This window comes from Rhinatrema bivittatum, chromosome 6, assembly GCF_901001135.1.
Source record: "Rhinatrema bivittatum chromosome 6, aRhiBiv1.1, whole genome shotgun sequence".
In the NCBI taxonomy this organism is placed as follows: Eukaryota; Metazoa; Chordata; class Amphibia; order Gymnophiona; family Rhinatrematidae; genus Rhinatrema; species Rhinatrema bivittatum.
Genome location: NC_042620.1, coordinates 343,407,729 through 343,551,907, shown reverse-complemented (window position 1 = coordinate 343,551,907; position 144,179 = coordinate 343,407,729). Strand labels below are relative to the sequence as shown.

The 144,179-nt window shown below is 43.7% G+C and overlaps 3 protein-coding genes across 7 annotated transcripts in view; 1 reads left to right on the top strand and 2 right to left on the bottom strand.

Moving 5' to 3' along the window:
- Nucleotides 1-7,042, bottom strand: part of LOC115093320 — a 211,272-nt gene extending 204,230 nt beyond the window's left edge. Inside the window, exon 1 of the mRNA XM_029604958.1 lies at nucleotides 6,933-7,042. The gene's annotated coding sequence lies outside the window, so the exon portion shown is untranslated. The remainder of the gene's footprint in view (nucleotides 1-6,932) is intronic.
- Nucleotides 7,043-26,623: 19,581 nt separating this feature from the next.
- On the bottom strand, nucleotides 26,624-83,054 carry LOC115094572. 4 transcript variants are annotated; one of them, XM_029607763.1, is made up of 7 exons: nucleotides 82,924-83,054; nucleotides 74,825-74,893; nucleotides 68,097-68,192; nucleotides 63,318-63,371; nucleotides 52,043-52,084; nucleotides 40,689-40,854; nucleotides 26,624-27,127 (listed from the first exon to the last, which is right to left on the bottom strand). In XM_029607763.1, the coding sequence occupies exons 1-7, from the start codon at nucleotides 83,033-83,035 to the stop codon at nucleotides 26,677-26,679; spliced, it is 990 nt and encodes a 329-aa protein (XP_029463623.1). In that variant the 5' UTR covers nucleotides 83,036-83,054; the 3' UTR covers nucleotides 26,624-26,676. The 4 variants fall into 4 exon arrangements, with proteins under 4 accessions (XP_029463623.1, XP_029463626.1, XP_029463624.1 ...); XM_029607766.1 differs by having other exon boundaries at nucleotides 26,624-27,028; XM_029607764.1 differs by having other exon boundaries at nucleotides 68,097-68,189.
- On the top strand, nucleotides 26,743-133,089 carry LOC115094573. Of its 2 annotated transcripts, none has more exons than XM_029607768.1 (4): nucleotides 26,743-26,870; nucleotides 98,148-98,194; nucleotides 126,886-127,059; nucleotides 130,556-133,089. In XM_029607768.1, exons 2-4 carry the CDS (start codon nucleotides 98,175-98,177, stop codon nucleotides 131,130-131,132), a joined length of 771 nt encoding a protein of 256 aa, XP_029463628.1. In that variant the 5' UTR covers nucleotides 26,743-26,870; nucleotides 98,148-98,174; the 3' UTR covers nucleotides 131,133-133,089. The 2 variants fall into 2 exon arrangements, with proteins under 2 accessions (XP_029463628.1, XP_029463627.1); XM_029607767.1 differs by lacking the exon at nucleotides 26,743-26,870 and adding an exon at nucleotides 87,188-87,492.
- The last annotated feature ends 11,090 nt before the right edge of the window (nucleotides 133,090-144,179 follow it).

Genomic DNA, 144,179 nt, shown 5'->3' with positions numbered 1-144,179 from the left:
AGCGCCTGCAAAGTCGTGTGTTCGGCCAAGTGCACTATAATGCATCAGCTTGTTTGTGTAACAAGGAGCCAAGAGTTACAATTATGACATGGAAACATTTGCAATCCTCATTTAAAGTAGAATTTTCTTTCTGTGGAGCAAGGTGTAGGGAGGGGAATTTTCAGCAGCCCATGCAGGGCTAAATCTGCAGATACAAAGTACCTACAGTCTTCAGCCAGAACTTTCATACCAGACTTACTCACATCTGTCCACTATGAAAATGCCCGGATTGTGCCAGCAGGTGTGTGGATATATCTGCAGGAAATTATATTTGCTCCCAAACAGGTGTAGTTTTCTGTGTGCACATTTAAGCATTTACTTTTGAAAATCAATAGTGCTCATCTAAATGCTTTCCCTCTACTCAACTCCGCCTTCCTGGAACACCTACTGTGAGTGTGGGGGAAAGTACATGCAAACTCCATGCTTTACGCATTCTTTTCTCTACACAACCACAGGTTGACTTTCAAAAGGTGATTTACATGTAGAAATAAGGGTTTGTGCATTTACTTCTTTTGAAGGTTATCCCCTAAAGGAGAAAAATGTTGCTCTGCAGAAAAGTTCCACAGTGGAAAAAAGCTTCAAATTCTCAGATCTCTGAACCTCTCTGACGTTTGTACAAGAAGAAAAAAGCAGAAGAGAGTAAAAGAGAAACTTCAGAGATGTCATGTTAGAGGAAATCATTTGTGGAATTTTAGAAAGCAGCTGGATATAGGGAAGAAAAGAACAAATTGGGTGTCATCTGCTTGAGAAAAGCCAAAAATATGAAATAGGACAGCCTTGTGCAGTAGAATGAGGTAAGAAAAGAGAGAGAATGTAAGAATGTAATAACTCTTGTTTCATATAAGAGTTTGCTTAACATGGATGTCAAGGTTCTACATTTTTGTCATGCTTCTATTTTCCTTTTGGGCTTTTCTTCATCCAGATTCAGTTTGTTTAATTTTCTTTTTTGGTTTAATTTATTTTCTACACTACCCCCTCCCCAACCCCCCCCCCCAAAAAAAAAAAAAAAACCACCAGAAAAAATAATCCAAACTGCAAAAAAAAAAAAAAAAGGTGGGGGGGGGGGGGGGGGAGGGGTGGCGACTCTACCTTAAGGCTCGACCTGAGCTCTAGGTTCAGTCTGATGCCTGGTACCTGAGTTGGGGCCTATGCTTAGCTCATGGGGTCTGGCTCGAGTCCTGGTTCTGGTGCTGGGCTGAGGCCTGGTCCTGGTCCTGGTGCTGGAGCCAAGCCAGAGATGTGTTCCTGACCGTAGGCCTGGTCCCAGTGCTGAGATCTGAAGACTGGTTCCGGTGCCAGGACCCAACCGGAAGCCTGGGCCCAAGCTTGAGCCAATGCCAAGCATGGCATCAAAGCCTGGCCTTGACATAGAAGCCTGGTCCTGGCACCAAGGCCCAACCTGATGCGAGGTCCCATTGCCAAGGCCTACGTATAGGTCAACCCGAAGTCTAGCCCAAGACCTGGCAAGTGGGGCCTACTATTTATTAATTTTTTATTTATTTAACATTTTTCTATACCGACATTCACACGAGGCATCACATCGGTTTCCAGATAACAGAAAATTCAGCCAACTGGGCTTTGCATTGTAACTGATATTATAACTGGGGGGGAGAAGGAGGTAACTTGGAACTTTAAGTGTATGCAGGAAAGGAGGAGGGAAAGAAGGTGGTTTATTTACAGGATGCAGGCTTTATGTACATTCTATATATTCTATTATGTACATTCAATTAACAAGGTGAGGGGGTGGTGGAGAAAGGCTGGGGGGAGGAGGGGAGGAGGGGGGGCTAGGTTAGAGAGAGAAGGGAGGTAGGGGGGTGGGGAAGGGGAGGTGGGGGGGGTGGGGACAGGGAGGGGGGGAGGGTGTAGAAGAGGAGAAGTGGATATGGGTGGGTGGGGTGGATAAGGAGTGGGGTAGAGGGAGGGAATGGAACTGGGAGGGCGGATTAGGCATAGGCATGCGTGAAAAGCCATGTTTTAAGTTTCTGTCTGAATTTCTTTGGACAGATCTCGAGGCGTAGACTGGTGGGCATTGAGTTCCACAGCTTGGGACCAGCTAAGGAGATGGAGCGTTGTTTAGTGGATGCGAGGTGGGATAGTTTAGGTGGCGGAGTGGGTATTGTTGCAAGGTATGGTGTTCTGGTAGGTCTTGAGGTAGTACGAAGGTGGAGGGTGTCAGAGAACCAAAGCTTGTTTGGATTGTGGATGGCTTTATGTATGAGAGTTAGAGTCTTAAAGATGATTCTTGAGGATATGGGGAGCCAGTGTAGTTGTTTGAGAGTGGGCGTGATGTGTTCGTTTCTGCGTGTGCCTGTTAGTATGCGCGCAGCTGCATTTAGTAGGAGCTGCAGGGGGGTTGTGGCATTTTTGGAAAGGCCTAGTAGGATGGCATTTGCGTAATCTACTTTGGATAGGATGACATCTTCTTTCTTTGTTGAAAGAAGATGTCTACTACAAGGAAGAGTCCTATCATTGAGGCCCATTCTTGGTGCTGGTACCCAGTCCAAGGCCTGGTCCCATCACCAAGGCCTTAGCCTGATGCTGGAGCCTGGTCTGAGACCTGTTCCCATCAACAAGGCTTAGCATAGGCTTGGCACCGGGACCCTGCCTGGAGGTTTAGGACCAGGTCCCCTGACTTCTTCTTTCTTAAATGTTGTTGTCTACATGAAGGATACACCAGAGTAATGTCACTATGGCGCCTTCCTCTGGTATGGATGTTGCCATTTTGATATATATGGCTGTTGAAATGTACATCCATACATCAAAATGGTGCCATCTGCTTCAGAGGAAGGCACAGCAGTGAAGTCACTACAGTACTTCCTTCAAGGGGATGGTATCATTTTAAGAAAATCAACAAAGAAAGAAGATGTCAAAAGGCTTGGTCCTAGGCCTTCAGGTACCGGCATACTGATGGCACCAGAACTCAGGCACAGCCCTGTCATTGGACCTAGGCCTCAGCAACAGAATCAAGCCTTGGGCCAGGTCCCAGGCCTAGGGCTAAATCTTTGTGACAGGACCAGGCCTCAGACCAGGTCTCCAAGATGGGTCTTGGTGATGCGACTAGGGTTGTACAGGGCCATGGCACCAGGCTTAGCTCTAGGCCTTGGCTATGGGAACAGGCATTGGGAAGAGATATTCCACTGAGCATAGGCCTCAGTGTTGGGACAGGGCCTCTGGTACTAGGCCTAAACCTTAGAGATGGGACCAGGCCTCCAAGGCCAGGCTCTGGGACTCGGCTTTTGCCTCAGCAATGCGACTGGGCCTTGTACTAGGCTCCAGCCATGTGCCTGCATCTTAGCAATGGATTCAGGCCTTGGAATAATCCCGTCACCAGGCCTAGGCCTTGATGCTGGGACCAGGCTTTGGATCAGTCTCCAGCACTGGGCCTATGCCTAGGTTGTCTTGATGGGACCTGGACTCTGGTTGAGCCTTGGCAATGGTACCAGACCTTAGGCTGGGCCCAGTCCTAGGCCTTATTGAACAGATATGGCCTTGGGCAGGGCCTCGGCACTGGCCCTAGACTTAAATCTTGGAGTTGAAACCAGGTCTTGAGCTGGGCTGTGCCAGGCCTAGGCCTCGGCAACAGTAACAAGTCTCCTGGCTGGACCCGAGTGCAGGCCCTAAGCTTCTGCAACTGGAAAATCCTCCAGGCCAGGCCAGGCCATTGTACCAGGATTATCCTAGGCCTTGGTGATGGAACCAGACTGAGGCCTAGTTCCACCAGAGGCTTGTTTTGTTTTTCTAAATGCACACATATGAAAATGCTTGAAATGTTTCATGCATTTTTGTAGGAAGCTATTTTTAGTTTGTTGCATTCAGAACAAACCAAAAATGACCTCATTCATTGCATTTTACATGTTTGTTTTAAATGAATGCACATTGCTATTGCTTAAAGTAGGAGTTTTTAGCAAGTCTTCAAAATACCAACATAACTCTTCCATGGCTCTGTGTTGTCTTCTCTTTTAGTCTTATTCCTAGGCATTATCTTTCCCCCATGTAATTTATTTCTCTTTCCTGCTAGGGAGGGGAACACTCTCAATTGTGGGCTGGGGGCATGCTCAGCTGGAAGGCCAGACTGGGCCATGGAAACCTTGAAAAAACACATTGTCCACACTAAAGGTAGTGCTCCAAAATAGATACTGTAAAATAACTGGGTAGCAAAAAATACAAAACAAATCACAGCTCTCAGTTCAGTCGCAAAATATTTCAAAAGGCTTCCCCACTCACAAAACCCCAATGGGTAATATAGCAAAGTAGGACAAATCAGAAAAAAACAATCCAAGCTCCGAAATTCACAGTTCTCAGAGGAGCTTAGCTGGGTACCCCCTTCCCTTCTAGAATGACAGTCCCAATTTTCAGAAGTCCCAACTCCCAGTGGCCTTTCTTCACTCACAAATTTCTCATCTTCTTTCTCCAGACTTTCTGTGGATTCAGGATTAACATAAAGTCTCTCCGAAACCAAAACTTAGCTAACTACAGCTGTCAGACTCCAGACAAAATACCAGCTACTCATAGGGGCTCCAGACAAAACACTTCCGTCCCATAGTAGCTTCTTCTTTCTGTGCTGAAACTCAAACAGGCAACCTTTCCCGTAGATCCTGCAGCCTCCAACCCAGTATCTGGTCCTGTGTCGCCAACTTCACTTCTTCCCTTTCCAAACTCCACTACTTCTTCCATGACTCCTTCCACATCTCCATACTCCTCTAGAACTTGTGAAAACACCTCAGGACTCCAAACCAGGGAGAGGAAGACACTCTAATTCTCCAGCTTTCTTAATCTCTCCCAATCTCCAGTGTTACACAAGCCTCACGGAAAGCACTTTTTATATTCCCTTAGAGTAACACCCCCTTGGTGGGCATAGACCACATTGTCAAGCCTCTTAATAGCCTTCACACCCCTTAACCTTTTGATAATCTTCCTGTTCTGCAGAAGTCCCCTTGTACATTTCAAGTGAACCTTTTACATTTCAAGTGATCTCAATCTGCTAAAAAATCTTGAAGGTGAATTTTAAAAGCCTGACGCACACATCACTTAGGGCATGTGTGAATACATCAGGCTGGTGCAGGCCGAGCAGATTTTGAAGGCCAGCTGGATATGCGTGTACCTACCACTGCGCACACAAATGAAAAGTTGTTTTTTTTTTTTTAAAGGGGAGGGGCGAGGGCAGGGCATGGGCTAGTCCAGGATTGTAACCTAAAATTTGTGCATAAATACTTGCACCCAATGGCGCATGCTGGGGTCCCCTGCCACGTAACTTTAAATCTGCTATGGATGACATGCAAGTTGTAAAACAAAAAAATTCTAGGCAGATCAGCGGGGTTTTAAAGGTCAGAGCTAACAGGGGGGAAGGGAGGCGATTAAACGAGAAGGGTTTAGAAGTTCTATCTCTTAACTGGGAGAACTGGGAACGAACTGGGAAAATGGGTTATGGCATTGGCCCATATGCCTTTTAAAATCTCCCCCATTTCGTGGTAGAAGCGGCATTTGCGTGAACAGATACACATCCACTTAAAATTGTGCAAACGTGCACATGCCTGCATTTATGCACATAAATGATGAACGCGTGAACATGTGCACCATACGCCACTTTGAAAGTTACCGTCCCTATGTTACAACATAAGTCCCATGGTTCAGACTAGGTCTCACAATTTCCCATTATTGCTGTGCCATCTGGTGGCCATACGCCTACACCTACATGTTTACACCCAGGCAGATCCAATACAGTGCGCTCAGCCGAGCGCACTGTTTAACCTGCGGTTGGACATGGGTTTTGGACACACGTCCACCACCCCTTATTCCGTAAGGGGATTAGTGCGTCCCAAAACGCACATCCAACCCCCCACGAAACTAATAGTGCTCATCACATGCAAATGCATGCTGAGGAGGCTATTAGCTATTCTCCCTCAATCCAAAAAAAAAAAAAAAAGTGTGCCCGACCTGCACATTTTTACCCTCAGAAATTAACGCCTTGCCCAGAGCAGACGTTAATTTCTGAGCAGCCCAAAAAAGTGTACAGAAAAGCAGAATATTCTGCTTTTCTGTACTTCCTCTAACTTAATATCGTGGCAATATTGTCGGAGGAATAAAAAGGACAGAAAGTAAAAAAAAGAAAATGTTTTTAAAAAGTGTGCCGGCGGTCAGGTTAGGAAAAGGGACGCTCAATTAATGAGCTCGTAAAATCAAGCGTCCATTTCCTAACCCACTGACAGCTGACCTCTCCTGGGTGTCCGCTGCTAATGAGGCGCTGGGGGCGCATATTTGTCCCTAGCGCCTCCTTGGCAGAGTGGCCCCTCATTTGAATATTCAATGGCGTGCCGAGGTGGCTGGACGCACGTTAGGAAAGCGGGCGCACTGCCGCGTTATTAGATCGGCCTGACTGCTTGGAAGGCCTGGCTAATAGCTCAGAGAAACCCAAAAGCTTTTTTTTTTTTTTTTTAATACAAGGAACTCCCAAGGTTCTTTTGGATAGAGACATGACATGAAAGCAATTGGATGGGAAGAGTTCACAGAAATGAAAAGAAAAACTTTTGGACTGTAGCGTGCAACATTTGTTTACAACCATGGTACATCAGCATGGATATGCAAACTGAAGCCTAGGAGATTGAGCAGCATGCTAACAGTCAAGGGCACTACTGCAAGAAGGCTGTGTCCCAAAGGAAAGGGAAAGAGCAGATCCTGGGTATTTGTTATCAGCTGATCAGTTTTCTACTAAGAAAACTTCCGAATTAGTGGATGGGGAAAGAATGTCTCCTCCTCCAGTGGCAGCTCATTAATGTCTTGCTTTCCAAACTGATTACTAAAGATAACAGTGGATACACTTGGTTTTTTTTTTAAATTTCAGTAAGCTTTTGTAAACATCAGCATTGTGCTAAAGGATTTGTTATCAAATATGGTACCTTCAGGAACTGTAGCAGGAGATCCAGTATTTCCAGGTTCTCTAATTGTTGCTTGGCAAACATGTATTGCAAGGAAGAAGAGTAGTAGAAACCTAGCTGTGAACCAACAGTCTTTATTCATATTTTCAAACTGAACTCTTTTATTGTGTGCTGGGCACTATGAGCCTCAGCCCAGCATCACTGAATAGCAGTATTGTGACATCATTATCCTGAGAGAGGCTTCAAAACCCAGAGCTAAATTATGAAAAACTCAGAGGTGCACCCACAAGCTGAGAGATACACTGCACTGAAATGATATGTTTTACTTTCCTAAATAGATTAAAGGAATAACACCCTAAAATATTGATATGCAACTGTATTCCCACTGTATGACTGGTTGCCTATAATCAAAGTCAAGAATGTGATCATAAGCCAGATGACACAGGAAATGTATATTGTTATGATTGTATATACACCCCATAAATAAAGAAATTAGTAATTTGTGAGTACCATAATCAGACATGGAGTATACAGTGAGCATCCTAATTTTCAGTTAAGGATTGCTCACTGACACCACTTTTTCAGATCATCCTGATCCAGTCCTGGCTTTACCCCAATAGATACTCCACAGGTTTTGTAGTTCTTATTGACCTAAACATCAAGACTATAAGTCCATAAATACTGAAAGGTAAAAAAATCAGGACAGGATTATTCACAAGCCTCCTATGCTGGACCGTATCAAAAACTTTGCTGAAATTAAGTAGATCACATACAGTGCTCTTTCTTGATCCAATTCTCTAGTCACCCAATCAAAAAAAATCAATCCTATTTGTCTGACAGGACCTTTCCCCCCTGATGAATCCATGCTGTCTTGAGTCCAGCAACATACCAGATTGTAGATAGTTCATTATCCTTTCCTTCAACAGAGTCTCCATTCCACCGAGGTGAGGCTAACTGGCCTGTAGTTTCCAGGTTCCTCTCTTGTGAAGTGGGATCATCGCCACTCTTCTCCAATTTGTGGTATCACTTCTGTTTCCAGAGATCTATTGAACAGGTCCTTCAGCGGACCCGCCAGCACATCCCTGAGGTCTCGCAGTACCTGGGATGAACCTCATCCAGTCCCATGGCCTTGTCCACTTTCAGATTTCCTAGCTCTTTCCATACATTCTCTTCTGTAAAGAAGTTTCTTCTACCCCATCTCCATCTACGGTCTTGTCAACCAACAGCGGTCCTTCTCCAGGGTCTTCTTTAGTGAACACCAAACTGAAGTATTTGTTTAATATTTCTGCCATTTCTTCATCTCTCTACACACAGTGCTCCTTTCAGTTTCACTGTACTACTTCTTGTCTCCCTTCTTCCTCTGATATATCTGAAAAATGTTTTGTCACCTAGCTTTACCTCTTTGGCAATCCTTTCTTCCGCTTGACCTTTTGCTTTCCTGATTTCTTTCTTCATCTCCTTTAGTTTCACCAGGTATTCTTCCCTGTGTTCCTCTTTTTGAGATCCTTTATACTTCCTGAACGCTTTTCTTTTTTCCATAATTGTTTTAGCCACCTCCTTTGAGAACCAAATCAGTTTCTTTTTCCTCTTACTCTTCTTTACAGTACAGGCAGAGTCCGAAGCGTCGGCATTGGTAGCATTCCTCCGGGGACAACTTGCCGCGGCCCAGTTCCATTGGCTCCTCTGGAGTGGTCCTGGTTGGGGCAGAGCTCTGCTTGGGAGAGGGTGAATGCCGGGGGCGCTGAAGAACAGGTGAATATCTCTTAGAAGACTGTTGTTCTTGAGACCGCTCTTGGAGGTGGCGGTCTATGCGGCCAGCCAGATCTATGAAGGCATCGAGGGAAGCAAGCAACTCATGAGCAGCCAGCTCATCTTTTATTTGGGCAGATGGAACATAGGCAATCCTCACCCCAATGAAGCTCTGAGGCCAGGGTCTGAAACTTGATAATGTAGTCTGCCAGGGAATGGGATCCTTGGTGTAGGTGAAGAAGAGATGAGCCTGACGTGGCCTGCCTACCAGGATCATCAAAGATGGTGTGGAAGAGGGCCAGGCAGCTGGGCAGGTCCCGCAATATTGGGTCTGCCTGCTCTCACAAAGGGGAGGCCCAGGCCAAGGCCTTGCCATCCAAGAGGTAGAGGATGTACGTAGTCTTGGTGATGGCATCGGGGAAGAGTGCGGGCTGGAGGCAGAAGTGCATGTTGCACTGATTCAGAAAGCCACGACAGTGCGCAGGGTCCCCGGAGAAGCTTTGAGGAGCTGGGAGTGGTAGAACTGGCTGTGCCGCTGGCGTGGGAGAGGAGTAGGCCGGTGTCGAGGAAGCCGATGGGCCAGTAGGAACCGAGGAATCCAGACGAGCGCCGAGCCATTCCACCGCCGAGGCAAGGGTTTCCAAAACCTTCTGCTGCTCGAGGATCTTCTGTGTCAGACCCGGGATGGCCTGCAGGGCGAATGCCTCTGATGGGTCCATGGACTTGGCAATTTGTTACAAGTCCCGTACCGAATGTGGACCCTTGGTCTGAGGTGGAGTTTGCGCTACCTAAGGGGAAAAACCCCCACATGTCTCCACCATCGGGAGGCGAGGCTGGAGAGGAGCAGGGTTCAGCTACAGCTTCACCACTACCAGCCCACCTTCCCTGTGGGTTGAGCCCTTGGGTGCCGGGGCCGGCTGGACTTAAGTGGGCTTCTGCAAGGACGATCCCGGAGGGCAAGGGCGAGGGCTGCTGGAGGTGAGGCGAAGTCTGGCCCAAGGTCAGAGGCAGGCGAGAAGAGGCAAGACAAAGTCCGGTCAAGGGGTCAGAGGCAGGTGGCAAGAAGCAAGACGAAGTCCAGTCCAAAGGTCAGAGGCAGGGAGGTTCATCCGAGAGGAGAAGGAGCAGGAAGGCTGGATCAGGATCGCAGGAACCAACAATGAAGAGATCTGTTGCTAAGTCATCTGCTGGGTGCCCGCCACAGTCTTATATAGGGCAGGAGCCCTGACGTCATCCGAGGGGGCCGGCAGCATCTTCCCACCACGGACCCTTTAAATCCCTGCTGGAGGCATGAGCGTAAGAGAGGGCCTCATGAAGGAGGAAATCGGTGGCGTCCCATGTGACAGACCCAGCCGTGGGGGAGATGCAGACCACAGCGGGAGGAGCTGGGTGCTGCAGCCAGGGAGCCAGGTGCCAGTGCAGACGCTACAAGGCGTCGGAGGGTCAGAGAGGCTGGCTGGGACGGCCCACGGCCGGTACGTGTTACGCACACATTTTCCTTATGATTAAATTGTCCACAAGCTGGCTCTATGGTCATGAACAGGAAACATTGTTTCAAAAAAAGTTAAAAGTGAATTTTAAAAGACTGACGTGTGCCAAACTCGGGAGATACACGCGCATGTGGGGTTTACACGTGCCTGCTGTACTTTAAAAGTCACCTACATCCGTGTGTATCTCCTGCTGCACACACATCTCACTCAGAATCAAAAAGGGGCATGGTGTGGGTGGAACAGGGGCATTCTGGGGTGGGGGCCAAGAGATGTGTGCACAAAAACTTATTCGCCTAGGTGTGCACCCAGTTCTAGTGCCGTGTAACTTTACTTCTGCTATGGAGGAGGTGTAAGTGTAAAAAACAAACAAACAAACAAAAAAAACCCAGTTCTGAGGGTTTTAAAGGTTCAGGGATAGTTGGGGGGAGTGCAGACTATTAAACCAGGAAGGTTTGGAGAACCTGCTGCCCAGGAGGGAAAGGTTAGGCTGGCCATCATAGCCGGCGATTCAATTATTAGAAATGTAGATAGCAGGGTGGCTGGTGGACGTTAGGATCACCTGGTAACTGGTCTCCGGGCGAGAAGGTGGCAGACCTCACAAGTCACCTAGATAGGATTATAGACAGTGCTGGGGAGGAGCCGGCTGTCATGGTACATGTGGGCACCAACGACGTAGGAAAATGTGGGAGAGAGGTTCTGGAAGCCAAATTTAGGCTCTTAGGTAGAAAGCTGAAATCCAGAACCTCCAGGGTGGCATTCTCTGAAATGCTCCCTGTTCCACATGCAGGTCCCCAGAGGCAGGCAGAGCTCTGGAGTCTCAATGCGTGGATGAGACGGTGCAGGGAAGAGGGATTCAGCTTTGTAAGGAACTGGGGAAATTTTGGGGGAAGGGGGAGGCTTTTCCGAAAGGATGGGCTCCACCTTAACCAGAGTGGAACCAAGCTGCTGGCACTAACTTTTAAAAAGGAGATAGAGCAGCTTTTAAACTAGAACAAGGGGGAAAGCCGACAGTCACTCAGCAGTGCATGGTTCGGAGGAATGTATTCTTGAAGGATACTAATGAAACAGGAGAGTTAGGGCATCCTAACAGAGAGGTTCCAATAAAAGCAAATGTTGTCCATGTGCCTATATGTAAAAAATCACCTGAGCAAAAGATTCCCAAATTATCCCTATCAACTGAAAAGCAGGTTGTTAATACAAACAAAAAACACACTTTGAAATGTCTGTATGCCAATGCCAGAAGTCTAAGAAGTAAGATGGGAGAGTTAGAGTGTATAGCAGTAAATGATGAGATTGACACAATTGGCATCACAGAGACCTGGTGGAAGGAGGATAACCAATGGGACAGAGCTATATCAGGGCACAAATTATATCACAATGATAGGGAGGATCAACTTGATGGGATGTGGCACTTTATGTCCAGGAGGGTATAGAGTCCAACAGGATAAACATCATACAAGAGACTAAATGCTCAGTAGAATCTATATTTATTTATTTTTGTTTATTAAAGGCTTTTATATACCGACTTTCTTGATACAAATCAAATCAACTCAGTTTACATCGAACTAAGCAGTAACTATAAACCAACCATACAACAAGAGATAATTTAAAAGGAGCATAAAGTTACATTATAACAAGGATGCCTTAACTGGGAGTAGGAAAAAAAGAGAGGGAGAACAAAGATAAAGTTAAAGTACTATATACAATAGAGCAGGGGTCAGGAACCTTTTTGGCTGAGAGAGCCATAAACGCCACATATTTTAAAATGTAATTCCATGAGAGCCATACAATATGTTTAAAACTAAATACAAGTAAATGTGTGCATTTTATGTAAGATCACACTTTTAAAGTACAATAAGTCTCTGAAAATATTACACCAGGCCTTAAGACACCAATACATCTCCTATTAGGAAAACGGACCAAGTCAGGCTGCTATAGAGTCCTACACAGAAACTACACGCCAGCAGAAAACCTCACCTGAATCACGTGCTGTCCCTCACCTAACATAGAATAAAGAGACCAAAACGCATAACAAGAAGCATGCAGACAAAAACTGAATTGGAAACTGCAACAAGCCAGAGTCTCTGTATGCAGTGTAACAAAGGAAAAAAGAAACATCACACATCCTTATAAAACAAATCAAGAAATATAAAATCATCAGCAGTAAAACTGTACTAACAAAAAGAACATATTTCGAAACAGCTGATGAGTGGAATATCCAATAATTAAAAACTCATATAAAACATTTCCAGATACCAACAAAATATTTCAAAATAGCAGACACAAAGATCCAGTAATGAAAAATAATAAGGATACAAAAATTTTTTTGCTCTGCATACCTGGGAACGTTTGATATCCAGGTGTCCTGAGATTGTTCTGAATTAGCAGGAGGTGGGGTGGTTTGCTTGGAACTTTCTCCTCTCTCAGTCACATACCAGCGCTCTCTCTCACACTGGCTCTCAATGACACACCTATACACACATGCTCTCAGTCACTCACATATACAAATGTTTTTTCTCTCTCACTTATATAGGCTCTTAATTACACATTTACACACATGCTGTCTATCTTTTCACGCTTACACACACACAGGCTTTCAATCACATAAATACATGCTGTCTTTTTCTCTCACACACAGACTCTCATTCACATGCTTACAAACATGTCCTCTCTTTCTCTCATTTACACACAGGCTCTCAATCACATACTCCCTCACCTAAATCAGCTCTCAATCACACACATACACACATGGTCTCTCTCTCTCATTTAAACACAGGCTCTCAATCACATACTCACATGCTCCCTCACCTAAATCAGCTCTCAATCACACAGACACACATGGTCTCTCTCTCTCTCATTTAAACACAGGCTCTCAATCACATACTCACATGCTCCATCACCTAAACCAGCTGTCAGACACACATGATCTCTCTCTTACTTATACACACAGGCTCTTAATCATACATACACATGATCTCTCTCACACACAAAGGATCTCAATCATACACACATACTCTTTCAAACAAACAGGTTTTCAATTACAAACTTACACATACAGGTTCCCAATGGTAAACTTACATTCATGCTCTCTCTCTCACAGGCAGGATCTCAATCACAGACATACTCTCTTTCACATATACAGGCTCTCAATCATTCACATACATGCAATCTCTCACTCACACACACAGGATCTCAAACACACATGCTTGCTCGCTCATTCATTCACTCTCTCTCTCCCCCTCCCCCCCCCCCCCCCCGGGAACTCGCGGCAGCAGCAGCCACCTCCCAACACTAACCTCCTTCATTTTCAGCCCTCGCGGAGGCGAAGGCGGAGTCCCATCGGCCGCGGTTGAAGATTTTCATTTTCCTCCGAGCCGCGCTGCAGTCTTCTTCCCGGACACTAGCGTGCCTGCGCGGGTCTTCCCGCGCAGGCACCCGATGCTCTCCACTTCCTCTTCCGGGCCGCGGGAAGAAGAGAGCACCGGCGTGCTCTCTTCTTCCCGCGGCCCGGAAGAGGAAGTGGAGAGCATCGGGTGCCTGCGCGGGAAGACCCGCGCAGGCACCCGATGACTCCAGCGCTGGCACCCGGCTGACACCCGATGACTCCCGCGCAGGCACCCGGATGACTCCAGTCGGCGTGCTCTCTTCTCCTCCCCCCCGCGGCCCGGAAGAGGAAGTGGTGAGCATCGGGTGCCTGCGCGGAAGAAGAGACCACGCTAGTGTGGTCTCTTCTTCCCGCGCAGGCACCCGATGCTCTCCACTTCCTCTTCCGGGCCGCGGGGGAGGGGGAGGGGAGGAGAAGAGAGCACGCCGGTGCCGCTGACTCCAGCTGTCCTGCCGCGTTCCGCCCGGGCTGACAGCATTTTAAGCCCGGGCGGCGGAGGACCGGGGAGCAGCTGGGTCAGCGGGGAACCGCGAAGTATGGCGACACTTGTCTGCGAGCCAGATGCAGCCCTCAAAAGAGCCATATCTGGCTCGCGAGCCATGGGTTCCCGACCCCTGCAATAGAGTATGGGAGGGTGGCAAGGAGCCAACCTCATGATAACTTATGAGTGTAGTTTAACATTTGTTTATTTACATAAGTGATGGGACAATTTACATGGGTAGAAATCCCATGTGTGTTGGGTAAGAGTATAGTGATAGGAGTATACTACCGTCCACCTGGACAAAATGGTCAGACAGATGATGAAATGCTAAGAGAAATCAGGGAAGCAAACCAATTTGGCAGTGCAGTAATAATGGAAGATTTCAATTACCCCAATATTGATTTGGTAAATGTAACATCAGGACTTGTTAGAGACATAAAGTTCCTGGATGTAATGAACAATTGCTTCATGGAGCAATTGGTTCAGGGACTGTTAGCGTTAAAGATTAGCTTTATTTTATATTATTTTTTCAGCAATTTATTGAAGACAATGCACTTGCCAAATACAGTTATTTTCCGGTATGGTATTCAGATTGTTTTTTTAAGTTTTCAATGACAATGCCGACAGCACAATGACTGATTACACTCACTCACCGGCATGGCAACAAGATCGATAATGCTGTCTACTTATTGTTTTAATATGCACAAATTTCGTTGTAACACATTTTTAGTTATCGTGGCTGACATCCATTATTTTTTTAGTGTATGTTGTAAGAAGATATCCCGCGTTTGCGCACGTGGTTTGTATTTAGAATCTTTATCTCATATTGCACACGTTTTTTCTGCAGTATGTTTTAAAAGGATACTTATTTTGTTGCACATATGATAATATTCATAAAATTATAAACACTTTTGGGCAAATTTAGAACCGAGTCGGACTTCACATTTATATTTACTTTATATTGATTAATCACTGAGTATATTTTAATTTATATAACACTGTAGTAAGCACATTACCTTATTAATGTTGACACATTACCTTATTAATGCTGACAGCGTTTCGTCTATTCATATTGGCTACTTAGTATGTATGCTAGATTGACATTGCCTACCGCTTTTGTTTAAGTTCAGTTTTTAGTTTTTTAACAATTAGTTTTTATCATACAAGTTTTAATATTATTCGCACATTCAAAGTCTGCTTGAATGTAAAGATAGATAGTGCAGGTTTAAGAATGATGATATGGTCTAAAGCAAGCGCTTAGCATTTATGTATTTATTTTTTACGGGGTCATTTAGCAAACCAGCTACATCGTGTATGTACACCTTCCCTCGTTGGAGTCTGGAGCTTCTTTATCTGAAATTGAGAAATTCTAATGGTGGATAAATACAGACCATTTGCACAATTAATTGGATATTGTGAATATGAAGGCTTACTAATTGTTTGTAAGGTAAATGTCTTTTGTTATTTCCCATTATATTTAATTAATTTTTATTAGTATTAATATCAATTTTTTATTAGTATTAATATCAGATTTTTTATCAATATTAATATCAGGCTTTTTATGGATATTATTTACTTTTTATTGAAGCCCGCCTATGAACCTCCAGTGATAATGGATGTCAGCCACGATAACTAAAAATGTGTTACAATGAAATTTGTGCATATTAAAACAATAAGTAGGCAGCATTATCGATCTTTTTGCCATGCCGGTGAGTGAGTGTAATCAGTCATTGTGCTGTCGGCATTGTCATTGAAAACTTAAAAAAACAATCTGAATACCATACCGGAAAATAACTGTATTTGGCAAGTGCATTGTCTTCAATAAATTGCTGAAAAAATAATATAAAATAAAGCTAATCTTTAACGCTAATACGGTATCAATTTTTTATTAGTATTAATATCAGATTTTTTATCAATATTAATATCAGGCTTTTTATGTATATTATTTACTTTTTATTGAAGCCCGCCTATGAACCTCCATGGATAGAGCACATCTATGAATATGCCATTTTAGCCTGAAATAAGGTACGATCGAATCCCTTAATGCATGAGGAGTTTGTAAGACACAATTTATGTTTCCATATGACATGATTTTTTTTAATTGTGGTTTTATTTATGTATTTATTTTATTTATAAAAGGCTTTTATATACCGACTTTCTTGATACAAATCAAATCAACTTGGTTTACATCGAACAAGCAGTAACTATAACCAACCAATAACAAGAGACAATTTGAAGGAGTATAAAGTTACATTATAACAAGGATGCGTTAACTTGGAGTAGGAAATAAGAAGGGGAACGAAGATAGAGTATAATATACAAGGGAGTATATGAGGGAGGCAAGGAGCCGTCCTCATGATAACTTGTAAGCGTCCTTATGATAACTTATATACATGATTTAGCGCTTGTTTATTTACATGATTGCTGGGACAATTCTAAGTCAGGCTGTTGGACTAGTGGCGGGGAAGGCTCGGCAGAACAGCCATGTCTTTAGTTTCTTTTTAAAAGTTAGTAGACAAAATTCCTGCCTGAGTTCCGGAGGCATGGCGTTCCAGATGGAGGGACCTGTGATGGAGAATGTCCGGTCTCTGATGTTTGAGTGTTGTACAGCTTTAATAGGAGGTACATGTAAGGATCCCTTGTGGGCATCCCTTGAAGGTCTGGCCGTCAAGTGCAGTTTGAGGGGGTGTAGCAGATCAAGGGGGGTCTGATGGTGAATATATTTGTGGATAATTGTAAGTCATTTATGAAGAATCCTGAAGTGTACTGGGAGCCCGTGAAGATCTTTTAGAATGGGAGAGATATGCGCTCTCTGATTGGTATTCGTCAAAATTCTCGCCGTTGCATTTTGGAGCAACTGGAGGGGTTTTACAGTAGAAGCCGGGAGACCTTGCAAAATGGAATTACAGTAGTCAATTTTGGAAAACAGGATGGCTTGGAGGACAGATCTAAAATCATAATGGAATAGGAGCGGTTTGAGTTTTTTGAGTACTTGTAACTTGTAGAAGCACTCCTTTGTAGTGTGTTTTATAAATTGCTTTAGGTTCAAGTGACTATCAATAATGACTCCAAGATCTCTAGCGTGGGATGTTTGTATATTGGTTTGCAGTTGGTGTTGGAAGGGACTGCCTTCTGGAGTGATTAGCAATAGTTCTGTCTTGGAAGTGTTGAGCACCAGATTGAGGCTTGAGAAGTGATGATTGATCGCTTGCAGGTGAGAGTTCCATAACCTGAGTGTTGATTCGAGTGAATTGGATATTGGGATTAAAATTTGAACATCGTCTACATATATATAGAACTTAAGTTTCAGATTTGTGAGTAAATTGCAGAGAGGGAGTATGTAAATGTTAAACAGGGTAGGCGATAAGGAGGAGCCCTGGAGGACTCCGAATGGGGTGTTAGTGTGAGAGGATTCCTTGTTCTTGATTTTAACCTTATAGCCTCTATTGCTAAGGAAGGAGTCGAACCAACTAAGGGCTGATCATGCAATTCCTATGTCTGATAGCCGGTTTAGAAGGGTATTATGGTTTACAGTATCGAAAGCTGCAGAGATGTCGAGGAGGGCTAAGAGGAATGACTGTCCTTTATCAAAGCCAATGTAAACATGATCAAGGAGTGAGATGAGGAGGGTTTCGGTATTGTGTTCTTTTCGGAAACCGTATTGTGACGGGTGTAGAATATTATGGTCTTCTAGGTAATTTGAAAGTTGCTTATTTACAATTTTCTCCATGATCTTAGCTACAAACGGGAGATTTGATATAGGGCGATAGTTGTTGAGGTCGTCCGGATTCAGGTTCGGTTTTTTGAGTATGGGTTTGAGTGTGGCCATTTTGAGAGCATCCGGGTATATTCCTTGTGAGAGGGAACAATTGATAATATCAGCTAGATATTTGGAGATGTATTCTGGTATGAGAATCAGAGATTTGGAGAGTATTTGGTCTAGAGGGTGGGTCGAAGGTTTCATTCTTTTTATCAGGGTTTCCACCTCTAAGGTGTGAGTAGGATCGAAGGAATCCAAGCTTGTGTCTGTGTTCAGTAGGTGGAGGGTATTCGGAGGCAGTGAGTTTTACTTTGTTGTAATTGTGTTTGATCTCCCTCTGTTCTCCTCCTTTGTTCCTTTGTTCTTTAATATACACATATTTTTTAATTCATAATGTGTGTATATATATATTGGTTTTTGAATTGTCTTTTAGGTCTATCGCTTCTCTATAAGCTTGAATTACTTAGGTTAGCTGTTTTCGCGTCTGTTTTTAATTATATTTATAAAAAAAATTTTTAATGTAAATTATTAATTTGTATTATTTATTTATTTTATAGCCCCTGAAGCAGCCCTTTGTTGGGCGAAACTCAGGCCTAGAGTCGGGCAATTAATAAATGGATTTTTAAAGGACCTTCGGCTATTCTTTGTTTGATTCCTCATGGTTTAATGGAACACAGTCAACATGGATTTACCATAGGCAAGTCTTGCCTAACAAATCTGCTTCTTTTTTTTTTTAAGGGGTTAATAAACATGTGGATAAAGGTGAACCGGTAGATGTGGTTTATTTGGATTCTCTTTTTTTTTTAATTCTTTATTTTCAATTTTTGAAAATTATCTCAAGAAATAACTCTTGTACAGAAAATTCGATGTCTTTAAACAAATAATAAACAAAATTAAGGCATTTTACAAAATAAATAGAATATAGAAACATAGAAACATATAGAAACATAGAAATGATGGCAGAAGAAGACCAAACGGCCCATCCAGTCTGCCCAGCAAGCTTCACACATTTTTTCTCTCATACTTATCTGTTTCTCTTAGCTCTTGGTTCTATTTACCTTCCTCCCCCACCATTGAAATATCTAGCTTGATTAGTCAGGGGTAGTAGGGGTAGTAACCGCCGCAATAAGCAAGCTACACCCATGCTTATTTGTTTTACCCAGACTATGTTATACAGTCCTTATTGGTTGTTTTTCTTCTCCCTTGCTGTTGAAGCAGGGAGCTATGCTGGAAATGCGTGATGTATCAGTCTTCTCCCATGCCGTTGAAGCAGAGAGCCATGCTGGATATGCATCGAAAGTGAAGTATCAGACACATTTGGTTGGGGTAGTAACCGCCGTAACAAGCCAGCTACTCCCCGCTTTGTGAGTGCGAACCCTTTTTTCTTCTCCCCTGTCATTGAAGCAGAGAACTATGCTGTATATGCATAGTTCTCATACATATGCATAGTTCTCATACATATTCCATTTCATATGCATATTCAAGACATCTAAATTATAAGAAAATAGAGAGGCGGTAATAGAGCGACTATAATAAAAAGGAAAACAAAAATTAACAATAAGAAATTAGAAAAACTAGCCACGCTGGGTAGTACTGTAATGTAAACCAATTCTCTTTTTTTTCTTTCACGTCGGGACTGTTGTGGTTACTTGAGGGGCTCGTGCCCCTAAGAATGCTCTTAAGTGCTTAGGTTCCTGAAAAATTTAGTTATCATTCATATACCCAATACATGCCTTACAGGGATATTTCAATATAAATCTGGCTCCCAACTTAATTACATCAGATCGCATTAGTAAAAATTCTTTTCAACGATTTTGCCTAATTTTAATAACATCAGGAAAGACCTAAATAGGGTGACCATAAAACTGAATTTGCCGATTTCTAAAGAAGAGTCTTATTACATGGTTGCGCTCTGATAGAAAAGCAAAATAAACAAGTAATGATTTCCTTTGATTGATCCCTGTTTCCAGAGACATCTCCAATATATTTGTTGGGTCCAAGGAAAGATTTTGCTCTTCCACCTGTTTGGACTGCTGCAGATAAAAAGCTTTTACAATAACCGGTAAAGCGGCTTCAGGGATTTTTAGTATTTGTTTCATGTAAAAAAATCTTAAACAACTCCTAAGGGGAAATATATCTTATTACTGGAAAGTTTACAATTCTTAGGTTATGTGCCCTTAAGGCATTTTCTACCACCTCCAATCTTTTAGATTTATTTATTTATACAGCTTTTCTATACCGTTATACAGAGAGCCATGTCTCTATCTCTACGGTTTACACATTAATACTATAAAAACAATGAAAATAAGAATAGATTAGAATAAAAATTACATAAAATCAATCAATACAAATAGAAAACCGATGCAATTCTTTCTGATTCATTCAATTTTGATTGCTTTTTTTTCCTACAAAGGAAATCCTCTTATCCAGTTCTTCCACCTTTACATTGAAACTAGAAACTAAATTTTTATTTAGCACTGTTTGGTTTTTTTGTATCCAAAGTAACCTGTGACAGAATTTTAATTGAACTTTCAATTGATTTTAATACGGTCCAAATTCCATCCAGAGTAATATTTTCAAGTTTAGTTGTTATAGCACAAGCTGTAAGAGCTCTCAGCTGATCTTCTCCCACCTCCGCAACAGTTACCTCGCTCAACCCTGTACCTTGAGATGTTAACAATAATTTAGCAGCTTTTTGTGCCAATGGTGTAAGGTCATTGCTGCTCTCTCTACACCACCTAGGCTCAGTCCTCCCGACAGCTGCATTTAGCTGGTCTCTCCCAGGTCTCCAACTCGGATGGCTTCACTGCTTTTGACCCGGGCCATTGGCATAGCCGCTCCTGCTTCCACCGAAGCAGGGGAAGGTATGTCGCTGTCCCCGGGGTGAGCGGGTTTGCATGGCTCTCCGGGGCTGAGAGTGACATCAAGGGTGAAGGGGGACGGCATACGCACCTCTGCCGTTCCCCCAGCGACCAAGCTCTCCGGCATTAAGGTTCCAGCTCCTGAAAAGAACCCGGGGATTTGAGGCTGTCGGGGGTCGATTGCGGGTGAGTTAGTATTCTCACCCCTCAATCTGCCCTTCCTCTTTGTATGAGGCATTTTGTAGCAAAACTACGAAAAATATGAAAAGGAAAAGAGAGCCTCTCCTCCGGCATTCCTAACCAGATCTACACAGCAGCGACATGCATATGTCGGCGAGTGCATGTTATAAAATTTAATTCCTGTGCGCATATTGGCACACACATATGGGGCGGGTGGCATCTCGCCCGCCCAAGTGGAGGGATATTAAAAATACGCATGGTGACATGAACTGGCCTACACCAGTTCCCTCCCAGTCCGCTCCAGTTAAGGAGCGGACTGGGAGGGAACTTTCTTATCCCCCTTCCTACTCTGCCTAATTTTTCCCCTCTCCTCTTTGGAACTGAACAGATGAAGTAAGTTCTGCATGCCGGCCAGCTGCTGGTGTGTGCTTCCCCAGGACAGGGCCTAATAGCTGCTGTCCTGGTTGGCCCCCACGCCGCCCCTGCTGCACCCAAACCCCGCTCCCCAGCCTGCCCCTTTCCAGGAGTCTGGCACTTCAGCACATATCAGGGGATACGTCTAGCTCCATTAATACCCCTATTTGCCCGGATAAATTTTGTGCACACAAAATTTATGAGGTTGGTAAAAGAAAAATTTGAAAGCTCGGCTTTTGTGATTGTAAGTCGAAAAGTTCCTCTCACAAAGGCTTTCATTAGCGACCTCTTTGATTTTTTGTGGATGATGATAAGATCTGAAACAGAGTGGACATACCTGAGGGAGTTGACAGCATGAGACATGATCTATGAAGTTTTGATGAGTGGTCAGCTACTTGGTAATGACTTTTCAATGGTAAAAAATGCAATATTAATGCAAATAAAATAAATCAAAATGTCACAGAATTTGGCCAAAATAAAACCAAATGACACATGGAAAGTGAAATGAAACTCACAATGAAACAAACTTTTTTTTCCCCATGCACAACCTCTTAAAGAGTTCAGGAGTCTTACCTCTAACTAATTTTTTCTTCCACTCGCACCTTTTACTTCCTGATTACCTTCAGCTTCACCAGATATTATTTCTTGGGTTCCTCTATCAAAGATTCCTTGAATGTTTAGAATGCTATTTTTCCCCATACTTTTTTGCCTACCTCTTTTGAAGCCATTTCAGTCTCTTTTTTCTGCTTACTTTTATTTATTTTTTTAACAAAAGCATTTGTTTGCTTTTTCCTCTTTGCTTCTTTTAATTTAGCCTACTGTTCTTCTATTTCACCTATGTCTTCCAATCCTGTCAATTTCTTCTTGAGGTGCTTCCTCATCTTACCGAAGTTGGTATTTTTGAAATTCAGGACTCAGACTTTTTGTATGCATAGATATGATGCGTTGATAGCACAATATTTAGCTAAATCTTTATTGTACCCAATAAAAAAATGACTCAAATTTTATTTAAAAAGTATCTAGATTTTATATAAAGGAAAAAAAAAATCTTGAACCTAACCTATTATCAATTCTCCAGGCTCCTGCTATTTTGCGGTTGCAGGAGAAACCTCATAATTAACCTGATACCACATAATTTACAGTCTGCTGCACAATCAGCAAACCTGCAGCTCCCCCACCTCTTAATTCGATCATCTGAAGAAAGGAACTGGGTGCCTGCCATCAGTCTCAGCTCTCTGCTTCCTGCTCCAGCCCCTTCTCTCACAAGCAACCTGCAGGAAACAAGAATGGGTATGGCTGAGGAAGGAGAAACAGTACAAAGGAGAGAAGAAACACTTTGCTCCCTAATCCAGCACCCCCTCCTGTCCTGAAGGGAACAGGAATGGAGGCGGGAATTTGGAGTGAACAGAGAAAGCTGTCAGAATGTTTAATTACTCAAAGATCTCTTAAATTAAACCAAAGATGATTTTTTTGGCATAATTTCTGGATGAAGTGATGGAATTATTTAAAAGGACATCTTTATCAAAAGGTTCTTGCATCTGCATATATGGTCAACCATTAACATAGATCTGCATTTGTTTTGGAAGTCTGCAACTGCTGGTATCCCACAGCTGGCAGAGATGGCATTAAATTTCAATTCATAGAAGCCTTGATGACGGCATAACTGCTCACAAATGTGTGCTAAGTCGACCCCTTTTTGTGCCTGTTATCAAGTGGCCTATGTGGAGACAATGTTCAAAGAATTATGTGGGGTTACATACATACATTTAATGTAGCATATCCATTAGGGATGTGAATCGTTTTTTGACGATTTAAAATATTGTCCGATATATTTTAAATCGTAAAAAATCGTTAGAGGCACGCTACAATAGGAATTCCCCCGATTTATCGTCAAAAATCGTAAATCGGGGAGGGGAGGGGGAGGGGGAAGGGGGGAGGGCGGGAAAACCGGCACACTAAAACAACCATTTTGCAATACGGCAATACGGCCATACGGCCGGCGCCATTTTGCAATTCGGCAACGAGTGCAGGAGGTCGGTCCCGGACCCCCGCTGGACTTTTGGCAAGTCTTGTGGGGGTCAGGAGGCCCCCCCAAGCTGGCCAAAAGTCCCTGGGGGTCCAGCGGGGGTCTGGGAGCGATCTCCTGCGCTCGTGACGTCGGGGGACAGGAACCAAAATGGCGCCGGCGCCATTTCTAATAACGCAGCCGTGGCCCGAGAGTGGAAGATCACACCGGGACCCCCCCACCGGACCCCAGGTAATTTAAAACATTTTGGGGGGGTTCGGGAGGGTGGGGGATTTATTTTAAAGGGTCGGGGTGGGTTTTAGGGTGTTTTAGTGTGCCGGTTTTCCCGCCCTCCCCCAATTTACGATTTAAACGATTAAAAAAAAACAAAACAAAACCGTGCCGATCAGATTCTCTCCCCCCTCCAGCTAAAATCGATCGTTAAGACGATCGATCACACGATTCACATCTCTAATATCCATGCATATGTAGCATGAATGTACATACAGTATATTATATCCTACTTTATAAACCTTGAGGTCAATATTCAAAGCTGTTTGGATAGATAAGTCACAAGTTATCCATCTATCTCCAGGTTATCCAAGTTATCCATCTAATTCAAATTTTTCCATGTAATTGTACTTATATCCCATGTTCCTTGTATCGCCACCGAGCGAATTTGCAGTTTCATTTTAAACCGGTGTGATTTGTATTTTATACAGGAACGTCGGTATAGAAAAGTTAAAAATAAATAAATAAATAAATAAATACATAGATTTAAATATTGACCTCTTTAAGATTACACGTGTACTTGAAGTGTTAGCAGGGGGAAAAAGGGCAGTTTAGGGTATTCTAGTGTGGGGTTTGGAAGCACATGAGGAAGTTGTTATTTTGTGATATACATGCATACATTACCAAACTTGACAATACACTTTTACATCTACTAATTGACTTGTGCAATTGAAAGTGCACTTGTCTTTTGTCTATAGTTTTTGGGTAGGTGGTCTGGGAGAACTGGTGGGGGTTCAGGGTGATGAACTAGAAGGTCTAGATGAATTTGTGGAGGTGTAAGGGAAACTGCAGAATCAGCTCAGCATGTTTGACATGCAGCACAGAGCGGGATGACCTGACTAAACCATCCTTGAGTCTGGAATGCATAGTTTAGACTGGGACTGTTGGCATAGATCTGATTCTAGGATAGTGAGTAATCCTGTCCCACATACACACGGTCTAGTTTGGCACGCACACTTGTTTACATTAGGCTATAAAAGACAAACAGCTATGGCCCAGAGAGAGAGAGAGAGAGAGAAACCTGCTGTTCCTTTGCAACATGCAAAGTGATGCTTCTCCTTTGCAGACGTGCAAAGTGACGAGACCCCTTCGCCTGTGATGTGCTCTCTCCTTGCCAGGCTGATGACTAAAAGGGTGTTGTGAGTATTGGCCAAGATACAGTGCACACACAGATGTATATGCTTAGTACTATTTTTATGCTTAGAACTGTATACCTTTAATGCTTAGCATTGTTAAGATTGTATATTTTAATGCTTAGAACTGTATATCAATAATGCTTAGAATTGTTACTTTTACTAAGATTGTATATCAATAAACATATTATTTTTACTTTTACCTTGTTCTCGCTTACCTCATTCCTTACAGGAGGTCTTGGCAAACTGGTGATTCCAGTTTGCCAAGACCTCCACAAGTAAGTATTTTCAGAACAAGTATTGCAAGTATTTTCAGAACAAGTATGTGCATACTTTATAAAACACCTGCCTCCATATTCTTTTGTGAGTTATTGTGTACAAATGTGTAAATGCTATAAAATGGGTAGACAAAAAATGCATATTCTTGCATTACAAATATACATATGAACTGGTATTTTTATAAACTGTGCAAGTCCCGCCCACACAGTTTATTGTAAATCTCTGTGGGCCCACTTATGTGTGCAAATGGTATACCACGGACAGTTTTGAAAGCTGGGCTCTTTATGTACACATATTTTTTGTGCAATTAATAGCATGATAAACTACTGATACTGATACTGAAATAATATACTCGGAAAGGGGAGGACTTTTTCAAGAAAATATAAAACAGGATGATTGCACTGTATTTCAGTTCAAGACAAAAGTGACATTTCATAGTTAAAAGTTTGTAACAAATGTCTTTACTTGATAAAGAGTTGATTTTTGTACTTGGTAAATTGTTTATTTGCATATAGTTTCAATATTGTTTAAAGACAAACAATATGAGAAGTTTTCAATAATAAATTGCCCTTTTTTGCATAGTCAGAAATGTGAATCTTTATGCAAAATTATGAAAATTTGTCATGGAATTGCCACAGAATTTGCTAACTCTTGCTGCAGAATCTTGAAAAATCTGCCAACGGAATTTAAGGGCTGTGCATATAAGAAATGCAGTAAACTACAGTACTTTAGTTTCAGAATATTGGGGCGGATTTTAAGAGCACAGCTCGCCTAAATCCGCCCAAATCCGGGCGGATTTAGGCGAGCAGGGCCCTGCGCGCCGGTGAGCCTATTTTACATAGGCCTACCGGCGCGCTCAGAGCCCCGGGACTCGCGTAAGTCCCGGGGTTTTCGGAGGGGGGCGTGTCGGGGGCGTGTCAGGGGGCGGGCCCGAACCGTGCGGCGTTTAGGGGGCGTGTTGGCAGCGTTTTGGGGGCGGATACGGGGGCGTGGTTACGGCCTGGGGCGGTCCGGGGCGTGGCCGCGCCCTCCGTACCCGCCCCCAGGTCGCGTCCCGGCGCGCAGGAGGCCTGCTGGCGCGCGGGGATTTACGCCTCCCAGAGGGAGGCGTAAATCTCCCGACAAAGGTAAGGGGGGGGGGCTTAGACAGGGCCGGGTGGGTGGGTTAGGTAGGGGAAGGGAGGGGAAGGTGAGGGGAGGGCAAAAGGAAGTTCCCTCCGAGGCCGCTCCGATTTCGGAGCGGCCTCGGAGGGAACGGGGGTAGGCTGCGCGGCTCGGCGCGCGCCGGCTATACAAAATCAATAGCCTTGCGCGCGCCGATCCAGCTTACTTTTGCTTGCGCCTGATGCGCCAGCAAAAGTAGGCCAATTCGCGCTATTTGAAAATCTACCCCATTGAGTTTAATAATTCTGTGACTATATTGGAAATTAAAATAGCTTCTGGTATATTACTATTTCTTAAATTTTACATTACAGTGCACTTTATATTAAAGTTAGACAACTAACTTTGAGTTAGTTTGCTTTGTTTGGAAAATATCCGTGTAATAAATAGACATTGGATCCAAAATACTGTGCCACAATGTTACTGATTTTTCTGATGGAGTCCCCTGACTTGCCCTAAAATTAAAAAAATAAATACCAGATGGCATGTGGTTTTTCTTAGCAATTATTTAAAAAGGTGGATATTTTAATAAAATACATGTGAAAGTATTGTTGTCAAATAAAGAAAACACAGCCTTTAATTGAGACAAGGTACGCAACTCCATTTTTTCTGTGCAGATACCACAGATGCCAAGGATGCCACCATGGATGTTTTACGGAAGCGGATAGAGTGCCTTTGAGGTTTGTGGTTCTGGGAAGGCTCTTGTGGCGGAATCTGAAGGATCCTCTCAGAAGGCTTTCGTGGCGGAATCAAAACTGTTTTACATTCAGGTGAATGAGTCTTAGTGCTTGAATTAGTGGAAGTCTCAAAATAATCTCTGGATGGAGGTCCTACAGGGCTGCCTCTTAACCCATTTCCTTCTTCTTGTGCGTCAAATGATGTCCTGCGTGGTCTTTCAGACAATAAAGACGTCTCCGCTGATTCAATGCTAGAGTTAGAGGAAGAACGGAATGAATCCAGTAGAGGAGATATTTTCTCAGCAGGCAGAATAAAAAATTGTCTATCAGGGTCTTCTGTACTGGAAATCCTAAATATAAACATTTAAAATGTATAAGTATTTTATTTTTCAAGTAGTATCACAGGTATGTTTGACTCCAAGAAGCACTATTCATTGTTTTATCAAAAGAAATTCTGTATTCATTTTATAAGTTTAGTTTATTTAATACTTTTATTCAAAGCACTTTTATAAAAGTCATAGCAACTGAAATAAGAAGGAAATGGAATGACTAAATTGAAAAAAGAGAAATCAGGAAAATATATAATCATGGAATTTGGGCAGACTGGAGTTGAGTCTTGAGACTCATTTAGATTTACCCATGGAATAGAATGAGTAAATATAAATCAGTTATTTACTCTTTCAAAAATACAAAGATTAGGAGACACTCCATGAAGTTTGTAACTAGTACATTCAAAACAAATCGGAGACAATTATTTTTAACTCAAAGCACAATTAAGCTCTGGAATTCATTGCCAGAGGATGTAGTTAGTGTATCTAAAAGGTTTAGACATGTTCCTGGAGAAGAAATCCATAAACTGTTATTAACCAAGTAGGACTTATAGAATAGCCATTACTTAGCACTGCACAACAACAACATGGGATCTGTTTACTATTTGGGATCTTGCCAAGTACTTGTGACCTGAACTGGCCACTGCTGGAAACAGGATATGGGCTTGATGGACCCTTGATCTGACCGAGTATGGCATGTTCTTATGTTCTTAATCAAATTAAATGACTATATGGAATGGGCCTTGATTAAAAAGAAGAAACTGCTGAGAAACTGGGGTGTGACAGATAGATCATAACAGAGAATATACCAAAAAAAAAAAAAGAGGATATGGGCCTGGGAACATTTGGAAAGTAGATCCCTAGACTCGGGATATAAGAACATAAGAACATAAGAAAATGCCATACTGGGTCAGACCAAGGGTCCATCAAGCCCAGCATCCTGTTTCCAACAGTGGCCAATCCAGGCCATAAGAACCTGGCAAGTACCCAAAAACTAAGTCTATTCTATGTAACCATTGCTAATGGCAGTGGCTATTCTCTAAGTGAACTTAATAGCAGATAATGGACTTCTCCTCCAAGAACTTATCCAATCCTTTTTTAAACACAGCTATACTAACTGCACTAACCACATCCTCTGGCAACAAATTCCAGAGTTTAATTGTGCGTTGAGTAAAAAAGAACTTTCTCCGATTAGTTTTAAATGAGCCCCATGCTAACTTCATGGAGTGCCCCCTAGTCTTTCTACTATCCGAAAGAGTAAATAACCGATTCACATCTACCCGTTCTAGACCTCTCATGATTTTAAACACCTCTATCATATCCCCCCTCAGTCGTCTCTTCTCCAAGCTGAAAAGTCCTAATCTCTTTAGTCTTTCCTCATAGGGGAGCTGTTCCATTCCCCTTATCATTTTGGTTGCCCTTCTCTGTACCTTCTCCATCGCAATTATATCTTTTTTGAGATGTGGCGACCAGAATTGTACACAGTATTCAAGGTGCGGTCTCACCATGGAGCGATACAGAGGCCTTGGCCTTTGGGAGGAGGGTTTGAGTGTTTTGGCAAGGCCCTGGCTAGGCCTGGCTCAGCCCAGCCAGGCAGGTCTGTGGTTGTCTTTGCAAGGCAAGAGAGAGGGTTGAAGGAACTCTGGGAGGTCCATTTTTTATTTGTTTTGGAGGTGTTTTTTGTTTTTTCAATGCCTTTTTTTTGTCAGGAAATTACCCAAACCCCCCAAAAACATTAAACAAACTGAAAAAATGATCTCCTCCCATAAAAAAACAAACAAAAAACCCCCAAGTGAAAGTGTTTGCTCTGCATATCCCAACCAGGAAATGGAGAGGACAATCTGAAAGTGTTCACACCAAACATTTGAAGAAGAGGCCTATTTTTTCTTGAAAGCACAATGTGCATCCCAATTGGTATCACAATCTGCCAAGAATTCAGTTTTCGCCACACCAATATAGCTTTTAGAATTCTGCACTATAATACCTGATTCCAAAGTTATGCCAGTAAACAGAAAGGCCAGAAAGCTAATACATTTTCTTCTGGCAAGTCTGTGTGTCTGAACCTGGGACCTACCATTGGAAAGGCTGCCATTTACAGAACTTCACTGGAATAGGCTCTGAGGCCAAGAGATGCTCACATGCTCCACCCGTGTCCTTGCTTGCAGCAGTTGCTGATTCAGACTCTTCTGCTGCTCCCCATTAGTCTTTGGGTTGAAGAGTTGACCTAGCACCAGGGGCTGGGACCAACTCCACTCCAGCAGCTGTTAGATGCTCTCATCTAATGGGGACTGGTTTGCAGCTCCTCTTTCCCAACTGTAGCGTCTGCCAATGTAGACTCATCAGCTCTGCCCCATGGAAAGAAGAGCTGACCTAACAGTGAGGAAAGATCTTCCCTTTGGGAATTATGAGGGAAGTATGAGGGCTTGGGGTTTTTTTGGTGATTCTCTTTAGATTTTGGTGCTGTATTGGGTCATTTAAGCTTCCCCAGAAAGTAGGTTATAATATACATATGCTTTTCTCACCTAGATTAACTTCTGTTTGGGAAGTTAGTCTCCCCCAGTGGTGAAAGGTTTTTTTGTGTTCTGTTTTTGGTTAGATAGAAATGAATACGCATTAGGATTTTTAGATATGATTTTAGATATGATTTTATAGAATGATTTTGTTATTTATTGTTTTTCTATTGTTTCATGTATTTTCTGTTGTTGTTATTCTAATGATGTATTGAACTGTATTGTTTAGTCTTGATCTATTGTAAGCTACTTTAAGAAATCTTTGACTGAAAAGGCAGGGTTCAAGACTAGAAGTGAAATAGAAACCAGGGATTGAAAGTACGCAAGACTAATGCTGTGAATGTCAGAACATGTAAGGAGTAGGATTTTAAAGTAGAGTGGGGTGGTCAACTCTGGTTCTCAAGAGCTACAAACAGGCTTGGTTTTCAGGAAATCCATAATGAATGTGGATAAGATATATCTGTATACAATAGATAGGGTGCATGCAAATCTATCTCATGCATATTCATTTTGAATATCCTGAAAACCAGACCTGCTTGTGGCTCTTGAGGACCAGAAATGGCTACCCCTGAAGAGAATTCTGAATGCAGCCAATGTAATTCTCAGAGTTATCATGTATAGCAGAGGTGAGCACATCCAGAGATCAAAGGCCCCTAACTGTTCAGATTTTCAATATAACCTTAGGGGCAGATTTTCAAAGGGTTACGGGCGTAACCCCGAAAACCTGCTCCTGTGCGCACCGAGCCTATTTTGCATAGGCTCGGTGGCGCGGGCAAGCCCCGGGAAGCGCGTATGTCCCAGGGCATTGAAAAAGGGGCGGAAAGGGGGCGGGGCGTGGGCATGGCGCCGATCCAGGGGCAGGACCGAGGCCTCCGGCACAGCGGCTGTGCCGGGAGATGGTGCGCCGGCAGCCAGCCGGCATGCACAAGATACGCCTGCCAGAGGCGTAAAACTGAAAACAAGGTGGGGGAGGATTTAGGTACGGCTGGGGGGTGGGTTAGATAGGGGAAGGGAGGGGAAGGTAGGGGGGAGTGGAAGAAAAGTTCCCTCCGAGGCCGCTCCGGAGCTCGGAGCGGCCTTGGAGGGAACGGGGAAAGCCATCGGGCCTCCGCTAGGGCTCGGCGCGCGCAAGGTGCACAAGTGTGCGCCCCCTTGTGGGCACCGACCCCAGATTTTATAACATGCGTTAGGGTTCATTGACCAGAATTACCCAGTCCTGACGTATAGGAGGGGTGCATTTAGAGGAACATGTTGTAAACTTTCAAAATATCTATAAAGGAAAATGAGAGTCTAGAAGGTTAACAAACAGGAAATCACAAAACTCATGAGTTGATTAATAATCAGATAAAGGATTCAGTGATATGTATGGTAGGAAATGTTTGCATGAATGAGAGGCTCCAAAGGTTCATATGGCAAGGCTTGACTCAGGGTAATGTCTCTGAATGGGTTCATTTTGCACAGACCTTGACAGAAAACAACCTCACTCATAAGCCAGGGTATGTTGAGGAATGCATAATCTCAGTCTTTTAAATTTACTGCTAATGACCTCAAGCTATAACCATATGAAATACATGGGGCTCAAATGAAAAAGCAGGGTGGAATTGTAAGTCACTTAGTATATCTAGTTAGCTATGATAAGCATTTATCACACAAAAAATACTCTTAACTGTGTGCCTAGTGTGCCTAGTGTGGTAATATTGAGCAATATTATACATATCTCACTTTATATTTTCAATGTAATGTGGGTATGGTAATGAGCTGCTTTGCATTCATAAGCAATGCAAAGCAGCTCATTAATAGCTAATTCAATGTAAGTACCTCAAGCCATGTTGATTTCCAGAAAGTTAGCTGCAACTCAGGAATTGTAGCCAACTTTCAGTTAGCGCATTGGGTTGCTAATGCAAATGGACTGAAAATGAAAGGGCTACAATAGCTCTAAGAACTAGGAGTGTGCAGGGAAAAAAAATGTATTTTCATTTTTTTGGTTTGTTTTCTTCCAACGAATTTTGGTTCGTGAAATGTTTGATTTATTTCATTCGTGTGATAAAAAAATAAATCAAACATTAAAAAAAAAATAAAAAATGGCCCCTAGGCCCGGGCCAAAGCCTTGGTCTATGCTGGAGCACAGGCCCAGGCTTGACCCCACGGCCCTGCCTGAAGTCCAGGTTCTGATGCTGGGGTCTCAACACAGACTGAGGCTTGATGAGGGGCCCGGCTTGGAGGCTGGATCCTGACACCTTGGCCTCGGCCTTATGTAGGCCAGGGCTATGGTAGGTCACCATAACCTTGGCCTTGGCCTATGAAGTCTGACTGCTTGGCTTCAGCATAGGCCTGAGCCTGGGCCCAGTTACAATGCTACAAACCAGCCTGGAGGCCAGGTCCAATACTGGAGCCTTGACCCAGACCCAGGATCGATGCCTGGACCTCAGGCTAGGCTGGAGCCTGGACCCAGGCCTAATGCGAGGGCCTGGCCAAGAGGCCAGGTTCCAACATTTGGGCCTCAGCCTAGGGTCAAGCCCAGGTCCAGAGGCCAGGCCTCAGAGCAGGCAATGCCATACATCAAAATGGCACACTCCACTACGGTCCCATTGGATGGTTTCAATTGAAGAAGAAAAGAATTCAGATGCGTTGGGGCTGCTCTGGGGCCTGAGCTCCAGGCCTGGACCTGACCCTATGCTGAGGCCCAGTCATCAGGACCCAGCCTCCAGTTTAGACACTGGCGGTAGGAGAGGGTCCAGGCAGAGGTCTCGGTGGTGGGACCTGGTTTCCAGGCCATGGCATCGGGCCTGGACATGGTCTCTGGCCTAGGCTGAGGCCCAAGCATCAGGATTAGGCCTTCTGCTTCCATGGTTACTTGACAAATCAGGTGAATTTGTACAGGGAGGGGCCTTGGGCCCCCTGAGTGAAACAAATTGGCCTTATTCATTACATTTTGTACATTCTTTTTAAACGAATGTACATCCTTACTAATTACACCCCTATCTAAATCCCTCCCGAGTACGGTAAAGGATATATGGTTGACAGATGGTGAAAGAGAGAAATATTTACTGTATGTGTGATCTGTGATGAAATGAGATGAATGATGAAAAATGAACTACCTGAAAATGAGTGTAATAAAATGAGAAGAGAGTTTAGGATTGCATCTATAGGAATCCAACTAATAATGGGAAGGTGGAGAGCAGAAAGAAGGCAAATACAATTGGAAAAAGAATCAGTCCAAGGGTTTGAAGAGATGCTGGAAGAACAGATTGGTTTACATTGTGAAAGTCAGACAAAGATCCTAAAAGCTAAAAGCGGGAGAAAATAAAACATGTTTAGCAGAGAATATGCAGTTAGATGAACTTGATGACATGCTGCTTCTTAGGGTGGGATGGACAAAAACAGATTGTAGCAGATCTAGCGGGAAAAAACAACATGGAAAATATACTTCTTTCATGACTGAAGGAAGGAGAGGGATATGAGGGCTTTTTAAGATCTAGGGGGACTAAGGACAGAATTGGAGGTGGATGTAAAAATTCCGTAGTTAGAGATTAAAAAGACTGTAAGTCATTCAGAGGGTGCAGCTTAAGAAGGGAATGAATTGGATGGGAAGTGCAAGTGGTGATGGGAGTGATGGTAGGGGGGCTAATCTTAAACTGCAGTTTATGGTTATTTACGGAAGTTTAGTTCTAAAGCTTGGAGGAAATCAATAGAAATAGAATGATTGCTTATTGAAAGGAGAGTTCCAAATAACATCAAGGGCCTGATTCACCAAGATCTCTTCCCATAGATGCAGAAGGGGGAGAAAAGGCTTAGTGAATCAGGCCCAGGCTACTATGCAGGGGAGTAGTCAGGATGCAGAGAATGAGAGAGGATGTTGTTTAGTAAGATGTTTCAGTGTACAAATGGATGTTCCATGAAAAATGTATGAATAAATGTTAAGTGACAGAAGAAAAGTACATAGTTGCTCTGTCTATCTCTTTCGGCTCATTTCTTTGTGAGATTTAATGTGAAAATGTACTGAAGCTAGAGACAGCTGAGATAGGTATTGATTTCTTCCATAAATTTTATTCGGTAAAAGCCCCATTATCCGGCACTTAACCAACTGGAAAGCTCAACTTACCGGCTTCTAGCAGCTGGGCTGCATTTTTTTTTTTTTTGCTTCTGCCAGAATGGTAATGAACATTACGGAGACAATTGGCTTTTCTCTGCATTCTCCTCTCCAGTATTATTATCCCTTCCCGTTTGTCCCCTGCATGCTGCTGCCTGGAGCATGAAGAAGAGGGATCTCGGACAGCCACCGACCCTTGTTCATGCCAGATAATGGGCTTTAATGGGATGTGGAATGTTCTTACTGAACCTAAACTCTCTGATTGGATGAAGTTTTCTAGAAATAGAAATAAATCTTGGCATTTATAGGCTAGTATGAATACTGGCTTGGGTTACAAATCTGATGATTCGCTGCTACCTCTCCATCATAGATTAGTGCCTATAAAGCATATATTAAGTTATTAGCCCTAATGAAGCAGCTTAAAATAAATCTTTTCAAAAAGTAAAGTACAAAATAAGTTGAGACCCTTCGAAAAATATTCATTTGATCATTTGTTTTTTTTTCCCCAAAAAAATTCCATTTTATTGTATCCCTGTAGGAAAATAATTATTCTTCCCTTTGCCTCCCTTGTTTCCTGATAAACTATAAGAATGGGTTATTAGGCCTGATTTAGTTAAGGTTTTCACCTACTCATTATCATGGAGAAAATGGGTCAGCCTCAGAAATTAAAGTTACTGCTATTTTTTTTTAAGATGAATGTTATCATTCAGCAATTTTGTATCATTTTGAACGTCAACGTCTAGTGAAGTCATTTATCGCACAACTTGTTTTTGGAATGTGTGGTGCAGTTATGTATTCCATAAATGACTAGGATTTGAAATAATAGTTGCTCATGCTGCAGAGCATAGACAAACAAAATGGGCTGGATTTTAAAAGGCTTACGAGCACAAGTTATGCACCCTTAAAAAAAACCCCTGCATGCGCCGAGCCTATTTTGCATAGGCTCGGCGGCGCGCGCAAGCCCCGAGACGCGCGTAAGTCCCGGGGCTTGCAAAAAGGGGCGGTCGGGGGCGTGGCCAGGGGGCGCGGTGTCGGCTTGGAGGCGTGTTTGGGGGTGTGGGGGCGGTCCAGGGGCGTGGCCGAGTGCCTCGACACAGCGGCCTGTGTTGGGACCTGCCGCGGCAGCAGACAGCCGGCGTGCATAAGTTACGACTGCCCGGAGGCAGGCGTAACTTCACGGATAAAGGTTAGTAGGGGGATTTAGGTAGGGCTGGGGGGTGGGCTAGATAGGGGAAGGGAGGGGAAGTGGAGGGAACGGGCAGCACGCGCAGGGCTCGGTGCCCGCAAGTTGCACAAAAGTGCACCCCCTTGCTCACGCCGACCCCGGATTTTATAAGATACGCGCGGCTACGTGCGTATCTTATAATATCCGGTGTACATTTGTTTGCGCCTGGTGCGTGAACAAAAATACGCGTGCATGCTGTTTTTAAAAATGTACCCCAATATGTGTAATTCTATTAAGAAACAGCTGAGTGGGGCAGGTCTAATAAATCCCATACTGACCTCTGGGAGATCCAGGTTCAAATTCCCTAGCCTGGCTCTGGGTTCGCAGACCGGCCTAGCTGTGGGAATGCTGCAGAGGCAGCCCACACAGCTCTTCACCCTTCCACCAGGGCACACATAGAGGTGAATTTTAAAAGCCCGACGGGCATTAATTAGCAGATATGCTAAGAAATAGGGCTTGCGTTGGCCGAGCAGATCTTAAAAGCCACAGAGATATCTCTCCCACAGCGCGCATATCTTGAAAGTTTTTTTAAAAAGGGGTGGGGGTGTGGTCCGGGAGGTGCATGGGCATTTCCGGGCCTGAACCAAAGATGTGCGGCATAAATTCTGATGCGACCCAGTATGCACCATAGCCCCCTGCCCCGTAACATTACTTCTGCTATGGATGCAGCGTAAGTTAAAAAAAATAAAGAAAACTAGGCAGATCTGTGGGGTTTTAAGGGTCGGGGTTAACTGGGGGGGAGTGAAGGCTATCAAACCAGAGGGTAGTTGGAGGACCTCTCTTTTAACTGGGTGAACTGGGGTGAACTGGGGACAAAGTGGTAAAACTTTTGAGCGACACAAAAAAGAGTCATCTATAAAAATCTAACCTGGTCAAGCGTCACGCGCCTAGCGTCACGCGCCGAAGGAGCGCGACAAAGGGGCCTGCCCCTTTGAGCGCCCCTTCGAGCAGCCCCTGCAGACAGCCCAGAAGGACATAGATGTGGCTCCCTGCACACTCGGACATCTCTAAGCATTACCACCGCACCGCTTTCTCGGAATGAACAGTGAAACTCCCGGATGACCAGCCCAAGCAACACCAGGCTAAACAAAAATTCCTTTCCCGTATTGAGGGATCCTTCCTCTAAATGTTTGATGGTTTCCACCAACTTCTCACATGACTATGATAATAGCTGGTTCGTCCATTATCCTCCTAACAGCAAGTAACCTAATTGGTTATTTTGAAACCAATGTGAACCCTCATAAGTCACCTAACCCTTCCCTATGTGTAGAGAAACGTACGCTGTAACTTACCATATTCCATCTGTACTTTATTCTTTCAGAAAACGCTAACCACATCCTGCCACGATAGTACCCTATCCATCGCCTTACATCTCCTCCTTATCAGACCACTGAAAGGAGCTTGAATCTTAACCGCTACCCATAGCACAAGCACCCTCTACCCTTTCAACGACCCACCTCCCCCCTCCTGAAATGTGTCTCCCCACTATACCCATCATACACTACCCCATGCGAAGGATTGTCCACCCAACACACAATCACACCCTCACACAACATAAATCACTAGTGCCCATCATGATCACACCCCTCACACAACTATTGGGTCTGGCCACCCTAGCCATCACCCTCTGCAACGCCCAATCAATCATAAAGAAAGCACCAATCCTACAAGACCTACTCACAGACACCAGCCCTGATATCTGTGCCATTACTGAATCATGGCTAAAGAACTCAGACCAGGTCTTCATCAACCAACTCCCAACACAGACATACGACATCTTCTCCATCCCTAGGCCCAAAAATAAAAGAGGAGGTGGCATTCTCCTTGCCGCCAAGAAATACCTGCACCTCAAACTACAGACCAACTCCCCCTCCCCCCCGAGACTCGAGATTGGGCTCTTTAAATCTAAAACCCTGCAGGTCTGCCTCATCTACGCCCCCCCCGGCATTCTGGAACAGGACCCGTCCCCCCTCATTGAATACATTACTAACAATATAAAGCCAGACACCCCAGCAGTAATACTCGGAGATTTCAACCTCCACGTAGACATCCACCCCCTCACCACATCCTGCGAAACCCTACTTGTCTCTCTCAAAGCCCTGGGCTTTAAACAGCTCATCACCAATCCCACACACAAAGCTGGGCACACACTCGACCTCCTTTTTGCTAATACTAGCTTCTCTACACCCCATGCACCAATCACCACACCCATCCCCTGGTCCGACCATTGCCTCATCAACGCCCAGCTCAACATCAACACCAACATAAATGCCTCCAACACCAAATCACACAAAAAGACAATTTCCTACCATAGACCATGCTCCTCAGAAGAACTCTCCCAAGCCTTCAATAACGTAAGTGAAAACCTCGACCTCACCAACCCAGATAATGCTCTCCTGTCATGGGATAAGCTTACTGCTGACATAGCCAACAACATCTGCCCCACCATCCACAAAGTAATAAACCCCAACCAAACAGAAAGAAAACCATGGTACACCTGTGAACTCAAAAAATTAAAACAAGACCTTAGAGCCAAAGAACGCTCCTGGCGAAAACAACCCACCCCCACACTCAAAGTAGCCTACAAACACACCCTACACCTATACCGACAAGCAACACTCCACGCCAAACGTGACTTCTATGCAGCAAAAATTCACAGCTACAAATTCAACCCTACCACCCTATTCTCCTATGTAGCAGAACTCACAAAGTCCACCACTCCTTCCCCCCAGGAAGATAATAGCATAGAGAAATGCAATAAACTAGCAGATCACTTTAAAAACAAAATCACCAACATTCTCAATCGTCTCCCCCCCAAACCCACTCACATCGACCTCCCACCCACCACCAACAACATTAACCTCACATCCCTTGATCTCACCACTACGATGGAAGTCAACGCCATCCTAAAAAAGATGCGGCCAGCCACCCACATCGCCGACAACATCCCATCTAAACTCCTCCTCACTATCCCTTCCGTCATAGCAAGACCGTTAGCGGATATCATAAACTGCTCCCTTACCTTCGGGACGGTTCCCGACCCGCTTAAACTCGCCATCGTAAAGCCCCTACTAAAAAAGCCCACCCTCGACCAAAATGATCCAGCAAACTACAGGCCCATCTCCAACCTACCTTTTATTTCTAAAATTCTGGAGAAAGTGGTCAACACACAACTTACCGACTTCCTAGAAGATAACAATATCCTCCACCCCGCCCAGTACGGCTTTCGCAAAAACCGAAGCACGGAAAAGCTCCTACTTGCAATAACAGACACCATCCTAAAAGGCATGGACCACGGCCAATCATACATTCTAGCCCTCTTAGATATCTCAGCAGCTTTTGATACGGTGAACCACAAAATCTTAATATCACGCTTAGCAGAGATAGGCATCTCTAACACAGCCCTATCATGGTTCTCCTCCTACCTTGACCACAGAAAGTACTTAGTCAAACTTGATAAATCCAAATCCACACACATTCCTCTTTCACAAGGCGTACCCCAGGGCTCCTCCCTTTCCTCCACCCTCTTTAACATCTACCTTCTCCCTCTTTGCCACTTATTATCCAAACTGGGACTAAAATTCTTCTTGTACGCTGACGACGTACAAATACTTATCCCCATCCAAAACTCCCTCAACGAAACCCTGCACTTCTGGGAGACATGCCTCACATCTATCAACGCCCTCCTTTCCAACCTACACCTTGCACTCAATACTTCAAAAACTGAAATCCTAATTATTACTAATCAACCCAGCTTATCCATTCACCAACTGCAACAGAACACTTCACAAAATCTCACACCTCCGGCCACTGTCAGAGATCTAGGAGTTCTCTTAGATACACAACTTAGCTTCAAATCCCACATCAAATCACTCCTAAAAGGGGGCTTCTATAAACTCCAAACCCTCAAAAAACTTAAGCCTCTCCTCCACGCACATGACTTCCGTACCGTTATGCAAACCACTATACTATCAAAACTTGACTATTGCAACTCACTGCTAATAGGCCTTCCAGCTTCCACAATCAAACCCCTCCAAATCTTACAAAATGCCATGGCTCGCATCCTTACAAACTCAAGAAAGACTGATCATATTACTCCCATATTACAAAACCTCCACTGGCTACCAATCACCTATCGCTCTCAATACAAAACACTTACTATCATACATAACACGCTATATAAAAATAACTCCCCCTGGATCGAAGATATGCCACACTTCCACCAGGCCAACCGTCCTACCAGAAACTCCCTTGCGGGCACCCTCCACACCCCTTCACTCAAAATTGCTCACCTCACAAACACCAGAGCGAGAGCCTTCTCCATCGCCGGCCCCACCCTTTGGAACTCCCTCCCCACCGAGCTCCGACTAGAACCTTCACTTAATCAATTCAAAAAAGGAATCAAGACCTGGTTATTTAAACAGGCCTATCCCAACGCCTCTCAACCCTAGCATTTGACTTCTCCTCAACACTCATTATTTCCCTCTCCCTAGTACAGTGTCCCCCCGCCCCCCTACACACCCTCCCTCCCTCACCACCCCATCCATTTTATGGCTTCCTGATATTCAGTCACCACCTCTCCTTCCCATCGCCACCACCTGCCCCCTTGTACAGTTCCTACCCCACCCCGCCTCCCCTATGCGCTTCATCCCCCACCCCGCGCTACCCCCCCCTCTGTCGCCTCTTGTATATAATTAATTTATGTCTAACCTGGTTAACCACATGTAATCTCATTTAATAACTGTGGCGCCCGTTGGCTCTACAGTAAAGTTGTCACCTTTTAACTTCCTATCCTTCCTCCATCTATCATTGTAATTTCCTTTCTCAGTTGTCTGTAAACCGACATGATGTTTTTTTTTTTACGAATGCCGGTATATAAAAGTTATAAATAAATAAAAATAAATAAAACTGGAACTGGCATTAGCACACACCCCTTTCATAATTCTCTGATTTCCACAGTAGAAGTTGGATTTATGCGCACATGCATGCACCCGCTTACAATCTGGTGCACACGTGTGCGCAGCCAGGCTGTTTTATAACAGGCGTGCGAGTGCGCGCATATGTTATAAAATGATCGCGTACCTGGGCCTGTGTATGTGGGAAAAAGTGTGCACAGGCGCTGGTTTGAAATTTACCATCATATTGTACAGGGTTGCAGAAGGATTGGTAGCTTGTGGTCCCTGGAGGCGCTAGATGGCAAGAGGAAAGGATCGCCAACTGTCTTCATTTTTTCAGGATAGATTCATCCTTTCCCAGTTTTGCCACATTGCATGCATGGACTCATAGCTCCAATTTTGCTATTAAAAAAACAATTATGAATACATGAAAAGCAGGACGACAAATTCCACCCTGTCCTGAAAACAACGGAGCTTGTTAGCTACCTTAGGGAGTAGGGTTGCCAACTGGCTCTAGATTTTTTAGGACAGGCCGATCCAGTCCATGTTTTACCCTGCTGCCTGCATGGGTTTGTACTCTTGTTATTCTTAGGTAAACCGATAGAGGAAATAGAATTACAAGTCCATGCAGGGAGCGGGGTACAAAACAGGACTAGAGCAACTCATCCTGAAAATCTGGAGCCAGCTGGCAACCCTATGAAAAATGGGGGGCAATCACTTGGGTATTTGTGAATGAAGGCTCAAGATACTGGAGCCCTAGTAGATGACAGAGCCAATTGGGCTGGAAGAAAAGAAACACAAGAATATCTGAGTTCTTAAAGCAGTGGCTCAGAGAACTTGCCTTTTAAGGCTGGATACTTACCTTCCATTGTTCTTGGGTTGTTGAGAGACCACACAGAAGAGAACCGCCAGCAGGATAAATATCATCATCAAAGATGACGTCATAGCTGCCACCACCAATTTTTTCCTCACTTCTATTTCTTCTGATAGCAATCTAACAGTTTTGTTGTCAGTCATTACTATGGATTCTAACCAGAAATGAATAAAATCAGTTGAAAAAGCAGGGTGAGGAGGTATCATACATGCTAAAGAAGTGTACCAGGGTCTATTCTTGCTCAGAAACAAGCAAAGGTTCTTTTCACCTGCAATCACTTAACGATACTGTACATACATATCTGCGAGAGTGTTTCTGTTCATATTTATGAAATGTATATATTTTATCCTATTTAATTAAATTATTCATTTATAAACATTATACGGTAGCTACAGTGGTGGACCAGCAGGCTCCATTCATGTAGATGGAGTCCTGGTTCTACTCTATTGCATGCATTGACTGGTAATTCTGATTTCCCTAAGAAAAGCAGAAACAAGGAGTGGTAATGTCACTTCCTTCTTTAAGCCATATTGTGTAATAAACCTTGTAGAGCAGCTATGTTTTATTGAAAAAATGAATTTACTAAAAAAAATCACTCCCTCTGTTAAAATCAGATCATGGTGTAATGTAAATATTAAGTTCCTGCCACAATGTTCAAGTCATACTGGTTGTTCTTATCCTTCTCTTTCTCTTACTATCATCAGTTCTTGCAGAGGCAAAGGAAAATCGGGCTGTTTTCTTTTTTCTCTAATATACCCACAAAAGTTACCAGCACTAACATTCCAAAGTTAGAATATTATGAAGGATTAAAATGCAGCTAAGACTGATTGAGTCATTTGGTTCTTAAGGCCAACAATTGTCTACTTCTAAATGCCCCAGAAACTCTGAAGAAAACATTGATTCTATGTCAGAGAGGACTTTATCTCACCGGATGGCTGCCTAAACAGCCAACAAAGTTGACTCAGTCAGTAAACCTTACTTCTAGCACTGGAGAGAGAGAGAAAGAGAAAAATGTAGCCTACACTACATAGTGCTTTTCATCATAAATCAATGGCATTCTCTCTCTTCCTTGCCCTCACATATCTAGAAAATAAAAAACAATATGGTAATATCCATAAAAAATGTTTTGTGGCAGGTGGTTCACAAATGATTCCCAACTAAAAAAAGTAAAGGTCAGTTTCAGGTGACTAATTTACAGCAGATGGCTGTCTAGCTTTTGGGAGCTGGATTCCCATCATTAGGTCAGAGAATTGCTTTAGAGCTGCGGTTCTCAAACTTTTCCCATTGGACACACTTGGCAGACCACTCTCATGTGTGACACTGCTCATTACAATCCATGGCACAGATTTTTAAAAAGGCCCCATATTACTTTTATTGTTGAGAATGACACAAGTGAAAGATAAGTACTCTCTCTGAACAGAAATTACATAAAGTAAACCTCCCCTATCAGATTAGCACCAGCTTCCAGGACTCAAACGGTAACCACCTTACCTAGGAAAAGGCACCAAGCCAGGCTGCTATAGAGCCCTACACAGAAACTACACGCCAGCAGAAAACCTCACCTGAATCACATGTTCTGACCCTCACCTAACAAAGAATAAAGAGACCATAAAGCATAACTAGAAGCATGCAGACAAAAACTGAATTGGAAACCGCAACAAGCCAGAGTCTCTGTATGCAGTGCAACAAGGGAAAAGAGAGACATCACCAGTCCTCATAAAACAAATCAAGAAATATAAAAGCAATAGCAGTAAAACCATACCAACAAAAAAACAGATTATTTCAAAACAGCCAACATTTATAGACACCAATAAAATATTTCAAAACAGCAGACACAAAGACCAATAATTAAAAATAATAAGGATACAAAAATGCTTTGGAGAATGCATACATGGAAACGTTCGATTTCCAGGTGCCCTGTATTGTTGTGAATTAGGAGGAGGAGGAGGTGGTGGTAGGGTTTTCTTGCAACTTTCTCTCACACAGACCCTCAATCACACACATGCTCTCTCTTACTTACGTAGGCTCTCAATCACACAATTTCACACCTGTTCTCTTTCTTATTTATATACCCAGGCTCTTAATCATACATGCACATGCTCTCTCTCAATTCCACATACAGGTTCTCAATCACACACTTGCTGTCTCTCACACGAAGGATCTCAATCACATACACATACTCTCTTTCACACAAACAGGGGTAGCTTTTAAAAGAAGCGCGCGTGGCATACATGTCCGCCCGAATTTATAACATGCGCGCGAGGACGCACACGTTATAAAATCCGGGGCCGGCGACCGCAAGGGGGTGCACAATTGTACACCTTGTGCATGCCGAGCCTCGCTGCCTTCCTCCATTCCCTCCCCCTAACCTAACCTTCCCACCCCTTCCCGTAACCTTTCCCCCCCTAGCCCTACTCTAACCCCCTCCAAAATGTTTATCCTACCTTTTGCGCTTGCCTCCGGGCAGGTGCAAGTTGCGTGCGCCTGCAGCATGCTGGCACGTGATCCTCCGACACAGGGGCGATGGCCGCTCTGTCTGAGGCCTCTGGCCCCGCCCCTGGACCGCCCCTTTTGTAAAGCCCTGGGACTTACACGCGTCCCAGGGTTTTACACGCATCGCCGGGCCTTTTTAAAATAGGTCCGGCGCGCGTAAGGCAGTTTACGCGTGTTACCTTTTTAAAATCCGGCCCACAGTCTCTCAATCACTCACATACATGCTGTCTCTTTCACACACACACATACACACACACACACACAGGGTCTCAAACACATGCTCGCTCACTCACTCTCTCTCTCTCTTCCCCCATCAAAGGACAACTAGCGGCAGCAGCAGCAGCCTCCTCCTCTTCCAGCCCTCACTGCCTCAAGAAAGGAGTCCCATTGGCTGCAGGGGCTGATGTTGCTCCGGGCCGTGCTGCTCTTCTCCTTTGGGCTGATGCTGCACGCACCTTACTTAGCATGGTCTCTTCTTCCTGCACGTGCGGTGGTCGCTGCTCACCACTTCCTCTTCCCGGCTGGGGGGGGGGGCAGGAAGAAGAGAGCATGCTGCGAGTGCCACCGACTCCAGCTCTCCTGCCGCATTCTGCCCGGGGCTATCAGCCTTTCAAGCCCGGACAAAGGAAGAGTTGCCATCTCGCTGGGGCAGGGGGAGCAGGTGGGCCAGCGGGGGACCGGGAAGTGTGGCGACACACTGGTTGAGAACTGCTGATCTAGACAGTAGAAATCTACTCGGCACTGTAGTACGTTAGGCCAATAAAAAGGTATTGTTTGTTGACCTATATTTCTGTGTTTGCCAATAGACTACTATAGCAAACACACTACTTTCTTCATGCAAAAGAAGAAATCAGTTTTCCCCTGTCCTTGTTATAATCGGAGTCGGATCAACAGGATGTCCATGTGTTGTGCTGTTTCTTAGTAACCATAAACAAAAGACTGAAAGCAAGAGCAAGAAGATTGGTATAAAAGCCCTGCAGCAGTGTACCAGTGGAGCAGCCTACTTTACCGCTCTCTCTTTTTATTAACACAAAGGGGCCAATGCAATACAGTGCGCTCAGCCGAGTGCACTGTTTAATCCGCAGTTGGATGCAGGTCGTGTAGGCGTGTCCACAGCCCCTTATGCTAAAAGGGGATTAGCGTGTCCAATGCACTGCAAAACTAATAGCGCTCATCACATGCAAATGCATGCTGATGGAGCTATTAGTCACCCCAGATGCAAAAAAAAAAAAAAATGTGCATCCAATATGCACATTTTTGCCTTCAGAAATTCAGCATCCATTTTCTTAACCAGCGGACAGCCGCAGACAGCTGACTTCTCCTGGGCGCTTGCTGTCAAGGAGGCACTGGGACGCGCAATCGATCCTAGCGCCTCCTTGACAGCGCGACCCCTAATTTAAATATTGTATGGCACCCCCAGGAGAGGTGACTGGGGGCGCGTTAGGAAAGCGGGCACTGAACACTCAGCGCCCGCTTCCAGTGCATTTTTTTTTTGTATCGGCCCCCAAGCTGGGAATGGGCACTGTTGTTTACAGAGCCCGGCAAATAATATTTTTGACAGAATCTTGATGTAATAAAATATTTTATATATTAATGATATAGGAAGTAATTTTCAAAAGAATTTACATGTATAAAACTAGTTTTTTTTATGCGTCAATGAGCTTGAAAATTTCTACTTTTATTTGCATAACTCCTTTGAAAATTCACTCCATAGGGCTGAATGCTATGCGCATAAGTGCACTTTTGAAAATTGCTGCTATATATACTACATTTACTCATGTAGCTCCTTTTGAAAATTACCTCCGATTGGAGGAAAGACTAAAGGGAAAACTAGTAAAAACTGCAAGCAATGATTCTACCTGACAGGGACATAGAGGTGCAAACAACCTGGAGGATTTCACCTTTATTTAAATCTTGTGGAAATTTAGAAATGTTTTTCCCAAGATCCACTGGGCAAATCCATTAGATTGTTCCCTGCACATCCAAAGCAAATCTAAAAATATCTGCATTGGATCATTAGAATAGCAGTTCTCAACCGGTGTGTTGCGACACACCAGTACGCTGCCAAGAACACGCAGCTGTGTCACCACACTTCCTGGTCCACCACTGGCCCAGCTACTCCCCTTGACCCTGGGAAATAAGAACTCAACCTCTGGTCGGGCTTAAAAAGCTGATAGCCTGGGCGGAACGCGGCAGGAGAGATGGAGTTAGCGGCAGTAGCAGCCTGATCTCTTCTTCCCGCCTCCCTGCGGCCCACTAGAGGAAGTGGTGAGCAGTGGCCAGGCATGGTTTTACTGATATTGATTTTATATTTCTTGATTTATTTTGAGGAGTGGTGAAGTTTCTCTTTTTCCTTTGTTACACTGCATACAGAGACTCTGGCTTGTTGCAGTTTCCAGTTCATTTTGGTCTGCATGTTTCTATTTATGCGTTTTGATCTCTTTATTCTTTCTTAAGTGAGGGTCAGCACATGTGATTCAGGTGAGGTTCTCTGCTGGCGTGTAGTTTCTGTGTAGGGTTCTATAACAGCCTGGCTTGGTCCATTTTCCTAACAGGAGGTGTATTGGTGTCTTAAGGCGTGGTGTAATATTTTCAGTGTTGCCTTTTCTTAGGTAAGGTGGTTAATATTTGAGTGCTGGAAGCTGGTGCTCTTCTGGTATGGGATGTTTACTACTTATGTAATTTCTGTTCAGAGAGAGTATTTATCTTCCCTTGTGTCATTCTTAACAGTAAAAGTAATACAGGGCCTTTTCTAAAATTTCTGCCATGGATTATAATGAGCTGTGTGTCACACATGTGAGCGTTGTCTGTCAAGTGTGTCACAATGGGAAAAAGGTTGAGAACCATTGTGTTAGAAGATTGGATGCCAGTCTACCAATCCATCCAAATCCAAGTCAAATTGTTGAGACTTCTCTTTTAAATAAGCTACACTGATTTGATTCAACGAACCTTCAGAATTTTTCCAGGTTCATCAAATTGTTCACCAAATCTATTTTTTTGTTTTCTTTCTCCCCCTTTTTTTCCCTCCATCTTTGAATTTTCCTCCCAGACAACACACTCGGGTGACTCTAGGGAACCCTTGCGAGATCGATGGCTGCCAGGGGTACCGCATTTCAGGCATATCCTCAGTGCTACTTTTTCGCAGCAGTAACCTCCACATTAAGAGCACCCTCTTTTCTCACTCTCTGTCACCTCATGCCACCTCACTAGCGTAGTCAAGCCCAAAACCAGGATCTCTCGCACTGTAACACACAGTGCTGTGATCTGGGAGGTTGGGGGGGGGGGGGGGGGTTTGAGGTATTGACCAGTTAGGGGCAGGGGATGGGGGCTTGAGTTTGTGACTTAGGGGGTTGGGGTTTTGGTATCAGGGGTCAGGGCCACATTTTATTGTGCGTTTTCAGGATGGGCGAAGGTGGGGCCAGGGCCATCACCACACAGTTCTTTTTTTAAACATTTTGGAGTTGTCAGGGCCATTTCTATTGATGGCCCCAGGTTGAGACAGGGGTCAGCACTGACCCCGCTCAACCTCCTGTTTGACTGTGACTTTTTAAAAAAAAATTTGCTCCTACCATGTGACAGGGGCCGACCAATGGCACCAGTAGCCCCTGTGCCATAGTAAGGGCAAAGGCTATCGGCGCCATTATGAATACCGGCAGCTGACGGCACAAGTGCAGGAGATCGCTTCAGGACCCCCGCTGGACCACCAGGGACTTTTGGCAAGTCTTGGGGGGGGGGGGGGTCAGGAGGGTGGGGGTTTTATTTGTTAATGATAGGTTGCATTCGTGGGGGGTCACCATACGTTTCAGGAACCCATGAATGCAAAGAATAGGGACCTATACGTTGCGGATTGCGCATTCGTTCAAAACAAATGCACATCCCTAGTTGATGGAACAGATCTCCCTGCAGGATCTCCCTACTTCCAGAAGATACTGTAGCCAGGATAGCTAATCAACATCTGGCAGATTGAAATCCCCTAACAATAGCACCTCCCTTTTCCTAGCAATTTTGTTTATATCCTTACTAGCCGTTAAGCCCGTAACAACGGGCTCGGTCCGTTTCCTTCCCACTCCCTCCCCCTCATTCTCCCTCCTCCTTCACTCTCTCCCCCCTCCCTCTCACTTCCCCCTCCCTCTCTCTCACCTTCCCCCTCCCTCTCCTCCCTCTCCCCTTCCCTCCCACCCCCCTCTCCCTCTCTTCCCTCTCCCCTCACCCCCTCTCTCCCTCCCCCTCTCCCTCTCTCTCACCTCCCTCCCCCTCTCTCACCTTCCCTCCCTCCCTCCTCTCACCTCCCTCCCTCTCTCACCTTCCCCTCCCCCTCCCCCTCCCTCTCTCACCTTCCCCTCCCCCCTCCCTCTCTCACCTCCCTCTCTCTCTCTCACCTTCCCCTCCCTCTCTCGATCCCCTCCCCTTTACGATCGTCCACAACCGGCAGATCTCGGGGGGGGGGGGAGTCCCGCGCGCGCGGCGCCGCCGCCACTTCTCCTCCCGCTCTTGCCGGCAGATCTCAGGGGGGGGGGGGTAGGGTGTTACTCCCGCCCGCGCGCGCGGCGCCGCCACTTCTCCTCCCGCTCCTGCCGGCAGATCTCGGGGGGGGGGGGGGGGGTGTCACTCGCGCGCGCGGCGCCGCTGCTTCTCCTCCCGCTCCTGCCGGCAGATCTCGGGGGGGGGGGGGGTGTCACTCGCGCGCGCGGCGCCGCTGCTTCTCCTCCCGCTCCTGCTTCGCGGCCGCCGCCGCTCCTGCGGCCCCACCGCCATTTTTTTTTTCCGGGCACGCACGGCTCTGACCAACGTGCTGGCCCGCACATGCGCGGTAGAGCTGCTCTCTACTGCACATTTGCGGGCCGTCGGTCAGAGCCCATTTATAAGGTAGATCATTAAATCTCTGTTATGATGGAGGTCTGTATATTACACCAATATAAAGAGATGTTCCATTTCCTCTTTCCAGTGTTTCCTTTTTAACTTGTAAGCCCTGCAATTCTGTTGCTATAATATTTTTTATAGTGCTATCACTCCTCCCTACTCAGTCATTCTTGAATAGATTGTAGCCTGATATAACAATATCTCAATCATGGTTTCCATTTACCATGTCTCTGTGACAGCCACTACATCCAAGTAGGAATCACTTTAGACTCTGAACTGAACCTTAAGAAGCATATCAACAACATAATAAAAGAAGGATTCTATAAGCTTCAAATACTAAAGAGGATCAAACCTCTCCTATACCCTCAAGACTATCGTATGGCATTACAAGCCCTCTTGTTTTCCAAACTAGATTATTGCAATGCAATACTCCTTGGTTTACCAGCTTCCACTGTTAAACCACTTCAACTTCTACAAAATGCAGCGGCAAGAACACTCAACAACAGCAGAAGGTCTGATCACATTACCCCAATTCTCAAGGAGCTACATTGGTTGCCAATCTCCTATAGAATTCAATATACAACTTTATCCCTTATCCATAAAGCTTTATATAACAACAAAACAGAATGGATGGATGTAGTACTTCATTTCCAAATCCCACAGAGAAATCTGCGCTCCAAGAACACTGGCCTTTTTATAACTATTTCCCCAAAATTAACCCACCTCAACTCAACCAGAGAACACGCTTTCTTAATAGTCGGACCACTTTTATGGAATACCCTCCCTACTGATCTAAGACCTGAGCCGACATCACAAACTTTCAAAAAGAAACTAAAAACATGGCTCTTTAAGAAGGCATTCACAATATAATAAGAAGAATCACCACTCAACCAAATTTTATTTGCTTCTTATATTTTTCTTTGCTTCCCTTATTTATTAATTAAATCTCCCTCTCCTTGTTTTACTCTCTCATTTACCACTTTCTATTACAATGTAACCTTTTTTCTTTATCAACTTGTTATATGTAAACTGATGTGATGACATATGTTGAATATCGGTATATAAAAACAAATAAAATAAGTTTCTACCATGACTGTTTGTAGATCCTGGACTTTATATCCCTTACTTATGAGCATTAGCGTACATGGTTTTCCAGATATTGCCTTTTTTTTCCCATTTCTATACAAGTGTTTATGTTTTACTTACCTGAGGACTTTCACTTGCCTTGGGGCTTTGTTCACCCATCCTCAATGATCTAGTGTAAAGTCCTCCTCAGTAGGTTTGCCAGTCTGTGCTGGAAAACACTGTGTTCTTTTCTAACAGGTGGATCCCATCTCTGTTCAGCAGTCCTTGAAACATCATCCCATAGTTCAGGAATCTGAAACACTCTTGTTAGCAACATCTATGCAGCCGTTCATTCATCTCTAGAATGTGAGCTTCCCTGCCCGGGCTTTATCTTTGACTGAGAAGATGGAAGGGAATACCACTTGTGCACCTATCTGCTTTATCCTCTCTTCCAGAGCCAGAGCCATAAGGTCACTTTTGATATGATCTGTGAGCAGAATCATTTATTCTAATATGGATGACTAATATCGGATAGTAGTCAGTAGGCTTGACGATTTTCAGCAATCGCTCCATAATGTCTTGGATTTTGGCAACTGGCAGACAGCACACTTCTTGGGACAACAACATGTCTGGTTGAGAGATGGATGCCTCTCAGAAGTGAATCACAACCACTACTCTCTGTGTCTTAGGTTCTGTGGGTGTTTAGCCCGCAGCTTGAGGTTGGCAAGTTTTGGCTACTCCTCACCCTTGGATGGTTTCTTCTCCTCTGCTTCCCGGGCTGTATACCAGTTCATTTCAAGGGAAATCAGAGTCAGGGTATAAAGTCTACTGACTGTAGTAATGAAGATCCAACTGTACTCTTGTGATCCAGTTTCACCTTCCCCTCTGCTTGAGTTTTCCATCTTTGACGCCTTGATAAGCATTTCATCAATGTAGTCCTCATCCTCCCAGATGTTTCTCAATCTTGCCACATCTTCTCTGAATTCCACCATCTGTTTTCTGAGGACGTCAATCTGCACATATCGTTCACATCTTATCTGTTCCTCACTGTGGAGTTTGCTCTATGGCTGGCACTAGGGTATATCCATGCAGTGTGGATGTTTGATCTATGGCTGGCAGCTGTGCTATATCCATGCAGTTTGAACAGACTGATATCTGGTCCTCACTGTGGATGTTTGCTTTATGGCTGGCAGCTGGGGTGTATAAGAACATAAGAAATTTCCAAGCTGGGTCAGACCAAGCCCAGCATCCTGTTTCCAATGGAGGCCAAACCAGGCCACAAGAACCTGGCAATTACCCAAACACCAAGAAGATCCCATGCTACTGATGCAATTAATAGCAGTGACTATTCCCTAAATCAACTTGATTAATAGCAGTTAATGGACTTCTCCTCCAATAACTTATCCAAACCTTTTTTGAACCCAGCTACACTAACTGCACAAACCACATCCTCTGGCAACAAATTCCAGAGCTTTATTGTGCGTTGAGTGGAAAATAATTTTCTCCGATTAGTCTTAAATGTGCTACTTGCTAACTTCATGGAATGCCCCCTAGTCCTTCTATTATCCGAAAGAGTAAATAACCGATTCACATCTACTCATTCAAGACCTCTCATGATCTTAAAGACCTCTATCATATCCCCCCTCAGCCATCTCTTCTCCAAGCTGAACAGCTCTAACCTCTTCAGCCTTTCCTTATAGGAGAGCTGCTCCATCCCCTTTAGCATCACAACTATATATTTTTTGCGATATGGCGACCAGAATTGTACACAGTATTCAAGGTACAGTCTCACCATGGAGCGATACAGAGGCATTATGACATTTTCCGTTCTATTAACCATTCCCTTCCTAATAATTCCTAACATTCTGTTTGCTTTTTTGACTGCTGCAGCACACTGAGCCGACGATTTTAAAGTATTATCCACTATGATGCCTAGATCTTTTTCCTGGGTGGTAGCTCCTAATATGGAACCTAACATCGTGTAACTACAGCAAGGGTTATTTTCCCTATATGCATCACCTTGCACTTGTCCACATTAAATTTCATCTGCCATTTGGATGCCCAATCTTCCAGTCTTGCAAGGTCCTCCTGTAATGTGTCACAATCCGCTTGTGATTTAATTACTCTGAATAATATTGTATCATCTGCAAATTTGATAACCTCACTGTTGTATTCCTTTTCTGATCATTTATATATATATTGAAAAGCACCGGTCCAAGTACAGATCCCTGTTTACCCTTTTCCACTGAGAAAATTGACCATTTAATTCTATTCTCTATTTCCTGTCTTTTAACCAGTTTGCAATGCATGAAAGGACATCACCTCCTATCCCATGACTTTTTAGTTTTCTTAGAAACCTCTCATGAAGGACTTTGTCAAACGCCTTCTGAAAACGCCTTCTGAAAACTCGGTTCACCTTTATCCACATGTTTATTAACCCCTTCAAAAAAATGAAGCAGATTTGTTAGGCAAGAATTCCCTTGGGTAAATCCATGTTGACTGTGTCCCATTAAATCATGTCTTTCTATATGCGCTACGATTTTGATCTTTAGAATAGTTTCCACTATTTTTCCTGGCACTGAAGTCAGGCTCACTGGTCTATAGTGCAGTGTGAACAGACTGATATCTGTTCCTCATTGTGGATATTTGCTCTATGGCTGGCAGCTGGGGAATATCCATGCAGTGTGAACAGAATGGGTCAGTTGACCTTTTTTTATGCCATCATTTATTATGCTACTATGTTTTTTGATATTAAAATGCATATACCTCTGAGGATGCAGCTATTATTTATTATTGCTTAAAAGTCTTTGGCATTATCATAGAGTACTTAAAATATTGTGGATAAGAGTGCTCAAGCCTTAATTTTGATGCCTGGACAGTAATTTGTAAGATATTAAATATTTATAAATAAATCATTTACTCACGGCTTTCTTGGATTGTCTCCATTTGATTATAATCTTCTTCAACTACAATAGGTAAAAGTGCATTTTGAAAATTCAATTCTACAAGCATACTTTACGCTCATGTTAACAGAGGTGCTGATGTTAAAAAGATCCAGCCTCCTGTAAACCAAGGAGTCTGGCACCTAGACATTCCTAAATGAAAATCTCTCCCTGCTGAGCACATAAGTTTAGGAGTGTCTAAATTTAGGTTCCGAAAAGGTTGGCAGGTCCAAGGGCTGGGTGAGGTGGGTTAGGCACCTACAGCTGATTTTGAATTCTGGTAACCTAACTTAGGGGGTTATTTTTCAAAGCATTATCGCGTGCGATAAGGCCCTAACGCATGCGATAAGGCCATATCGTATACAAAAAAGGGCCTTTTCGTATGCGATATAATGCAAATTAGGGGAGGGGAGGAGTCGGGGTGGGGAGGGGAGGAGTTGAGACGGGGTGGGGAGGGGGAGGAGTCGGCCACGGCAATAATGTGAGGGACATTATCTCCGGCAAATAGCACCACCGTTTACGGTGGTGCTATTTGTGTGAAAGGCTGCAGCCGGCCACATTGCGGCTGGCGAAATCGCACCGGCATGGTGCAAACGGCTGTGGCCTTTTGCAGGCCCCTTTTCCCCCCACCCCTTTTTTCGCTGGATTCATTATTCTGTGAAGAATGATGAATCCAGCCCTAAGATGCCTAAATGTAGGCAAATAAATAGCAGACCTAATTTCAAGCATGTCAGGTTTAGGTGTCTAAAATTAGGCACATTTTCAGACCAAGACTTAAGTCTCTAAATTTGTTTGCAGATTCATCTAACTTCAGGTGAATAACATTGAGATGCCTAGTTCAGGTCTCAGTTTTCTTTCAATATTGACCTTATAGTAGTTTTTGAAAGACATGGACCTTTTAGTCTACTCATGAACTCTTGACAGCTATCCACACTTCCCCCAGCCCTCCCCTGCCCCCCAATGTCATGACCATCTTAAATGTGACCATAATGATTGTTAGTCACAATCTGCTCACTTTTTACTCAACAAGGCGGGAGCTACCACATGCTGGGGGAGGGGTTTCCAATATATCAATGGGACATAAATCCTATTAAAGTGAGTGACTCCTCTGCTGTACTTAGGAATTACTGGGCATTATAGGTATATCTTACTGGAAAGATTTCTTTGAAGTGTAATAGAGAAATGTGTGACAATAATCACTGTGGAAGTGCAAATGTCAGCATGTCAAGATTTTGCTTTTGTGGATAATGTCTCTGTCTACAAAGGTTTTCTTGATGGAATTTAATGGAGAGTGTTTGGGAAAACAGGAAAAAAAAGCAGAAAAATTTACATTTTTTTGCTGCCTTTACAAACTACTCCTCTTTACATGCTAAAATGCTCTAGTACCAGTAATTTTCAGCAGTTTTCATGTTTTGTTTGGAAATTCTCCCATTTAAATACTATAACAAATATTTCCAAATATACTAATTTTCCAGAATATTTGTGAAACTTTTCACAAAATGAAAATGTTGGGTATTCTGTTCTTATTGTAATAGTTAAATAATTTAATTCCCAGTTTCTTCATAATAAATAAGATAAAAAGTAGATAAATATACCTCAGCTTCATTCATTGTGTCTGTGGTGGAGGGGGTTTACCAATTGTGTTCCTGTCCCTGGGGAAGCATCAGGGATTGTCCTTGTGAAGAATTTGACATCAAAGGTTGTGTGATGGACTTGTAGTATTATTAAATGGCCATTGGGTAGCCTTAGGTTTGATACTGAGTAAATGTTTGCTTTTTTTTGTCTGTTGTAGTAAACCATTGGTAGTGTACGGATATGGTGGGATGTCCCCTTAACAGAGAAGAAAGGAGATGGTTGGTTGGGGAGTGGCCTGGGAAGGCAAACATGTGGTAGTATCTGCTGTGTAGTAAAGAATACAGATACTGTAGATGTCCAAGCTTGATTTATTCAGTATCCATTCTATTATTATTATATACCTCTTGTCCATTTTGGAGAGATACCACACAGTGCTTAGACTTGGCATCCCAAGGTAAGTCTGGCTCGGAGAGCTTTTAAAGTAAGAGCTTAAGTTTTGTGAATAGGTTAGCATGTTTTGGTTCCCTTATGTCAGGATTCTCAATGGGACCAATGCCATAGCTTTAAAAGGAAATATTCTACAGTGGCATAGCCTCTGGGGTCAGCCTTGTAATACAAATTGACAGTTTCATCTACACTTTTAAGGCAAAGGTAATTTAAGGTCAAATGGCTAACCCTCTCTCTGTAAGCTGTGATCAGCATCCAGCACTTCATAGGTGCTTTATCTGTTGCTTGGGTGATGCAGGGGATGGCTGCCAGCCATGGCTTCTCACCTCTGTTGCTGAACCTGGGATACCATCAGAGGGGAGATACATTGAGGCACTCTTGACTCACTCTGTGAAAGCGTGTACATTTGAAAAGTAGATTCTGCTTTTTGGACAAAATGGACTGAGGGCCTTTTAGTATTACATTTATATAGTAGGTAAGATAGTGCTAGCCTGCTGCATGCTGCGCAATGTTGCTATAAGGTATGGTATCCCAGTGTGAGAAAGACCCTGATGAGGAAAAGGATCCAGTATGTCTCCCCAGCATGTCATCAAGAAAACTGGGTGCTTCTTTGCCTGAAAGTCTCAGTCTTGCCCAGTTAGGAAATTTTAGATTGCGTCCGCTGTGTGGGTGTTCCAAAGTGTGCTGCCCTATAGTTATTATGTTTGTTTTTCTTTCTCCTTAATATTATGAGGCCAAAATTTAAAGCTAGCAATGCTGCTGAATATATCTGGATAAGTATTAGGGTTAGCTGGAAAAGCTAACTTTAGACCTGCTATGGGGCACAACTGACTTTTCTGGTTAACTTAACTAGATAAGTCTGAATATCGCTACTTATCAAGGTAGCCCCTAGATTTATTTATAGCAGAAATAGCATCCATGATAAAAAAAAAAAAAAGGAATGTGGTTAGGCTAATTTCCAAGCTATGCACACTGCATTATTGTACCTTGCAGTAATTTCTGCAACACATGAGAATGAGAAAAAGAGAGAGAGAGAGAGAGAGAGAGAGAGAGAGAGAGAGAGAGAGAGAGAGAGAGAGAGAGAGAGAGAGAGAGAGACTGTAGAGAAAGCAATATGTTACTCTATTTATACCACTGTAAGAGGGGGCACTTTTAATTCGGTGTGGGGTTTTGTGGGGTGGTTTTACAGACTCAGAGTATGAGGTATGAACAGCAGTTGTCATCACTGAAGACTTTCTGCTATATGAATTGAGGAAAGGTACAAGAGGAGTTGATTTGTACAATGCACTCTCTAGCTAGCTTCAACAACTAGAGAGTGCATTGTACAAATCAACTTTTCTTCTACCTTTCACAAATTCAAACAGCAGAAAATCTTCAGTGATATCAACTTTGCTGTTCATACCTCCTACTGTGTATGCAAAACTAGGGATGTGAATCGTGTCCTCGATCGTCTTAACGATCGATTTCGGCTGGGAGGGGGAGGGAATCGTATTGTTGCCGTTTGGGGGGGTAAAATATCGTGAAAAATCGTGAAAAATCGTGAAAAATCTAAAAATCTAAAAATCGCAAAACCGGCACATTAAAACCCCCCTAAAACCCACCCCCGACCCTTTAAATTAAATCCCCCACCCTCCCGAACCCCCCCCCAAATGAGTTAAATAACCTGCGGGTCCAGCGGCGGTCCGGAACGGCAGCGGTCCGGAACGGGCTCCTGCTCCTGAATCTTGTTGTCTTCAGCCGGCGCCATTTTCCAAAATGGCGCCGAAAAATGGCGGCGGCCATAGACGAACACGATTGGACAGCAGGAGGTCCTTCCGGACCCCCGCTGGACTTTTGGCAAGTCTCGTGGGGGTCAGGAGGCCCCCCACAAGCTGGCCAAAAGTTCCTGGAGGTCCAGCGGGGGTCAGGGAGCGATTTCCCGCCGCGAATCGTTTTCGTACGGAAAATGGCGCCGGCAGGAGATCGACTGCAGGAGGTCGTTCAGCGAGGGTTCCGGCGCCTCGCTGAACGACCTCCTGCAGTCGATCTCCTGCCGGCGCCATTTTCCGTACGAAAACGATTCGCGGCGGGAAATCGCTCCCTGACCCCCGCTGGACCTCCAGGAACTTTTGGCCAGCTTGTGGGGGGCCTCCTGACCCCCACGAGACTTGCCAAAAGTCCAGCGGGGGTCCGGAAGGACCTCCTGCCGTCCAATCATCTTCGTCTATGGCCGCCGCCATTTTTCGGCGCCATTTTGGAAAATGGCGCCGGCTGAAGACAACAAGATTCAGGAGCAGGAGCCCGTTCCGGACCGCTGCCGTTCCGGACCGCCGCTGGACCCGCAGGTTATTTAACTCATTTGGGGGGGGTTCGGGAGGGTGGGGGATTTAATTTAAAGGGTCGGGGTGGGTTTTAGGGGGTTTTAGTGTGCCGGCTCACGATTCTAACGATTTATAACGATAAATCGTTAGAATCTCTATTGTATTGTGTTCCATAACGGTTTAAGACGATATTAAAATTATCGGACGATAATTTTAATCGTCCTAAAACGATTCACATCCCTATGCAAAACCACCCGCCCAAATTCCACACCAAATTAAAAGTGCCCCCTCTTACAATGATATAAATAAAGAGTGACATTGATTTCTTTACAGAGTCTCTCTCTTCAGAAAAAAAAGGTGTAGTTATTTTTGGCGATAAAACTCACATTGCCAACGTTAGGAACTGTTCATTACCATTAACTCTGCCCAAACTCCTCCCATTTAATTCTTGCGTTAAGGCCCTAATGTGAAATGATAAATGACCCTGTAAGATAGCCAGATAGATAGTGCCAGCCAGTTATGCCCACTGACTGTCCAACTAATTAGCTGGATAAGTGACTTATCTGGTTAAATGCTATAACTGGATATTCAGTAGTTGCCACATACCCAGTTAAGTCTGGTTTATCTAAGTAGTGTTTGAATATGGACCATATGTTTTTAGGCTTCTTCAAAGAAGAATAACCTTAATGTGCCTGGTACATCTGAGGGAAAAGAAAGGGGTGGGATGGATGAGAGGAATTAATTTGACAAGGTACTTTAGAGGAGAAGGAGGATGTAGCTCTGTGTGTTATCTTAACGTACATTTTAGGAATAGAACTCTTCCCTCTTTAAAGATTGCCTACAGTTTGTTTATCATTTGGTGCATACTGTGAAGGCAGCTGCCTGTTTTCAATGTGGGACCAGTAGTACATACAGCATATTTAGCAAAGACAGCTGGCCCTCAAGGGAACAAATTGCCATCTACCTGTTGGTCTATCCCCATGATGTCACAGGCAAGCATCTAGAATTTGTCTGTTCCAGGCAGGGCTATCAGGGTCATAAGTGTTGTGCAGGAGGTGGACCCTTGGGCCGAGGTGGGGTTGAAGCTACCCACAGGGCAAGCCCTATGGGCCCCCACTGTCGGCAGGCGGAGCTGGCTGACTAACGGAGGCCAGCTGGAGTTTCGCCAATACCAGCCCTCATTCCCCGCAGGTTGAGCCCTTGAGTACTGGGACCGGCTGGATTTAGGTGGGCCTCCGTCCGAGGTCTTCTCAGGGATGACGAGGAGGTCAGCCAGGGGGCCAGCAGTGGTAGTAGGAGTAGGTGGTCTGATCTGGATGAAGAGGAGTCCCGGAGACCCGGGCACCAGTGAGAACAGGAGACAGACAGAGGGTGCCTGAGTAAGAACAAGCCGTAGCCTGAGAGGCTAAGTCCAGAGTGAAAACAAGAGGAATGTCGTAGAGCAGGCTGAAGTCAGGGCAGGCAAGGAAGAGTGGTAAGACCAGCATGGGTCAAAACCAGAAGTCAGCTGTAGAATGGTCAGGCAAGGCAAAGGTCAAGCCAAGAAATGGGCAGAATCGTAGCCAGGCAAAGCAGAGGTCAAAGCCAGGAGACAGTCGCATAGTCAGACGAAGCAGTGGTCAAAGCCAGGAGACAATCAGTAGCGTAGTCAGACGAAGCAGTAGTAAAAGCCAGGAGACAAGCAGAAGCATGGTCAGATGAAGCAGTATTCAAAGCCAGGAAGTCAGTCAGTACCAACAAGCAAGTTAGACACGGAACACAGGAGCAGGAACGGGTACCAGGATCAGGAACAGGAACACAGACGAATCAGGAACATGGAGGAAATGCAGGAACAAGCAACTAAGCACACAACTAGCATGGAGACCTGTTGCCAAGACAGAGAAACACTGGCTGGGTCCAGCCTTAAGTACTGGGACCCAGTGACGTCAACATCCGGGGCCACAGATTGGATTCCTGCTGCGGCCCTTTAAAAGGAGAACTGATGCGCTCACACACGCCTAGGGAGGGGCACAGTGTGAGACGGCGGTGTCTCCCTGCGGACCATGCGGAGAGGCCCGCCGCGGAGCTGGGACATCCTCTGCGGAGCTGGGAGCAAGGGGAGTGGCCCAGAGTCCGTGGCGGTGGCCCACAACTGCAAGAGAAGCAGCCGTGGGCCATGGCTGGAGGAGGCAAACGAGGGTAAGAGAGCCACGGCTGGAGGAGGCAGACGGGGTAAGAGGGCCATGGCCGGCACATGCAACAATAAGTGCCATGTTGCAGGCATTTTGCCTCTGGCATATTCTTAATGCGTATGGGAGCAGCATTTTAATGGCTGACGTTCATTAAGTAATGGGGTTAGAATATAAGAATTCCCATACTGGGTCAGACTGAGGATCCATTAAGCGTAGTATTCTATTTCCAACAGTGGTCAATCCAAGTCACAAGGACCTGGCAGGATCCCAAAAAAGCAGAAAGATCCCATACTAGTAATGTCGAGGGCAGGGGCAACTCAAGGCAATCTACTGCCTGAGGCACGGGATGAGATGGCGCCCCACTCGCCCCGTCCCCCCCCGCCCATCCCTCCTCTCCTCAGCCACTGCCAGCCCAGCCTCCGATGGCGGCCTCCGGCAGCGACTCTCCTCTATTCAGTCGCTGCAGGTTGCCGCGGCTCGCATCGTCACTCCTCTCTTTTGGTGGCAGCCTGCAGTGTCACTCCTCTCTTCTGCCGCCACCGACCTGGGTTGGCAGCCATGGTAGGGGCAGGCAGTGTGAGGCGGACGCCACAGCGGCGTTCTGAGAGGGGCATTTTTTGCCGCCTCAAGCGGCTACTTCACCCTGCCTCATTGTAGAACTGCCCCTGGTCCAGGGGTAAATAGTGACTTTTCCCATTCTATATGTTTAATAACAGTTTATGGACCTCCTCCAAGAACTTGTCTAAATCATGTTTAAACCCAGCTTTGCTAGCTGGCTTTACCACATCCTCTGGCAATGAATTCCAGAGTTAATTGTTTGTTTTGAATGTGCTACTTACTAACAAAAAGGACAAACAGTCAAGTTAAATAGAATAAACACACACACACTCTTCTTTCAGTCACAGATAGATAAAGACTACAGGCAATGAAAAAAGTAATGACACTAGGAAAACAAGAAAAGGCAAGACAAAGCACTCAGGTAATCGACATCTAGCATTTCCTCTCTCCAAACACTTCTCTTGCTTTTTGATGCCTCTCTCCTCTGGTGCCTAACCAGCCCTTGAATGAGCAAGCACAAGAAGATGGTTTTTTAGAAGAGCAAGAAAACATTGTGCAAAGTGGTATTTTATCGCTTTGCGTGATATTTTCATAACCAAGCCTCCTAGCCTTGCTGAATTTTGCGGTACACATCAGCTGTTACTGCACGATGATCACTGTAATATATCATACAATAATAGTTTTTATTTACTAAAGCTTCGAGAATGAGCCCCATAATTAGCTAAAGTGAGATATAAAACAGTTAAGTGACTTCTATGAGGCAACATGGAGAAAAAAATTACAAGTGAACTCAGACCTGGGAGTTTTTGATTCTTTGACCTCAAGTCTAACGGACTATATATCCAGCTTACATGGAAGCATAAAATATGACAGCAGAAAGGCCCATCTAGTCACAAGTGTCATTACGGTGGATCAGAATCTGGTGCGGTAATGAAGTGTTGGGATCTGATTTTCATTACTGCACCAGGTATGATTGTTATTATTATTATTATTATCCTGATCTGTATGACATATACCAGAGATATAGGGAGGTTAATCTTCAAAGAGACTTCTGTGGGTAAAGTAGTGCTTTAGCTACAGAAATGGCCCTTTAGAATATTACACGATTGATAACGCTTATAAAATTGTGGGCATATGCACTGCATGTGCATGCATTTAAGCACATAGAGGACAGGCATTTCAGGGATGGGAGATTGGATAAGGTTGGGACTTATGCTCACATGTTTTGATTTTAAAAAATCTGCATGTAAATTCTCTCAGCAAATACATTATACGCCTGGGGGAATTCTGCGCAAAAAAATTTAAAATTCTGCGCATAAAATCGTAAAATTCTGCAAACTATATTGATCAAAATAACACAGTTTACATGACAGTCTTTAAGTAATTACATTTTAAATTAATACAGAAAAAATGTATTTATTAGAGATGCAGAATTGTAATATTTTGAGCAGAGTTTCCCTAGAAATTCACTGTGTCCCTTCCTCTCACTCTCCCTACTCCTCTGGCCACTTTGCCTTCTCAGGCCCCAACTCCTCCACCTGCCAGTATCTCTCCTCTCCACCTTTAGGCCCAACCCCTTTCACTCTATAGTCAGTCCCAGAGTTTGACCCCATTCTCAGTACTGCCCCTCACACAGTTTCCCTCTATCCCTCCCTCTCTCTCACACATGCTCCCTCTCTCTAGTATACATACACACTAGGGATGTGAATCATTTTTGAACGATTAAAATTATCGTCAGATAATTTTAAAATCATCCTAAATCGTCAGAGTGCACGATACAATACAAATGCCCCCGATTTATCGTCATAAATCGTCATAAATCATTAAATAGGGCACGGGAATTATTTGGGGGAGAGCGGGAAAACCGGCACACCAAAACAACCCCTAAACCCACCCCGACCCTTTAAAACAATTCTTTACCCTCCCCCACCCTCCCGAACCCCCCCAAAATGTTAAATTACCTGGTGGTCCAATGGGGGGGGGGGGGGGGTCACGGCACGATCTCCCGCTCTCGGGCCATCGGCGCCATTTTGGCTGCCACTATTTAAAATGGCGCCGATGGCCCGATAAAAAAAAAACCCACCCGACCCTTTAAATCGACCCCCCTTAGCCTCTCCCACCCTCCCGACCCCCCCCAAAACCTTTTAACATTACCTGGTGGTCCAGGGGGGCCTTGGGGGACGATTTCCCGTTCCCAGGCATCAGCTGCGCTAAAATAAAATGGCGCCGATGCCCCTTTGCCCTTACCATGTGACAGGGTATCCGTGCCATTGGCCGGCCCCTGTCACATGGTAGGAGCACTGGATGGCCGGCGCCATCTTTAAAGAGTATAGTATAATAGGGGCTGATGAGTAAAGATGGCCGGGGGCTTCATCTTTGCCATGAACAGTGCATTGGGGCCTTCATCTTTGCTGCGAGTGGAGTGCCGGGGCCGAGGAGGAGTCAGGGTGGCCTCGGTGCGAATGCCACGGAAACTTCACTGACGGCGAAAAGGTAAGGCCTTAGGGCTATTAGGCGCCAGTAGCGCGCCTAATAGCACCACCTTTTACGATGGCGCTATTGGGTGCGAAAGCCAGCAGCGATCGCACCGCGGAGGTGAGATCGCTGCCGGCTTTCGCAGGCCCGCCACCCCCTTTCGCCCGCCCCCCCCGTTAGCACCGGGATTCACAAACCGGTGCGAAGATAGAAAATCCAGGCCTAAAATTTTCAAGCACACGTAGCTTTTCAGCGCTGTGCATACATTTAAATTACAGGGAGAGCAGGGCAGGCAAACCTCTGCGTTTAAAAGTACCAGAAAAATGGCGCCAAATGCTACACTGGCAGCACCAATCAGCAGGCACTTTGGCTGCCTGAGGAAGGGAGAAGCAGGACTTGAAATACCACATCAGCGGCACTGGAAGGCGAGCACTTTTGCTAGTGGGGGCTGGGACTTGAAATGCTGCAGGTACTTTGGCTCTCACTGGCTTCCAGCAGTTGCTGCAGATGCAGCTCCAGAGCTGCTCTTTAATTGGCTTATAATTAGGTTGAAACTCTGATTGTCACTTTTAGAAAAAAAATGGGAATTTATGGGTGAAAATCGATTTAAACTGAAAATGAAGGACCCTACAGACAATATTATTGTTTGGCTTATAATGAATTTAGAAATCTAGGTCTTTGCTGAGTCCTTTCTTCTCAGTTCTGATGTGTTTGATCATTTTAACTTCAAATGTCTTATATTGCTGGATTATTTTAAATTTGCCTTTAACTATCCCGATCATAATGCATTTGCTAATGCTACCATCGTAGACTCTAATGGTCAAGGAAATGAAATAAACAAAAATAAAACAAATTATTCATTGGAACTTCATTTTTATTTGTTGCCAATGAAACAAATTTTGTTTTCATTTTATTTGGAAACACATCCTCATCCCTTCCCATCTGTGTCTTTCCACCTGTGTGGTTGTGACTAGAAGCAGAGTCTAGTAGTATTTCCTTCCCAGACGCCAGACTCCAGCTTTCACAAACTCTTAATCCTAGCCATATCAGACTTTCAATTCCTCCTCTGACACCCCAATCAGTCCACTCAGTTTGTCCACTACCATTATGATTCTTAATCAATTTTCGCTTATATTATGTTTCTTAATCAATTTTCGCTCCTATTATGATTCTTAATCTTCTTTCCCACGCTTTCCCTAAGATGCCATGTTATGTTTTGATATATCTGGTTATGCAATGCTGTTTCAATTACCTGTCCTAAGCGCAATGTTGTCTCAATTACCTGTCCTAAGCGCTCCTCTAAGATGCCTTGTTTGTTACAAAATATGACAATATGTTGAGTTATACAATCTGTTAAGTTATAGTTATGATATGTTACGATATGTTAAGCTATACGTTATAACAAGTTGCCGTTACGATAGGTTATTTTATAACTCGTTCCTTATTTAATTGCCTCACTGTTCTATGTAACGCTCCTTAGCGAATTTTTGCAGTTACATTGTAAACCGGTGTGATTTGTATTCTTACAGGAACTTCGGTATAGAAAAATTAAAAAATAAATAAATAAATAAATAGTATGGCTGGAGTGTTTGCACCTGCTTAAAGTCAGTCTTGTATTGGGTCTGCCCAATTTATTTCTCAGTAGAGTACCTTACACCCCCTTTGATTTCTGGCTTTCCCTTCACTTCCTTATAACTCTGGCTCCAACTATACAATATAAGATCAACTTACCTTCTTTTTCTAGATCTTGTTCTTTTGTTGTAACAGATGTCTTGTCTTCATTGCCTGATGAAGTGAAGTAGGGAATTATTTATTTTATTTTTTAAAAAAGGTATCTACCGCTCCATCCTATGTTCTAGTTGGCTTACAGTAAAACACCAAAAATGATAAGAGTCAGTTGTGGAATGCACACACTATGGAATGCAAAGTTCCAAGCATTCGTAGCAAACAATTTTACTTGTTGAATTTCTTGCCACCATGTTTAGAGCTTACTGCAACTTCTGGAGGAATTTATTGTAACATTTTGATACCGTTATCACGCTCTCAAAGAGATCGCCCAAAATGGTGAAGAACATAGTGTCAAAACATATTACACCATATGTTAAAATAAAGACAAAAAAAGCAAACAAGCACAATACAAATTAAAACTCCAACCCACCAACCCAAAGCTTAACACTGTCATATACCTTTGCTGCTCAGCTTCTGGGAAGCAATCTGGAAATATTCTACTCTTTTCCGTTCTTTAACAGGGGAAAAGCTAGGCTTTAATCTTTTTTTCTTGAATGAGAGTAAAGTTCTAAAGGAAATTTGTTCCAATGTTAGAGAGTGAGCACCAAGAGTACTGAGCTTCCTAACCAGAACCTACGCATATCCTGAACAGAGGAAACAACAGAATCCCTTTACTGGAATGAAATTGTCAATTCGGGACAAATTACATCAGTTTAAGGTAATGTGGTACATCAGCCCTAAGAATGATAATTTCAAATATATCCAAGCTTGCATAGGCAGCCAGTGTAATGATCTGAACATCAGGGTCATTCTAGCCCACCACTTCACCCTTGTTGTGATGTTCTGAACCACTTGAAACTTACGTAAGAGCCATTCAGGTAAATCCACATACAAACTATTACAATGATCATGTTGTGACATAATCAGGATACGGCAACTGTTTGAAAGGACTTAAAATCAAAATATGGACAAAGTCTTTACCAAAAGCATTTCTCATCATCATTGTGAAAACCAGTGCCTGCCCTGGATCCTGAAAGCCAGAAAGGGTCCAGCCAGATTGTGTTCTCACCTTCTTACTATGATTTTGGCTTCTTTTTTTGCAGTAGAAAAGACTTGGCTCTAGATTTTCTTATGTTCTTATGCTCTAGATTAACTTAAACACCTGCACTTTTCTTTCAACAATGACATAAAAATAGAAATTCTGTAGCACAAAGCACATATGAAGCTTCAGTGTCTGGTGACTTCAGTAACTGGAGGATTTCCAGGTGAGTAACAAGCAGATGAAAAACAGTTGTTCCTTCTATCTTTGAGTCCTCAGATTAAATTAAAGTCTTCGGTAAATTCCCCGAAGCAACACCTTAACCAATAGATAAAGGTTTCCTTTCTCTCTATAGCAGCCAAATACCAATCCCAGCCTTTAGCAACAACAATATCTAAACATAACATCCTTCTTAAAGGTATACAGTCCCATTTATACAAAACACAGAATGTTGAAAAAATAAACCAACAGGTTCCAAAACCGTGTCTGCAAAACAGCTGCCAGAGCATTAGCTGGTCCACCCCCTGCAGCTTTGGAAAAACTGCCTGAGTCAGTTTGTTAATCTGAATTTCCAAAGACAATTCTGAATCCAGGCACGTACCTAAATTCTGACTATTCTGATGAATCTCCAGGGGAATGTGATCTATTTAAAACTTCATAACAGGATCTGGTGCTGCAGACCTCCCAGTCCAAAACAGCTGAGATGTATTACTATTCAAGTTCACCATACTGTCACTGCAGTGAGGCGTGCATTTACAAACCTTGATAAAGATTCAACAGCATCCACATCCAGCGGAAAATAATGTAACTCAGACGGTTTAATGATATTACAAAGTTAGGAGAGGGAACAGATTTATAAGCATCATAAGAAGGACTTTCTCCTCTAACTCACGTCTATAGATTCAAGTGTCATTGCCGTTTTCAGTATGACTGCAACTATTGATAGTCAAGGTGCATGACCCCTAAGATTCCTCACTAAATAAAGTGTACTTGTCACTTTTGGAAAGTTCAGTAGGGGAAAACAAATCTGAAGCTCTCTCATTTTGAGTCCTAAGTGGCTAATTTTAAAAGCTCTATGCGCAAAAACTGGGAGATACGCGGGTAACTCGGGCTGGCATGTGCCGCATGGATTTTTAAAGGTGCACACTATGGGGTAGATTTTTAAAAAGTGCACACTTTTGTTCGCGCACCAGGCGTGAACAAAAGTATGCTGGGTTTTATAAGATACGCGCATATCTTATAAAATCCGGGGTCGGCGCGTGCAAGGGGGTGCACATTTGTGCAACCTGCGCGTGCCGAGCCCAGCGCGCGCTGCCTGTTCCCTCCGAGGCCGCTCCCTCCGCTTCCCTCCGCTCCCTCCGCTCGCTCCATTTCCCTTCACCCTCCCCCCACCTTCCCCTCCCTTCCCCTACCTAACCCACCCCCCCGGCCCTATCTAACCCCCACCCTTACCTTTGTTGGAAGATTTACGCTTGCTGAAAGCAGATGTAAATCTGTGCGCGCCAGTGGACTGCTGGAGCGCCATCACCCGACCCGGGGGCTGGTCCGGAGGCCTCGACCACGCCCCCGGGCCGGCGCCATGCCCCAGGGCCCACCCCTGAAACACTGCGTCACGCCCCCGAAACGCCGCGTCATTCTGCAACGCCCCCCCGACACGCCCCCTCCCCGCCCCTTTTACAAAGCCCCGGGACTTACACGCGTCCCGGGGCTCTGCGCGCTCCGGCGGCCTATGCAAAATAGGCACGCCGTCGCGCGAGGGCCCTGCGTGCGTAAATCCAGCCAGATTTACGCGCGCAGGGCATTTAAAATCCGCCCCTATGTGTGTATCTCCCATTACATGCACAAAAATACTTTGGGGGAGAGGGGCGGGCTGGGTCTGTACCATGATTCCAGCGCATAAGTATTAGTGTGCGCCAGGGTTCTCTATCCCGTAACTTTATTTCTGCTATGGATGGTGTGAAATAAAAAAATAGAGGATTGTCAGCAGGGTTTTAAGGCTTGGGGCTAATAGGGTAAAAGAGAGGGTAACTAATTAAGGGGTTTAGGAAGTCCTCACCTTTACTGGGGCGAAAAGGGATCGGATTGGGGAACCTGCTAACTGTATCAGCTCTCATATCTTATAAAATACCCCCACTTATGTGGTAGGCATTTGCACGCACATCTGTGCGTGAATATAAAATCTTGCTTGCAGGTATGTATGGATAGCCAATTTTATAACATGTGCAGGTATGTGTGTATGTTATAAATTCGCTGCATCCATGTGTGCGAGCTAGCAAACGTGCCCACATGTGCGCCTACGCGGCTCTATAAATTCACCTCTTACGCTGTGATAAGGAGTAGATGCAAGAGTTTCCCCAGAGTGAAACTCTCTTCTCAAGGGAGAAGAAAGTCCTGCTTTTAGTCTGAAGTGATGTTTCAGGAGGTATTCTATTCCAGAAGGGTAAATGTGGGGGAATTTAGAATGGGAATAAATACTGCCAATAAAGTCGAAACCTAACAGATGTACAAATGGAAATATCAAAAAGATAAGAAAATCATAAAATTGAAAATCATTTAATAATTACGTAAAAATAAATTATTAAATCAAGTAGAAATCACTTATAAAAACAGTCTGTTTATGAGCATACTATATACACTAAAGCAGTGGTTCCTAACCTGAATATCTCTTTGATGTACAGTTACTTGTACAGGGCTCAATAGAGAGAAAACAACAGAAACTCTGCCATCAGGTAGCTGGAGTGGAGGAGATGCCCAGGGGACAATCTCGCTAGTTTTGGTGGCCATTTGGATCATTACAAAAACTTTGTGCTAAGACCTGGGTGCTGGATTAAGTGTGGGACTTGCAAGATGACAACAACTGGCTTGGACAGAAAGCAATATCCTGCAGAGAGCAAAACTTCTAATCCTGACAGCTAGGATACACATATCTTTAGCAGAATATCACGGGAACGGTAACCATGCAGACTGGATGGTGCAGTTGATCTTTAAAAGGACAACATTCTGGGCATATGCCCACAGCTGATAACTGTCCTCTGCTCAGCAGGTAAAAGTATATGTATGCTTTCACAGTGAATGTCCATGTAATCACAGACAAAAGGGGCACGTACAAGGGCAGGGGAGGAAAGGTTCATGTGGGGATTTCACTTTACAATCCCTGCATATAGTTACACTCATTGTAAAGCAGGTGCAAAGTCTGCAAACACTATTGTGCCCATGGCCTTTGCTGGCTCGAAGGGACTTTTCCATTGAAAATGATTTTGCAGCTCCACAGGGACAAAGTACCTGTACACCTGCAAACTACCCAGCAGTTTCAAAGTTGCATTTTTAATGCAGTCCTGTTCTTCTACTCAGAATAAATGTGAGGCGATATTTCTTTGCTGGGGGTAATGGAGGAGGGTGGATGTCTGGGGTGGCCTGCCACTAAAATTGGTAGAAGGCCAAATCTGGGCAAGTTAGGGTACGTAGGGATGGCAAGTGATGGGCACACAGTTGAGAGACTGGATAAAATATAATGGAGAGGGGAGCTGGTTTTGGTTTAAGTACAGGAATTTGTATGCTCAGCCACCAAAAGTAGAAGAGAACCAGAGAGGAAGACAACTGGGCTGGCTGGCTGGGCCAAATGGTCCTTTTTTGTATCATCTATTAAGTTACAAACATGTGGACTCAGGCATAGGAGTTTTTCATTTTTTGTCCTCAGTGCTAACAGATCACACATCCAGCCGTTTAATATGAGGTAAATTTACCTGTAAGTTCATCTTCATTTTTTGCAGCATTTTTTGCCGAAATGATAGTGATTTCCGTTGATTCATTACCAGAACTCTCTCTTATTGTATTGTCTGCTAATAAGAAGTAGATGATTAAAGATAATATACTTGACCTGTGACTGTATAATAGGTAAGCAAAAATGCACAGACTGGGTGGAACAAGTGGCTTGTCTCTGCCAACATCTCCTATGTTCTATGTTCTATATCTCAAAGTTATGCTCTTCCTCCTGATGCCCGTCTTTTCCCTGACTTGTCCAATTCTGTTTATGACAGTGGTTCTCAACCCATTCCTCAGAGACTGCCTGGCCAATCTGGTTTTCAGGATACTCCTAATGAATAAGCATGAAATATATTTGTATGCATTGCCTTCACTGGTTTATGTGACCTCTGTTATCTACCCACCTCTCCATGTGTTCAAATACTAATGCTAATCATCAAGTGAAATGTTTATAAAACATTCTACTTCTACCCCAGACAATGGTTTCCAATCTTTCTTCAATGTTGCAAGCATTTGGCCTCATTTACTAAGCATTATTTCCATAAAAACTGTTTGAGTAGAGAATATTGATATTCCTGTTGTTTCGCAGGTTAAAAAGTCTTGCTCTTAGAATCGTCTTACATTCAACGCTCTCAAATCAAATTAAATCTGTTTGATTGCTAGGAGGTTTGAAACCACTCATTGATACCTATGGCTTTAGAATGGTGGTTCTGGCCGAACAGGACCACAGCCAGACCCCTCCACCTACCAGTTCCGCTGACTCCGCCTCCTCGGACCCGGGAACCTTGCTTCAGCCGGCGGTCGCAGTTGGTGAGCCGCACCACGGTCCTCCTGCCAGACTGACATGCCAACGCTGCGTGCAGGACAGCTCGCCAGCGGCTCTTGCTCTGGCCTTCCTCATGTCTCCCAGCTTCCCAGACACGTGCGCACCACCTGACCCCTTTTCAGGGATCACCGTGGGAGGGGGCTGGATTCCTCCTCCCAAACCTGCAGGTATTTAAGGCAGGACCTGCTGCTCAGGCCTTGCCTTGGCTACTCATGGCTTCAGTTCCTGTTTGGATCCACCGCCGTCGTCCGATACCTGTTTCCTGTCTTCTGCTTCTCCGTGCCAAGACCCTTGCCTGCCTGATTACAAGATACTCTGTCTGCCTAGACCCTTGCCTCCCTGACTACGAGATACTCTGCCTGCCAAGACCCTTGCCTACCTGACTACGAGATTCGCTGCCTACCCAGACCCTGGTCAGCTTCGCTACGAGGCACGCCCTCCACCTACGTCCTTGCCTGCAGACTCAAGTTTCAAGTTCACCTCCGGCCTGAGACCCCACATAAGTCCAGCCAGCCTCGGCACCCAAGGGCTCAACCTGCTGGGAACAAGGGCTGGTAGTGATGAAGGTCCCGAGGGGCCTCCTATAGCCTCGTCTGCTGTTGGAAAGGCCCTCTGGGGCTCCTCCCCATTGGTTCCCTACTCCACTGGCCCAAGGATCCACTCTCATAATAGCTAGCCAAGGCCATGGATCCGGCTGAGGCTCCTGCCTTGCAGGCAATTCCTGGGCTGGCCCAAAGAGTCCTGGAACAACAGAAGGTCCTGGATTCACTGGCGGCTTCTATGGAATGTCTCAATGCCCGCTTGGATTCTGTGGCCGCTACTTCTGTCCAGGGCGTCCCGGCTTGCTGACCTCAGCAGCACCTCCCCGACAGGTGATTCCTTTACCAGCTCCCCTCGCTATGCAGGAGACCCTCAGCACTGTTGTGAGTTCCTTAACCAGTGCAATATGCACTTTTGTCTGCAGGCAGCACTCTTTCCTGATGCTTTGACCAAGACAACTTATATCCTGTCTCTGTTAGAAGGGAAGGCCCTGGCCTGGGCTTCACCCTTATGGAAACATTCAGATCTGCTGTTGCTGGACTTCTCGAGTTTCTTGGTACGTTTTCGAGCCATCTTCGAAACCCCTGGGTGGCAGACGCAAGTCAGCATGGAAATACTTCATCTCAGACAGGGTAGTCATTCTCTGATGGACTTCACCTTGGAGTTTCGTACCTTATCAACCGAGATAAGGTACAAAACTCCTGGGAGGAGACATTGGGAGGAGCCTCGGTGAGCGATATATCTAGATGGTATTTCCCCTAATATCAAAGATGAGCTTGCAGCCCGCAACCTTCCTGGAACACTTGACGCGGTAATTGACTTGGCTGGAAGAATCGACCGCCGTCTCCGGGAGAGATATGTCGAGCTTGCAGGATCATCTAAACGGCGCACTACTGGAGCCTTCGACCTTGACATGTCTCACCGAGCACCTCCCCGTGGTCCTCCTCTGAGGCCCCTCCAGACGAGCCCATGCAACTGGGGTGGGGTCCCTTGTCACCAGAGGAACGCCAATAGTGGCGCTGCTCAGGCCTTTGCCTCTATTGCAAGGGTTCTGGACATCTCCTGGTCCAATGTCCAGTGTGGCCAGTAAACTCCAGCACCTAGGATTCATTGGAGGGGTGATCCTAGGCCTAACTGCTCCTGTCCCTCCACTCACCTTGCCGGTGACCTTGACCTTCCAAGACTGCAGCCTTCCTACCCTGGCTCTGGTGGATTCAGGGGCCGGTGGGAAGTTTCTCATGCAAGAGATCGTGGTCCAGTTATTGATTCTCACTCAGCCTTGTCCTGTTCCACTGGTTCTCTCATCAATTCACGGAGAACTCTTGCCAGGTCGGATCACCCATACAACCCTTCCGCTGGAGTGCTTCACCGAATCTGGGCATCGTGAGCACATCTCCTTCTATGTCATACAGAAAGTCTTTCACCCACTGGGGTTCCTCCTGCTACCCTAAATGTTTCCTGGCTTCCAGCAAACTTTCTTCTGAACCTAGCTCTGAAGTTCTGGCGGGGCTCCCTCCTCAATAAGCTCACTTCACGGATGTATTCTCTAAGAAAGCAGCTAGCATCTTGCCGCCCCATCGGCAATCGATCTGTGCTATCAACTCGATTCCTGGCTCCACACCTCCTCGTGGCAGAGTATACCCGTTCTCGGAACTGGAGACCCAAGCCATGACTGACAATATCCGGGAAAATCTCCACAATGGATTCATCCATCCTTTCAAATCACCGGCTGGAGCAGGCTTCTTTTTCGTGGGGAAAAAGGACAGGTCTCTCCGGCCCTTTATAGACTATCATGGCCTGAACGCGATTACAGTCTGGGACCGCTATCCATTGTCTCTGATAATGGAGCTCTTTGACCACCTACAGGGGGCCCAGATCTTTTCTAAATTAGATCTGCGAGAAGCGTACAACCTTGTCCGAATTAAGGAGGGTGACGAATGGAAGACGGCATTTAACACAAGAAATGGCCATTACGAGTATTAAGTTATGCCATTCGGACTCTGTAATGCGCCCGCCGTCTTTCATAACTTGATAAATGAGATCCTCAGTGACCTCCTATATGTCTCCATAATCGTTTATTTGGACAACATTTTGATATATTCCAAGAACCTGCAAACTCATTGACAGCATGTATGTCAAGTCCTGAAGTTCTTGAGAGAGAACTGTCTCTATGCAAAATTAGAGAAATGCGTCTTTGAAAAGACTTCGCTGCCCTTCTTGGACTATATCGTGTCCAACCAGGGGTTCAAAATGGACCCAGCCAAGAGGAAAAGTATTCTGAATTGGCCCCGGCCAACAGGCCTACACAGCCTTCAATGCTTCTTAGGCTTCACCAACTACTACCGAAACTTCATCAAGAATTACTCCCACCTGGCGGCACCTCTGACCAGTTTAACAAGTAAGGGAGCTCCAGTAAAAGACTGGCCTGCCAAGGCAGAGGAAGCCTTTCAGGCCTTAAAAATGGGCCTTTTTGCACCATTCCCTTCTCTTCCATCCAGATCCCCATCTGCCCTTCATTCTGGAAGTAGATGCCTCCTCTGAAGGAGTCAGGGCTGTTCTAAGTCAACTCGATTCAGCCGGGACGGTACGTCCCAATGCCTTCTTTTCCAAGAAGTTCAGCTCAACGGAATTATTCGATAGGTGATCAAGAGCTCTTGGCAGTCAAAATGGCCTTCAAAGAGTGGCACCAGTGGCTCAAGGGTGCCCAGCATCGTATAATGGTCTATACCGACCACAAGAATTTAGAGCACCTGCAGCAGGCACAGTGCCTCATCCCCCGCCATTCCCTTTGGGCCCTCTTCTTCATGTGCTTTGATTTTGAGCTGTGCTTTTGTCCTGCTTCCAAGAACCAACGTGCAGACACCCTTTCATGTTCCTTCTCCCCGGAAGAGGCACCCAATACTGTGAGCCACATCATTGACCCTGTTTGTGTTATCCTTGCAGCCACCCAGATGGTTCCCATAGGGACCGAGTCTTGGCTTGGGGTCATGATTCTCCTTCTGCTGGACACCCCGGATGGGCGAGAACACTGGCACTTCTGTTACACTACTACTGGTGGCCCGGTATGTGTTCAGATGTTCACACCTACGTGCACTCCTGCCCAATCTGTGGCCAACAAAAAGCACCCATGGGCAAACCCTGGGACCTGCTCCAGCCTCTGCCTCCACCTAGTGAACCCTGGACGCAACTTTCAACAGACTTTCTGGTGGACCTACCTCCTTCTGCAGGGAACACTGTTATCTGGGTCACCATGGATCGACTTTCCAAGATGGCCCACTTCGTGGCTCTGCCCTCTCTTCCTTCAGCTCTGAGCCTAGCACAACTTTTTATCCAGAATGTTTTTCAACTCCACGGCCTACCCCAGCACATTTCCTCAGACCGTGGCCCACAATTCACCACCAAGTATTGGCAAAGTCTCTGTAATAAATTCCATGTCACTCTGGATCTTACTTCAGCCTACCACCCACAAGTGAATGGCCAGGTGGAAAGGACAAATCGCTCCCTTAAACAATTTCTGCAAATGTACATCAATGCCCGTCAAGACGATTGGGCTGAACTACTCCCATGGGCCGAATTCTCACACAATTCTCATCCCTGCTCTGCCACAGGGGCTTCCCCATTCCAGATAGTCTATGGCAAGCAGCCGCTTCCTCCAATTCCATTACCACTTCAGTGCCCTCGCCAGCTGCCCAGCTGACAGCGAAGAACCTAAAAAACCTGTGGACACAGGTGCATTAAGATGCTCCTCAAAGCCTGTAGTTCAGCCAAGAAATTCACAGATCGCCATCATTGTGCCGGACCTCAATATCGACCTGGCCAAAAGGGTTGGCTCAGTACCTGGTTTATCCGATTACAGGTACCTTCCATGCGACTTGCACCTTGCTACATTGGTCCCTTCTCCTTCCTTTGGGCTCGGTGACTTATCAACTCTGCTTGCCAGCCTCCTTGAAGATCCATAATGCCTTTCATACTTCTTTACTAAAACCTTTAGTTCTGTCTTGGATGTCCAGGAAAATACCAGAGGCTCCACCTATGTCTGCAGAAGAAGATACCAATTACCAGGTGCGCGAGGTTCTAGATGTCAGGAGATGGGGGTGCAAGTGGGAGTACCTACTTGCTTGGGAAGGCTTTGTTCCCGAAGAAAATTCTTGGCAACCCTCTACCAACATCCTTGATAAAGACTTGATTAAGCAGTTTCACCGAGATCATCCCAAGAAACCCAAACCACCGGGGAGGGGGCTTAGAGGAGGGGATGCTGTTGTGAAAGTCGGCCGAACAGGACCGCAGCCAGACACCCCCCCCCCACCTACTAGCTTGGTCAACTCTGCCTCCTCGGACCCGGAAATCTCGCTTCAGCCAGCGGTCACAGCTGGCGAGCCGTGCCACGGTCCTCCCACCAGACTGCCATGTTGCTGCTGCGTGCAGGTTGGCACGCCGGCGGCTCCTGCTCTGGCCTTCCTCCTGACCCCCAGCTTCCCAGGGCACGCACCACCTGACCCCTTTTCAGGGGTCACCGCAAGAGGGGCCTAGACTCCTCCTCCCAAACCTGCAGATATTTAAGGCAGGGACTGCTTCTCAGGCTTTGCCTTGGGTACTCCTGGCTTCAGTTCCTGTTTAGATCCGCCGTCGTCATCTGATACCTGTTTCCTGTCTTCTGCTTCTCTGTGCCAAGACCCTTGCCTGCCTGATTATGAGATACTCTGCCTGCCAAGACCCTTGCCTGCCTGACCATGAGATACGCTGCCTGCCAAGACCCTTGCCTGCCTAGACTCTTGCCTGCCTGACTACGAGATACGCTGCCTGCCAAGACCTTGCCTGCCTGACTACAAGATTAGCTGCCTACCCAGACCCTGGCCAGCTTCGCTACGAGGCACGCCCTCCACCTACATCCTTGCCTGCAGACTCAAGTTCACCTCTGGCCTGAGACCCCACGTAAGTCCAGTCGGCCCCGGCACCCAAGAGCTCAACCTGCGGGGGAGGGCTGGTAGTGAAGGTCCCGAGGGGACTCGGGTCTCCTATAGCCTTGCCTGCCAGCGGAAGGGCGCTCTGGGACTTCTCTCCATTGGTTCCCTATTCCGCCACCCAAGTATCCACTCTCGTAATAAAGCCATCTCTCAGGTGAATGTCACCAAAGGACATTCATGTTTATTTCAGTACCCAGGGTTGGATAACAGTTGGCTAAACTGTGGCCCAGTTAGGCATATTACCCAAGGTCACACATAAAGTATTTGGCAGAAAAGATTTAAACACAGAATGTTATTGTTCACATTCTTCAGCTCTAGTCCCTAAAATATGTATTCCATACAAAATCTAGATAATTTCAAATGTAAACTTTTTTCTCACCATCATTTTCATTTCTGGAAATTATAGCAATTATCACTGGATCATCAGAAGGGGTCTGTATTTTTTTGCCTGTTAAAAAAAAAAAGTTCATAATTAATATAACAATATAGTAACCTAGTATTTCAGGGATGAGGAATCTCTGGTTCTCGAGGACGGCAGACAGACTGGTCAGGTTTTCACAATATCCATAATAAATATGCATGACAGATATACGTGTGCACTGCTTCAATCATATGCCAATTTGTCTCATGCATATTCATTAAGGATAGCCTGAAAACTTGACCAGTTTTGGCCTGGTCAAGGAGCAGAAGTTTCATCACTCCTGTAGTAGATGATGACAGATAAAGATCAAGCAGCCCATTTAGTGTGCCCAACTGTCTTTCTCTGCAATTTTCTTCCACTCTGGGTAGAGAAGCATATAAATTACCATAGTTAACCAATTTCTTACAGTCTGTTTGCCAGCAATTCTAGTTCCATTTCCAGTGTGAATCTATTATAAATTTGAGTTCAAATAGCAGAATTCTAAACATATCAGACTGCTTTCTCAGACACTTCCAGCAACAACTAACTCAGGATGACCTCTACGAAAACAAGGATCCTCCTGACTACTCCCATCAGTTGTATGGATCAAGTTGAGTGGAGGGGTATTTTGCAGGTTACTTTACCAGTTTTTTTGGGGAAAAATAAGGCAAAAATAGCCCCCCCCCCCCCCCCCGACAGCCTATTATATCTCAAGGGTTAAGAGGTGAACTAAGATGGGGGCTATGCAATTCATTTTATGAATTGAGGAGGATTAATCCAGCTGCTATCATGTGTTTGAATAGGATAAGAACATAAGAACATAAGAAATTGCCAGGCTGGGTCAGACCAAGGGTCCATCAAGTCCAGCATCCTGTTTCCAACAGAGGCCAAACCTGGCCATAACAACCTGGCAAGTACCCAAACACTAAGAATATGCCAGTAATAGCAGAGGCCATTCCCTAAGTCAACTTGATTAATAGCAGTTAATGGACTAATTATTTGAATGACACACAGTGCTTTTCATTGCATTCCAGGATCCCAGGGAGCTTTGCAGTTGTCTTAATACAAACATGCTCACATAACCACATCTGGAGTGGATATTCTGTTGTTGCATTTTTTTTTTTTTAAGTAGAAAGATTCTACCTTGTATTTTCCAAAGGAGAAAGCAAAGCCTGTAAATAGCATGTGCTGCAGCATCTCCGATAGCCTTACATTCTGAGGAGTTCCACGGTTGGCATGGAAACTCTAGATTCTGTGGTATATGTGGACTTAGATGTCAAGAAATGGGCCAAGTGTCAGGAGCTCACCCTAAATTGCAGGATGAGACAACATTCAGAGCAGAATGGGGCTTCCCTCTTCCATAAGAACAGAAGAACATAAGAACATGCCATACTGGGTCAGACCAAGGGTCCATCAAGCCCAGCATCCTGTTTCCAACAGTGGCCAATCCAGGCCATAAGAACCTGGCAAGTACCCAGAAACTAAGTCTATTCCATGCTACTGTTGCTAGTAATAGCAGTGGCTATGTTCTAAGTCAACTTAATTAATAGCAGGTAATGGACTTCTCTTCCAAGAACTTACCCAATCCTTTTTTAAACCCAGCTACACTAACTGCACTAACCACACCCTCTGGCAACAAATTCCAGAGTTTAATTGCCAGCTAAGGTGACATCTTTATATAATGAGTAAAAGGAAAAATGAGTTATGCTCTTTTGTTCAAAGCTCAGCTTATCTTGACAGTCATTGTCTCCTGCTTGTATGCTTCTATTTTTATTTATTGTACTGTACTTCCTGCAGGTCCATTTGTGTTGCTGCATTTCTGCTATGACCGGCGCGGCCTAGCAGTTAGAGCAATTGGCTGGGAGCCAAAGAAATTAGGCTTCAATTCTCACTTTCCTCACTGACACTCCTCGTGACCTTGGGCGAGTCACTTTACCTTCTTGTTGCTTCAGATAACCACTTAATTTTCAAAAGAATTTACACTCTTAAAACTGTTTTTCTTTTACACCTAGGTGGGATTTTGAAAATTGCAATTGAATTGTCAAAAGGTTTTACATGCATAAGTGAACTTTGAGCATGTAAACAGGCTTTTGAAATTGCTACAACAGTATGTTACATTTCCTTAGGTTGTAAACCTTTATGGGCAGGGATTATTGAAGCTGAATACTATCAAATCTGTAAACCATCTTGGTCATCTTTTGGCAAGATGGGACAAAAATTATTTTGTTATAATTTTAACTGTAGCATTATCAAACCAAATTGGTAATGTGGTAATAATAGGAGATTTCAATTACCCCAATATTGACTGGGTAAATGTATCATCGGTAAATGCTAGAGAGATAAAGATCCTGGATGGAATAAATGACAGTTTTATGGAGCAATTGGTTCAGGAACTGACAAGAGAGGGAGCAATTTTAGATCTAATTCTCAGTGGAGCACAGGATTTGGTGAGAGAGGTAACGGTGGTGGGGGCACTTCGCAATAGTGATCATAATATGGTCAAATTTGAATTAATGACTGGAAGGGGGACAATAAGCAAATCCACAGCTCTTGTGCTAAACTTTCAAAAGGGAAACTTTGATAAAATGAGAAAAATAGAAAAAAACTGAAAGGAGCAGCTACAAAGGTAAAAAGTGTGCAAGAGGCGTGGTCATTGTTAAAAAATACCATCCTAGAAGCACAGTCCAGATGTATTCCATATATTAAGAAAGGTAGAAAGAAGGCAAAATGATTACCGGCATGGTTAAAAGGGGAGGTGAAATAAGCTATTTTAGCCAAAAGATCTTCATTCAAAAATTGGAAGAAGGATCCAATAGAAGAAAATAGGATAATGCATAAGCATTGGCAAGTTAAATGTAAGACATTAATAAGACAGGCTAAGAGAGAATTTGAAAATAAGTTCTCCATAGAGGGAAAAACTCACAGTAAAAACATTTTAAAATATATCCGAAGCAGAAAGCCTGTGAGGGAGTCAGTTGGACTGTTAGATGATCGAGGGGTTAAAGGGGCACTTAGAGAAAATAAGGCCATCGCAGAAAGATTAAATGATTTCTTTGCTTCGGTGTTTACTGAAGAGGATGTTGGGAGGTACCCGTAATGGAGAAGGTTTTCATGGGTAATGATTCAGATGGACTGCACCAAATCACGGTGAACCTAGAACATGTGGTAGACCTGATTAACAAACTGAAGAGTAGTAAATCACCTGGACCGGATGGTATACACCCCAGGGTTCTGAAGGAACTAAAAAATGAAATTTCAGACCTATTAGTAAAAATTTGTAACCTATCATTAAAATTATCTATTGTACCTGAAGACTGGAGGGTGGCTAATGTAACCCCAATATTTAAAAAGGGCTCCAGGGGCAATCAAGGAAAGTACAGACTGGTTAGACTGACTTCAATGCCAGGAAAAAATAGTGGAAAGTGTTCTAAATATCAGAATCACAGAACACATAGAAAGACATGGTTTAATGGAACAAAGTCAGCATGGCTTTACCCAAGGCAAGTCTTGCCTCACAAATCTGCTTCACTTTTTTGAAGGAGTTAATAAACATGTAGATAAAGGTAAGCTGGTAGATGTAGTGTATTTGGATTTTCAGAAGGCATTTGACAAAGTTCCTCATGGGAAGCTTCAAGGAAAAGTAAAAGGTCATGGGATAGGTGTCAATGTCCTTTCTTGGATTACAAACTGGCTAATGGACAGGAATCCGAGAGTAGGATTTAATGGACAATTTTCTCAGTGGAAGGGAGTGGGCAATGGCATGCCTCAGGGATCTGTATTGGGACCCTTAATTTTCAATATATTTATAAATGATCTGGAAAGAAATACGACGAGTGAGGTAATCAAATTTGCAGATGATACAAAATTGTTCAGAATAGTTAAATCACAAGCAGATTGTGATGAATTGCAGGAAGAACTTTTGAGACTGGAAAATTGGACACCAAATGGCAGATTAAATTTAATGTGGATAAGTGCAAGGTGATGCATATAGGGAAAAATAACCCATGCTATAGTTACACAATGTTAGGTTCCATATTAGGAGCTAGTACCCAAGAAAGAGATCTAGGCATCATAGTGGATAACACATTGAAATTGTCAGTTCAGTGTGTTGCGGCAGTCAAAAAAGCAAACAGAACATTGGGAATTATTAGAAAGTGAATGGTGAATAAAACAGAAAATGTCATAAGGCCTCTTTATCGCTCCATGGTGAGACCGAACCTTGAATACTGTGTACAATTCTGGTTGCCGCATCTCATGTGATGGAGAAGGTACAGAGAAGGGCAACCAAAATGATAAAAGAAATTGAACAGCTCCCCTATGAGGAAAGATTAAAGAGGTTAGGACTTTTCAGCTTGGAGAAGAGATGGATGAGGGTGGTGAGGTGTTTAAAATCATGTGAGGTCTAGAATAAGTAAATGTGAATTGGTTATTTACTCTTTCGGATAACAGAAAGACTAGGGGGCACTCCATGAAGTTAGCATGTGGCACATTTAAAACTAATCTGAGAAAGTTCTTTTTCACTCAATGCACAACTAAACTCTGGAATTTGTTGCCAGAGGATGTGGTTAGTGCTGTTTGTTTAGCTGTGTTTAAAAAAGGATTGGATAAGTTCTTGGAGGAGAAGTCCATTACCTGCTATTAATTAAGTTGACTTAGAAAATAGCCACTGCTATTACTAGCAACGGTAACATGGAATAGACTTAGTTTTTGGGTACTAGCCAGGTTCTTATGGCCTGGATTGGCCACTGTTGGAAACAGGATGCTGGGCTTGATGGACCCTTGGTCTGACCCAGTATGGCATGTTTTTCTGTTCTTATCACTGGAATCAATTGCTAAACACCAGTGATAAAAATGCACAAAAAGGCAGAACTGATTCTTTTTTTGGAACAGATATTTTCCAAAATATTCCAGTGTCATATGGTCACTGATTAGAGGGCTCATGTACATTAATATACTTAAACACAAAACAAACCACAGTGGCCCTCATTTAATCCATCATCTAAACTTGAAGGATTAACCAGATGAGGCAGCCGTGTGAGAAGTTTAATTCCATTCTCTAAACCTGAAGTTGGGCTTTAGCTAAATGGGATCACGAGTGTATTCAGCATGACTTAGATGCAGGCAGAACCATAACCTTTTTCACTAATGGGTGCTTTTTAGTCTCTAGTGAAAGCACTGGATGGATAACCCCTGGAGGAGGATAATCATGCTTTAAAAATGTGAATTTTGAATTTACTAAAAATGAGACTTGCAAATCACTTTGATGAACCCATGAATTGTTGTTTTTTAAATGGTCATTGAAATGGAAATCTCAGGTGGGTTGACAGAAATCCACTGCGGTTTTGACAAAATATGGGTTTTTATAAAGGAAATCTGCAATGGATTAAGTCACTCAGCAGATCTGCTATGGATTCCCCCTGATCTTCAGTTTTTCTCCTTGAGATCTGCTGGAGAAAATTGCAGTGGACTTTCCGAGAGATCTGCATTAGCCATCAAAGTGGAAGCTGGCCAAATCTTCCAGATTTGGGCACGGACTTGGAAAATCCTTGCATCCCTTTGAAAGAATTGTGCACAAACTTGGCAATTTTCAAAAGGTGCCGGTTATTTTTAGTCAGATTTTCAGCTGAACATAATTGGTTATGTTTTCAGCTTACAATTTTCTAAATCTGTCTGGCCACCATTTGGGCAGTTAGAGTTAGGCTCACCCTTAGTGCAAGCAGGGTACAGTGGCAAATCCTAGGTGGCTAGCAATGAAAATGGGAGCTAAATAGCAAAACAGTCAGAGCGCGCTGGTTCTGGGGAGTCCTCTGGAGCCAAGCCAGCTCTTTTTTTGCCCTGTTAAATTTGGCCACCCTTGTAAATTTAAGGGGTTTCATTTATCTGATGGGGGGTTTAAAGCAGGATTTTAACTGCCTAACTCCTGACGTTATCTGGTAAACCCTTTGGAAACTGACCCCAAAGTGCTTTTCCTGTAGACACAAAATGGGAGAAAAAACCTTCAGCACATCGGATCTTTAGTGCAAGTTTCTTCTCACATGGATAAGGGGAGGGAGAATGAGGGATGCCTTAAAGTTGCCCATTAATTGCTGAAGTTAGGATTTGATTCTTCGGCATGCTAGTTATTATATTACACGCTTAAGCTTGAAGGAAGATACTTTGTTTATCCCTCATCAGCATCAGGAAAAAGCAAAAATGCTCTATGAAATACAAAGTTTGAGCCTGTGCTGTTGTCTCATATCCCCACACCCACATAAACCTTTAGTTTGATTTTTTTTCAGTGACCACCTTCAAGTCCTTAGCAATTTTATAGATGAGCTTTTCAACAAATCACATTCCATCAAGTCTTAAACCAGATATTGCATATTTTTACTGAAAGTTAATTTTCAGTAAAAATATACAGTCCTATAAGAGTCCTATAGAAAAAAGTACAATTATCAAAAGAAATACTGAAAGGTACAAACTGGTGATATGCATTCAGTTTGACTGGATGCTGAAAACGGACCCCAAAATTATCAGGTTCTTTTGTGCATAAAAAAAAGGCCTCCCGGAGACCCTCCATCCCCACCCCCTGCCAGCCCAAAACCCAGCCCAGGGCCAGATCCCACTTGACCAAGCCTTCCAAGGCCCAGCCAGGGCCTCCCTGTGCCCCTTTGATTCCCACCCCCACCAGTGATAAATCCGGCATATGGCTTGGCCTACCCTGGACCAGCCGAGGCCTCCCCAGAGCCCTCTAACCCCCACCCACATCCTTTGAAACTGCCCATGCCCCTCTTGCCCCATCCATAGCCTCTCAAGACAGAAGGGCATGATTGAAGCTCTCTTGCTCCTGCCCTTGTCCTCAGTGATTAAAAAAATGGAGAAGCCCCAACAGATGGCACCAGGAAAATGATGCCAGTCTTCCCGGAGATGAACACCAAAGTGATGTCACTTTAGTACTGTCCGGCAGGCCTCCAGCACTATTTTTAAATTGCTGAGACCAAGGGCAGGAGTCAGTGGGCTTTGCTTCTGCCCTTATAACTTGAGTGGGCTACAGATGGGTAAATGGTGGCCTGGGAGGTCTCCAGCGACTAGCCAGTTTTACATGGTGGGTGTGGGGGTCAGAGGTGCCTGGGGAAACTCTGGCTGGGCCAGGGGAAGCATGGCCTGGTAGGCCCGGACTCCAGGCTGTAGTTAGAATTAGCAGACTTGTGGGTTGGGGAAACCTGGGGAGGCCCAGCTGCACAGGCCAAGGCCTAGGGCTGGTTTTGCACTGGCGCAGGTGAAGTTAGAGGACCTCCAGAAGGTCTATTTTGTTTTTTAGCTTAGGGCTTTTTTGGACAATTTTTTTCTTTTTCAGATTGAGAAGTAAACTGAACAACAAAAAAAAAAAAAAGTCTCAAAATAAAAATAATGGCCTGAAACAAAACTTTTACAGTGACACATCCCTAATGGAAACACCATTATGATAAGGAAGGGCTTCATCATTAAAATAAAAAGATGGGATCACACCCTAGAGGGAGGTAATGCTATTTTGTAGCTTGCTGGGCACCCAAAATCTATAGACTTTTACTTGCACTGTGGTTGTGCTTGTGCACGTTTAACAGCATTTCTAGAGGTCCATAACAGTGGCAGAACGGGGACATTTATGAGTTTACTATAAATACCAGAGGAATCACATTAACGTTTACCTAAATTCATTTTTCAATAAATGATAGATCATAAGCATAAATTATACATTATTTAAAAACTTATCACAAAATATATTTAGGTTGTAGATAAATTTGAACATTATTCTAGCAGCAACTGGAACACGAAAATGACAAAACTAAGAAAAGTATGCTTAAGAAGCAGAAGGCAGCAGAAATGGCTTTTGTGCTCACATAAATAGAAGTGGATCATGAGGACCGGTTTCCGTACAAGGTGACTCTTATATGGATTGCCTGCTTAGGGTGTTCTTCAAGGTTAGAGATATTTGTCTTGGTCAGGACATAAATGAATGATAACACAAATTCATAAATATTTTTTTTTTTACTAAATGTATCTGATTAGTTTACTGATAGGCATCAATGACATCTCCATTTTTCTTCTGAGCAAAATACCTTTTATATTGGAAGTCTCTATTTTCAGAATTGTTTGCTGACTAATTTCAGAGCAAATAATCAGACAGAAAGAGAGGATCAGCAGAAAATCCATACAGGGCAGTTTATCCATGTGAATGCGTCTTCATGCTTCTTCTCTGCTTCATGGTCTACTGAATTCCGGCGTGCAGTGTCAGGGTATTGTGACGTCATCATGGACAGTTTTACATCATTCTATTGGTTAGCACGCATCACACAAAGTACAGTGATAATACGCAATAGGGCGTATTTTATGCACCTCTTCATCATAGCAGCCTTGAGGGAATTCTGAAGCATGAAGCCAGAACCTGAGTGCCTTGTGCACAGAAGTATTGTTAAGATCAAGAACTGCAGAGAGCAGACAACAAGACCTGTATGAAAGCAGGACATCCTTAGGCCAGTATGCATAAAGTATGCAAAAATACTTATACCAGTGTGTATATAGCTATCTCAGTCTGCTGGCATCACTTGTAATAGCGGCAGGGCAGGAGCAACCAGGGATCACTGCTGCCCTGTAAAGAGATTTTCCTGGATAGTTAACGGGATACGTGTCCTGCTGAATATCCAAAATTAAAATGATCTGGATACCTTTAGCTGGGTAATGTTTCTTTTTATATACTGTCTTTATTGAAAAACTTTAAACTGAATAACTTTAGACTTAACTTAATTTTTGCACAGTCTTACAGACAATGATATTCGCGAGCACAGACTACTGTAACTCTCTGCTATTAGGGCTACCTCAAGTTACCATTAGACCACTCCAAATATTGCAAAATTCCACTGCTAGAATTTTGACAGGCAATAAGAAAAAGAGACCACATCACAGGTACACTTGCTGAGCTACACTGGCTTCCAATTAAAGAAAGAATACAATACAAAGCATTATGTATAATTCATAAACTAATCCATGATCAAAAGGCCGACTGGCTTAACACAGCACTGTGCGTACATGTACCACACAGAAACCTGAGATCTGCTAATAAAGCTCTACTAAATATTCCTTCTGTTAAATCAGCACGCCTCACTCAGGTAAGGGAGAGAGCACTGTTGCTGGCTGGCCCTGTTCTATGGAACTCCATGCCACTCGAAATAAGGCTGCAGAGAAATTGAAACTATTTAAAACTAGTCTGAAAACCTGGCTTTTTAAACAAGCTTTTTATAAAGACAAAGAGAAGGAGGGAAAACAGTTGAAAGATAAGGACGCACCAAGTAATCAGTTTTTTTCCTTTAATATCTCCAATTGCATATTAACACTAGATTTGAACCGCTTGACAGTTTCTCAGCCAGCATATAAGCCTTAATTAAACATATAGTTTCCCTTATTAAAATATGTTACCATTTTATGTTGGCACATGTATAATTTGTAATCTATACCAATTATAGTTTTTCCTTATTGTGCCTTTCTGTAAACCGTTGTGATGGTGAATTAACTTAATGATGGCAAAGAAGAGTTTTTAAATAAATAAACTGGCTATATTTAAAAAAATAATAGCAGATTAAGTATGGATTTTCTGTTAAAAAAAAAAAAAAATCCAAACCCATCTTCCCCCCTCCTAGGTTAACACTCCATCCTGTCCTTCCTCCCTTCCCTCCCCGGTATCTGGCAGAACCTCTCCTCAGGGCCGGGATCGCAATGCACGCGGTGGTTTCCCGTGTTATTGAGGTTGGATTGGTTTCTGCCTCGAGATTCAGGAAGGTTTCCAACCCAAGGGATGAAGGAAGTCATCGAGACAGTTTTCTACCATGTCATGGGCTACAAATCTTTGCGTGAGAGAAAAGGCTTTTCCTTTTGGGAGAACTAGGAACAGTCTCTTTCATTCTGCCCCAGAACTGGAATACTTTGAGGACTTATGTTTGATTCTGGGGCCATGGACCTGCATCGCTTGTTGTATTCAACATAGCTTTGTATATCTGAATTGTTGTTTTGCCGACTGAATTATAGATGTTTTTTCTTTAATAAAATTCCTTCTTGTTTTGGAACACAAAGATTGAAATGTGGACTTTTGTTTTTTAATTACTGTTATCTGAGAGTGAGCCTCTGGATCTTACAGATTAGTATATCCTGCACTAGCAGAATCTGGTTTCCAGACCTCGACTGCGTGGAGAAGTGCCCTGCAGTGGAACAAAACAAGGGGTTACCAAGGGGGTAGACTCAGGAGCAACATCAGAAAATATTTCTTCATGGACAGGATGGTGAACGCATGACATGGTCTCTCAGTGGCAGTGCTGAAAACAAAGACAAAATTCAAGAAAGCCTCAGGTAAGTACAGAGGATCTCCCTAATTGTGAAGAAGGAGGTAGAGATGAAATAGGGTTTGTGGCACTACATGAAGAATATAATCGTGGAGGTTCGATGAGGTAATAATCCTGTCCTGCCATCATATTCTGTCTCTTTGAGGTTCTGTAGATCCATTTTGGACTTGGGGAGTGGGAATTGGAGGGCTCACAGGCCTGCTTTGACTTTTTATTTTTGGACAGATAGAGTGTGGGTGGTGGAGATGCCCACAAGGCTGGTTGTTAATGCAGCCCTCCGTCAGGCTGCTAGATTAACTACACCTTGTAAAATATAATCACCTTCACAGCCTTACAAGGATGCTGTATATGGTATCCAGTATTAATAGCTAGCTAATGAGGGTGGGGGAGGGTCAACTGCATACACAGGGAGGACAATTTTCAAAGGAATTTGCCCAGGTAATTAAGTAGTTACTCAATAGATTTCCCAGGCTGAAAATTCCCTTCTGCTCAGTGTCCTAAAGTATTCATACTTACGCTTTGCTGTGGGAAAATGGGTGAAGGTGGGAGTAGGGTTAGAGCGGAAGAGGTACAGTATACATAGGGATGTCATATAAAGTAGGTTGCCCTGAATTTTCAAAGGGAAATTCCGTGGAAAACTCCCTTCGAAATTACTTTGTAGTCAGGGTGCCTGCGAGCTCCCCTGCAAGGATTAAGATTTGCTCCAGTTAACACTACTGTGGATGAAGCAGTGCTAACAGTAACACACATGCAAATTACACAAATTAATGTGGGTCACACATAGTTTTAACACCTGCATTAGCTATAGCCTAAGAGCCATTAATAACAATAGTCCCCACTGTGTTTTAATCCAAATAGTCATTTGGATTAGAAACCACAATGAGACGAGCTGGTGTCCATAGAGAAAGGCTTGAGATTATTTTCTCGACATAGGGTAGAAGCAACTGATTTAAAACACAGTCTGCATCGGGAATCTGCATTTTTCACCCACATGCTCATAGCCTTGATCTGCTCATAAAAGTTTCTTCACAGCCCCTCACTGATGGACTATTGGACTTGGTTATCTGGGCTCTGTGTTTGGAGCTAATCAGGTTATTAAAGTTTCATCTTGCTTAATCAAGAGACTTGTTCTGGGTTGGCACAAACTTATTTTGCTGTGTTTATGGTTTTTTTGTGCTGTTTTAAAATTACAATTATTTTGATCACACTTTCAAGTTTAGTTTTGGACACTTTTGTTAGGTTGATGATTACTGAATGCCCTTTTGTATTTCAACAAATTATTTGGGCCTACAAGCATGAATTCACTGTACAGGGGGCAGTGCATAGCAGGATTGTTTTGCACACACACACAAGCAAGCTCTCTCTCTCTCTCTTTACACATTGTTCAAATGATATGTTCTTGAAAATAATTGTCTGTCAGATTTGTTTCTTGTCTGTTTTTAACAGTAATTTCTGCATCATTGGCCATCCCCAGTATTTCCTTCATGTTAAAAACCAGGCAACCGGTAGATGCCACTGTTTCTTTAAAAAAAAAAAAAAAATGACAGCAGGAGGATACCTTTTCCCGTGATTTTGTTCATGATTTCAGCAGCTATCGTTCTCTTCTGCCTCAGGCATAAGCATGCCAAAGACAGACTGCATTGTCTGAGACAATTAGATGTAAATTAGGAGAATCAGAAGTACGTTCACAGGTACCTTATCCTCACAGTGCTGTGCATGTCATTGAATGGCTTTTATGATTTAATTAGAGAAAGGTCAAGGAGAAGAGGTAGAGCATGGTAAAGCAAACAATTAATAGTCAAGGCTTATTCTTCACTGCAGGGTGATTGTAATGATAAATATTTTGATGAATTGAGTAGATTTAAGATGGTTATGTTGGAAACTGTCATGGCACTGTAATTCATGCATTCATGGTTGACATGGGAACCGTGGAATGCACTAGAATGGTCAAGATTCTGTTCTCTGTTGTGTTCAGTCCTTGGTAGATGCCACTTGGAAAATGGGCCAGTGGCGCGAGTTCTCTTTAATGGTGTTGCCATCCTAACTCCAAGTCCTCAAGACATGTTTATCTAGTCTTAACTCTTCAGGTTTCTGTACCAAAACAGTTTGGCCTTGGTCTCCTCCTAAAGCATGGATTAGGGCAAGACTATAAGACCGACACTAGAAATGAAGTTAAATTTGGCAACAACGCTATAATTACAGCTAAACCATGGCAAACCTAAACATGATGTGGAGAGAATGAGATCCCTCTTCTGTGAGTATGAGGCGAAAATCATCTGTAAACCTCTTCTATTAAAGGTAACCAATTGCTCTAGACTGAATATTTAGATAAATCAGAAGTTAGTGAAGGTGTTGCTTTTTAAATTTAACTCATTGTTCATTGTGATGTTTCCTGGTGACAGGTTGTGCTTTGCATAAGTGCAACTAACCTCTGGCTTGCTTTTCTGTTCCTATACACTAATTGCTCTATCCTGACGTGCAGAAGTGTAGGCATAACAATACATAGAAGCACATGAAATATGAAATATTTTCTGAGCGTGATCTAACTGTAACAGAGCTACAGGGAAATATCTTGTAAGAATATGAATCATAGGGTCAACAAAATAAGACATTGCACCCCATAAGCTTTATAGACCACAAAGTTCCCTTTAGATAAGAAGTTGCCATACTGGGTCAGACCAAGGGTCCATCAAGCCCAGCATCCTGTTTCCAACAGTGGCCAATCCAAGCAACAAGTAACTGGCAAGTACCCAAAAACTAAGTCTATCCCATGCCACTGATGCCAGTAATAGCAGTGGATAATTTCTAAGTCAACTTAATTAATAGCAGGTAATGGACTTCTCCTCCAAGAACGTATCCAAACCTGAAGGAATGTATGTATGTAGCCCCCTAATTCAGTGTTGGGGCCAAATTAGTTCCAGGGCCACACTCAGTCCCAGGGCTGGGTCCCAGCTCTCTTGCACCTGTCCTTTCAAACCACCGGGCATGGATTCTCTCGATGGGGGAGAGGCTTTACCTCCTGGACCCAAGGCATGCAGGGGGACAGGGAGTCTACTTTCAATCATGGCAGTGGTTCTCAGGAGGCTGGGTCTAACACTGGAAAAACAAATGGGGGCTTGGAATGGTATTCAGCATAAATTTACTGTAACGTATAGAAGGTCCAGTCCAGAAACAGTGAAAAACAAGTGATGCAAGTTCCTCCTCTCTTTTTTTCAATTTTTGAGACAGTGTCCAGAACCCTTTCTCAGTCGGGGAAAGAGAAAAACCAAAACTCTTCTCCAAGGGCAGGGAGCTGGGGTGGGTGGGAAAAATCTCCCTCCCACTTACAGGCCAAATCCAAAATCTGCTCTCCAAAATCAGTTCTTACTTATGGGACACTGCTAGCCCCACTTTCACAGGGATATGGACAAGCAGTACCCAGGCAGCTTTAGCTATGCACAGAGCCCAGAGCCGCAGTCCACTCCCCTAAAGCAGGGAGTACAAACTCTACCAGAATGGGAGCAGGTTAAACACAGACCCCACAAAAATCCACTTTTCAAGTACTTCTGGCACAAGTTACGACCCCTCAGAACTGAGAGGGCACAGATGGGACCAAAACTTCACAGAAACCCCAGAGTAGTAGGCAGGGGGCCTCCTTGGGATCTCCAGCAGCTATTCTTCCTTTCTCAAAAAAGATTACACCCACCCACACTGCTCATCCTCAGACCCCAGGTTATTTAGCTCGAGCTGGACCACTCCCAACACCTATGATTGGGAAAACCTTAGAGATAGTCTGCAAAAGATGATTGCAGTCCATTAGTGAAAAACCAGGGATGGAATCTTTAAAAAATGTTTTGGGGTCCGGGGGTGGGTCATTTTGGGTCCAGCCCCAGATTGCTCTTTTTTGTTTCGTTGGTTTTGCTAAAAACAAACAAAAAATGCCAGAACCCACCCCACCCCTTCCCATTTATTAAAATATGGAGCTCCTCCACACATGGACCCCCCCCCCCCCCCTGCCCACTCTAATGCATTCTCCCGACCCCCTCAGAACTCATGAAAAATCCCTGGTGGCCTAGCAGGGGGCCCAGGATTGATCTCCTGCTCCCGGGCCGGTGGTTGCCAGACAAAATGGTGCCAACAGCCCTTTTCCCTTACCACGTGACAGGGGCTACCAGTGACATTGGGCAGCTCCTGTCACACAGTAGGGCAAACAGCTGGTCAATGCCATTTTGAAAAATATCCTCAGTATTTCCTATTTTGTTGCAAATGAATACCCATCCCTAATACCAGGTTCACTAAGGGGTTTTTCCATAGACATAAAATGGGAGAAAACCATTAATGAATCTGGCGCCTAGTTAGGGACAGAAGTGTTATCACATGTATATTTAGGTCACACTTTTTCATTGGCAGCTTAAGGAGAGTTACATTCAAGTATGGTAGCTTGTTCCCTCTCCCCGGAAGGCTTACAAGTCAATATTCAAAAGCCATTTAGATGGATATCTCAAAAGGTATCCATTTAAAATGGCACAAGTGGCATAGTCAACCACTTATCCGGCTACGTTATAGTTGGATAACTACTTAGCTGGCCAGATAAAAAGAGGGCATTACTGGGGCATTCTAGGGAGGACTTCGGTTATCTGGCTAATTTAACCAAATATCGCATATATCTGTCTAAGTTACCTCAATAACTGTAGACCTGCTTGGAAGCACTTACCTGCTCCTGGCGAGGTCCTGCACAGCTTCTGTCAAAGCTGCCCTGGGAGCATACACTACACCCGGACCTCAGCGGGAGCGGTATAGGGGGAGGGGCCAGGGGGTTTGAGGTGAGGTGGGGTGGTTACTTAAATTGGTGAGGGAGGAGGGAGGAAGGGCCTGGCCTAACCAGTTTCTGGCTGAACAAGGGTGTTTTTTCTGTGGAGGGGGAGCATGCAAAGACTCCATTACAATTAAATATGTAGGGTGGGGGATACAAAGCCCAACAGGGCAACTTGTATATTAAGAGAGGGAGACCAAAAATCAGGCCATGGGTCCCTTTAATTTTTTTTTTTTTTGAGGCAAAAGCGCTACTTACCCGGAGATCTTTTGAAGATCTCCGGATAAGTAGCAATTTATCTGGCTACACAAGGCTGGGTAACTTAAAAACCTAAATGGCTATATTCCAATATAGCAATCACAACACAATAAGGGATTCTTTGATTTGTCTTTCATACATAATATAACTTTTACTATTTGTAAATATTTAATTACAAGTTTTTAATAACATATCAAAACATCAATAAATACATATACCTTTTACCAAATTTTACCATATACCACTCAGGCCACTTGTTATGTAAATATAGTCACCCACGATACAATACCATTCACATTACCCCTAAAACTAATTCTCATTCATTCATACACATCCCTATACGGGAAACCTTAATATACAAACCCTCCCCCAATTACAAGTGTTTATTTATTGTTACAACATATAATACCATCAATACATATATTCACATCTCCCCCTATTTCCTGTTACAGTCACTTGACACCTTTTTTATCCAATCGGGGACATGGTCAGAGAGGGATGTACAATCATCGGGCAAAACGGAATATGTCCACTCAGGAGCCTTACAATTTCAGAAGATAAATAACAAGGATCAGGAAAACATAGTGGTGAATTTATCTGGTAAACAACTGTCTGATGTGGCTTGCTCTGCCCTTAATAAAGGTCTTTCATTCACTCCAACCTAGAAGTACGATTCTTTTTTGACACGGGTAAAGATTAGTAAGTTTTTTCGTAGAATTAGATTACAGGATTTTTTTGGTGATCAGAAACTAATGGGAAAAGATAAGTTGTACAAACCATCTGGGAGGATGCCCACTGAGCCCCCTGATCAATTAATAATTGCATTTGAGACAATGATTCTTAATGAATTAAAAGTGATAGAGGATCAGAGGGAGGTACATCAATATAATTGTACACAGGAAGAAATGAGGGCGATTAGATCTATACAAAAGGATCAATCATTGGTGGTAAGAGCGGCAGATAAAGGAGGGGCAGTGGTGGTCCTGAATAATGACCAGTATCAGAAGGAAGCCATGTCACAGTTGAATGATGTGTGATATTATCAGGCATTGGGATGAAATCCGTCGAGAAGTTTGCAGGAGAAAGTGGGTAAGATCCTTGCAGATGCCCTACGAGTGAAGGCAATAACAAAAAAAGAATATAGGTATTTATATATGGGAAATCCAGCTAGTCCATATATTTATTTCATGCCAAAAATTCATAAATCGTTTGATAGTCCTCCGGGAAGACCAATTGTATCGGGCATTGGATCCATTTTTGAGGCGATGGCTAAATTCATAGATACATGCAAGGTACAGCATATTAAATCATTCATTAGAGATTCTACAGATTTTATTAATGAATTGGATAGGTGCCAACGGGATATACAGGGTGGTATATTGGTTACTGCTGATTAGGTGGATGCCATACGTTGCATTTGGAATTCGTATTTGTCAGGGGGAAGATACATTGCATTCGGCAAGGGGGGCACCCGATACGTTTATATGTTAATTCTTATTTGTCCCGGCTAAAATTAAATTAACTACAACCCCTCCCACCCTCCTGACCCCCCCAAGACTTACCAAAACTCCCTGGTGGTCCAGCAGGGGGTCCAGGAGCCATCTCCTGCACTCACACTCTCGGCTGCTGGTTTCAAAATGGCACCCATAGCCTTTGACCTACTATGACACAGGGGCTACTGGTGCCATTGGTCAGCCCCTGTCACATGGTAGGAGCAATGGATGGCTGGCACCATCTTGTGATCCTACCATGTGACAGGGGCTGACCAATGGCACCGGTAGCCCCTGTGACATAGTAAGGGCAAAGGCTATCGGTGCCATTTTGAATACTGGCAGCCGGCGGTCTGAGTGCAGGAGGTTGCTCCCGGACCCCCGCTGGACTTTTGGCAAGTCTTGTGGGGGTCAGGAGGGTCCAGGATTAATCAGATAGATGAGAATTTAACTTTCACTTTACAAATTGAAAGACAATATATTTTCTTTTTGGATATGACAATATTTTGGCAGTTTGATAGACTGGTAACATCTGTTCATATCAAGCCAACAGATAGGAATTTGATCCTCCATTCCTATGATACAGGAGACTCTGTCATTCTACAGAGGAATATAAATTGAAGGCACAGCAATTAACACAAAAGTTTATAGCAAGGGGGATACCCAAGAAAATATGTTAAACGAGCCTTTAAGAGAAGTCTGTATGCTAATAGAGATAATTTATTGATAAAAAGTGCACGCACACAAATTGAGAGAGTAGTTTGTTGCATAACTTATTCAGCAAAGGTAATGCAAATTGAAAGATCTATCCTCAAATACTGGGATTTATTAAAAACCATTCCGGGATGTAGGGAACCCCAGTATTTGCCTTTAAAAAAGGTAAGAATCTTAGATCATTGGTGGCGCAAAATTGTAAAGGAGAGCATAATAATGGCAGGGGACAGATGACTTGTTCTGGATGTACGGTCTGTATAAATGTACTGGTTGGGCAGAAATATCAACATGTGGATAAGAAGATAGTATATTTCATCAAAGGAGATTTTTCATGTACATCAGAAAAAGTGGTATATGCGGTCATATGTCCCTGTAAACTAATGTACATTGGGTATACTAAGCGGATGATCCGACGTAGGATTATAGAACACAAAAGTAATATTCATATTTAGAAGGAAGGAGCCCCCCTCGTGGCCCATTGGGTGAGTGCACATCACCAGATCGATGATTTGAGATTTTTTGTTATAACTCAGTGTACAGAAAATTATTGAGGAGATTCTGCATGATGGCTATGGCGCACAGAACAAACATTTATCTATAAATGGAATACCATATAACTGTGGGGTCTCAATGTGGAGATTGAATGGGCGGCGTATTATACGTGAGTAGGATGGTCTTTGTGATGAGCAGAATAAATGTAGTGATTTATAACCAGAATATCATATAACTATGGGTTGTTAGTATGGAGGTTGAATGGGTGGTATGAATGAATTGGAGGAGGAGTTATATGGATTAAGAGGGTTATTGTGAAGAGGTGGGTAAATATGTAGGCGTAGGCAAAGAGTATGAGTAGTATGTGTGTGTATATTGGTTTCGATTGGTTTAATAATGTATAGGAGGATGAGTCATGATGAGTGGAGAAAAGACGTGAGGTGACGGTATGAATAGAGGGCGTGTATGTTGAACAGCGATTCTGATTGGTTGAGAGTTTGAAAAGGGAGAGCTCTTTTTGATGAATAGGAATAGATGCATGGTGATGTCTGATGTTGGATGTGTGTGGCAAGGGAACAGACTTGATTGGTTAAGAGAAGATAGGAGTAGTGTGTAATGGATATATAAGGTGGTTTAAATCCAGGGGTAGATAATTCTCCTTCCGGCATGGCGAACCGTTGGATGAAGGCGTCTTGGAAGCTGGTGGTAGTAAGTAATTTGGACCAACTAGCCAACATAGGGATCAAAGGCACAGCGCTCAGATGGTTTCATTCCTTCTTAAGCAACAGATTCTACAAAGTAAGGATAAACAACAAAGAATCGCATTCAATCCTTACTGAGCAAGGAGTCCCGCAAGGATCCTCACTTTCACCCACCCTCTTCAATATCTACCTCCTCCCTCTCTGCCATCTACTCTCAAACCTCAAGCTTACTCATTACCTTTATGCAGACGACATACAAATCCTTCTTCCGATTACAGAATCCCTTCAAAAAACGATCACTTACTGGAACGAATGCCTTCAGCCTATTAAAAATTTACTCTCAAGCCTCAACTTAGTATTGAATGCTAATAAAACCGAAATGCTCATTGTCTCCCAGGATCCACTCACAATCTCTTCCAGCCTCTCTCTACCAAACGCAAATAACACGTTCTCACCTGACGTCAGAGACCTTGGAGCATGGCTAGACAACCATCTAAACCTAAAAAAGTTCGTAAATAATACCACAAAGGACTGCTTTTACAAACTGCAAGTCCTCAAAAAACTTAAACCCCTCCTTTACTTCTCCGACTTCAGGCTAGTACTACAATCCATCATTCTTTCTAAGCTCGACTATTGCAACTCCCTGCTTCTAGGAATACCCACCAACACTATCAAATCATTACAGATGGTTCAGAATTCAGCGGCTAGAATACTAACAAGCACTAACAAAAAAGATCATATCACCCCAATCCTTCGTAATCTACATTGGCTTCCCATTAAACAAAGGATACTCTATAAGGTACTCACTATCATCCACAAAGCGACAAACAAACTAGCTCCCATCACATTAACCTCTCAACTCCAACCGCACACGTCTTCCAGACCAATCAGAAGCGCATACAGAGGAACACTGCATGCTCCGCAAATAAAATCTTCATTGAGCAAACGAGCGATTTCTTCAGCAGGCCCCCACCAGTGGAACACACTTCCCCCAGATCTAAGATTAGAAACTAGTCACCAAGAATTCAAAAAAAGACTTAAGACCTTTCTTTTCAAACAAGCCTTCCCAGACGCTTAATTCTACTCTGACGGACAGACATCCTATATATTAGGTATCTCCTAATCATGGACACCACACCAAGTCCTTTTTTAAGACTCTGCAACTGAACAACTATCTTTGAGTTCAAAAAATTCATTTCTATATATATATTTGGCACTGTTAATACGCCTTTATTCTACATTAAATAGTTATACTGCTTATATTAAATAATATAATTTTTATGTATTACCAGTTAAACTATAATTTATTTTATCACTATGTTAAATTGTCATCTAGTTAAATTGTCATCTAGTATTACCAGTTAAACTATAATATTTATTTATCACTATATTAAATTGTCATCTAGTTATATTGTTCCATATGTTCTACTGTTCTATGTAAAGCTCCGCTCTCTGTTGGGCAGTTCATTGTTTTATGTAAACCGGAGTGATTTGTAGTCCCTACAAGAACTTCGGTATATAAAAATTAAAAATAAATAAATAAATAAATAAATATCATAAACTAACGAGAATAGGTGAGGTAAGGAGAATAAATTTATTATTAATATCTTTTTAAAGGTGAAATAATGGTGGATATCTGGTGGATAACGGAGTAATGAATAATGGAATAACTTTGGGATGTGGGACCTGCTAAGATGTAAGTGGGTAAGAGCAGGGAATGTATGAGTTTAAAGAATGTAAATGTATTAAAGTTAGTATATGATATGTTACATGTCGTTATAGAATCAAGGAGTGATAAAAAGTTGTGATTTTCGGAGGAAGTATGAAGCTGGTTCTGTGAAGAGAGATTGTTGTAAAATCAAGAGGTGTAAAAAAATCTATGAGATTCCGTGAAGAGAGATCGTTGTAGAATCTAGGAATGAAAAAATCCATGATATTTGGAGGAATTGTTATGTCGGGTCGGTCCATAAAGAGATGAGTGCTAAAGGATTATTATAGACAGCTATAAGTTGGTATATACTTGATTATATTGCGTTGATTATACATAGTTGATTGTAGTGGAAATACATGGTATAGTGGGTTATGATGGTGTTTTGATATTTTAATATTATAGGACACTTGTTGATACTTGATGACAATGACGGGGAAATTGTGATTGGAGGTACAACATACATTACCAAGGGAATGAAGAGCGGTGTATGAAGAGCATTGATAAAATAACCCCTGAGGAAGCTGTGCTAGGCGAAACAAGGGTCCTTGTAGGGAATGTGATGATATTTGATGAAACATGTGGAATGTGATGGTATGCATTTGATGTATTTAATATAAGTGACTGTAACAAGAAATAGGGGGAGATGTGAATATATGTATTGATGGTATTATATTTTGTAATAATAATAAACAATTGTAATTGGGGGAGGGTTTGTATTTTAAGGTTTCCCGTATAGGGATGTGTATGAATGTATGAATGAATGAGAATTAGTTTTAGGGGTAATTTGAATGGTATTGTATCGTGGGTGACTATGTTTACATAACAAGTGGCCTCAGTGGTATATGGTAAAATTTGGTAAAAGACAAATCAAAGACAAATCAAAGAATCCCTTATTGTGTTGTGATTGCTACGATTAAGTATAAAGGTGAGAGAGATTCTCTATAGTTATATTCAAACATAGCCATTCATGTTTTGAAATTATCCGGCTACATGTAGCTGGATAACTTTAAGCAAATTTATTCAGCAGGATGTCTTCCCTGCTGAATATATGAGACAAGTAATCCTGTCTGTTCAGTGGTGTTTTTTGAGATATGCCGCCATGTTTACGTGTGGCAGCTTTGATGATTAGACGGATGATTTGCCAGATGCCGTGATGAAGAAACACTTCTAACTGCTGAAGAAAAACTTCTAAATTGCTGGCTTATGGCCTTGGACAGTTGTTAATATCAAACTTCAGGAAGGCTGTTAGTATTTTCAAAGAAGAAAGAATGGGGTACATTTTACAAGGTTGTGCGCGGGCGTACATGTGAGTGCGCTACCCAGCGCACTCACATGTATGCCCAATTTTATAACATGCGTGCGCAGGCACGCGCATGTTATAAAATCCTGAATGAGCGCATGCAAGGGGGTGCATAATTGTGCACCTGCACGTGCCGAGCCGCGCTGCCTTCCCCATTCCCTTCCTCCTAGCCTGACCTTCCCACCCCTTCCCCTAACCTTCCCCAGCCCTACTCTAACCCCCCCTGACCTTTATTTTATCTTTTGCACCTGCCTCTGGACAGGCGCAAGTTGCGCGCGCCGGCCAACTGCCGGCGTGCGAGCCCGGCACAGCAGCAAATATGGCTGCTGTGCCGGGAGCTTGGCCCTACCCCACCCAGGACCTCCCCGCCCCTTTAGTAAAGCCCCGGGATTTACACGCGTCCCGGGGATTTACGCGCGTCGCCGGGCCTTTTGAAAATAGGCCCAGTGCTCGTAAGGCCATTTACGCGCTTAAGCTTTTTAAAATCTGGCCCAATGTGAATTGAGAGAATGATTGCTCAAGATATAAAGCTTCAAGCACTTTGTACAATTCACAACAGTTCTTGGAAATTGAGTATTTTTTGTTCACTGAGAAAGCCAAATATGCAATGAAATTAGTTAAGTTAAAAATTTGGAAAAATATATATTTAAAATACATACTAAATATATATTATGGATGGATTTGGTGACGATAATCTTGTTATCAGACATTAGTATACATATGAATATGAGTTAATGTCCCCTGATGAAGCCATATGTTTTGGCAAGATAAGGGCCCATTGCTGGGAATTTGAACAGAGTTGTAGAATTTGGGCCAATATTTTATTACCATTGTATAAGTTTTTGAGGGAACTGGGGATGTTTGGGAATGTAATTAGGGTAGGTTTTTAATGAGACAACCTTTTGTATGATGTAAAGGTGATTATTTGTTTTAATAGTGTATTGAATAAATGTAATATATTTGTTATACGGTATTTCCTATGGTTGTATTATTGTATTAAGTAACCGGTGGTATACCTTCATATTTATCATTATCGTAGTGGTTACCTTTATAATGTATGCATCATTGTAGGCTGTCATTTTGAGAACTTTTTGGAATAAACTGTGCCATGTCAACAGCATGTGAAAAAAAAGACAAACATTCATTTGAAAATCTCTTTCTTTGGTTCTCACATGTTCACTGCCTTTTGGTGATTGCAGCTAAAATGTCATTTTCAGAAAGAAAGTTTTCCCAGAATGAAAGATTATTGATGTCAGCGTGCTAAGCTATATAAAGACCTGCAGCAAACACTTCGCAGTACTTTTGATTGTGAATATTTTAAATCCTCACTTCCCTGCAAGCAGCCAGTACTGTTTATAAGAAAGTTAATTTGCTGGTGATGTCACAAAGCACTGGCTATGCAGCATCATGGGTAATAAGCACTTAGGACCAATAAGTCAACTTTTCCATTGAATTTTCTCAGCCATATAATTTTTGTACATATTTATTTTTAAAGGAGGACTACTGAAAGAACTTCTGGAACATGGACTTCTGTATTTTAAGGTATTGTGTTTTGTGGAACAATCATAATATAAAGCATTGAAAGATTAACCTAAACTTTAGACAATAAGGGCATAAACAACTTTAGTACATGGGCCCTAGTGTGTCCAGTATGTCTGACAGGTTTCAGAATAACCTGCGGATTTTCAGAAGAAATCAGTTCAGCCTTACCTGGTGTCTGTTTGTGTTGATCATATGACTTTCAGAGCAGAATGAGCATTTCAGAAACTGATATGCAGATTGTTTAAAAAGACAAACTACGAGCTGGTGGAAAAATATAATGCTGCTTTGTCCTCTGCGCGTGGCTTCATTCCATCAGCACATTTTGAGGTTAATTTAGAAAGGCATTTCTGCAGATAAAATGCCCACCCAAATGGGTGTTTAGAAAATTGCCCTCACTCTATACAGATAAAGGGGCATGCATAGCTCCGCTATGCACTTACGGCTACCCACAGCAAGAGAAGGCGATCCTGAATAAGGGTGGGAGTTTGTACTTATGCGCATACTTTTGAAATGTCAAGATTATGTGCACAGTTAGTCTAGGGAAAGCTACCCACCCAAATTAATAGCTGTAAGGGTGTACAGGTAGTTTTCCTGCGAACATTTTCAAAGTCAAAGATGAGTGTTGCGCGTATTTACATTTTTTTTTTTTATATTCGATTTGATTTATATTCTGCCTTTCAGCCACTTCAAAGCAGATTATATTCAGGTAGTGAAGGTATTTCCCTGTCTCCAGAGAGCTCACAGTATAAACTCCAGATAGCTAAGTTTATACTGCATGCAGTGGAGATTGATGTGACTTGCCCAGGGTCATAAGAAGCAGGAGAGGGATTTGAAAACTGCTCTGACCAGCAGGCTACTCCTCCACTCCACTGTTAAGCTAGTGCAAAGTTCACAAATTAGAAGTACCCACAGCCTTTGCATGTCCTGCATGTGAGTGGTCTTAAAAACACCCTCTTTATTATCCATAACCTCTGAGTTGTGTAGATCTATACAGAAGTAAACAAATTAGACTGAAAGAATTATGATCTTCTTCATCAGATAATTCGATTAAAAGATGTCTATCTATAGACTTAGGGCCTGATTTACAAAAGCATTTACTCAAGTAAGTGAGCTTTTGGAAATTGCTACAACAGTGTTACTCCTTTTGAAAATTACCCCCCACAGAACTACAGAAATGAAATAAACATAACACAAATGATACCTGGGTGAAAAAAAAATGTCCAGAAGCAAAACAAAAAAGAAACAAAATATTTGTAAATGCTAAAATTATTTTTCCCTTTGCATCCCTAATGGTTATCACAGTGGGCTAAGATTCAGGAAACCCAGGGTTCAAATCCTGGCCTTCTCCTGCCACTCTTTTGAACCTGGACAAGTAGCTGCACCCTCCAAAGCCTCAGGTACAAACCTAGAGACCCACTTTCAATAGTCTGTGTAAGTCACCAAATGCCTGAGGAGAGTTTTGTTAATACTTTATAAACTGTGTGGCAGGAAACGCAGTTTATATAATACCAAATATTTCTGCCACGAAAATATATATTTTTTTCAGTATGTACATATGCTTGTAATGCAGAAAAATGCATATTTCTCTACCTATTTCTTAAAATTATGTGCATACATTTTAAGTGCATAATAGTTTTAACATGTGCATAATACTACAGAATTCTACACAAAGATGTATTGCTTGTGGATGGCATGTACTCCACTTCTGAAAATCCTTCCATGTGCATGTCCTTGCAATCACCAGTTCGCTGACAGCTCCGTCCCTGCACGCAGCCACTCACACTCTTAAGCACCCCAGAATTCCCCATGACTTAACCTAAACGTCCCACTCAGAAAATGAAGGCAAAAGATAAGGGCAGTTGCAAAGCGTACAGACAGGTTCAGAAATGCGAGCGGGTGTACTACTTACAAACTAGCAACTTGTACCACACTTGTGAGCCTCCCCTGGAAACAGCCTGAACCATCTCTTTTGTTCCCATTAACCTTTACAGATGATTCTACAGGTGCTCGTGTGCAGATGTTTCTAAAATTGCATATATGTGTGTCCAAACTACTTACACATGTGTGTGCTGATTTTACAAAATTTCCCTTTTCATTTCCTTTTTCAAATAAGAAAAATGCAAAATGAAAGAAATATATGTTATGATTCCTCTCGTAGCTGTGCCACGAGAGGCCTCTCACCTTTTCTCTGGAGGCCACACCAAAGCCGGGGCCTTGCCTGGACAGTCTATCCCGGTTTTGCTCCATGGCCTGGGAGGCCACCGTTGCCATCTGGGCCTACCTGAGGCCTGCTCTGCTTCCTCCTTGACTTTCTGGTTTGGGCCTCGCCCTTCTTCCTAAGGGGTCAGCCCACAGCTCTTCTCTTTAGTTATAGGGCCAGCCGGGTGTGGCCCAACTAAACTCCTCCCAGGGAGTTGCCTGTTTCCTGCTCTATAAAAGAACTTCTCTTTCAGTTCTGCTTTGCTTTGCCTTGGAGTTACTTGTTCCTGGATGTCTCGCCTTCCAGTGCGCCATCAGGCATTCGTTCTTCGTTGGAGCTCCATGTCTCGTCTTGATAAGTTTCCATGTTCCTCTTGTCCGATGTCCTTGGTTCCTGATGTTGCTTCCTGATGCCTTGTCTTCGCCTCTGCTTCCAGAACCCCTGGTTCCTCAATACCACCCTTTCCTGGCGTGCTTATGGTACATTGCCTGTCTTCTTGTCCGCAGCTCAAGTCTCCAGAGGGTCATCCTTGCCTGAAGCCAAGACCTGTCTTGGTCCTGTTTCCTGTTTGAAACCAAGTTCCATCTTGGTCCTCCATCCTGACTCTTGTTCCGGCCCTTGGATGTTCTTGGGGCTGCTCCATCCATGCCTAAGACTCTGACTGAACCTGTGCCATTCCAGCGTGGTCCGCGACTAGCCTAGAATGGACTGTGTAGGGCACGCCTTGGTACAGGCTTCTACAGAATTTTCGCCATGTTCCAGCTTCATCTATTCCACACCTCGTCTAGAGCCTGCTTCGCATTCTAGCGTGGTCCATGACCAGCCCATTGGGTCCGCCCATTTACGGTGGGCTGTGTAGGGCGCGCTGCGTGGCAGTCTCAACTTTGTTCCTGAACCTTGATCCTGAGTCTTCGAAGTTCCTTGCCTACATCCAGAGTCTCTATGTTCTAGATCCTTCGTCTGCCCTCGTCTGTAGTCCGGCCTGCTGCTTCTTGTCATTCCTAGTGGCCGGTCTGAAAGAGCTGGGAATAGTCTGAGGAATGTTCATTATCCAACACTAGGTGTTGGCCCAGAAGCATGCAGGTCCGGCAGAGGGTCAGACCGTCCATCACCACCCATGCTGGGACACGCCTTGCCAACCCTTGGTGCTGCCTTGGAGTCCTCTGGGGTCGTGCCAAGGCCCAAGGGCACACAATCCCCTCAAGATGGGATCGCTCTCCCCGTGCTCCCCTTCTGTAACAATATAATTTGATTTTATTTCATTTTCTTTTCAAGAAGTCACCAGCTTTGACCTCAGCAAAAAACATCGCTGGTGCTGGAAAAATGAAAAAGTTGAATTCTATCCCCCACCTCCTGGCACCTCTTAATCCATCTGTGGGGCTGTAGAAATCCAAATGGGATCTTGCCCCTACCAGGTCCTTTCTTAACAATGGTGTCCTGCCCTGAGGGTGGGAGGAAACCCTGGGGGCTTCAGGGTATTTATTTTGAGGGGGAACCAGCACTGGGTTTTTTTGTTTTGTTTTTTTTTTTTGGGGGGGGGGGAGAGCAGGGGAGAGAAAAACCTGGCTCCTGCATTTTATTTTGTTTTCCATTTCGTTTGCATTCTTTCATTTCAGATAAGCAAAATGAAACAAAATAATCCACAAATAAAAACCCACCAGACAAAATGAAAAAAGAAAAAGAAATAAAACAAAAATGTAAGTGTAGACCTCTAATAATTGGAGCTGTATTAAAAAAAAAAAAAAAAAGAGTCAAACTCTGAGAAATAGCTGGAGAGGAGAAGGGCAGGAACAGTGATGTAGAGCTGGGGCCATGAGCGAGGCAGTGGCTCTCTGAGGTTTTCTTTACTAGCATTTTGACTAATGAAGTGAAGCTGTAGGCAACAACTGAGAAGGAATCTGTGTCCCTGGGCAGAGTTAGAAAGTAATGCTGGGTTTCACTATTGGAAGCCACGTTAGCTTGTAATCTGTCTGATTGGAATGCCTGCTGACGTAAGCCACTGAATTGAAGAATGAATTGTGAAATTTGGACTTTAAAGAGCATAGACTGTGCCTGTGTATCATGTCTAGCGTCTGCAGAAGGAAGACAGATTAAGATCCCACCCCAAAGAGTCTGCTAGGAAGGACTGCTCTGTTACCGCATGCAAAAAAGTTTTAGCTCATTCTAGGTCAGACTCATTCAAGCTTTTTCCCCATTTTCAGGTATGTGTTATAACAAAATAGTAGATGATGTAAAAATAGCACATACTAAAATTACATGCAACAAAAACAATATTTCTTAGATTTTTGAGTCATTTGTGATAGGCATTATATTCCCCTGGTGAATACAAGAAGGTGGGCTGTGAGGAAAACCTGGGAAGCAGATCCAGCGTGTAAAAAAAATCAGAATAGGAGGTGTACAATTTCCTTCTTACTCTGAAACTACGCTTTGCGGACGTCCTACTACCTTGTATACTCTTACAAAATGTATCTCAAATTCGAACACTCTTTACGCCTTTAATTGATTTCAACACATGTGTGGGAATTATCTCCCTTGGGTCCCTCGCGATGCAGCCCCCACGGCGAAACACGGCCGTGTCGGGGTCTGCATTTCCTTGAAAAACTGATGCGTAAAATAAGCATTGCTCTTTGAAGATTTAACTGAATCTACTGTTGATTATTTGGAGCAGCTTACATTTCTGGTTTCACACTTCTTATTTTTGCGTATTCTATCCAGCGTGGCCCCATTTACTCCACACTAACTGTTGTCAAAAAAATATAACAAATATCATTGATGTTTTCATATTGGCAGAAAAAAGCAGCCCATCAGAACGGGCTTCCTCTTCTTCTGCTCTCCTGGGTCCGGGTCATACACTGGCTGAAGTGCAGCCTGCATAGCCACATGAACAACTCCACATGCCGCGCACACATGCACCATGTGATCCCATCAGAGAGGTGTCATTCAAAGATCTTACCTTTAAAATCTGTGTTCCTAGCTGTGATCTGTTCAGTGAGGTGCATTTCTGGACTATAGTCCGTGTAGGGATCCGTTTCTGAGGTTTTCAGTGGAAGGAGTGTCAATTTGTAAAGTTCCAAAGTGGTAACTCCATTTCATGTGAGCCGATCAGGTGTCGGGTGATCTGTCATCCTTCATGAAGATGGATTTGTTGGGGAACTTTAGGGTACATAAAATTCAACTGAGGTACCTAAAGTTACAAATGCTTTCAGGAGGGCAAATCATCTATTTATTCTTTTCAATGGACGAGAGGCGAGGCAGCTTTGAAAGTCACTATAGCTAAGTAGCTCAAGTAGGGGTTAGGCATGACCTATGTTTCCAAAGGTTTGCTGATATCTAAGGAGCTCAGTATGTATTCTATCAGGGCACAAGCGGCTTCCTGGGCAGCACATTATAGGGTTCCACTAGAGGAGTTCTGCAAGGCGGCTACTAGGGCTTCCTTGCACTCTTTTTCCAAGCATTCCATTTTTACATTTGGTCCATGAACACTGCTTCCTTTGGGGTGGGTGTCTTAAAAGCAGGCATACAGGTTCCCACCTAGTTTAGTGGTGGCATGGATAATAGCTCAAGCATCTTGACTAGTCTGGATAAGGAAGAAAAAAATGTGGTCCTTATCTGCTAATTTTCTTTCCTTGAGTCCTATCATACAAGCCTTCAAGCAGTTTATTAGAGATATTTCCATTCTGCCAAGTGTCACTGTGTTTGTAGAGTCTGGAGTGTAATGTTCTCCATTCAAACCCCACACTTACTGGGGGATCAGAGTCAGTCAGAGCTCATTTACACCTTGATCAGAGTGGAAATAATAGATTATTTCTTGCTTTGATACAGAAATACTGGGGAGCTGCAGTTGCCATGATACTCTATATAGGGTGATGTCAACAAACCAGTTGTTCTGTCCCCTTCTGCTGGTAGGGGAGCAAAACTCAGGCATCTGGACTGGTCTGATAGTATTCAAGGAAAGAAACTTAGCAGGTAGTAACCAAATTTTACCTTGATGCAGATCCCTCTATAATTATTTGTAATTATTGTAACTATGACTATTCCTAAAAGACATCTTGTTATCTGATGATAACCGAAGGAAAAATCTGATCTTCATCCTGGTTCAGCACCATATTGGTGCCCAACAGTCCACTTAACATTCATATCAAAGATCTGATCTGACCATTTTTAAACATATTTTTAAACCATATATGAGATTATGTTAAAATTTCTAGAAACCAATTTGATTTAATATTTCAACCAAAATTGTAACTTATATCACAATTTATCATTGTTTTTAATTAAATACTGAGTATCTTAATGCAATATAAGGGCAATTTTCAAAACTTTTTCTGCAGGTAAACAGCTTTTTTTGGGGTTTTTTTTTAAAGATCCACAGGACAATAGTCTCCTCCAATGCGGGTATGGTATTGTAGCGATGGATTCTGCCCCTTGGTCAGTGGGTGGCGCTGTTTCTGCCTACTTCTAAAATACAGGGGCTTTAGTTAAACTTCACATGGTTGGGTACTACCAGTAGAAGGAGTGTAGTGGAGCAAGGACTTGACCTATTCCCTCATCTGTACCATTACCATGGGGCTTACAAAGCTTTCCCACTCCAAATGCCTAACCCTTTTGATAAGCCTAAGATAGACTCCCTCATGTAGGGGAGAGAAAACCAATGTGACCACCAAGCTGTGGTTTAATACAAGATTTTATCATTTCAGAAAGCAAGTTTCCAGGGGTTTAAAACAATAACAAATACACAACAAAACACCATGTTGCTTTGGTCCTAATAATTACTTCTTTTCCATCTTCAAACCACTGCTTATAGACTTTTTCCTAGAGGGCTCTTCTCCCTGCTCTCAGTTTTTTACCTTCGTATCCAGCCCTGTTAGGGCTCACTAACTGGTGACAGCCTTGCTTGCCTGATCTGAAGTTTCTACCAATTAATAAGCACATTCTTATGAAGGTTCCTGGTTTCCAGGGTCAAATTCCTCCTAGTGTTTCCTGCCTCAGAGACCTTCAGTTCACTGCAATTTAAACTGGCTACAGAACAAGTGCAAATACTAGTGAGTCCTCACCACTTTAAGTGGAGCAAGGAATTTCCCCAGCCGCTTTAAAATGTACCAGGAATTAATTACTGCAGTCAACCCTTCAAGCTGCTGCCCAGCACAGCTTCTAAGCAAGGAATCACCTTTCCAAAGCTTAAAGTTTACAGGGACTCAATTGCTCTGCCAAACATTGAAGTAGTTTCTCAGCTCAGCTTATAAACAAGGAATTACTTTTCCAAAGCCTAAAGTTTACATTTGGCTCTCAGCACTCAATAGTGACCTTGGTAAGTTTAAATGAACGCTTAGCTTTAAGGCAAATATCTTTCTTACATTACTACAGCTTTTAACATTCCCAAATCCAACATATATAACATAGGGAAGCATTCAAGTCCCCAACCTATATCTTATTTCTTTTTCAATTCCCGTTTTGCTAAATCAATTGATAGAGAGAGGGAAAAGTAGGGAACTCTAATTTATCTCTGGATGAGGGTTCGGTTTGCAGGAACGTAAGGGCATAGGATATGCCATACTGGGTCAGACCAAGGGTTCAATGAGCCCAGCATCCTGTTTCCAACAGTGGCCAATCCAAGTCACAAGTACCTGGCAAGTACAGAAACATTAAGGGGTAGATTTTCAAACGGCCCAGCCACGCATGTAAACCACGGGATGCGTGTAAGTCCCGGGGCTTGAAAAAGGGGCGGCTGGGGGGGTGGGGCTAGAGGTGCCCGGGACAATGGCCATTTGCCGCTGTGCTGGACGCGCAACTTGCTCCTGTTCCGAGTCAGGAGCAAAAGGTAAAATAACAAACGGATAGATTTCCAAAACCTACACGCGCACACACATGGACGCGTGATTTTATAACACGCGGGCGATGGCACTGGTGCGCGCATGTTATAAAATGCCGGGTCGCCACGCACAAAGGGGGGGGGGTGTCTACTTTTGCAATTACTAACGGCGACACATCTGGGCCTTCCCCAGTTCCCTCCCAGTCTGCTCCAATTAATGAGCGGACTAGGAGGGAACTTCCCAACCCCCTAGCCTAACCTTCCTTCCCCTTCCCCTATCCTACCCTCCCCCTAACCCTATCCTAACTACCCCAAATTTTATTTCACCTTTTGCTCCTGCCTCGGAGCAGGAGCAAGTTGCCGGCATGCGATCCCCAGGCACAGCGGCAAATGACCATTGTGCCGGGTGCCTCTAGCCCCGCCCCGCCCCCCCGGACTGCCTCTTTTTCAAGCCCCGGGACTTACACTCATCCTGGGGTTTAAGTGCATGGGCGGGACATTTGAAAATTGGCCCTTAATTGGAGCAGACTGGGAGGGAACTAGGGAAGGCCCCGATGTGTCGCTGTGTGACGAGTAATTGCAAAACTAGACCCTTCTTGCATGTGCCGACCTGGCATTTTAGAACATGCACACGCCAGCGTGCACACGTTAACAAAATTGCACGTCCATGTGTGCGCGCTGGGTAGCGCGTGTGTAGGTTTTGAAAATCTACCACTAAATGAATAAATCCCATGCTACTAATACTTACTAATTAATAGCAGTTTATGGATTCTGCTCTAGGAACTTATCCAAACCTTTTTTAAACCCAGTTATACTAATTGCCATAACCACATCCTCTGGCAATGAATTCCAGAGCTCAGCTTAATCATGCATTACATGAAAAAGAATTTTCTCCAATTTCTTCATGGAGTGCCCCCTAGTTCTTGTATTATCTGAAAAAGTAAATAACTGACTCACATTTACCCGTTCATCTCCTTTCATGATTTTGTAGACCGGTATCATATTCCCCCTCAGCTGTCTCTTCTCCAAGCTGAACAGCCCTAACCTTTTTGGCCTTGCCTCATACGGGAGCCGTTCCATTCCCTTTAATATTTTGGTCGCCCTTCTCTGTGCTTTCTCCAGTGCAATATATCTTTTTTGAGATGCAGCGACACAGTATTCAAGTGATACAGAGGCATTATGACATCCATTTCATTTGCCATTCCCTTCCTAATAATTCCTAATATTCTGTTTGCTTTTTTGACTTCCACAGCACACTGAGCCGATGATTTCAATGTATGATGCGTAGATCCCTTTCCTGGGTGGCAAATCTTAATGTGACCACAGCAAGGGCTATTTTTCCCTATATGCATCACCTTGCACTTGTCCACATTAAATTTCATCTGCCATTTGGACACTCAGTCTTCCAGTTTCACAAGGTACTCCTGTAATTTATCACAATCCGCTTGAGATTTAACTACTCTGCATAATTTTGTCTCATCCGCAAATTTAAGCACCTCATTCATCATGCTTCTTTCCAGATCATTTATAAATATATTAAAAAGCACAGGCCCTAGTACAGATCCCTGAAGCACTCCACTGTTTTCTACTGTGAAAATAGACTACTTAATCCTCTCTGTTTCCTGTCTTTTAACTAGTTTGCAATCCACAAAAGGACATCACTTCCAATCCCATGATTTTTTACTTTTCATAGAAGCCTCTCATGTGGGAATTTGTCAAACGCCTTCTGAAAATCCAAATATACCACATCTACCAGTTCACATTTGTCCATGTTTATTCACCCCTTTATAAAAATGTAGGAGATTTGTGATGCAAGACTTCCCTTGGGTAAATCCATGCAGGCTGTGTCCCATTAAACCATGTCTATCTAAATGTTCTGTAATTGTGTTCTTTATAAAAGTTTCCATGATTTTTCAAGCACTGAAGTCAGGCTCACCGGTCAATAGTTTCCCGGATCTTCCCTGGAGCCATTTTAAAATATCAGGGTTACATTGACCATCCTCCAGTCTTCAGGTACAATGGACAATTTTAATGATAGATCTGAAATTTCATTTTTGAGTTCTTTAACAACCCTGGGGTGCATACCATCTGGTCCAGGTGATATACCACTCTTCAGTTTGTCAATCTGGCCTACTACATCTTCCAGGTTTACCATTATTTGGTTCAGTTCATTTGAATCATTAAAACTGTCTCCAGAACATGTATCTCCCCAACATCCTTTTCAGTAAACACCTAAGAAAAGAATTTGTTTAGTCTTTCCGTGTTGGTCTTATCTTCCCTAAGAGCCACTTTAACCTCTCGATCATCTAACGGCCCAACCAACTCCCTCACAGGCTTTGTGCTCCGGATATATTTTTTAAAGTTTTATTATGAATTTTTGCCTCTACAGCCAACTTCTTTTCAAATTCTCTTTTAGCCTGTCTTATCAATATCTTATATTTAACTTGCCAATGCTTATGCTTTCTCTATTTTACTCTGATGGATCCTTCTTCCAATTTTTGAATGAAGATCTTTTGGCTAAAATAGCCTCTTTTACCTCACTTTTTAACCATGTTAGCAATTGTTTGACCTTCCTTCCACGTTTCTTGATGCATGGAATATATCTGGATTGCATCTCTAAGATGATATTTTTAAACAATGCCCATGCCTGCTGCAGATTCTTTACATTTGTAGCTGCACCTTTCAGTTTTGTTTTGTTTTTTATAACTATTTTCCTCATTTTGTTAAAGTTTCCCACTGTCTTCCTTCCAGTCATTAATTTAAATTTGATCATGTTATGATCACTATTGCCAAGCGGCCCCCACCACTGTTTTCTCTCTTACCAGATCTTGGTCTGCACTGACAATTACATCTAAAATTGCTCCCTCTCTTGAGGGTTCCTGAACCAATTGCTCCATAAAACTGTCATCTATTCCATCCAGGAACTTTATCTCTCTAGCATGTCCCGATGTTACATTTACCCATCTGGTTCTGCTTCTCCTTCCTCCTCTCCTTCCATGTGTTCTACAGCAGGACTGCTGCTGGCACTGAAACTCTATGGCTGTCCCCTGCAACTGGAACCCCCTTCATTTCAGGGAACTCCCTCATTTATAGCCCTTGGTCACCAATTACGGGAGACCCACTGAATCACTGTAGCCCAGCCCACTGGCTCATGCTTCCAGAGATGCTGGGTACTGGGAATTCTGGGACTTGTAGTCCCCTTTCGCATTATCTTAGCTTTTCTTTGCTTTGGCAGGCAGGTAGATCCTTATTTGCACAGGGACATTCATGAATACTACCAATCCATCACAGTAGGTAAAAAAAACTCCCCACCTCCATGCAGATAAAAGTATCTATGTTTGGTCATAACACAAATAATTTTACCAGCAGCCAAAAAGGATGGCCAAGTCAAAGGAGGGAGAGTACTCTGACTTGGCCATCCTTTGGGACTTTCATCTGGAAAGCTCTGTGTATACTTTTAGTATTCATATTGCCAGATTATTTCTTCTTCTTTTGCTAGGTATGCTGGGAATGTAGGGTGAGTTTATGGGTATTTAAATGGATTTACACATGTAAATGTAACTACTATTCTAGCAATTTTAGAAAACCCATTTACCCATGTAAAGTGCACTTACACAGGTAAATCCTATGAACAATTCAGTGGCATATATTATAGCAATTTTCAAAAGTCCACTTATATGAGTAAAGTGCATTTACACATGTAAAATCCACTTTTAAGCGTTAAATGCTTTTCAAAATCAGGCCCTAAGAACATTGTTTTTGTTGCGCTGATGGTGGACCCTTGGCCTGAAGTGGGGTTGACGCTACCCGCAGGGCAAGCCCTATGGGTCCCCACTGTTGGGAGGCAGAGCAGGCTAGGAGATGGAGGCCAACTGGATCTTCACCAATACCAACCCACATTCCCCTCAGGTTGAGCCCTTGGATGCAGGGGCCGGCAGGACTTAGGCTGGCCTCCGTGTGACGACTCCCAGTTGGTGTAGACAAGGGTACGCCTGGAATCAACAGAGGTATTGGAGGACCGAGGATGGTCCGGTTGAGGCAGGGTTCCAGAGATCCAGATGCCAACAGGAACAGAGGGAAGCAGGGGGTGTCCAGGTAAAGATAGGCCGAAGCCTGAGAGACCTGGTTTGTAGGATACCGAAGGAGAGTCCAAGGCAAGCTGGAGTCAGTGCAGGTGGTAGGAAGGTGAGGTACCAGATGCAGAGCTGAGGTCAGAGCCAGGAGATCAGATCAAGTGTAATTCAGATGAAGAAAGGATCAATACCAGAGAATCAGTCCAAGCGTAGTCCAGGCGAAGCAGGGGTCAATACCAGAGAATCAGTGCAAGGGTACAAGGAGCAGGCGAAGGAACAAGCAGGAACAGGAACCAGCAACGACAGGAACAGGAAACAGGAACAGGAACCAGGAACCAGGAATGAGCAACGAGCACACAAACAAATGTGGAGACCTATTGCCAAGGCAGGGAACAAATGGCTGGACTCTGCCTTTTATACAGAGGCCCAGTGATGTCATCATCCGGGGCCGTGGGCTACTTTCCTGCCGCGACCCCTTTAAGAGTGCACGAGTCGCGCGTGCCTAAGCCAGGATGTGGAGGATGCAGGATAGGGTGTCACTCCGTGGCCCATGCGGGGAGAACTGCCGGGCGCAGGGTGGAGCCGCGCAGGAGTCAGAAGCAGCAGAGGTGTCTGCAGGCACTCGGGGACGGAGGCGGATGCCCACCACCGTGAGCGAAGGTGAACCGGAGCTGGCAGCTGGATTCCTGGGGTGAGTAGGCCTGGGCGTGGGCCTACCATGGACAGGACGCATAACAGTACCCCCCCTTTACGCCCCCCTCCTGGAGGTCTGGGCTTGCCCGGATGGGCACGGTGGAACTGGAGGAGGAGTCCCTTGTCCAGGATGTTACTGGCCGGTTCCCAGGAGTTTTCCTCTGGACAGTAGCCATCCCACAAGAGAAGGTACTCCCAGGCCCAACAGTGACCTCTTCTCCGGACATCAAGTATCTCTTGAACCCGATAAGTGGTATCGGACTCGGTGTAAACTTGTGATGGTGCAGGAGTTTTACGTGATGGCCAAGAGAGTATCACTGGTTTGAGCAGAGATACGTGGAAAGAGTTGGTATACCCAAAGTGGGTGGCAACCGAAGTTGGTAGGTGACTGGTCCAATATGCCTGGTCACAGGGAAAGGACCAATGCACCTAGGAGCAAACCTTTGAAAAGGTAGTTTTAGCCGGATGTAATGGGTGCTCAACCAGACTTTTTGGCCTGGCTGAAATTCTGGAGCTGGGCGACGATGTAAGTTGGCGTCTTTTTTGGTTTGTGTAGCCGCTTGATGAAGACATTTATTCATCTGGGTCCAGAGGGCTTGCAGAGCATTGGCAGTGGCCTGAGCTGCCGGGGAAGGCACTGACAATGGGACTGGTAATGGGAGCCACGGTTGTCTGCTGTAGACTATGGAGAATGGTGAAGCTCCGGTAGCTGCTGCAACATGGGAGTTGTGTGAGAATTCTGCCCATGGTAAGAGCTCTGCCCAATTATCTTGTTGATCATTGGAGTAAGATCACAGGAAGTTCTTCAGAGAGGAATTGGTGCGCTCGGCCTGACTGTTGGCTTGCGGATGGTATGCGGTTGTCAGGCTAATATTTATACCAAATTTCCTGCAGAGGGAGTGCCAGTAGCAAGCAACGAATTGAGGTCCTCTGTCTGAGGTGATATCTGTGGGCAAGCCATGGAGATGAAAGACGTGTTGGAAAAAGAGACGTGCAAGCTCTGGGGCCAAGGGCAAGGCACAAAATGGGCCATCTTGGAGAAACAGTCTATGATGACCCAGATTATCGTGTTTCCCTCAGATGGTGGTAAGTCTACAACAAAATCAGTGGAAAGATGAGTCCATGGCTCTTCAGGTGCAGGCAACGGCTGGAGTAGGCACCAAGGTCGGCCTACAGGAGGCTTCTGCTGGGCACAGATGAAGCATGAGTCCACATAGGTACAGGTGTCAGAGACCATGGTGGGCCACCAGTAAAAATAATGGAGCAGCCCTAAGGTCCAGGCACGTCTTTCTTCTTGATGAAGAAAAAACATGCTCCTGCAGATGAGTTGGATGGTCGGATAAAACCCTTAGCTAGGTTTTCCTGGATGTATTCGGTCATAGCTTGGGTTTCAGGCTGAGACAACAGATAAGTGTTAAGGTTAATGGTGTTTGGGTGGATCCTTGGACACTGTGGCAGCTGACCACGCCCACGGGGGGCAGTCCCGTGAGGGACCACAGTGTCAGGCTAAACTCCAGACAGACAAACACAGATTTGAATCTTTTATTAAACAGTTTTATAGAACCACCAGAGGTGGTAGTAGTGAGTAGTGGTTGTAGAGCCCGGCTGGGCATGTCAGCGGATACTCTGTAGAGCAGTGCTATAGTGGAATGAGACTGAGACTTATGAGCACACAATAAGATTAGCATTCAGAATCCCAAATAGAATAGGAGAGCTCCGAAACAGGGAGAGCAGGCCCTCGAGGAGCGAGTACCTGATCCCTTAGAGCAGAGAGACTCAGTGGTGTTTGTACTCACTAGCAGTAGCAGAGATTCCACTAGATGAGAGGTCTGGCACCGGAGCAGAGAGCAGGCCCTCAAGGAATGAGTACCTGATTCCGGTGAAGCAGTACTGTGGAGAGAGATGTTTTCTGTACTCACTGATGGTGACTGTAAGTTAGTTCTTCCAAGTAGAAGGGTAGAGGTTGCAGGCAGCGAAACAGGGAACATGGACCCTCGAGGAGTGAGTTCCAGTTTCCTGATAGCACCTGAAAGAAGCAGAAAGGCCCCCGAGGAGCGGGTACCCCGTTAGCGACCCTGAAGGATAGTAAGAGTTCCAGATAGAGCTGGAGTGGCAGAGTAGCTTAGGAACGGAGAGCGAATCCCATCCGTAAGAATCCTGTTGCTAACTCAATGAGCTAGCAAATACTGTAGGCAGATATACCCTGGAGACGTGACGTCAGATCAGGGGAACGCCCCTGAGGTTCGCGCCAACGTGAAGTTAAAGATGAGGGCGGCATGCGCGCGCACGCCCTAGAGGTACCTTGAAGGAGAATGGCGGGAGGCAGCACCAAAGCTGGTCCGGGGACGCTGGAGAGAATGGCAAGCAGACGCCATGGTGGCCATCAGTCCAAGGTGAGTGGGAGGAGCCGCAAGTAGAGCATCAACCTCCACGATGAAGGGTCTGTTGGGGTCTGGGTGACACAGACATGGCTCAGTGGAAAAGGCAGTCTTTAATTTCTCAAATGGGAAAATGGCCTCTGCAGACCACTTTGAAGCATTAGCCCCTTTCCGTGTCATAGCAGTTAAGAGCACTGTCAAGGAAGAATAGTTCTTTATGAAGCTTCTACAGTAGTTTGTAAACCCCAAAAATCATCTCAGGGCCTTCAGATTGTTAGGTTGAGACCAATTCTTGATAGTCTCTTATTTTTGGGGATCCATCTGGAAGCCTTGTTTTGATACAATGTAGCCAAGAAAAGGCACAGATTCTTAGTGAAACTTGCATTTCGACAATTTGGCATAGAGATGGTGTTCTTGAAGTCTCATTAGTACTTGTTTGACATCTGCTAGATGAGTAGACTTATCTTGTGAAAAGATCAAGATGTCATCTAGGTAGACAATGACACATTTGTACAGAAGGTCCCGCAGAATGTCGTTCATCATGTTCTGAAACACGGCGGGGGCATTGCACAGGCCGAAAGGCTTCACCAAATATTCGAAATGGCCATCTCGAGTGTTGAAAGCTGTTTTCCACTCTTCGCCTTCGCGAATGCGACCATGTTATAGGCTCCCTTCAGGTCACGTTTTGAGACTCTTGGCTCCTTGAAGTCGATCAAAAAGCTCCGAGATCAGAGGTAAGGGATATTGGTCTTTAATCATGATCTTGTTCTGACCTCGATAATCGATACAAGGACGCAGTGTACAGTCCTTCTTCCCCACGAAGAAGAAGCCTGTGCCTGCAGGAGACTTAGATGGTCTAATGAAATCCTTTTGCAAATTTTCCTCAATGTACTCCTACATGGCTTTGTTCTCCACCACCGACAAAGGGTAGACACATCCTTTAGGAGGTTCAGCATTAGGTTTCAGTCTTATGGCGCAGTCATAAGTTCTATGTGGTGGAAGGATGTCAGCAGCTTCTTTGGAGAAAACATCATGAAATGATGCATACTGAGGTGGCAGTCCTGGCATCACTGGAGTTGTAGGCATACAGAGAATAGGAGTAACCTCCTTTAGGCATTTGCCATGGCATTCTGGGCCACAACGGGAGAATTCCAACATGGCCCAATTGAATTGTGGCATATGCAGCTGCAACCAGGGTAACCCCAGAACGATAGGGTGCATGGCCTTCTCCAAAACAAAGAAGGAAATTAATTTGGTGTGGAGAGCTCCGGTGCAGAAGGATACCGGTTCAGTATAACAGGTAACAGCACCCAGTAAAGGCTCCCCGTGTATAGATGATAAGAGTAGTGGAGTCTTCATATTGGTGAGGGGAATCCTCAAGTGTTCCACTAGACGTTGAAGAATAAAATTACCTCCTGCCCCTGAGTCCACCAGGGCAAGAGTCTGAAACTCCAAAGGTCCGCAGATCAGAGAGACAGGGAGAGAAAGCAGAGGAGAGGGTGTAGTGAGGCTTAAGAAGAATCCTCCCACAGGACTTAGGCCCGTCTGTTTCCCAGACATATCAGGCATGTTTGGACTGCATTACCAGTTTGTCCACAGTACATGCACAATCCATTCTTCTTCCAAAGTCTTCTCTCTTTGGATGTCAGGTGACTGCGACCAAGTTGCATTGGTTCTTCCCCACCGGCAATGGAACCATCCTGAGTGCAGGCTTAGCACAAACCTCTTTCTGAACAGGTCCTTTACAAGGCTTGAGCTCTTGCACCTTATCACAAACCCAGTAATGAATTCTAGTAGCTAAGGCCTCTAGCTCATCCGAGTCAGGTGTTTCGCGAGCAGCCAGCTTGTCCTTCAAGCGGGAATCCAAACCTTTGAAGAAGAGAGTTTTCAGGCATCTAGGGTCCCAATGTAATTCAGTCGCAAGAGTCTTGAACTCTATAGCGAAATCAGCCAGGAGTCAGTTGCCTTGCTTCAGGTCCACCAATGTAGAACCAGCAACAGTATACCGAGCAGGATCATCAAAAACGGATTTAAACAAGTCCATAAATCCGTCAATATCCTGAAGTATAGGGTTTTTAAGTTCCCACAGCGCAGAAGCCCAAGTCAAAGTCCTTCTATCCAGGTAGCATAGAATATAAGTAGTCTTGGCATAGGCTGTGGGGAAATGAGTAGGTTGCAATGCAAAATGCATACAATACTGGTTTAAGAAGCCTCTAGTTCTCTGAATCTCTCCAGAAAAACATACTGGAGCAGCAAGAGGCACAATAGTCTTTATAGTTACTTCAGGTAACTGACCTTCATTACTGGATATAGAACCTTGATTCTTCTGTGCGTGCAGCTGATGAAATGCAGTAGTCAATTTTTCCAATGCATCTTGTTGTTCAGCAACGTGCCGGGCCAGGCCTGGAACGGCCTGCAAGGCATTGAGCTGAGCCGGATCCATGGAGTTAGCAATCTGTTATGCTTAATGGTGTTTGGGTAGATCCTTGGATACTGTGGCAGCTGATCACGCCCACAGGGGGCAGTCCCGTGAGGGACCACAGTGTCAGGCTAAACTCCAGACAGACAAACACAGATTTGAATCTTTTATTAAACAGTTTTATGGAACCACCAGAGGTGGCAGTAGTGAGTAGTGGTTGTAGAGCCCGGCTGGACGCGTCTCTCACAGAACGCTGGAACAGTGGATCCTCTGTAGAGCAGTGCTGTAGTGGAAAGAGACTAAGAGTTATGAGCACACAATAAGATTAGCATTCAGAGTCCCAAATAGAATAGGAGAGCTCCGAGACAGGGAGAGCAGGCCCTCGAGGAGCGAGTACCTGATCCCTTAGAGCAGAGAGACTCAGTGGTGTTTGTACTCACTTAGCAGTAGCAGAGATTCCACTAGACGAGAGGTCTGGCACCCGGAGCAGAGAGCAGGCCCTCGAGGAGCGAGTACTTGATTCCGGCGAAGCAGTACTGTGGAGAAAGATGCTTTCTGTACTCACTGATGGTGACTGTAAGTAAGTTCCTCCAAGTAGAAGGGTAGAGGTTGCAGGCAGCGACACAGGGAACATGAGCCCTCGACTTGCGCACTCTTAAAAGGACCACGGCAGGAAAGTAGCCTATGGCCCCGGATGATGACATCGGTGGGCCTCTGAATAAAAGGCAGGGCCCAGTCACTTGTTCCCTGCCTTGGCAACAGGCCTCCACATTTGTTTGTGTGCTCATTGCTTGTTCCTGGTTCCTGTTCCTGCCATCATTCCTGTCTCCTGTTCCTGTCATTGTTGCTGGTTCCTATTCCTGCTTGTTCCTTCACCTGCTCCTTGTACCCTTGGACTGATTCTCTGGTATTGACCCTTGCTTCGCCTGGACTACACTTGGACTGATCCTCTGGTATTGACCCCTGCTTCGCCTGGACTACACTTGGACTGATTCTCTGGTATTGACCCCTGTTTTGCCTGGACATCGCTTGGACTGATTCTCTGGTATTGACCCTTGCTTCACCTGCACTGCGCTTGGACTGATTCCCTGGTATTGACCCTTGCTTCGTCTGGACTATGCTTGATCTGATCTCCTGGCTCTGACCTCAGCTCTGTTTCTGGTACCTTGCCTTCCTGCCACCTGCCCTGACTCCAGCTTGCCTTGGACTCTCCTTCAGTATCCTACGGACTTGGTCTCTGGACGCCCCCTGCTTCCCTCTGTTCCTGTTGGCGTCTGGGTCTCTGGAACCCTGCCTCTTCCAGACCATCCTTGACCCTCCAATACCTCTGCTGGTTTCTGGTGTACCTTTGTCTACACCAACTGGGTGTTGTCACATGGAGGCCTGCCTAAGCCAACAGCCGGCCCCGGCACCCAAGGGCTCAACATGAGGGGAACATGAGTTGGTATTGGCAAACCTCCAGTCGGTTTCCGTCTCCTAGTCTGCTCCACCTCCCGATGGTGGGGACCCATAGGGCTTGCCCTGCGGGTAGCATCAACCCCACCTCAGGCCAAGGGTCCACCATCAGTGCAACAGATTGCCAAGGCCATGGATTCGGCGGAGCCTTCCTCCCTCCAGGCTATTCCTGGCCTGGCCTTGAAGATACAAGAACAGCAGCGGTTCCTAGAGGCATTAGATTCTTTTTTCAGACGTCTCCACACTCGGCTGGATACTCATGCAAGTGCCGCAGCTCCGACGTCTGCACTAGTCAGTTCACTGCCCGCAGCCTCACCCACCAGGGTTTTGCTGGATCTACCCGCTCCACCCCATTTTAATGGGGAACCTTGTCTCTGCAGAGGGTTTATTAACCAGTGCTATATGCTGTTTGCTCTGCAGCCTTCCATCTTCCAGGATGAACTGACAAAGATAACTTTTATTTTTTCACATTTGGAAGGCAAGGCTTTGACGTGGGCCTCTCCCTTATGGGAGTGTTCGGATTCTCTTCTGCAAGAATTGTCACGCTTCATGACCATCTTCCGTCGGACCTTCGAAGATCTTGGCAGGCAGGCTGTGGCCAGCATCCATCTCTTATGCTTGCGACAGGGTCAGAGATCCCTCAACGACTACACCATTGAGTTTCAGACTCTAGCCACTGAATTGGCGTGGAAAGAGGATTGTCTTCGAGCCATTTACTTGGATGGTCTTTCATCCCAATTGAAAGATGAACTGGCAACCCGAGAACTTCCGTCCTCTCTAGAGGATCTATTCAACTTGACAGGCTGGATTGATCATCGCATCCAGGAACGTCACCGTGAAGTTAGGACACCCCGATGTGTTGCTGTGGAGCAATCCCGCTCTCCTCCTTCCACGAAGTCTGCTAGTAGTGGGCTTCAATCTACCATCAAGTCGGAAGAACCTATGAAGCTGGGTCGTGGGCGCCTTAGTCCGGAGGAACGTCTTCGACGGACTCCGGCTTGTGTCTGTACTGCAGGGCTTCCGACCACCACGTTCAGACTTGTCCTATCCATCCGGGAAACTCCCAGGCCTAGGTTTGTTTGGGGTCCTGAACTTGGGCACTACTACTCCAGCCCCTCAATTATCTTTACCTTTTATCTTTATCACTAACTTGGGACTCCCATTCCTTTCCAACCATGGCTCTAGTTGACTCTGGAGCAGGTAGGACTTTTATCTTGAAAGACTTGGTACACCTCCTAGGCATACCTACTCATGCCATTGAAGTCCCTCTGCGGATTGCCTCTATCCATGGCGAACCGCTACCTGGGCGAATCTCCCAGAAAACAGCACCTGTTCGGCTACTCACAGGCGCACTCCATGAAGAGGAGATTGAACTTTTTCTGTTGGAGAAATCCATTCATCCTATAGTCTTGGGGATGCCATGGCTCCAACTTCACTCCCCCCAGTTTGACTGGGGAGCTCTGCAGGTCACCGAATGGAGTTCCGATTGTCGCCAGCAATGCATGAAGAAGGTGGAGTCTTCACCTGCCCTCCCCCTTGCAGTAGCCATTTCTGGTCTTCCGTCTCCCTCTGTGAACTTCGAGGACATCTTTTCTAAGCAGAAAGCAGATATCCTTCCACCCCTGTGTAAGTTCGATAGTCCAATTGAACTGCTACCAGGCAATACCCTTCCCAGGTATAGGACTTATTGTTCCATCAGTCGGTCTTAGACGGCTTCACCCCACCTACCTCTTTCTACTTGCGGCTCCTCCCGCTCACCTTGGACTGATGGCCGCCACAGCGTCTGCTTGCCGTTCTCTCCGGCGACCCCGGACCGGCTTTGGTGCTGCCTCCCGCCATTCTCCTTCAAGGTACCTCTAGAGCACGTGCGCGCATGCTGCCCTCATCTTTAACTTCACGTTGGCGCGAACCTCGGGGGCATCCCCCTGTTCTGACGTCACGACTCCAGGGTATATCTGCCTGCAGTATTTGCTAGCTCGTTGAGTTAGCAACAGGATTCTTACAAATGGGATTCGCTCTCCGTTCCTAAGCTACTCTGCCACTCCAGCTCTATCTGGAACTCTTACTACCCTTCGGGGTCGCTAACAGGGTACCCGCTCCTCAGGGGCCTCTCTACTTCTTTCTGGTGCTATCAGGAAACTGGTACTCTCTCTGGTACTCTCTCCGGTACTCTCTCATGCCTAAGCCAGGGCCCAGAGAAAGCAGGATGGCGGTGTCACTCCACGGCCTGTGCGGGAAGACCTGCCGGACGCAGGGAGGAACTACGCAGGAGTCAGGAGCGGCAGAGGTGGCTGCAGTTGCTTGGGGACGGCAGCGGCTGCCCACCGCCGCGAGCAAAGTTGAACTGGAGCTGGGAGCTGGATTCCTGGGGTGAGTAGGCCCGGGCATGGGCCTACCATGGCTGGGACTCATAACAGTTTTTATAATGTGCTATTGTTGAATAGTTGGGGAAGCAGCTCTGTCATACCTGAGATTGAGAAAAGTTGAATTGAGTGTCAGATGTTAATGTGTATCATATTTTGTTACTGATTTTTATGCTGTGTTTTTATACATTGTATTTTTTTCTTTGTTTTGTAAATTTCTTTGGGTTGGACTGTGGTCCAAGGAAGGTGGTAATATAATATAACATAATGCATGTAGAAAGTGTGTGAACTGCAAGGATGAGTGCCAGAGGTGTGATTAAATGAGTTGATTGAGATAGAGTAAACATAGAAATTACTTAAATTAGGGTAAGAGAAATGAAGAACATGTCCATGAGAATATAACCATTAGGTCTATCAAAGCAGTCATGATATTTAATGAGAAAAGAAACACTATCCCCTAAAGTCAATTCTGCATGGAAACATTGAGACAGAAGTTAAATTTAGTGGATATTAAAACTGTTCTTTTGATTTGTATTCTGCAACAGTAAAAAGAAGCAGGTTTGCCCCTGGTTGTTGTCCTATATTTTAACCCAGTGCAAAAATAAAATGGACAAAGCACTGACACCAGACAGCAAAATAGCAAAAAGTGAGGTGTGAAAAAAGACACAGAAACTGTCCAATTAAAGATCCATAAATCCAAATTTAATAAAAGGACCAGGATACAAAAATATGACAAATATTGTAGGACTCCCGACACAGATCATATTTCACACAAACTTCATTGGGAGGAACTATCATCTGTAAGAACAGAAAAACCATTAAAATGGGCATATAAATGTAGGCAGCCAGCAGCTAGTTCAAACTTTAATAAAAGTTCAAATAGATATAATGAAAAAGAAACTACCAATTATCCATGAGCAATATTCAGAAACTATAAATCATTTTGCAGTTGAATTGGCTCACAACCCATGAAGAGCCAGCCAGACATGACCAAGTATTTAAAAGTGTAAAAAGGCTCCAAAAAAAAATCATGTGTTCGGGGCCGACCAATAGCTGAAATAGTATTATCAGTGACCCTGGTAATTGAGACTTCTTTCAAACTATTTTAATAGGGATCTTTTGTTTCAGCCTTTGGCCCTCTCTATTTTTTTTTGTGATAACCTACCTTTTTTATCTTTCAATAAAATCGTCTGTGACATCATTAGATGTCATTAGTCATGCTTGTCACCACTTGGTATTTTTCAGGAACCTCTCCGTTTTCCATTTCACTGGCGACAGAACCTTTGAGATGTTCTTGTTTCATTGGATTATAGTGTCCCTATGATACAGCCTATTGCTATCTCAGGACATTCCCTCCTATGCTTATTGCATGGCATGTGATTTATCTATGTTGATTTTATGTTTTATACATCCTGTCACATCATGTAGTTATCCACTATGTTTTTCTTTTTAGTTTTTTCATCCATCAGTGTGGTTTATGCGATCTCATATCCCTGCCCATTGCTCTATGTTGGGAAATCCTTACGGATTTTAAAGATGCAGAATTTTGAACATTGCTGCTGCATTGGGCAAGTTTGCATTAAGGCATCTTTAGTAGGTCATTCTGCGACTGACCTTCGGTTTTATTTTTTTATTGATTTGTGTAAAACATCTACATGTTTGGTTATTTTTCCCACTACTTTCTTCAAGGGAACAACCCTGGATTTACACTTTACAGACCCTACATCCTTTGGGTTGATTAATGATATTAAATGGACAGTTTTCTTTTAATCATCTGTTTTTGTCCACTTTTTTTTGTTTGTTTTATATTCTTCTTTATATTTGCCTTTACAATGTGGATTGTTTTTCATTAACTCCTAGATGACTTTTATTTTATTTTACATTCCCTCTATATTTATTGTTCATGCTAGAAATACATAATGGGGTAGATTTTAAAACATATGCGTGTGACCATGTGTGCGCGGTTCCCAGTGCGCGCACATGGATGCGCCAATTATATAACATGTGCGCGCAGGCGCGAGCATATTACAAAGTACGTTGACCGCGCGCACATGCTCGCCAGATTTTATAATCTGCACGCGAGTGTGCAGGCGGCGCGCACAAGGAGGGGGGTGAATTTTTGCAAAGTCCGCACGGTGATGCAATCGGGCAGTCCCCAGTTCCCTCCCAGTCCACTCCAATTAAAGAGCGGACTGGTAGGGAACTTCCTTAACCCCCTGCCTAACCTTCCTTCCCCTTCCCCTCTCCTCCCCATTCCCTAAACCTAACCTACCTTGCCTCTATTTTTTTATTTTATTACTTACTGCTCCTCAGGAGCAGAAGTAATTTATGTGCGCCGGGCGGCTGCCGGCGCGCACTTCCCCGTGACAACGGCTAATGCCGCTGTCCCGGCCGGCCTCCATCTCGTCCTGCCCGTCTCCATCCAGAACATGAATCCCCCTGGCTCGCCACTTTCTCAGGGCCCGGCACTTGTGAGAGAATCACCACTTATACCCTTTTGAAAATGTACGCAGTGCGCGCAGGGCCCAGCCACACACGTAAATGACGAATTTTACGCGCATGGCCGATATAAAATTCGGCCGAATATGGGCAATGAATGGACTGCACCATTTTTCAAAATAGTGTCAGCCAGTCTTTTATATCCCTATCATGTGACAAGGGCTGCCCAATGGAACTGGTAGCCCCTGTCACAAGATAGAGGCAAAGGGAGACCGGTGCCATTTTAAATAAAGGCAGGAGCAGGAGGCAATTTTGGTGAGTCCTGGGGGGGGGGGGGGGGGGTCGGGAAGTTGGTATAGGGTAGGCGGGGGTTCAGTTGGTGGGGGAGGTTCAATATTGTAATAAATGGGAAAGGTTGGGGCAGGTTATTTGTTTTTTAATTTTTAAACAATAACAGGAAATGAAAAAAAAAACCCTCTGATGTGGGGATGGACCCGAAAAAGCCCTCCCCTGAAACAAACAAAAAAAAACCTGTCACAAAATTTGTATAGCCTACCACTCCTATTTTTTAAAAATATATTTATAAATGATCTGGAAAGGGGAACATTAAGTGGGCGATCAAATTTGCAGAAGACACAAAATTATTCTGAGTTGTTAAATCACCAATGGATTGTAAAACATTGCAAGAGGACCTTGTAAGACTGGAAGATTGGGCATTCAAATGGCAGATGAAATTTAATGTGGAGAACTGCAAAGTACTGCACATGGGGGAAAACTAACTCACCCTGCGGTAGCTACACAATGTTTGGTTCCATATTAAGAGTAACCACCCTGGAAAAGGATTTGAGCATCATAATGGACAATAGTTTGAAATCCTTGGCTCAATGCGAGGCGGTGGTCAAAAAAGGAAAGCGAATGTTAGGAATTATTAGGAAAGGAATGGTGAATAAAACGGAGAATGTCATAATGCCTCTGTATTGCTCCATAATGAAGCTGCATCAGTACTGGTTGTCACATCTCGAAAAAGGTGTAGTTGCATTGGAAAAGGTACAGAGAAGGGCGACTAAAAACGATAAAGGGGATGGAATGGCTCCTCTTTAAGGAAAGGCTAAAGAGGTTAGGCTGTTCAGTTTGGAGAAGAGACGACTGAGGGGGTGATATGATAGAGGTCTATAAAATAATAGAAACTTAGAAACATAGAAATGACAGCAGAAAAGGACCAAATGATCCTCCCAGTAAAAACTGCTTTTCTGTGCACCCTCCAACTTAATATCATAGCGATATTAAGTCGGAGGTCCCAAAAGTTACAAAATGTAAAAAAAAATAAATTTGAAGTCGTCCCGCGGCTCACGGGTTGAAAACCGGACGCTCAATTTTGCCGGCGTCCGGTTTCCAAACCCGTGGCTGTCAGCAGGCTCGAGAACCGACGCCGGCAAAATTGATCGTCAGCTGTCAAACCCGCTGACAGCCGTCGCTCCTATCCAAAAAGCGCTAGGGACGCGCTAGTGTCCCTAGCGCCTCTTTTTACCGCCAGGCCTAATTTGAATACTGAATCGCGCGCACAGGAGAGTGGCCTGTGCGCGCGCTGGGATAGCGGGCATTCGCCCGCTCTCCCGCGGACTTTACTGTATCGGCCTGACAGTGAGTGAGACCACTGTAGCACAGAAAAGATTAGAAGCAGTCCTTTACCAAATCCAAAAGCTAAGCCTTTTTGAAAACTCTCAGAGAGCATCCCCTAGCATGTCCTCTGTGAAAAACTAGAGAGGAAATTCAAACTGCTTCTCGCACATGCTTGGATTTTACAGTGGGAGCACATCAGCATTGGTTGTTCTAGCGTGGAGATGTAGCCTAGTGGTTAGAGCAAAATGCTGTAAACCCGAGCAGCCATGATTCAAATCCTACTAATGCTCCTTGTGACTGTGTGCAAGTCACTACTCCCGTCATTGCCTCAAATACAAACTTATATTGTGACCCCTCTGGGGACAGAGAAATACGGTATCTGAATATAATCTGTTTTAAATGCTTGAAAAGCAAAATATGAAAAAATAGCCACTATTGGCCAGTTAAAAAGATGCACTGACATTGACATGTTGTCCTCTTTGCTCATTACTTTTAACTGTATTTTATTCAATTTATTCTATCACTGTTTAAATTATTTCTTTTTTAATCTTTCATTACTTATTATTATTATTTCCTATTGGGTTTTGTTTTTAACTTGCTTTTAACATTATTAATGCTTATTATTAATATTAAAAAAAATTGTATTTCTAGAGCCCCTGATGCAGCCATAAAAGGCGAAACTTCGGCCAGAGTTGGGCTGTGTATAATCAATTAATAAATCTTCTTTCCGAGGCTCCGGTCTTGCTTTGTTTTTTTACATCCGTGGCTTTTCTAGACCGCTTACCGTACTGTTTTGTGGATCCTGACATTGACAAGGCATGAAGGTCACACAAACAAGAACTGGTTGCTATAGTTACCAGCAGGACACAGCGAGGGACGGTAACTTTGATACTGGCACGTGGGCGTTCATGAACTTGTCAATGCCGGCTTGCGCCAAAGAATGCAGCCATTTTATAATATATGCCCGTATATATGCGCATGGTAGAAAAAATGCATGCCCAGTTTTATATGGAAGTGTACACAAATGCCGCTTCTACCATGTGAGTGGGGGAATTTTATAAGGGATAAGTGCCGATGCCATAGGGAGTTTCCCCATTTCATTCCCAGTTTACCCAGTTAAAAGATAGGACTTCTCACCTCCCCTAGTTTAATAGTCTCCCTTTTCCCCTGTTAGCCCTGACCCTTAAAACCCCACTGACTAGCCTAGATTTTTTTTAATTTTAATACTTACAAGCCATCCAGTAGTAAAGTTAATGTGCACCAGGGGACCCTGGCTTGCACATTTATTTATTTATTTTAAATCTTTTCTATACCGTTGCTAAGTTAAATACCATCGCAACGGTTTACATGTTGGCACATATATTAAGGTGATTGGGTGCGTACTATAGTACATTATAACAGGTGCCACAAACGGTTCGGTTACAATATATCAAAAGAACAAGCCATCAATTGAAAAGTGAAGTAGGTCATGCCCAGGTGTGCCTTTAAGGTACTAATCACTGGTAAAATTCTTATTCTCTGTATTTTACAATTATGTTTGTGGTGATATAGCGTTGCACATTCTGAGTGTAGTACAGTGTGTTGGTGCTCTCCTGCCTATTCCTGTATTTTTTTCTATTCTCCGGTCTCTTTATAGTATGCTTGTTTAAAAAGCCATGCTTTTAAACTTTTCTTAAAGGTTTTGAGATCATTTTGTAATCTGATCTCCTCCGGCATTGCGTTCCAGAGGGTGGGGCCTGCTAAGGATAGAGCCCTCTCTCTCACTTGAGTTAGTCTCGCTGTCTTTACTGAAGGAATGGTTAAGAGTGCTTTATTCACTGAACGAAGGTTTCTGTGTGGGACGAGTACTCTTAGTGCTGTGTTTAACCAGTCAGCTTTTTCATCATGTACTAGTTTATGTATGGTACATAAGGCTTTGTATTTTATTCTTTGTTCAATGGGTAACCAATGTAATTCCGCCAGGGTTTCAGTTTTATGGTCTCTCCTTCTTTTTCTGCTTAGTATTCTAGCTGCTGTGTTTTGAAGTATTTGTAGGGGTCTTAGCGTTGTACTTGGGAGTCCTAGTAAAAGTGCATTACAGTAGTCTGTGCTGGAGAAAACTAGAGCCTGAAGTACTGTTCTGAAATTAGTTGGTGTTAGTAGTGGTTTTAGTTTTCTGAGGATCATGAGTTTTGCATAGCCTTCTTTTACTTTTAGCGATATGTGTTGTTTTAGATTCATTTCTGGGTTCATTATTATTCCAAGGTTCTGTACTTTTTCGGCTAGTTCAATTTTTTGGCTGTTTTTGAGTATTAATGGTGTTTGAATGATCTCGATATTTTTCCGTTCCAGGTGCAGAAATTCTGTTTTTTCAATGTTGATCACAAGTTCCATTCAGTTCAGTAGTTGTTTTATAATGTCTATGTACATGTTAGCTAGGTTTAACGTTTTCTCTATTGTGTCCTCGATTGGTAGAATTAGTTGAATATCGTCTGCGTAGATGTAATGTGTGATTCCAAGTCCTGCTAGTAGATGGCAAAGGGGGAGCATGTATATGTTAAAGAGGGTTGCGGATAGGGCTGATCCCTGTGGTACTCCTGTTTCGAGGTTTACTTTCTCTGATAATACGTTATTGATCTGAACTTGCAAGAATCTATTATTTAGATATGAACTGAACCAGTTTATTGTTTTGTTGTGTAGTCCAATTTCTTCTAGTCTTTGTAGTAGTATTTAATGGTTTACTGTGTCGAAGGCTGATAAGTCTAGCATTGTTAGAATGTAATGTTTACCGCTATCAAAACCTCTTAGAATGTTGTCTGTTAATGAGAGAAGTGTCTCAGTGCTGTAATGCCTGCGAAATCCATGTTGTTAAAGTCCTGTAATGCCCATGTCCTGCCCTTGCCCCACCCCTTTTTGGACTCTCTCATTTGTACATGTACCTGGAAGCTCTTAAAATCCACTTAGCATGCACCACCTGGACATACATGCGTATCTCCCAGTTTTGGCATGCGCCGGGCTTTTAAAATTCACCATTAGACTTCAATGAGTCTGTGAGTCATAAATGAATGGGACAAAGAATATTCATTTCATTTGTGGGCACACGTTGCTTTTTTTTGGGGGGGGGGCACAAATGAAATTAATTTGGGCTCCTTTGATTTGCTTTGTCCATTCGTTTCAAATCCACTGCACATTCCTAATGTTTCACAAAACCAATTTCATCAATGTCATATCTCTTGACAGGAATCTTTTTGTTTGTTCCCCAGCATATCAGGACTTTTCCTCCAACAGAGGAACAAGAGTGAAATCACTGGCATGAGTTCATCAAATGGAGAAGATCTTCAGGAAGTTTTAGTAATTGCCTTTATCTCCACTGTCCTTCTTCTTACACTACTTCTTTCCTTTGGGTACGGTTGCATACGCCTGCGGGATTACAGGATGTAAGTTTTTGGAATAAATATTAAATTAGGAAATTGTTATACATAGCCCTGGTTTAGGTGGCAGGGTTTGAATGCCTCCAGGTTTACATACATTTTAAAGTTTATGCAAATTTCTAGCTTCCAACACTTTGAGCTCATTGGTGGAGAAAACACTTTACTCTTCAAAGTATTGAATAACTACACTTTCACACCTGCGAATGTTGTTTGCAAGGAATTCCAAAAACAAAGGTAGCGTTTACATCAACAGTGTTTACATATCCAGCGAATTGCAACCAAATCAATTGAACTCCTTACCTGTTTCCCACTTGGGAAGACAGACTGTACACATTGCTACACTGTTAATATGAAACAGCAGACAATTAGTTACAAAGTTGTTTTCTCTTCACACTTCTTCAGCTGTGATCAATAAGGATGTACGGTGAAAATGTTTTTGTTTTCTTTTGTTAGTTTTGGGTGTTTTATTCCTATTTTTTATTTTGTGATTTATTTTGTTTATTTGAAATGAAATAAAGAAAACAAAACAATGGTATCTGGTCTGCCCTCCTCCCTGCCCTCCAAATCTGTATTTCCTAATTGCTCCCGCCTACTTGCCACAGAACTGCGCCCCCAGACCATCTTACCCCAATGCTGGGGTCTAAATGGGGTAGGAGCAATGCCCAGTTTCTCCTGCCCCATCGGTGCTATATTTTAAAAGGATGAGGGACAACCAAAGGCTGGTATCACTTTGGAGTATGCCCATGCTTTAAAATGGCGCTGGTTGACCTGAGGCCCACACCATTTTGAAGAATAGCATTTGAGCAACTGAAGAATGCTTCTGCCTCATTCACAACCCAGCTATGGGGTAAAAGGGTTTGGGGGTAATCTGGGGGTTCCAAGTGATTGATTATTTCAATCCACAAGGCATCATCCGGTGTTGTTTCTGAAGCTGCCATCCTGATATCTGCTCCCCACTCTTTCACGTTTTTGGGATCATGCTCTCCACTTCCTTTTAACAAAAATATTAACTGGATCTCTTGATGGGATCTTTCAGTAGTGCCAGCCACAGGATCTCCAGCAGAACCTAGTCAGAGATTCCCAACAGAATCCTCTCTGTCGCTTTCCAGCTAACTACATGGAAGATCTACTTCTTTCCGCAACGGGAATTCAGGAATACTCCACTCAGTGTTGTTCCCAGGAAGAATCTTCCATGTTCCCTCCAAACTCTCTCTATTGGGCAATCATACTCCCCAGCAAATCTGAGAGGTAGACTGGATTATACTAATTCCATCTCTAGGGTTTGGACTAATGGCAGGTATAGGTCCACGTATAGTTACTACAGTGTAAAACCATAAGGTAATCATGGTTTATGGATTTAAATCATGCTATCACTGTGGTGCTTCAGTGAAATCCAGGATGAGTGGTTCTTGATTACACTATTAGTAAATAATAATAACAAGAATCATACAATTTTTCAATTTCTCCTCTCCCCTTTGGAAGACGTCCTGCAGAACAAACACTAGAACTGATAACCAGAGCACTCACTTTAGATGTGGCCCAATCTGTACATTGATAAATTCTAAAATGTCATAGAAAGTGCTCCCTATGCTGCCTTGCTAGTGTCATCTGCTGTTTAGCAGTAATTTATCTAGATGGGAAGCTTGCAAATCTGGGGGGTAATATTCAAAAGATATCCAGGTAAGTAGCACTGGGAAAGTTAAAGGAAAAAAAAAGTGCAAAGGCTTGTGACCCAATTTCCTCTCCCCCTCCCACCACCAAATTTCACAGATACCCTGAATATTCTTGACTAAAGTTATCTGGCTACATGTGGCCGTACAACTTAAAAAGCTGACCAGCTATGTTTGACCATAGCCAGTTATCCAGCCTTATGCAGCTGGATAACGTTTTACTGATCCAGATATCTTCAAAGGATAATCCAGGAAAGTAGCACTGGGAAAGTTAAAGGCAAAAGACGTGCAAGGGCTTGTGACCCAATTTCCTCTACCCCTCCCACCACCAAATTTCACAGATACTCTAATGGCCCTTGCACCCCGAGAATTTTCTGGGAGTGGGTAAGTTTGGCCCGTGCTCCCAACAGGGATTATTAGGGTTCATGGGGGATGGGGGGGGGGGGAGGGTCTGGAGGTGTTGGGGTACATTGTGGAATATGTTTGCATGGGTGGGGAGGGGCCTGGGAGCAACCGTTCGTGTCAATCCAGGGAAGTGGTTTGGAGGGAAGGTCAGTAGTGGAAAAAAGGGGACGTTTATGAAATGAAGAAGGAGATGCAAAATATGGAGGGGTGGGGGGGTGGGGGGAGGAGGAAATTAGGCCACTAGCCCCTGTGTTGCATACCTGGATATCTTTTGAAAACATCCGGAAAACTAGCAAGTTATCCGGCCTAACAAGGATGGACAACTGTAGGCCTGCTCTGAAGCAGGTCTAACGTTATCTGCTAACTTAGCTGATAATAGTTTAAAATTGACAAAGTTAGCCGGATAACTTGACTCCTCCCCGAAATGCCCCTGGAGCACCTCATTTTAATCCAGCTAAAATATAGCCAGATAAAAGGCTGAATGAGCCAAATCTTGCCATTTAGACAGAAAACCTTAAGTTATCTGTCTAAATGGCTTTTGAATATTGACCTCATCATATTCAATTATTGAAAAGGTGAGGGAGCAATAGCTTTTTTCAGAATAATACACATTGTTGCTGCATGAGGACTGTTGTTATTATAGCAGCATAGTATCCACAACATTTTTACCATTTATCAGTATTTTTGTCCAAATTACTAGTGCTGTATGGTTTGGTCTTCTTTCATAAACGTACAAAGGTCCATATTTAGACACAGTCCGGTTATTAATATTAGTGGATAAAGGTATCCAGCTAACTTTGGAGGAATATTCAATAGTGCAGCCTCAGTATTGAATATAGTCGACAAAGTTAAAGTTATCTGGCTCTGTTTAGCCAGCTAACTATAGGACAGCTCTTTGGGCCAACCAGACTTAGCCGGCTACCTCAATTCCTGCCGTTTGTGCCCCCAGAATGTTCCCAAATTATCTGGCTAAATTCTAGCCTCCTAACTCATTAGCCGCCTAGAATGTGCCCAAATCTTCATTTAGCTGGCTAAATGCTTTTGAAAATGGACCTCACGGCTTTTATTTGATTAAATACGTGAACTTTCCATGTATCTTCTAGAACAGCGCTCTTAAAAGTTGAGAATTCTGTTATGGCAAGGTTGATATCTCTTACATGAATGTATTTCCTAAAATAATATATCATGATGGATGTTAAATAATTTGTTTAATACTAGCACAATTATTTGGATTCAGATAACAGGATCATGGATAATGGCTGGATAGAGGGGAAGTGTGAAGGAAAGAATCCACATCATACATTCCTCCTTTGGATTGTGATTTGCGTGATACAACCTTGACTTATTTTCTTGTTTATCTCTGGCTTGTCTTCCTGGATACATAATAATTCCAAATAATAATAATCATACATGACTCTGATTTTCAGGTTTCAGAAACATCCTCCAGAGGATTGTGACTACAGTGAAACTGAGGAAGTGAACTATTCAGAATATGTATATTCTGAGGTCCGTAGTCCATCAGTGGGATGTCGCTCTAACTCCCCACCTGTACTGGCAGAAATCCCAGAGCAGAAATCACCAGCAGCAAAATCATTGGGCTCCCAGCTGTCTTCGGAGGCCTCTTGCTTGCCTGGTCTGGAGCCCCTTAGTGGCGCTCCTTGGGCAGTTGACTATGCTGTCAAAGAAAGAGCACAGCTGACAGATGAGGACCATTCGGCTCAGTGGGACCTTGCTAGTAGCAGTGACACAGACATAGGTGGTGATGAAAAATCTGGGCAGTCTGAACATGGAAGAAAAAATGAGTTTTCAGAGATGTTAAGACCATCATTCTGCCATCCTATGAACATTGATCATTTTATGCCAGACATAGAGAGGTCCAAATACTCAAGCTCTCTTCCTTCTACTCCTACTGAGGTTGATGATGGTAGATTTTGTCCTATGTATTCCCCAGACAATGGGGGGCCTTGGGGACTGTGCCCTCTGTTATACAAGGATTTTCCCTAATGTGTATCCTTTTTCAAGTGCAAAGGATCCTTTACAAAACTTGGAAATAACAACAATTTAAAAGATATAAAAAAAATGTACCAACATCAAAATTTCCTGGATTATATTTAAGAAGCACTCAAAATATGAAACAGATTTTAGAGTCACAGTATTCTATTTTCCTTCCTGTGAATTTTTTTTATAGTCACAGTGACAACTCTGAGGTGGGAATATAGACTGTAGATCCCATTGGACCTGGGGCAGTAGCAGGGCAGAGAGCCTGGGGAGGATCCTTTTAAATATTTGTATTTAACAAACCGAAAATTGCCAAAAATCTTTGGATGTTTTTGGGCAAGTCTATTTTCAGATTATTTCATTCAGAACAAACTATAAACAGACTTTTTCATTAGGAAACCCACATTTGTAACAAATGAATGTGCATCCCTATTTGTTGCATCCAGGAATGGGGAAAAAAGCATGCTGTGTGGATTTGGCCCACTGGTATAGATTGAGGACCCCTGCACTAACAGCTAAATATGCATGCAAACCGGTTCTGAACAACATTAGCTGGCATGCTCTAAAATGACCATGCGTCTACTCTGAAATTAGGGAACCTCATATGCCAATGAGGCTTTAGTGGGTGCAGGTGGGTGTGGTATGCTAGCCTCCATGCACTATTTCATGCGTGCTGAAACCTAAAAGTTAGCAGCTGCTTCAGACCAAGTAACTAATATTTGCATGCATCCTGCAAGTTTAAATCCTCCATTTATTTATTTACTCTCTGATACTTCATACCAACTGATCCAAAGTTATAGGGCCAGTTTGCAGAGAGGATGTAATTTTCCATAACCCCCAACATAACACGCTTATTCCCTTTTTGTTCACACACATGCACACACAATCACCATGGGCACTCACTGGCCCCAGTACAATACCCCTGATGATCCATGCCCCCACCCAAAACATCCCCCCATGAAGGCTTAACACCATCTCAATGCCCTCTTCAAGGCAGTCACTCCATAGCCCCCTCCCCAATAAAGGTAAGCTTCTCCTCACTAAGGCCCTCCAGTGAAGGTAACTCGCTTCCCACGCGATCGTAGCAGGCCCACGTGACCTCCTGATCTCCCTCCCACCCCTTGGAATGATACTTTACCATTCCAGAGAACTCCCACACCTGATCTTCTCTAGTGGGGGGGACGTGAGAAGAACCGCAGAGGTGGATTAGATTTGGTTTGGGATTCAATTACTCATCTTTCCAAACCTATGCTCGAAGCAAGTTACAGTTCAGGTAGTGTAGGTGGGCTGTGTGTGTGTGTGTGTTTGTGTGTGTGTGTGTGTGTGTGTGTGTATGTATGTGTGTGTGTGTGTGTGTGGTGGGTGGGTGGGATGATTGGCTGGGAGGTATGTTTTGAGGGCCTCCGAACCCCTTATTGTGAAGAGGAGACAAATGATATCTCCAGTGTTAACCGGCCTTTTCACTCTGAGCGAGTTGGCATGGGGGCGGGGTTTGCACTCCATTGCGGGCATGCTGCACTTTTTTTGGTTAGATGCACGATAACGGCTTGCGAGCTGAAATTTAACGCATGGGCCATTAAGTGGCATTTGGGCGTGAATGCCAAATTTTCAGCTCAAGCCACATATTTTTGTGCATGCGTTGTAGTGCTTGGGCCCCAAAATCAGCAGAACATCTGCCTGCCGCGGGCGTTTGAGCTCTGTGCTATTTCATTTCTGTCTTGGAATTCAGGATCTTTTCAGTCATGTGGGGAGATCACTGATTTAAATATTAAAGAGAGTTGAACTGAGGCTGCATTCCTGTTTGCTTCTGTGTGATGATGTCTGTAAGCTTATTCTTTATTTTTTGCTTTGGAGCTAATGGATGAATACAGGAATACAATAATTACTTCACAATTCTTTTCTCATTGATCCAGTTTCAGATTGAGGGCAGGGTGCCAAATAAAATCAAAGGTTCTTGTAAAGTCAATAAAAGATGTACATATTTTCCCTGAGGGGATATTTTTTGACATGCTTATTGATGTGTAAGATAAAGATGGGGTCTGTGGTTGGGTGCTTGGAGAGGATCCCAGTCTAAGTTCTGTGCAGGCTTTGGCAGTTCATTAAGAATTGTAGTTCTCTTGCTCTTGACCTGCACTCCCTCCCTTTCCACCTGGAATACACTTTCTGCGACAGTGCATCATATTCCCTCTCTAGCTACATTCAAATCCAGTATAAAAATTCATCTTTTTGAGGCTGTTACATTTTAACCATTTTTCCATAAATGAATACATTGCCCGGAGACCAGTGGTTCCCAAACCTGTCCTGAGGGGACCCCCAGCCGGTCGGGTTTTCAGGATATCCACAATGAATATACTCTCTCCAGAGCATGCAAATTTTATCTCATGCATATTCATTGTGGATATCCTGAAAACCCGACAGACTGGGGGTCCCCTCAGGACAGGTTTGCGAACCTTTGCCGTAGACTTGTTTGCCATGTATGTTTGTCTTGACTGAATTGTAAGCTCCTTGGAGTAAGGACTATGTCTTATGTGTATCTGTGAAGCACTGCATCTGTCTACTAGCGCTTTAAGAGTCCAACTTTCAAAATTGTATGCAGTACACCACTTATAATACTCCAAACAATAAAACTCAAAAGTGAAAGAATACCCCTATCCAAAACCCTATATAGATCTCACTTGATAGGATGGAGATGTGTGTACATGAACTTGCATATCAATGTAGATTCATAAAAGAATGACCATCATACCAAGGCTTAGGCTTATTGTGCTATGCTGCAATTTTGCCCATATCAAGTACTTATATTTTTAACCATCAGTCATTCTTAGATAAGTGCATAAAAAATAATGCAATTTCATGTATACACATCTGCATCCTATCAAGCGAAATCTATATAGGGTTTTGTACACCATTTATACGCAAAACTAGGACCAGTCAGATTTATGCTGGTATTTTATACACTGTTTGGTGGGAGCTGCATATTTTATAAAAATGCTGCATATATGCTTCCCAAAAGTATGCGCGAATGTTTTAGTACACATGTATATTTGTAATGCAGGAACACACATTTTCTCTACCTAGTTTATAAAATTGCACACATATAATGTTGCATGCATAATAACTCAGGATTAAACACAGAAGCAAATGATTTATAAAGTATGCGCATGCTCCGTTTCTGAACATACTTACCTGTGTGCGTGCGTGCGTGCTTAAAATCACCAGTTCGCCCGTGTCTCCACCAGTTCACCCAGACCATCCAGCACATAACCCTGAGCCCCCATCAGTTCACCACAACCTCTCAAACTACAGCCAAGACAAGTGCGATTTCAATCGTGTGAGTCAATGGGCAGGAGTAAAAGTGTACAGACAAGAAACTAGCAACTTGTTTGTGTACTCCCACTCTGGCATGCCTCTAAATTGCCCCTTTTTTCCTTTGTTAACATTTACGCAGGAATGCACATTCTCTCGAGGTTTAGGAAACAGGACATGCTCAACTACGTGCTACTTGTTCACGTATCTGCTAATTTTATGCACACAGACCCCCAGGTAACTCTTTGAGAATTGCTCACTAAAATAAGTGGTAGTATTAATAATTATTACTAGTGGTACATCCATTGTAGCATGCCGCTGTTGCGGCCACCATGCCACATTCAGCGTCCCCTTACCTCTCTGCCGCCATGCTGCCCTCACCGCTGTCTTCCCAGCCTCCCACAGATGCGCACATGCACCCTTGGCGCACTGCTATAGGTCACACATCGGGAAACCTCTCTGCGGCACTGATGGATGACATCATCTGTTTGGGCTATTTGAAACTCCACTGCACAGCAAGCCAGTTCCTCAGGAATAGGTCCTCCTGTATTGCAATGCATGTTGCTATTTGTCACTGTGCCTTTTGCCATGTCTTGCATCCTTGTTGTCTTGCCTGCCTTGCCTCATTGTTTTCTGGCCTTGCCCTGCCTCTCTGTTACCTTGCCCTGTCTGTTCTGTCTGTGTCTTGGTCCACTGTCTTTTCCTGTCCATCTGCGTCTGCCTGATTCCTGGTTCTGACCTCAGCTATGGATACTGACTACTTTTCTGGACTGCCGCCTGCCATGACTCCACCTTGGACTTTGACTTGCTTTCTCACTGCCTGCCCCAACCTTGGCCTGGATCAAATACTGTTTGTCGCTGCCAGGCCTGACCTCTGCCCAAGATTTGACTTCGTCTGATGACTCCTTATGGGACTCTCACCTAAGCCCTGCCAGTCCCTGGAACCCAAGGGTTCAACCTACAGAAAATAGGGCTGCGTCAACCACACCATCAGGCCGATGCAGTAAAATGCTCTCAGGCTGAGCGCACTGTTAGCCCCCTTTTGGCCGCGCATTTCAATATGCTATTTTTTACCCCTTATACAGTAAGGGGTAATAGCGCATGGAAAATGTGCAGCCAACTCCCCCGAAGCTAATAGCACCCGCAACATGCAAATGCATGTTGATGGGCCTATTAGTCATTCCCGTGCGATTCAGAAAGTAAAATGTGCAGCGAAGCCGCACATTTTACTTTCAGAAATTAGCGCCTTCAGCCAACACCGGGAAAGTGTACAGAAAAGCAGAAAAAACTGCTTTTCTGTACACCCTCCAACTTAATATCATAGCGATATTAAGTCGGAGGCCCCCAAAATTAAAAAAACGCCAAAAATTAAAAAAAATTAAAATTAAAAATCTGCCCGTTGGAAGACGGATGCTCAATTTTGCCTGCATCCGATTTCCGAACCCGTGGCTGTCAGCGGGTTTGAGAACTGACGCCAGTAAAATTGAGCGTCGGCTGTCAAACCCGCTGACGGCCGCTGCCTCCTTTTACCGCGGGCCCTCATTTGCATATGGGCGCACGATACTGAATCGTGCGCCCAGGACACTGGCCTCTGCGTTCGCCGGCTCTCCCGCGACTTCTACTGTATCGGCCCGCATGTGACACCCATGTTTAAAAACTGATGCAATTAAGCCCTCTAACCATTTCTCAGAAAGTAGAATTAGGTGTGTAAATGGGGAAGCCCCTGAGGTTACAGCCCATTGCCTGGTGGGGCTGGGGAAGCCCATGGAAGAGCGCCCCGATTTGTTTTGATAGGGTGTGGGACACTCAGAGGCAACAGCATGCGTCTGGCTGCCAGCACTGCCTGGCCATGATAAAACTAAAAGCGGCTGTCAGCCTCAATAGTGGAGAAGGTGACCCGGGGTTTGGGAAGTCCCCGAGTCAGTTTGGTGGGGCTCAGAGGAAGAGGCAGGCCCCTTCTTCCAGCGGTGCCCAGCTGTGAGTGAAGTGAAGGCGGCAGAGAGCCACGAGGCAAGGAGACCTCTGCTCTGAGGATTCCCCCACATGGCAGAGAGCCGAGATTAAAATAAAAGTGGTGGTCAGCTGTGAAAAGAGGCAGAAGGGGACCACAGGAGACCGAGGAGCTTCCAGAGGCCTGAAGAAAGGCCAGAAGTGCGGCAAGCATTATTTTTTTATAAATCAATGCTGCGATGTTAGCAAATGACGTCAGTGAGAGGTTGTCCCCAAAAGTGCCTGAAGGTAAATTTGAAATTTTCAAAATTAAATAAAACCTAAACCAGTCATTTAAAAGGTTTATAAACATGGTGATTTTGGTGGGGAACATTAAGAGAGACTCCTCACGTAAGTTCCAACCACCGGAAAATTTTCTGACAAACTCGGTGCCAATAAACTTAATACTTCAATTTAAAAAGTTCATTTATTTGACAATGTTCCTCTTGTGTAGGGGTTCTTGTGACCTGACCACAATAAGAATTTGGGGTCAGAATTGAATATTAATCCAGTTATACCACCTATTTTCCCCAAGGGGTTCCTGTGATTAAAAAGTGATAAAAAAAATGTCAGAAACTGGGGGTTACCTGGTGGTGATTGCCAGATGGTATTATACAAACACTATTATATCCTTTGGGGAAAAATGTTTAAGACTCAAGTTAAAAATATACTTAGCTTTAAAAGTGTTTATTATGGTTATGAAACGACATCAGACAATTGTTACATTTATTTGGAAGCTAACCTGAAAATGTGGTGTGGTTTGAAACTGTGTGTGGAGTTTTTGAATGAACATAAGAACATAAGAAATTGCCATGCTGGGTCAGACCAAGGGTCCATCAAGCCCAGCATCCTGTTTCCAACAGAGGCCAAAACCAGGCCACAAGAACCTGGCAATTACCCAAACACTAAGAAGATCCCATGCTACTGATGCAATTAATAGCAGTGGCTATTCACTAAGTAAACTTGATTAATAGTCATTAATGGACTTCTCCTCCAATAACTTATCCAAACCTTTTTTGAACCCAGCTACACTAACTGCACTAACCACATCCTCTGGCAACAAATTCAAGAGCTTTATTGTGCGTTGAGTGAAAAAGAATTTTCTCCGATTAGTCTTAAATGTGCTACTTGCTAACTTCATGGAATGCCCCCTAGTCCTTCTATTATTCGAAAGTGAAAATAACCGAGTCACACCTACTCGTTCAAGACCTCTCATGATCTTAAAGACCTCTATCATATCCCCCCTCAGCCATTTCTTCTCCAAGCTGAACAGCCCTAATCTCTTCAGCCTATCCTCATAGGGAAGCTTTTCCATCCCCTTTATCATTTTGGTTGCCCTTCTCTGTACCTTCTCCATCACAACTATATCTTTTTTGAGATGCGGCGACCAGAATTGTACACAGTATTCAAGGTGTGGTCTCACCGATATAGAGGCATTATGACATTATGACATTTTCCGTTCTCTTAACCATTCCCTTCCTAATAATTCCTAACATTCTGTTTGCTTTTTTGACTGCTGCAGCACACTGAGCTGACGATTTTAAAGTATTATCCACTATGATGCCTAGATCTTTTTCCTGGGTGGTAGCTCCTAATATGGAACCTAACATTGTGTAACTACAGCAACAGTCATTTTTCCCTATATGCAACACCTTGCACTTGTCCACATTAAATTGGACACATTAAATGGTTTCATTTTAACTAATTGTTGCTATTTATTTTAATGGGCAATGTTAAAACTGGTGAAAAATGAGATCTATCCAGCACTAATAGAGGAAAAAAATAAACTTCTTAAGCCACCCATAGGCAATGCTGTGGCAACACTATAGCAACACCACACCAGCTCAGCATCTATGCAAAGCAGTTAAGTGATCAGGTCTGCCTAACAATACTAAATTAAACCAAAGCACAGAAAGATTTAATACGTAAATTACATAAAAAGAATTATTTCAGCTTACAAAAAATTCTTTTGAAAGCTGTTTTCCTTACCCAATGAGTTTTTAAGTGGTTTCTAGGAGAATAAGTAGGTTTCCTGAAGCAGATAAGTACTATTTCCTAAAAATGACATCAGAGGTGTAAAGATCTCTATCAAGGATTTTCAGAGAGCCCTGGTTGTGAAATTGCAAGCAGAACTGAGCTGAAGACTGAAGGGGAGAGACCAGGTCACGGGCTCCTGTCACAGAGGCATAACCTGAGTGAAAGAGCACCCATACACCTTAGGAAACACTTGTTTTAAGTGTGACAGTGTGTGAAAATGGTGTTTATTGTAATTCTAATCCTATTTGAGATAAGAATTAGTTAAAATTAAGGTTAATTCTCTATAGCTGATCCATGGGCTTTTGTCAGCACTGATAGTTGAATGAGAGAAAAGTAGATGATTGATGGTCTGATTCTGAGTTGATTTAACTGAAATACATACTACCTCAGAAGAAAAATATTTCAGAATGTCCCATAGAATTCAAATTGTAAACACTCCACCTGTAGATAAAGTTTTTGCTGTGTTGATCACAGGACCTGTAGATAAAGGTACTTCTGTGTTGTTTCCCTAGAGGAAAAAGTTTTGGAATAATTTTGAATATAGAAATTCTATCAGTTGTTCCTGTCTTTACTGCAAATTGAAGTGGAATTTGAGGGAAAGAGTCATCATTAAATATTTTTCTTACTCTATAAGTTCTCACAAAGCCAGAATATTTACATAGGGCTGATATGACTATCTTTTGATTTCTGTTAGTAAGAACTCCAGTCTCAGATGACATTTACTAGCAACATTATAGACTGCAGAAGACTGGCAATGTAAGGAAGTCAGTCATTATTATTGATTTGGTTTGAGTTAGCATAGAAGGTGGACCACTGTATCCTGAGACATTGTGATCAGGAGTGGTAGTCCAGGTCCTTTTTGCACCATCAAGCAGCATAAACTATTCCTCGATCACAAGTCACCAAAGCTTCATATCATTCCTGGGTCAGCATTCTCTATTCAGCATTCATAAGCTGTGCTCTCAAAATTCATTACCCAGAAATAAAGACAAGTGCACACCAACAAACTGTGACCCAATTTTGGTAAATTGCATTGGTGCAAGCACACATGGACAGACAAGAAATCGTAGTTAATCATTGAGTTAAACCAGGTTATAGAGAAAAACTGTTCATACTTATCTGAAGGGAAACCTGGTGGATTCCAGAATATCCTGAAGAGGCTAAAATGATAAATAGTTAACACAAAGTAATTGAGAAAAATACTTTTCTGATAGTATCTTGGTGAGAATAATCCAGTTTCCATTCAAATACTGTGTTAAAGAATTAGGGTGAGAGTCAAATATAAAAATAATTGTTTTATGCATCAGAGGTAAATCATTTCTCATTGAAAATATTGACATTATTGGAATGTTTATTCCGTTCAATAATTACATACGCTTCTAGAAGTGAAGAACCTGAAGAATTATCCATTTGCCATCAAAATAAAACTCTTTAATTTGATTATAGCAGTGCTTCAGATCATTTTTTCTATTTTTGATTTATTTCCCGGTGAAAATACTCTGGGCAGGCAAACTATTTCCATAACATCTTTTAAAGCGGAAAACCCCACCAGCCTTACCATCTGGCTGTCCACGTGATAGTTTCTGAAACTGTTTTGTGCCCAAGGGTGTTTACAGGTGAAACAATTTTACCAGTGTTTCCTTGACTTGTATACCTGCTATATTAGAGCAGACACAGAAACATAGTAAACGATGGCAGCAAAAGACACTAATAGTCCATCCTGTCTGCCCAGCAAGGTTTTTAGGGTCATGCATGCATGCCGCTCTGTGCAGGTTACCGCCGTGCCTTCTATGAAGGGTAGTATAACAGCCGCTCTGCATAGGTTACCTCCATCCAGAAGTGTTACCCTTGAAGTTAACACAAGTTACACCTTTTCTTCATGTCCATCTTTTAGTCACTACTAGGGATTCTCTGTGTTTCTGTCCCATGCCCTTTTCAACTCCACTATTATTCTTGTCTTCACCAACTCTTCTGGGAGGGCATTCAATAGACATCCATCACCTTTTCTGTGAAGAAATATTTCCTGACATTGCAGTAGATGGCACTCTTCTACTACAAATGTGCTAAATCGACTTTTTACATTTTTGTGCTAAAACAGATTCTAGGATAACATTTTTTAGAATGGAGATGTAAGCTGTCCGGTCTTTACAGTGCGCATGAGTTTGAAATATATTTCCTTTTGAAATGAAAATAAAAATTGCTGTGACCTCCTGCACCAGACAGAAAATGTATTTCTCCCTTGTTGTGTAGCTCACATTTCAAATGCATGTGCAACATGACTAGACATGCATTCAACTTCAACTAACGCAGAAATGTGCAGAACAAATGCGAGACTGTCGGCTAGCACACTTACCTGCACAGATAACCGCTCACAAGTTAAAAACGTGTGCTTTGATTCAGGCTGACTATGGGGGAGGGTGTAGCAAGGAGGGCACTAGGTAAAATGATCCTGTATCAAAGGGCAGAGCTGTAGAAGTCCTGAACTCAGGTACAAGGGGGGGCTCGTTTTGAACTTGGAGCGCTGCATAGTTTTGCACTAGCGCGAGCCTTCAGAGCTCACGCAAAAGCCCGTTGTGAAAAATCTCTGGGCGATGCTGTTAAATTTCACCTTCACACGCTGCAGTAATCCATTTCAGAAGGTTCCCACTCGTTTCTCCATGCACAGGGTAGGAGAACACCTGTTAAATTCGTGCATGGAGTTTATGTTATAAGACCGAGGTCAACAGGAAGGCTAGGGCAGCAAGTACTCTCCATTTCATCTGCCCCAGTTCATGCAGTGTTTTCTAGTGTGGTAACCAATTAATAATGAGGCTTACAATGTATTAATGTAACATCCCCTGATGGAGCGACAAGAAATTCTCAGCTCCCATCGCCTCTCTCACAGCTATGCTCATCAATAATATTTCTCCCTGTTGAAAAGTAGAACTCGTTGCATGCTTATGTCAGGGAGGATCAGTTATAAGCCTGCTGTAGCCTTCACAAGCACAAAGCACGTTGCTTGACTTTCAGTTTCATGCAGAATCTTGTTTCTGTTGGGTACTTTTGACATTTGCATGCGAATGCATTCATGTCCCCCCCTGTTGGAGATCTTTGTCCTTGGATGGATACTAATTTGGAAGCGATTTAGAACTTCAGGAAGATAACCAATGCCATTTACATTCGGATGGAGCTGCTTCCTTCTCTTCTGGAAAAGCCGCATAAAACGAATGACTTAGACCAACATCTTACTGTATCAGCAAACTGCTAAACTTGTAGTTTTTCCTTTTTTCATTCAAAAGTTACTAAGGGCCTAGGGTAAGAATTGAGGCATATGCTAATTAAAAAAAACACCCTGCAAAATTGTGAAAGAAACACTTTTTTTTTTTTTGCTTTGTGACAACATTTAAGATTTGTGCAAAAGAAAAAAGAATAAACAACCCACAGCGTCACACAATTTTGCATATTAAAATGAAGCCGCATTCAATTATTTCAATGAAATCAATGAGACTTCTGCATGTATCATTTTCTGCAGCATTATAAAAAAAATAAAATAAAAGCCTGTTATAGTTTTTTTCCTTAGGGGTTTTTTTTTTAGTTTTTTTTTACTACTGATTTTAAGCCTGGTTTCTATAGGAAACACTATGTTTGTGCATATATCTCTCTTCCCCTCCCGTATGTCCTTAATCCTAACTACGTTTGACCCGTTCATTCAATCTCCTTCTAGTTTGTGTCACAGACAGTAGAGCAGCCAGGGACACTCAGTTCACACTTTTCATGTGCCCTGGATGCCCCTGACACTTAGAATTCCATTTTTACTTTTTCTTTTCTATGGGGAAACAAGCCATTTCAGCTCAGTTCAGTTGAAACTTTGGTGCTGTCAGAGTACATTGTGATGCCATGAAGTATTTTGAGAGCTGCCCTTGGTCGGCACCTGCAATCAAAGAAGAAAATTGCTGTAGGCGTGGTGAAATGTTCGCACATCTCCTTGTTTGTGTTTTCTTTACGGTTGTACCTTGGAGGTCACTAAGTGTCTATATCAAGCATCCTAACACTGTTACATTTGGAATTTGTTATTATTTCTCCTTTGCAAATTTAGTAACTCAAAATTAATAAATCTGTTTTGATAGAAAAACAACTAAGTACATACACGTCCTCCTTTTCTTGCTGAATCAGGGTGAGCATGCCTAGAGACGGATATCTTAAAGTGCAATAACATGGGCTGTGTAACGCTCCTTACATTAAATGCCATGCAAGTCAGTTGCCAGGGACATTTCTCTCAGAATGTTAGCACATTAATGCTACCATTAATGTAACACAACTCCTCCCCCATAGATATTCCTCCCTGATCTATGCATGTTCTCCTCCCCAGGAATACTTTTTAATCCAGCTTAAAGCGCGCATGTGCGGTGAAAGTCCATGAGTGCTTTTCTCCCCTCTGAAGGGCACAATTTGCAATCAGTGAATTCTATCCAGGTAAACACTTTTCAAAACTGTCCTTCCAGAGGGCAATAATCAAAGCTGGTCCTGTGGGTAAGACAGAGATTGGCCTGCAGAAACGGGGCTGCTGGAACAGTGTCCACCTTCATGATGAGTACAATTCTGTGCTTTTTTTATTTTGGGGCATATAATTTTACATGTATCGTCTGGAGGCATTCCCTGAGGGCGTGTTTAGGGAGGGATGGGGGAGGGAAACAGCTCACTCACATAGATGCCATTTTCAAATCAACCTGTGTTATTTCCAAGCAAAAGAGCACTTACCAAAAACAAAAGCAGGCTCATACCTCTACAGATACTTTCTACCTTGGGCAGTAATCAGAGCAAGTCTATGTCATTAGTGTTACTTTGATAATTGGCGCAAACAAGGCAGGTAAAAAGTAGCTACAGTGTTTTCAGCTATTTCGGAAGTTTGATTTTTTTTGCTGCCACTGCTACTTCTATTGCTTAACATTTCTATAGCGCTACCCAACATATGCAGCGCTGTATAAACATACAAAAAGACGGTCCCTGCTCAAAAGAGCTTACAATCTAATAAGACAAACATAGAGGACAAGAGATTTAGGGTATTTCATAAAGCATGACAATGGTTAAAAAGAAGGCAAAGTAAAGAAAGGAAAAGGAATAAGCTAAGACTAAAAGCAGATAATCAGGCATAGGATTTAAAAGCGGTTTCAGAAAGGTGGGTCTTTAGATGAGATTTAAACATGGCGAGAGAGGGATCATGACGCACCAGTTCAGGAAAACTATTCCAAGCACACAGCACAGCCAGGTGGAAAACATGGAGTCTGGAATTGGCAGTAGAGGAGAAGGGCATGGATAGGAGTGACTTATTCGACGAGAGGAGTGCACGAGGAGGGGTGTAGAGAGAGATAAGAAAGGAGAAGTAGTGAGGTGCTAAGTGATAGTCTAAGAGGGAGGAGATGAGAGAGTGGATAAGGATTCTGTTAGTGTTCTCAGAAAGGAAAGGACAGATTTTGGTACATGGCACATTTTAGCAGAGTTTTGGAAATGCTAAAGAAGGAGAGAGATGAGTCAAAGAGGACTCCAAGGTTACAGGCTGATTGGACTGGGATTATGACTATGTTTTCTACAAAAACAGAAAGTACGAAGAGAGAAAGTGAGTTTGAGGAGAAAGATAAGGAGCTCTGTTTTGGCAAGGTTGAGTTTAAGGTGGTGGCGAGACATCCAGGCAGCAATGTCAGACAAGCAGGTCGAGATACAGGACTGGATTTTTGGTGAAATTTC

Excerpts from the sequence above, each read along its gene's own strand:
- LOC115094572 (XM_029607763.1), bottom strand. The coding sequence starts at position 83,035 with ATGGATAAACTGCCCTGTATGGATTTTCTGCTGATCCTCTCTTTCTGT. Across the intron at positions 74,894-82,923 it reads AGAGACTTCCAATATAAAAG|GCAAAAAAATACAGACCCCT; the intron begins GTATTTTGCTCA and ends TTTTTTTAACAG. Across the intron at positions 27,128-40,688 it reads CAACCCAAGAACAATGGAAG|GATTTCCAGTACAGAAGACC; the intron begins GTAAGTATCCAG and ends GTTTATATTTAG.
- LOC115094573 (XM_029607768.1), top strand. The coding sequence starts at position 98,175 with ATGGACTTCTGTATTTTAAG. Across the intron at positions 98,195-126,885 it reads ATGGACTTCTGTATTTTAAG|CATATCAGGACTTTTCCTCC; the intron begins GTATTGTGTTTT and ends TTTGTTCCCCAG. Across the intron at positions 127,060-130,555 it reads CGCCTGCGGGATTACAGGAT|GTTTCAGAAACATCCTCCAG; the intron begins GTAAGTTTTTGG and ends TCTGATTTTCAG.